At 37.0% G+C, this 144179-nt stretch overlaps 7 protein-coding genes and 1 long non-coding RNA gene across 13 annotated transcripts; 4 read left to right on the top strand and 4 right to left on the bottom strand.

Annotated features, from left to right (window-relative positions):
• Positions 1–9169: 9169 nt before the first annotated feature.
• On the top strand, positions 9170–9577 carry LOC142608944 (uncharacterized). The gene has a single exon (XM_075780595.1). The coding sequence runs from the start codon at positions 9170–9172 to the stop codon at positions 9575–9577; it is 408 nt and encodes a 135-aa protein (XP_075636710.1).
• A 9244-nt stretch (positions 9578–18821) lies between these two features.
• On the top strand, positions 18822–19493 carry LOC142608943 (uncharacterized). Its single transcript, XM_075780594.1, has one exon. The coding sequence runs from the start codon at positions 18822–18824 to the stop codon at positions 19491–19493; it is 672 nt and encodes a 223-aa protein (XP_075636709.1).
• A 43781-nt stretch (positions 19494–63274) lies between these two features.
• LOC142610636 (carbon catabolite repressor protein 4 homolog 1) lies at positions 63275–74464 on the top strand. Of its 2 annotated transcripts, none has more exons than XM_075782501.1 (12): positions 63275–63965; positions 67642–68386; positions 69165–69251; positions 69329–69412; positions 69706–69792; positions 69892–69978; positions 70530–70583; positions 70680–70771; positions 70910–71024; positions 71219–71366; positions 71457–71611; positions 74285–74464. In XM_075782501.1, exons 1-11 carry the CDS (start codon positions 63808–63810, stop codon positions 71600–71602), a joined length of 1803 nt encoding a protein of 600 aa, XP_075638616.1. In that variant the 5' UTR covers positions 63275–63807; the 3' UTR covers positions 71603–71611; positions 74285–74464. The 2 variants fall into 2 exon arrangements, with proteins under 2 accessions (XP_075638616.1, XP_075638617.1); XM_075782502.1 differs by lacking the exon at positions 74285–74464 and adding an exon at positions 72345–72445.
• A 3378-nt stretch (positions 74465–77842) lies between these two features.
• Positions 77843–85691, bottom strand: LOC142610634 (F-box protein At3g58530). Of its 3 annotated transcripts, XR_012839846.1 has the most exons (13): positions 85493–85691; positions 85360–85419; positions 84890–84973; positions 84100–84230; positions 83918–83993; positions 81286–81356; positions 80855–80941; positions 79469–79541; positions 79327–79394; positions 79153–79221; positions 78356–78461; positions 78134–78261; positions 77843–78078 (listed from the first exon to the last, which is right to left on the bottom strand). XR_012839846.1 is itself a non-coding variant. In XM_075782499.1 (12 exons), exons 1-12 carry the CDS (start codon positions 85649–85651, stop codon positions 78196–78198), a joined length of 1050 nt encoding a protein of 349 aa, XP_075638614.1. In that variant the 5' UTR covers positions 85652–85691; the 3' UTR covers positions 77843–78195. The 3 variants fall into 3 exon arrangements, 2 of the variants coding, with proteins under 2 accessions (XP_075638614.1, XP_075638615.1); XM_075782499.1 differs by having other exon boundaries at positions 77843–78261; XM_075782500.1 differs by lacking the exon at positions 84890–84973 and having other exon boundaries at positions 77843–78261.
• An 8887-nt stretch (positions 85692–94578) lies between these two features.
• On the bottom strand, positions 94579–97589 carry LOC142610633 (uncharacterized). 3 transcript variants are annotated; one of them, XR_012839845.1, is made up of 4 exons: positions 95768–97589; positions 95323–95667; positions 94997–95072; positions 94580–94862 (listed from the first exon to the last, which is right to left on the bottom strand). It is a non-coding gene; the product is annotated as an uncharacterized LOC142610633 (long non-coding RNA). The 3 variants fall into 3 exon arrangements; XR_012839844.1 differs by having other exon boundaries at positions 94588–94862; positions 95323–95486; positions 96635–97576; XR_012839843.1 differs by having other exon boundaries at positions 94579–94862; positions 95323–97580.
• Positions 97590–110078: 12489 nt separating this feature from the next.
• On the bottom strand, positions 110079–111416 carry LOC142608941 (aspartic proteinase nepenthesin-2-like). The gene has a single exon (XM_075780593.1). It carries the CDS (start codon positions 111414–111416, stop codon positions 110079–110081), a length of 1338 nt encoding a protein of 445 aa, XP_075636708.1.
• Positions 111417–117556: 6140 nt separating this feature from the next.
• LOC142610180 (protein WHAT'S THIS FACTOR 9, mitochondrial) lies at positions 117557–119482 on the top strand. Its single transcript, XM_075781926.1, has one exon. It carries the CDS (start codon positions 118033–118035, stop codon positions 119314–119316), a length of 1284 nt encoding a protein of 427 aa, XP_075638041.1. The 5' UTR covers positions 117557–118032; the 3' UTR covers positions 119317–119482.
• Positions 119483–128404: 8922 nt separating this feature from the next.
• Positions 128405–133265, bottom strand: LOC142610179 (DEAD-box ATP-dependent RNA helicase 11-like). Its single transcript, XM_075781925.1, has 7 exons — positions 133074–133265; positions 132067–132953; positions 131879–131962; positions 131116–131358; positions 130528–130695; positions 130244–130357; positions 128405–128966 (listed from the first exon to the last, which is right to left on the bottom strand). The coding sequence occupies exons 2-7, from the start codon at positions 132826–132828 to the stop codon at positions 128478–128480; spliced, it is 1860 nt and encodes a 619-aa protein (XP_075638040.1). The 5' UTR covers positions 132829–132953; positions 133074–133265; the 3' UTR covers positions 128405–128477.
• Positions 133266–144179: the final 10914 nt, after the last annotated feature.

Genomic DNA, 144179 nt, shown 5'->3' with positions numbered 1-144179 from the left:
AGATCTGAATTTTTCTTACTCAAAAACTGATTTACATCTTTATTAGATGTCAATCTGATTCTTTTTAAATTAAAAAACTAATTTGTATCTTCCTTAGATACAGATCTGAATTTTTCTTTAGTCAAAAACTGATCTATATTTTCTTTAAATGTAGATCTGATTTTTTTTAACAAAGAAGATTTTGAAATAACAAAGAGTCATGTGTTTGATGCATGTTGCATAGGTTGATTTTATGAATAAAATCATCTTCTAAAATCTTTTTTCCACATAAAAAATAGATCTGATTTTTTTCTAATCCTCTACACACAAAAAATTCTTTTATTGCAAAAACATATCTGATTTTTACAAACCCAAAAACCAATTTTTCTCGTTCCCAAAAAACAGATCTTGTTATTTTTTACCAAAACATTTTGTTTTATTTTATCCCAAAAACAGATCTGATTTTTCTTTCACCAAAAACTAGTTTTTCAATTTCATAAAAATTGATCTGATTCTTTCTAAACCAAACCAATTTTTACCAGAACACATATCTAAATTTTTCTCAAAAGAAGAGGGTATTCATAAATAGACTTGTGTAATATAGTTTTTTCATATATGTTCAACATATCATTCATATCATGCATTAAGGGTACATTAGTCACAAGAGTGCAGAAGACCAGACTCTGTCTGGGCGGAATGGGTGCCTAACACCTTCTCATTTCATAACCTAGCCTTTAAACTTAGTTTCTTTTGGATAGGTAGACCTAGGCTTTATCTTTCTTTTTATTTTTTTTTGGGTAGATTGTAACTAGGAAAAAAAGCTGTGTAATTTTTGGTAGATTGTAACTAGGACCCAAAGCCTTCTAATATTCTATCTATCAAGTTTGTATTTTTTTATTCAATTAATGACAATGAAACTTTTTGATCATGTAAAGTTGTATTTAATTTTTTCTTATTTTTTGTTAAAAAATAAATGGTGACTCCACACCACTTACCCAAAAAGAGAGGTGCCCTGGAAAAGCACCTAAATCTCTTTTTTAAAAGCACCTAATTTCCAGGTCTCTCACAATGGGTCTAAGCCCAAAACACTCTGATTGAACCTTATTTGGTTTGGAAGTATAACTTGCTTTTTATAAATGACTCTATGCCCAACACTTAAGCCCATGCTCAATGCTTGGACCTATCATCAAAGGTGTATGTATGATCATCATCAAAGACTAAAAGCTCACAAGATACAAGCCCAAGCACTTTCAATTAATGAACTAAGCTATTAGTTAAAGTTAAAACTCAAGATCAATCTAAGGCCCACTAAGTCCATTAAGCTCCAGTCCAAGACCATCAAGTTAAGGGTCATCAAGTCCATTAATCTCAAGTCCAAGATCATCACTTATTTTTAATTCCAATTTTTCTTCTATAATAATTTATTTCCTATCTGAATTTATTTTTCCATTAAGGACCCACTCCCCTAACATATTGACCCATAAGATAGTTCTACTACATCTGCCAGAATTGATTAGGTTAGAGCAACCACATCAGCATGTGTAAAATCTTCTAAAATAGAAAAAGAAAAAAAAAAAAACCATTTTACACTTTTTGACCCCAAAAAAACACCCACATCAGTGGGTGTAAAATTGTGTATTTATACACAATTGCTACAGTAACCGTGCATATATGCACGGTTACTGTAGCTCGTCTATCTATTATTTTAATATTATCTTCATAAACTACAAAAAAGCCTTTTTCACTCTTTTTTTCTCTCTCCTCTCACTTGAGCAACACCAATGCCTCTCAATAGTCTCTCCCTATTTCATTCCTGAGCTCTTCCTCTCATCTTCTCTCTTCGTCTACTTCTAGACAGCTCTTACTCATCCTCATCACCACGGGAAATATTGTGATCGGTTTGGGGGTTTTGTAACCCAGGGAGGCGGGTGGATCAATTTATAGGTATCTCTATTGACAGACTTTGGGGCTAATTTCTCTAAAAAGGTATGAGTTTTTCTCATTGAGATTTTAGGGGTTTTTTTTGTTTTTTGGTTTCAAGCAAGATTCTTGGGAGTTTCTCTAAACTAATTGTTTTTAGGGTTTCTTGGGAGTTTCTTGTTTCAAATTTTTTCTAGTTTGGGGTTTTTTTTTTTTGGGGATTCTTTGGAACACACCCTAAGTTATTTTTGGAATTTATTAGTATTTCAGATTTTGTGTGTATTTATATTTGATTATTTTAGAGTTCAGGTAAGGATTAAATTTTATGTCTTTTAGATAGGGATTAGTTTCCCCGTGTGTAGGGAGTATTTGAAGAATTTGGAGTTTTTTTAACTTGTATTAAATTTATATTTCTCCCTTATTTTTCGGACTGCTTGACAGGGTATATACTATAGATATGTTTTGGGCTTATCAATAACACTTTTATCTTTTACCTTAGTGAGTTATTTGTTGATTATTTACTAATTTGGTGGAGTCTCTTATTACTGACTTATAAACTACTTCAAAATGATGTTAAAGATTTTACATTGATTTTGGATGTTTCTTTGGGATATACTTGAGAAACATATACTGTTTGTTGGCGATGAAAGAATTGCCTAGTATGTCTCTGCTTGTGGAGCAATTTTACTTCACTTGTTTATGGCGTTAACCATGTCGTCTAGGGTAATTACGATGTCCATAAATTGTGTAATGTTTGACCATTATGAATTTTTTAACATGAATATATACCAAAGGGTAGGCATTGGATGCAAAAGGTTACAAAAAAAAAGTCATATATCTTTATGAAGTGATAGTACTTTAATTTTTCTTTTTTGAATTTAATTATTCAAGTATTCACATCATTCAGCATGAGTCACTACAATTAATAGGAACAAAATTAATACTTTCATGGTTTGAATTATGACCGGTGGATATAAATTTCAAAATTATAATCGTTGGGTCAATTTTTTTTTTTTTTAAATGACAGTTAGGTTTGAATTTACCGTCTGAGCCACTATTCTGGCGGTTTGGTCATCGATTCTAGCAATATGGCGGTCAGAGACATCGATTCGATGGTGGTCATTGGAGCCACTATTACAACAGTTGACCCACCGGTGATGGCGGTACAATGGTCGGAGACATAAATCTGCTGGCGGTCACTAAAGCCATTATTTTGGTAGTTTGGGCATCGGCGGTGTTCGTCGAAGCCACTACTTTAACAATCCACCCACCGGTGGGTCACTATTTGGTAGTACGGTGGGTGGCAAGACCAATCCGGCGGCGTTCGTCAGAGCCACTATTTCGGCAGTTCGGCCATCAGACCTCCACCACAAGCGGCTCCATTGGCCGAGCCACCGATGTTGGTAGTTTACTTAAAATATAAGTTTAAATTTAAAAAGTATGACCATTACGGAAAATAATAAAAAATTGATGAAGAATGAATATTTTATTGAAAAGTCTTGTAAAATAGATAAACTGATGTAGGTGTTTCGTAAAAGTGATGGCGTAAAATAGAAAAAGTGGGTTCTTTGTGTAAAATAGACGGAATCTTTTACACATGCTGATGCGGTTGCTCTTATCTCCTTACTTAGCAATGCTACCTAAAATATTGTAAACAAATCTCTTTTCCTTGAACTAATAACCCCTCATTTATTGTTGCTTCTCTCCCTCATCAATCAACCTTGTCTAACACATGATTAGCCGACCCAGTCTCTTCCATCACATCATAATTTTTTTTTCCTATTAACTAGTAATTGATCTAGATTTCTCATTCATTCCCTCTCTTTCTAGCCCGACTCTACTAGGAGATTTGGTTGTCGTTCCACCACCCTCAATGACGAGTATCAAGTGGAGATCGTCTAAATGAAAGACGATCTTAGCCACATTTAAGCCAGGAATGAGAGTAAGGGCAAGACCTCGTCACTATACGTCATCCTTACAGAGGAGGCTGGCCATCATTCATTACGGATATAAATAAATACCCTCAAGGCAGCTGGCAAGCAATGAGAGCACCAGAACAGTACAAGAGTAATGATGGCCCAACGGTCATCCGTTACACCTTAAAGGGAATCGTCATTGCCAATTAATGCTACGTTTCTCTCAAGAGAAAAACGCTTAAAGCAGCATTAACAAAACATAACTACACCAACCCAAGGCAAACTATAAAAAGAAGGATAGAACTCAGGTAAAGACACTTGAAAATATATATAGAGAGAGAGAGACACTTGTGAGAGAATTCTTTCCAAAGCCATTTAGCTAACTTTGGCATCAGAGTATTCTCAATTGGCACCATGTTGGTGAGGTTTCCTTTGCCTTTCTTTTCTTAGCAGCAGGTACCGAAGCTCATCTATCGACACTGACGAGAAGCATACTGACGAGGTCAATCTTCAGCTTCATAAGTTTGGCGCCGTTTATGAGGACGTGCTATTTACGAGTTGATTCCTTCTTAAGCCATCGTGCTCCTACCAATAAAGCTCCTGTCACTTGATGGACTCCACACCAGTACCACCCCCAGATCCTATGATGATGGCTCAACAGATTTAGGCTCCGACAGCAAATGTGCAAGAGCTAATGAAGCAGAAAGGACTGAAACGCCGAGCCCGTCCAGAAGGTAGTAATGCTTCGCATCATCTACGTAGCCATAGCAGACATGATGAGGAAGCGAGTAGCCCTGGAAATAGCAAGGGAAAGGATACAACAGAATACACCGGGTAGTCTACGCGTGATAATGATCACCTGATGAAGAGCTTACGAAGGGAGCTTGACGAAGTAAAGAATTCCATGAAAGGGAAGACGGTAATGAACCTTGATGGCATGCTCAAACGAACAAATTCACCTTTCACAACCAATGTTTTGGAATGTCCTTTGCCTCTGAAGTTTCGTTTACCACAGCTAGAGTTCTATGATGGCACGAAGGACCCTCTTGACCACATAGGGGCCTTCAAGATTATCCTGAACCTCCAACAGACCCCGAATGAAGTTATCTGTAAATCTTTCCCTACTACCCTCAGAGGGGCTGCTAGGGTATGGTTTAGTAAGCTGCCAACGTCTTCAATAGCAAATTTTGAACAGCTTAGTGACTCATTTGTCCGTCATTTCATTGGGGTACAGCGTCACAAAAAGCCAACCTTTTACTTGCTAACAGTAAGGCAGCAGGAAGGGGAAAGCCTTAGGGATTATGTGAAACATTTCAACAAGGCTGTGTTGGAGATTGACGAAGCTGATGACCAAGTGATAATGACAACCTTCTAGGCTAGACTCAACAACCCCGATCTCGTTTTTTCGTTGGAGAAGGCGCCGCCAACCTCTATGACGGATCTCCTGTTCAAAGCTCAAAAGTACATGAACGGAGAGGATGCCTTTACCGTGAAGGGGCTAATGGGAAAACGAAAGAAGGAGGAACCTGTTGATTCTCATGGCAAGAAGAAGGATCGTAAAGACTCATATTCAGAGACTAAGGCTAGCAAGTGCAATTCTGAGATCCTGAAGAAGAAAATGAACTTCACCCCATTAGTAATGCTCGTGGATAAAATCCTAATGCAGATTAAGGACGAATCGGGGCTAAAATGGCCCAAGCCGTTAAGCATGTCTTCTAAGAAGTGTGACCCAAAGAAATACTGTCGTTTTCACAAGGATCATGACCACTACACTAATGAATGTTGCGATCTGAAAGAACAGATAGAAGAATTGATTCAACAGGGAAAACTCCAAAAGTTCATCAAGAGAGACTATAATCCTCAAGCACAGGCTGATGACAAGCCTCATGAGGATGCCAAGGATGATGGACGGGATCAACCCAAACAAGTTGTGGGTGAAATACAAATGATAACAGGAGGACCTGTATCAGGAGGGTCGTATAAGTCTTTGAAGAAGACCTATCATAGGCAGAACAACAGCGTCCACATCAAGCATCCATCTCCAAAGTATCGACAATTAGAGAGTGATGACATCATATTCTCTAAACGGGATGCAAGTGGGATTAAACAACCCCACGATGATCCATTCGTCATTATGTTAGAAATTGAAGGTTTCAACACAAGGAGAGTATTGGTTAACAACGGGAGCTCCGCAGATATAATGTATATGACTGCCTACTAACAGTTGAGGTTGGACCTAAAGAGGCTTAGAACTTTCAAATTCCCGTTGGTTAGCTTTAGTGGGGATCGAATCTATCCAAAAGGCATCATCTCATTGTCAGTCACGGCAGGAATGCATCCAGCCTAGGTAACAAAACAAGTTGACTTTTTTTATCATCAACTACCCATATGGGTCCTATAATGTCATCCTGGGATGACCTGCACTGAATTGGCTTAAGGCTGTAACCTCGACCTATTGCCTGAAGGTGAAGTTTCCAAACCCACACTGGGTAGAGTAGATATGTGAGGACCAACTTTTGGCTAAAGAGTGTTACCAAGCAGTGTTAGCCTCAAGAGAAAACCATACTTGGGTGGTAGAAAAAGAACCAAAGAAGTCTATTTAAGATATGGCACTAGTGGAAGGAGACATTACCAAGGTTACAAAGGTAGGAGCAGGTCTTGACCTGAACCTGAAGGATAAGATCGTGAAGTTCCTAAAACAGAATCTGGATATCTTCGCCTGGACTCATGCGGACATGCCAGGTATAGACAACATAGTGATAGAACACAAGTTGAATGTTGATCCTACTAAAAAGCCCGTCCAGCAGAAGCGCCGAGTTTTTGCTCCCGAAAGGAACAAAGCTATTGTGGAAGATGTAAAGAAGCTTTTGACTGCTGGGTTCATTAAGGAAGTCTACTATCTTGAATGGTTAGCCAACATCGTCATGGTGAAAAAGGCCAATGGGAAATGGCGCGTGTGCATTGACTTTATAGATCTTAACCCTACTTGCTCGAGGGATAGTTTTCCACTTCCCAGGATCGATCAGCTAGTAAATTCAACAGCCGGCCATGAGCTGCTAACCTTTATGGACGCATTCTCAAGCTGCAACCAAATCCGCATGAACGAAGAAGACCACGAGAAAACAGCCCTCGTTACTAGCTAGGGTTTATACTGTTACAGGGTTATGCCATTTGGCCTGAAGAATGCAGGGGCGACTTACCAGAGGTCGGTGAACTAGATGTTTAGCAAGCAGATTAGACGGAATATGGAAGTTTATGTGGACAACATGCTTGTAAAAAGTAGGAAAGTAGAATCCCATTTAGACGACCTCAAAGAAACTTTTGACATACTGAGGAAGTATTAGATGAGGTTGAATCCAACGAAGTGCACATTTGGGGTCTCATTAAGCAAGTTTCTGGGATTCATGGTCTCACAACGAGGTATGGAGGTCAATCCAGAGAAAGTCAAAGCTATATTACACATGACCTCCCCAAGAAGTGTGAAGGAGGTATAGAGGCTAACAGGACGAGTAGTAGCTTTGAACAGGTTCGTCTCTAGAGCCACCATTTTTCAAAACATTGAAGCAAGCTTTTCAATAGACAGAGGAATGCGAAGAAGCTTTCCAGGCCCTTAAAGACTACCTATCCAAACCACCCCTCTTAAGAACGTCCGTTGAAGGAGAAGATTTATTCCTATACTTAGTCGTTTCCCAAATAAATGTGAGCTCGACATTGATCTGTGAAGAGCTCAGGATTCAGAAGCCAGTTTATTACACAAGTCAGGCCTTCTAGGGCGCAAAAGCAAGGTACCCAAGGATAGAATAGTTAGCCTTTACGCTAATCATCGCGTTAAGGAAGCTCCATCCCTATTTTCAAGCACACACGATATTAGTTATGACGGACCAACCTCTACGAAAGGCAATAGGTAGACTAGACGCAGCAGGGAGAATGGTCCAATGGGCTGTGGAGTTTAGTTAATTTGACTTTGATTATAGGCTTAAAACAACAATCAAGGCCCATGCATTGGCGGACTTTGTCGCCAAATTTACTGTGGCTGATCAAGATCCAGAATCAGATTACTGGATGGTGAATACAGATGGGTCATCAGCATCAGGAATGTGCGGAGTAGGAGTTGTCCTCTTATCCCCTAAGAAAGACATTCTCAGATACGGGGTCTAGCTTCAATTCCCAACTACGAATAAAGAAGCAGAGTATGAAGCTGTCCTGATGAGCATGAGTATTACAAAAGCCTTGAGTGTAAGAAACTTAAACTGAACTCTGATTCAAAGCTTGTGGTAGGATAGATAACCAACGAATACGAGGCCAAGGAATAGGATGAAAAAGTACTTAACATTGACTAATCAGTTAGTTTCTAACTTTGATGATGTCAAGATCACTCAGGTACCAAGGGAGGACAACTCGGAAGTGGACGAAGTTGCTAGGTTAGCATTGTCAAGTACCAATGAAGGACGGCCTGGATTGTACATGGAAGTGCAGCACCTCCCAAGCATTGAGGGGTTTGACGTGAATTACATTCAATCAGTAAAAGGATGGATGGACCTAATAATCACGTACATTAAGGATGGTAACCTCCCTGCAGATCCCTCAGAAGCCAAGAAAGTCAAGGTAAGGTCGTCCAGATTCACCATCCTGAACGATGAGCTCTACAAGAGGGGATTTTCACAGCCTTACTTAAAGTGCCTCAATCTAGAAGATGCTGAGTATGTGCTAAGAGAGATCCATGAAGGAATTTGCGAAAATCACTCTGGACCACGGTCACTTGTTGGACAAGTTTTTCGTGCAGGATATTTCTGGCCAACAATGCAGAAAGATGTAGCTCAGGTAGTTCAAAGATGTGACAAGTGCCAGCGATTTGGAAATGTGCAACATGTCCCAACAGAGTGCTTGACTAGCATCACCTCACCATGGCCATTCTCCATATGGGGAATCGACATAATGGGCCCCCTACCCCTTGGTAAGAAGCAGGTAAAATTCCCAGTAGTCGCTATTGATTATTTCACGAAGTGGGTGGAAGCAGAACCTTTGGCAGTTATAACAGAGGCCAAGATACAACACTTTGTATGGAAAAACCTCGTTTGTCGGTTCGGAATTCCACGGCTCATCATCTCCGATAATGGACGACAATTTTATAACTACAAGTTTAGGGATTTTTGCAAGGAACTAGGGATAAGAAATCATTATTCTTCCCCTGGACATCCACAAGCAAACGGCCAGACTGAATTCACAAATCGAACTTTGCTCAAGTTGATCAAAACCCAACTTGAGGGGGCAAAAGGAGTATGGCCTGATAAGCTCCGAGGGGTATTATGGGCTTACAGGCGGTGAGGACGCCAACGGGCGAGACACCCTTCAAGATGGCGTTTGGAACTGAAGCAGTAATTCCTGTGGAAGTTGGAGTGTCAAGCCTCAAAAGGACATGTTATGACGAACATAGCAATGACGAGGGCCTCAAGCTAGCTCTAGATTATTTACTCGAGGTCAGAAACAACGCAGCTCAGAGGATGACTTTGTATCGGGAGAGGATGATGAGGTACTATAACCAAAGGGTAAAGCTGAAGTGTTTTAATCCTGGAGATATGGTTCTGCAGAAGGTTTCACAAGCCACCAAAGATCCAAACGAAGGGAAGTTAGGCCTTAACTGGGAAGGCCCATACAAGGTCGTCCATTATTCAAGGAGAGGGAGCTACTACTTAGAGGATGCGAATGGAAAACCTTTGCCTTGTCCTTGGAATGCAGAGCATCTCAAAAAATACTACAAATAAGGGACCGAACTATCGGCCTTAATAAGTTCCAGGGTTTGGAACATCTCGTTTATTCGTCCACAGATAAGCAAGACTTCAATTTCATTGTTTTTATGCATTTATCCTTTTTTCTTTCAATACTCTATTTTTAGCACTTTTTGTGTTTTCGTGAAGTATTACCTTTGTAACCCCTTTTTTACAAACAAGGATGACTTAAAGAGACAAAACGTCTGCAAAGCTATTTCTTTGATGTCAAATACTCCATGGTGAAAATCTCCCTCAATCGAAAAGAAAAGTTCAAAGTGCGATAGTTATAATAAAAACTCTGATGGGTTTAAATCATGAGCAAAGTGATAAAAATGTTAAGTTTAAATCACATAGATAAAAGCTTCATCAATATAAATGACGAAGATAAAATCCAAGTTTAGTGATAAAAACATCAAGTTTAAATCACAAGGATAAAAACCTCGTCAATATAAATGACGAAGTTAAAATCCATGTTTAGTGATAAAAACATCAAGTTTAAATCATAGGGATAAAAGCGTCGTCAATATAAATGTCGAAGTTAAAATCCAAGCTTAGTGATAAAAACATCAAGTTTAAATCATAGGGATAAAAACCTCGTCAAAATAAATGACAAAGTTAAAATCCAAGTTTAGTGATAAAAACATCAAGTTTAAATCACAAGGATAAGAACCTTGTCAATATAAATGACGAAGTTAAAATCCAAATTTAGTGATAAAAACACCAAGTTTAAATCACAAGGATAAAAACCTCGTCAATATCGATGACAAAGTTAAAATACAAATTTATTGATAAAAACTTTAAGTTTAAATCACGAGGATAAGATCTTTGTTAACATAAATGAATGAAGACATGTTATAGAGACTTTACATCACTTGACGAGTTCAATGATAAAAAGCACAATCTAATCAATAAAAAACCACAAGTTCAAGTTTGAAAGCTTGAGTAAAGCAGCAAAATATTTGTCCTAAAGCCTCAAAATCAAGAGGTAACCATTGTACTTAAAAAACATAACCCCTAAACAAGGGGACAACCACTGTTTTTCAAAGAAAGAAAAAAAAATGAATAAAATACGGAAGAGGGGCAGCAGGCTTGTTGGCATCCTTGCCTTCAGTAACGTCCTTCCCAGTTGATTCTTTCTCCATCACCACACTAGTTTCAGTCTCTTCCTGCTCATTGGCTTCGTCTGCAAGTACCTCGGCATCAATTTTCTCGAAGTCTATATTGGAGAAGTCCACGGCCAAGCTGTAATGCTTCATGGTCCATCGACGCAGGAGCTCGAACCTTTTAAAGTACTGAATAAACTGAAGATCTGAGAATTCATCTGACTGCTTGAATGCCTGAATGACTTTCTCTTTCTCCATGTCAATTCGTAGGAGGGTAGCTTGAATCTCTTCGTCCTTTTGGACGATGAGCGCTTTTTCCACGCGTAGGGCTTCAGTAAGCTTCTTTATTTTCTCATTTGCATCATTCGTCTCATTCATAGCGTCAATTAGATCCTTCCTCAATTTGGAGCACTCAACCTCGACGGATCCTGCCTTTGAATTAGCCACCACAACCTTCTCCTCCGTATTCAAGTAATTAGTCGTGATGCGCAATCATTCCCCAAGGACCTGACAAAAATAAACGAATAAAAAGTGGGATTGTGCGCTAGTGCTTGTACAAAAAAATATCAAAAGGATGATGAAAAGGGAAGGCCACATACCTATACTAATTTATGGATATGACGAATGACTAGCTCGTGGGAGGGAATGGTCAACAAACCCTTGAGTTCATCGTCAGTAATCACATTGTGAGCATGGCCCAGAGCAGTAGTAGGGTTGTCCCAAACGCTCCTCCCAACTTTGCCTTTTCCCTTAGCACGGGCAGTTGGAGGGGTGAAGGTAGTCATTTCTACAGACGAAATAGGAGAAGAAGGGGTAAGATAAACAAGCAGAGGAGCAGCAGTCTCACCGTTCTCCTTGTCTAACTTCCTCTTCTTCGAATTAGCAGTCAGATTGGATAAGGGCTCATTCTTCAAATTCTTGATACGAGTATACTTCTCTTTGCTATATCTAGTGGTCGTTTCTACTAAAAGAAAAAGAAGCAAGAAAACAATCAGGCAGGGTACAGACGAAGCTAATAAGGACAAAAGAAGATAAAGAACTTATGAACAAACGATCTTACTCTTTTCCTTTCGGCGAATCTTTTCCAATACGTACTTTGAAGGCTCGGGACCTAAACTACAGTCGAACAAGTGATAAGGATCAACGAGGTCGTCAAATCCTCTATTTCACAGGCGTAGTCAAAGGCAGCACAAACCCAGTGACGATGTTTATCTTGCAAATCAGGACGATCAAGATCCGTAGAGAATTACAAGGAAAACATCGCTATACAAACAATTACAAGTTGGAAGAAAAGCAAGAGAAGATAATGGAAATACGCACCAAGCACTGGGACTTCCCATTTTCGTAGCAATCTAGGGACTTCCCCCCAGAAATCGTCAGACAGGGTTTCCCAACCCGTTCCAGAAAAAAAAAAAAAAGTATCGTGATTACCAATCATGAAAGGACAAGGGAAAACCTCTAACAATCCTAGATTTCCTATCCCAAGGCAGAAGTACAAAATACCTATAATGGGTAGAAGCTTTCAGACAGTACAAAAACAAGAATTCGTTCAAAGTTATCATTTCCCCATCACAAGCAAACATCCAGATGGACATACAAGTTATGATCGTCCTCCAAGCATTAGGGACGAGTTGACTTGGGGCAATTTGAAATTCATTCAGGAGGTGCATAATGAACGAATCGACGGGGAAGCGAAGGCCACACAGAAAATCGGCTTCGTAAAAACACACCTCCTTATGGGAAAAGTTGCAAGCTTTCTCACACAGGCAAGGCAGTCTAACAGAGGTACCCTTGGGAAATTGAAACCTTTTCCTAAAACCCTTCAAATGACTCTCTTTCAAGGAACAAGACTTAAAAAGAGCATGCAAGGGTCACTCTCGACTAAGGAATTCAAAACCAACCATCAAAGCATAAAGAAAAGGGGCCTTACTAGGAAATCTTGAAGAACGGAGACTTCTCAATGCTCTGAAGTTCAAACCAAATAGGGTGGAGGAAGAGGAACGGTTTTCTCTAAAAGGAAAACTTGGAATTAAGGCGCACTAAAATCAAGGAAGCCTTACATGCGCCACGAATGGAAGACCAACACGTGTTCATTTCCTAAAGAGTAGTCGTTTTGCATTTAAAACAAGAAGCCAAATTTCGGGAATTGAAAAGATACGAAATGTCATGTCCAGTCACATTCCTAAGATCGTCCAGCGTATTTATGACCAAGGAATAATGGGGGCAACTAACGAGTATCCAATGGAGATCGTCTAAATGAAAGACGATCTTAGCCACATTTAAGCCAGGAACGAGAGTAAGGGCAAGACCTCCGCTATACGTTGTCCTTGTAGATGAGGCCAACCATCATTCATTACTGATATAAATAAATACCCTCAGGGCAGCTAGCAAGCAATGAGAGGGCTAGAACAGTTACAAGAGTAATGATGGCCCAACGGTCATCTGTTACACCTTAAAGGGAATCATCATTGCCAATTAATGCTACATTTCTCTCAGGAGAAAAAAACTTAGAGCAGCATTAACAGACATAACTGCACCAACCTGAGGCAAACTAGAAAAAGGAGGATAGAGCTCAGGTGAAGACACTTGAAAAACTAGAGAGAGAGGGAGACACTTGTGAGAGAATTCTTTCCAAAGCCATTTAGCTGACTTTGGCATCAGAGTATTCTCAACTGGCACCACACTAGTGAGGTTTCCTTTGCCTTTCTTTTCTTAACAGTAGGTACCGAAGCTCGTCCATTGACACTGACGAGGAGCATATTAACGAGGTCAATCTTCAGCTTCTATCACTCAACACTAGTTCTACACAGCCATCTTGATCCAAACTTGTATTCTCTATTGTTTCTGTTAGTGATGTGGTTGTTTTCTTGGAAGCTTGTTTTCTTCCTAATTCAACCATGAACCATGGACCGTAGTCATATGAATTGTTATTGTCAAATTGGACGCCTTCTCTCTCGTGGAATTCCATGTCATTGTGTCTCACTTTCTCACACTAATAACAAAAATTAAGTAAATTATTATACTTGAGATTGAACAAAATCAATTCATCCTTGCTCAACTTCACTAGTTTCCCTTATGTTGAAATAGTTTCAGATTTGCATTGATTATAGCTAGTGTCTTACCATAAACTTTAACCAATATAAGTGGAGTGGTATTGATAATTACACCGGCCAACTCCATCACTCGATGAGCATCCTTTCAACCCCTTATATTTCTTTCTCCCAAATTTTGGCTCCTTCCTACTTCATCTCGACACTTCAGCAATATTGATTAATCTCACTAAAAATGTAAATAGTTGTTGGAAATAATTTAAGGAAAAGAATGAATGACAACTGGTGCTTTATTATTCACCTAACCTCACTATCGGAAATTACTTCCACTATTTGCTCATTTCCTTACATGAACTTAATATATTTCCTTTAATTTTAGTAACGGTTGTGGACAAAAAAAAAAAAAAAATCTCAATTACTTCAATTATGGAATATGCTTGGAATTGTGCCGGCCTTTGTTAGTGTTTTAGCTTAAAAATTATAACCTGTGAAGCTATAAGGATAGAGGTAATATTCTCCTCATAAGAGGAAGAGCGGTCAATAAAATTCTCAGTTGTTGTGTCCCTTAATCTATTACAAATTCCTTCACTGTTGTGGGCAGTAATGAGAGTTCAAAGCCTTGGTTTGTGAGTGCACATAGCAAAAACTTGCCATTGAATCCTGGGGGATGATTGCCGGAGCCAATTTTGTACCAAGGATAAATTATACCCAGCGAGGCAAAGTAACTTCTTAGGACAGTAAATTAAGTTCCACGCCTCAAATCTCAACCACCGATAAGTTTTTCTTCCTCTCAATTTGTTCTTAAAATCAGCTTGTTTTAATTAATCTCTTATTTATTTTCTAACAATCTAAGAAGTGATTCCGTCTAGTAATTTAATATGATTTCATCAACTGTTATGTCTAAACTGGAAACATTTTGATGGTAATCATTATAAAAGAGGTCTGAGAGAATGTTGATTTATCTTAAATCAATTCATGTGGATTATGTTATGTTTAATGTTGTGTATTTTGATTAAATTTATGAGTCTGCTCATTCTGCCTCTATTCGAATATATAAAAGGGACAACCTTATTTGTATAGAACATATTTTACATAATCAATTCAACTCTTTATCTGAAATATTCTATGTTTATAAATTTGCAAAATAAATCTGGGATGCTCTAAAATAGAGGTATTTTATGGAAGGTGCTAACTTTAGGGTGAGTTTGGTTTAGCTTTTTCATATTGTGATTTTTTGGAAAAGTGGTGGTTTCAAAAAGTGCAATATGGAATTGAACACTTTTAAACAGTAGAGTGTTTGGTAAAAGGTATTAAAAAATGTTTTTTGAAAAAATTGAGTATTTGGTTAGCACTTATCAAAATTATGGTTTAAGATGTAAATTACCAAAAATTACAATATATATGGGAAAATTTTCCAACTAATGGTTTCACCTCCTTAATAATAATAATAATAATAATTGCTATTTATTATTATTAATGACTTTTTTAAAAGATTATTAATGACTTATTTTCAATAATAAATGACACTTTTTTTTTTTTATACAAAATAGAATTCTACTCTTAAGTGTATATGTGTGTAAAGTTCCCTCCTGGAAACTTGAACCCTAACCCTTGCCTCCCACACTCCAAAAGCACTTATACTTGTGGAGTGATCATCTCACCAAGGGGATGCGGTGATAATAAGAAATGACACATTTAATTTTCCTTATAATGGAATACACAATAATTATCTTTACAAATTATGATTTTATTAAGAAATCATTTGGTCCTTAATGATGATAACAATAATAATAATAATAATAATAATAATAATAATTGCTATTTATTATTATTAATGACTTTTTTAAAAGATTATGAAGTCTCCCAGATATACATTCTCTTCATCAATGCTTTTTTTCCTTTTGTAATTATCATACTCATCAATTCTTTTTGTGCTTATTATAATAACTAATGTCGGGATCACATATTTACAATAATTTTATAATAAATCCTAAGTGACAAATTACTATTGGTGGGTAAAATTTTTTTGTACAATAGTTGGAACAATTTTTTTTTATTATTGAAATTATAGCATTAGACAACAAAAAGGCAAAAAGAGAATGAGAGTAAAATGGATAGTTTAATAAAAAGTCAAGATAATTTAGAGATATCATTCAAAGAAGTCAATAGTAGTATTAATAGTTATGTTGGGAAAGTTCCTGCATTTTGGTATTGCATGTCAAGAGGTCCAATAAGCAAACGCGGAAACACATTTAGTGGGCCAAAATACCTGATTCTAAAATTTTACTAAATGCTAAATTTCACGTTATGGTATAACAAACATGCTTTTTTGCCCTAAAAAATGGGCTACCAAACAGGCACTTAAAATGATATTGTTGGTAGATTCCTTGACATCAAATTGGTAGAAGAAAAATTAAGCATGCACAATGAGTATCATTATATTGTCTTTGAATCTAAGGTGACAATTGCAGTTGTCTCTAAAGTGAATCTAGTCAATAACATGACCAAATGGATAATGGACATTGGGGCCATTAGAACTTTTGCTCCAACTAGGAGCTAATCCTTAATTATAAGAAAATCATCAATGAAGAGAATATATATCTGGGAGACTTTAGTTTTGCAAGAGTTGTAGGGAAGGGAAAGATTAGGTATTGCGAATGCTGCATAAGTAAAAATAGTGAACCAATTAAAACTCAATAGAAAATCTTGATAACAAAAATTCCAAAAAATATAGCTCTTAAAGAGATGATGTATGCTATGCTTTTTAGTCTTGGCCTATCTCCCAATATGTGGGAGAAGTCATTCTTTCGACTTGCTATATACAGTAAGGCATCTCATAAGAAAATTGGTAGAACTCCCATCAATTTTGGGAAAGGCTCAAGCCTAAATTAGAATACTTAAAAGTGTGGGGGTGTTTGGTCATGCTACTGGAGTCTAAAATGAGGAAAATAGGTTTTCGAACATATGATTGTATGCTTATTGGTTATGCTTGCAATAATTAATATCAAAGATTTCTTATGTTGTTCTAGAATATTATACTATTATTGTATCTAAATAGTTCGTGCTATATTATTTGCGCATGTATTTCTTTCAAAAAATAAAAAAGATGTTGCATGAATTTATTGGTTCTTCTAAAGGCCTTTTTAATGATGTGCAAGAATTAAGAAGAAGCAAGTGAACTGATGAACCAGAAATTTATGGTCGTCATTATACGCAGATCTTCATTCACCCAGAGAAGACGCTACGCATTTATTACGATCATTGATGACGAAACGTAATGGACGGAGCAACGGTCACAAAATGAGCTTTGACCTCTAGATGAAGATTCTGTAACGCACTAACTGTTGAGCATAAATGCAGGACATCATTGCCCATCAATGAGGCATACAACTATAAAAGAGAAGATAACAGAAGTTAAATGTACATATAAATACTTTACGAAATCACTCTCTACTCATTTTCTCTTTAGAATCTTTCTCCCTTACTGACTTAAGCATCGGAGACGGTTTGGCTAACGCCACACCGACGTGTTACTCTTCCACCCAGTTCATTTTGCAGGTTTCTCTCCAATAGAGACGACCCCATTCATAGCATCGTCCATCCGCTATAACGAGGAGCTCAACTGTTGATTTTTTGCATCATTAGTTTGACACCGTTTGTGGGAACGCTAATCATTCAAGCCATCTTTCCCAGTGACAAAAGAGTTCCTTGAAGTACGAGATGGAAGCAAAGATTGGACCTTAGCCAGATGTTGTGCAACTACAACAAATCCAAGCCCTTTTGGCCAATGTGGAAGAGTTGACTCGCTAGAATGAAGAACTGTGAAAGGCAATGGAATCCCAAAACGCAGAACGTCTGCGAATAGGTGAAAACGAAAATGAAGAAGAATCAAACTCTCAAGCCAATAGGCGAGACAGAACTTCAGGAGAAGACTCCACCAGGGTGGAGAATGAGCTTCGCAATATGAGGAAAGAGATGAACGAACTAAAAAGTGCTATGAAGGACAAAGGCGAAGAGAATTTGGATGAGATGATTCGAAGGACGGACTCACCATTCACTAATGAAGTGTTGAATCATCCTCCCACCAAAATTTTGTCTCCCATAGTCAGAGTCATATGATGGTTCCAAGGATCCGTTGGATCACATCCAATCATTCAAGACACTGATGCTATTATAGATGACCCCAGACGAAGTGATGTGTAGGGCATTCCCAATAATATTAAAGGGAACAGCCAGAGTATGGTTTAATAAGATACCCCCAGGAACTATTACAGACTTTGAACAACTCAGCAAGGGTTTTGTTCGTCATTTCATTGGGGGACAAAGACACAAAAAACCAACTGGTCATCTTCTCAACATTTAGCAAGCAGAAGGAGAGTCACTAAGACAATACGTCACTCGATTCAATAAGGAGCTACTGTAGGTAGACAAAGTTGAAGATCAAGTTATATTAACGACCTTCCAAGCAAGGTTGTTGCCAGGAGATTTCTTCTTCTCAATCACTAAAAGTGCACCAAAAACAGTCACGAAATTGCTCAGTAAAGCTCAGAAGTACATGAATGCAGAAGATGCGGTGCTCGCAAAGGAGATGAAAGGAAAAAGGAAGAGAGACAAAGGAACAAGCAGCAGTCGTGATAAGAAGAAGGAGCACGAAGTGTTGGAAAGACCATGGGGAAAAAGAGGGAGCTTCCAGATAGGAAACCCAAGTTCACCAACTTCACTCCTCTAATAATGCCAATTGAGCAGGTCCTTATGCAGATAAGAGATGATCCTTCCCTACAATGGCCGAAGCCAATTAGCACTCCAATAGAAAGAAGAGACAAGAGCAAGTACTGTAGATTCCACTAGGACCACGAGTATCGTATTGATGAGTGCAGGCATTTGAAAGACCAAGGGGAGACTTTAATCCGGCAAGGGAAGTTGCAAAAGCACATAAAAAAGATAGAGCCACACAGGTACCAACAAAAGGATGACCAGGACAGAACTCTAGAGATAGGGGATACCAACAAGCGGAACGTTGAAACCCTGAAAAAGGCATAGGAAAGGGAAATAAACAGCATCTATTCATGGCTCCCTCCAATGAAGATGCCAAAGAATGATGAGCCTGATATTTTCTTCTCGAAGAGAGACGGTCGCAGCTTCAGGCAACCCCATGACGATCCACTCGTAATCATGCTCAGAGTGAAAGAGTTCAACATCCACCGAATGCTCATTGACAATAGAAGCTCAACGGATATCATCTACTTGCCTGCATTTCAACAGATGAATTTGGATAAGAAAAGGATCAGGCTTTTCACCTTGCCTCTGGCAAGCTTCACAGGGGATAGAGTCATCCTTAGAGGCATCGTCACTCTAACTGTAATTGTAGGAACTTATCCAGTGCTAGTCACCAAGAATATCGATTTCTTTATAGTTGATTGTCCTTCAACATACAACATCATCTTGGGAAGACTTGCACTCAACAGATTAATAGCAGCAACGTTAACATATTACTTGAAGGTGAAATTTTCAACAACCCATGGGGTAAGAGAAATCAGAGGAGACCAAGTTCTGGCAAGAGAGTGCTATCAAGCTGCCTTAGCATCTGGCGAGAACCACACATGGGTGATTAATGAACCAGAGCCCATTCTCGAACCGTTAGAAACATCACAAGAAGTTGAGATCGTCCCCAGAGATTCGTTGAGGGTATTGAAGATTGGAACAACACTCCCAATAGTAGAGAAAGAGAAAATGATCTCTTTCTTAAGGGCAAACTAAGATGTCTTCGCCTAGAGACACGAGGATATGCCCGGAATCAATAGGAAGGTCATACAGCATCGTCTCAACATCAACCCAAAATGTAAACCTGTACAGCAGAAGCAAAGAGTATTTGCACCAGAACGCAACAAAGCTGTAACTGAAGAAGTAGAGAAACTACTAGAAGCCCATTTCATCAGGGAAGTCTTTTATACAGATTGGCTAGCAAACGTGGTTTTGGTAAAGAAGAGCAATGGCAAGTGGAGAATGTGTGTCGACTTCACAGACCTGAATAAGGCCTGCCCAAAAGACAGCTTCCCCTTGCCAAGGATTGATTAGCTAATAGACTCAATTGCTAGACACAAGCTCTTGAGTTTCATGGATGCATTCTCTAGATAAAACCAAATTCTTATGGATGAAGACGATCAAGAGAAGACTTCGTTCATCACCAGCTAAGGGTTGTACTACTACAAAGTCATGCCCTTTGAACTGAAGAAAGTAGGAGCCACCTACCAAAGATTGGTGAACCGTATGTTCTCTCACTAGATTGGAAGGAATGTGGAGGTGTATGTGGATGATATACTAGTAAAAAGCAAGGACAAAGCCAATCACTTAGACGACGTAAAGGAGACCTTCAGTACACTACACAAGTACAATATGAAGTTAAACCCTGCAAAGTGTGTTTTTGCTGTTGCTTTAGGAAAATTTTTGGGATTCATGGTGTCCCAACGAGGTATAGAGGCAAATCCAGATAAGTAAAAGCAATAATCGAGGTTAGGTCACCAAAAATAGTGAAGGAGGCGCAGAGCTTGATAGGAAAGGTTGCAACCCTAAATAGATTCATCTCTAGTGCAACAAACAAGTGCATGCCATTCTTCAAGGTATTGAAGAAAGCCTTTCATTGGACTGAAAAATGCGAGGAAGCCCTTGCCAAGTTAAAGGAGTACTTGACAAAGCCACCTCTACTAAGCCCCTAGGTGATGGGAGCGAAGCTGTACCTCTACTTAACAGTATCTAACACTGCAGTCAATTCGGCAATGATTAGAGAAGAAGAGAACGTCCAAAATCTAGTTTATTACAGCAGCCAGGTATTCCAAAGAGTAGATGCAAGTTAACCAAGGATTGAAAAGATAGCTTTCGCATTATTGGTCGCCTCTAGAAAGCTTCGTCCTCATTTCCAAGCACACCCCATTGTCGTCATGATAGACCAACTCATAAAAAAGACGATGAATAAGATAGACGCAGCAGGACGACTCATTCAATGGGCAATTGAATTGGGCCAATTTGACATTGAATATTGGCCCTGAGCAGCAATTAAAGCCCAGCTACTAGCAGACTTCATCGCAGAATTCACTTACCCTTATAAGGAAGAAGAATCTCCTATAGAAACATGGACGGTCCAAACAGATGGGTTTGCAATGAGAAAAGTAGGAGGAGCAGGAGTAGTGCTCATATCTCCAGAAAAAGAAACACTGAAGTATGCACTTAGATTACAGTTCCTAGCAATAAATAACAAGGCAGAATACAAAGCATTGGTAACAAGGTTAAGTCTAACAAAGGCTTTAGGGGCAAAGAAGAAAGATGCAAAAGTACTTGAAGATCGTCCAACGACTCTCACAGCACTTTAACAGTCTAGACTTTGAACAGATCCCTCGAGCCAAAAATGCAGAAGCTAACTTCCTAGCAAGACTGGCCTCGTCAAACGATTACAACGTGACCTCTGAACTATGTGTAGAAATAAGGGGGCAGCCAAGCACAAAAGGTAAGCAAGTTCTGAAGATAAAAGAACAAGACGAGTGGATGACTCCCATCTTCCATTACTTGAAAGAAGGATGGCTGTTTGAAGATAAGATGGAAGCAAGGAAGATTCAGATCAGAGCAGCTCGCTTCGTCATTATTGACGACGCGCTATGCAGATGAGGATATTCACTCCCATATCTAAGATGCGCTAGTTCTGAAGAAGCAGATTATGTGCTTTGTGAGATACACGAGGGAATCTATGGAAATTATGCTGGGGTAAGATCCTTAACAGGAAAGGCGCTTAGAGCAGGATATTATTGGCCAACTCTACAGAAAGACACATACAACATCGTCAAAGCATGCGGAAAGTGTCAACGCTTCGCAAATGTCCAAACGAGACCAGGAAAGACGATGACACCCATATCCTCACCATGGCCCTTCGTCCAATGGGGAATTGATATCATGGGTCCATTCCCTCTAGGGAAAAGGCAACTCAGATTTCTGATCGTGACAATTAACTATTTCACAAAATGGGTAGAAGCAGAGCCAGTGACTACGATAACAGAGGCTAAAGTCATAAGCTTTTTTGTGGAAAAACGTCATCTGTAGTTTTGGAGTCCCATATGTCATAATATCAGACAATGGAAAGCAGTTTGACAACACCAAGTTTTGAAAATTTTGCCAAGACTCAAAAGTCAAGAATCACTACTCTTCTCCAAGACACCCTCAGGCCCTCTGCCAAACAGAAGTGACGAACAGAAGCTTGCTCAAAATTATCAAAATTAGGCTTGAGGGGTCAAAGGGGGCATGGCCTGAAGAACAACAAAATGTCCTTTGGGCATATAGGACTACCATAAGAGTCCTAATAGGAGAAACGCCATTCAGACTGACGTTTGGCATTGAAGCCGTCATACCAGTGGAAGTAGGACTGACAAGCTTCCAAGTCAAAACATATGAAGACCAAAAGAATCAACAAGAGCTTGATAGCAACCTAGACCTAATTGATGAAGTTCGAGAAGAAACTATGAAGCGAATGGCCAAACACAAGGAAGAAATTACCAGATACTATAACAGAAAGGTAAGGTAAGAAGGTTCAACACAGGAGATCTCGTCCTTAGAAAGGTATCACAGGCAATAAAGGACCCATCACAAGGAAAACTGGGACCTGCTTGGGAAGGCTCCTATGAAGTAATCCGTCATTCCAGAGGAGGCTCTACTACCTGAAATCTTTAGATGGCCAGGAACTGCCTCGACCATGGAACATAGAACACTTAAGAAATACTACCAATAAGAAACGCTTTACATTTCAAGTTGCCTAATCTTCATATCAGTATGTAAGACAACCATTACTTTTGTCATTCGTAAGATCAATAATACATGAAAGGTTAAGGTAAGAATGTTCAACACAAGAGACCTCGTCCTTAGAAAGGTATCACAGGCAACAAATGACCCATCACAAGGAAAACTTGGACCAGCTTGGGAAGGCCCCTACGAAGTAATCTGTCATTCCAAAGAAGGCTCCTACTACCTGATATCTTTAAATGGCCAGGAACTGTCTCGACCATGGAATATAGAACACTTGAAGAAATGCTACCAGTAAGTAACACTTTACATTTCAAGTTGTCTAATCTTCATATCAGTATGTATGACAACCATTACTTTTTTCATTCATAAGATCAATAATACATGAAAGCATTATCCATGCATATTTATCAATGATTATCCATGATCTATCACTATCAAAACGTGTGTAATGCTTAGGAGTCATCCTTGGGAGACGTCTCAAGGATCTTCGTCATTAAAATTTTAAATTAAAAGCCATTCACGCACAGCCAATGACATCATAGCCATTGAAGTTGTTGATACACAACTACCAAAGTCGACAAAATCAGAGTTGTTCAAACACAACCAATATAATCATCATTCAAGACCAAAAAAAAAATGGTTAACCTAAAAGACGCTCCAATACCACGACTCTAAGTCACGAGCAGAGTGTAACATCATCATTTAAACATGACTCAATAAAAAGCTGTTCAAACACAACTAAAAAATACTAAGTTGTTCAAACACAACTAAGATCGTCATTCAAACCTGACTCAATAAAAAGCTGTTCAAACACAACTAAAATTTTCAAATACAACTAATGTTGTCAGTCAAACATGACTTAGTAAAAATCTGTTCAAACACGGCTAAAAAATACTAAGTTGTTCAAACACTACTAAGATCGTCATTCAAACATGACTCAATAAAAAACTGTTCAAACACAGCTAAGTTGCTCAAATACAACTAAGATTGTCATTCAAACATGACTCAATAAAAAGCTGTTCAAATACAGCTAAAAAATACTCAGTTGTTTAAACACAACTAAGATTGTTATTCAAGCATGACTCAATAAAAAGCTGTTCAAACACAACTAAGTTGTTCAAATACAACTAACATTGTCATTCAAACATGACTCAATAAAAGCTATTCAAACACAGCTAAAAAATACTAGGTTGTTCAACCACAACCAAGATTGTCACTAAGCTGTTCAAATACAGCTAGGAATCGCCAGTCAAATATGACTAAATAAAAAATTATTCTAAAGCAACTAAAGGTAAAAAGTTGTTCGTATACAAGCTAAGTATGAACAAGTTGCTCAAATGCAAGCTAGACATTTGTCTCAACACAACTAACATCGTCATAAAGGGTTGTCCAAGCATAAAAGAGTTGTTTATTACAGCTAAACGCAAGAAATCCATAAACCTACCTATCATAGTCAAAGAAATTGTTTAGTTGCCCAAAACAATGGGTCCGAAGAGAAATATTGTTCTTGCCTTGCAAAGAAATAAAAACTGAAAAGAAAAAAAAAAAAGATTACTACTCATCAGGGACAGGGTCTGTAGGGGTTATAACAGTGGCCTCCTTCATTCCTTTAGCAACGTCAGTGGCTTCCTCCATCACATTCTCCGCTATAGCCTCAGAGGGATGATTAGACATGAGCTTTTTCTCGACGTCATCCACAGCCAAGCCAGAAAGGTTTAAGCCAGGGTGATGCTTTGCCATCCACTTCAAGAGAAGATCAAAGCCCTCCACGTAGTACTTGCACAATTCATCAAAGTACTCGTAAGAGTCTTTGAAATCCTGTACTACCATGGCCCTAACGTTCTGCAACTTCAACTTTAGGTCACCAATCTGCTTGTCCTTTAGCTTGCAGAAGTCCTTCTCCACTTGAAGGCTCTTCTCCAAGGCTGCCACACTCTCCTTGTCATTCTCAGCTTCGACAGTGAGAATAACAACCTTGTTCTTAAGTGTCTCATTCTTAGCGGATAAAAACTTGACTAAAGGCTCAGACGTGGCCACTTTCTTTTCAAGGTCCAAGAGCTTCCTAGAGACGACCACATTCACAACATCGTCCATCCGCTACGATGAGGAGATCAATTGTTGATTTTTTGCATCATCATGAACTATGAAGGAAAAATATTATGACAAGGCAAAGCCCACTAGTGGATATGTGTTCACACTAATTGGAAAGGTTGTCTCTTGTAAGTCCTTCAAGCAGACTAGCATAGTTAGAACTACAATGGAAGTAGAGTCAAAGGCCTTAAAGAAGGTTGGGTTTGAAGTTGAGTGGCTTAGGAGTTCATTGAATAATATATCTCTATTTACTAACTTTGTTGCCTTTATTTGCATTCATTGTGTTTGCCAAATGACCCAGGTTACCAAAACACGTGCTAAGAACATAATTTATATTAGAAAAGTTGACATATAGGATTGTAGCACAATGATAACTAGGTTATTGATAATGGTGCTATTTCCTTTGACTTTGTAAGGTAAAAAAGGAATTTGGCAAATACTCTAACTAAAGGACCACATAGAAAATCAGTCCATGATACATCAAGGGGGATGAGATTGAAGACGATTGCGAGAATCATCAATAATGGTAACCTAATCTATGTGATTGGAGATCCTGTGAATTAAGTTTGATGATGCATAAAATCGTCAGTGAGTTGATCGTCCACACATGTGTCGAATGAGGTACCTAAAGAACAAAGAAGATGAAGAACCTACTAAGAGTATTGGGGGGGTGTCCGCCAAAGATCCTCTGAATGTTAAGTTAGTGATAGAAAAATCTCCAATAACTCAAAAATGTAAGAGCTAGGATATTGCATGTACCTTAAGGAAGAGGAGGCCTAGTGCTTATATAGTGGTGTAGAGCTGACCAAGATCCCTTGAATATAGGGTTTTTCCTTGTAGAGAAGATTTAAAGTTAAGGCCCCAAGATCTTGGGCTTTTCTTCCCATATAGGGAAGACACGAGTGTGGAGTAAGGTCTTTGGGTGTGGCGCGCAAATTCCTTCCATATAAAGATGCATGAGTAGAGAATACGTAAAGGTTTGTGGGACCTAGTTACTCAACTGTCGGTATGACCATCTGTCCGTCAGTATCACCATTTGTCAATCGGTATGAATATGGAGGATAAGACATGACCATCCATCAAGTACATATGCGACCATCCATCGGGCATATACGGGGAGCATTACTTTGTAGAGACTTCAAGGAAGTCAAATAAGGAGTTTATCTTGACGGGCCCATTGTTAGCGAGTCCCAACAAAAGAGGCACATACCCTGATGGGTTAGTGACGTTGTATTCCATCCTGATAAGTCAAAGTACTTGAAGGACTTTATTGACGAGTATAGTGGGTTGTTTGCCAAAAGTGTCTTATCGGTTTAGACGAGTTAGTGTTTGCATGTTCTAGGCGATGAGTAGGGTACATGACAACCCCTTGATAAGTTACGATAATCAAGGCGGCATATGTCGCATGGTGTCAGGGAAGGTACTAGACAACCCCTAGGTCCTTGACGACCCATTGATACATGATGACCTTCAGGGCCAAGTATGTTGCATGGTGTCAAGGAAGGTACCTGGCGACCCATAGGTCCTTGACGACCCCTTGATATATGATGATCATCAGGGCGGAATGTGTCGCATAGCGTTTGGGAAGGTACCTGACAACCCCTGGGTACCTAACGACTCATTAATACGTGATGGCCGTTAGGGTGGAGTATGTCGCATGGTGTCAGGGAAGGTACCTGATGACCCCTTAATATGTGACGACCGTCAGAGTGGAATATGTTATGTGATGTCAATAAAGGTAACTAACGACCCCTATGTCCCTGACGACTCCTTGGTTCCTAACGACCTATTGATACATGACAACTGCTAAGGTGGAGTATGTCGCATGCTGTCAGGGAAGGTACCTGACAACCCATAGGTCCTTGATGAACCCTTGACACGTGACGACCGTTAGGGTGGATTGTGTCACATGGTGTCAAGAAGGCACCTGACGACCTTTAGGTCCTTAATGACTCCTTGATACATGACGATTGTCAGGGTGGAATGTGTCACGTGGTGTTAAGGAAGGTACCTGACGACCCTTGGGTACCTAAAGACCCATTGATACATGACGACTGTCAATGTGGAGTGTATTGCGTGGTGTCAGGGAAGGTACTTGTCGACCCCTTAGTCCTTGACGACCCCTTAGTCCTTGACAACCCATTAATACGTGACGACCATCAGGGCAGAGTATGTTGCATGGTATCAGGGTAGGTACCTAACGACCCCTAGGTCCCTAACGACCACTTGATACATGACGACCGTCAGGGTAGAATGTGTCATATGGTGTCAGGGAAGGTACGTGACGACCCCTTAGTACGTGACGACAGTCAGGGTGGAACATGTTGCCTAGTGTCAAAGAAGGTACCTATCGACTCCTAGGTCCCTGATGACCCCTATGTTCTTAATGATCCATTGATACGTGATGACCGTCAGGGCGAAGTGTGTCGCCTGGTGTCAAGGAAGGTACCTGATGACCCCTAGGTCCTTGACGACCCCTAAGTACCTGACAACCCATTGATATGTGATAACCGTTAGGGTGGAGTGTCTCGCTTGGTGTCAAGGAAGGTACCTGATAACCCTTGGGTACCTGACGACTCATTAATACATGATGACTATCCGGACGGAGTATGTCGCGCAATGTCAAGAAAGGTAACTGGCGACTCTTGTGTACCTAACGTCCCGTTGATACGTGACGACGATTAAGGCAGAGTGTGGCGCATGATGTCACACTCCGTTTGTGACTGATAATGCTTTTGGTGATCAAAGACTCTTTTCGTAAGCTCATGATACTTTTGGTGACTGAAGACCCTAGGGTACTCGAAAAATTTTCTCGCTGGTGAAAATATTCCCTATCAAAGTTCAATGGGGTACAAACAAGTCATGGAAAGATTCAATGTGAATTATCATAAATTGTCCCTCCTTATGGTGTAGGTAATACATATTGTCAAAAAATGATAGGATGACTAAGTCTCTTATTGAGCTCATAGCCTATAAAGGTGGTGTGCAACAATACATACTTGATGAGTTTACCTTTATGGGTGTGGAGGTGAAGGCTACTCCCTAAGAAAGTTTGGCCAACTCTCTAAAGCCCCATAAACATCCAAGAAGGATGCAAGGCCATAATGCATCCAATTTAGAACTCGTTTAATTAAGATGTAACTTGTGTTCAAGATTTAAACATTACAAAAGGATCTTGGGTTCAAGGCACCAATTTACCTGGAGTTAATGAGTCCTTACTTGTAAGCATTAAGTGTCAATTCAAGCCCACAAGTCTAAGAGTAACATCATGGTCCATTCACTTATAATCTTCCTTTAAATCACTTACAAATTCAAACCATTGTGGGGGATTGTTGAAAAAGCTTCAAATTGCATCGATTATAGCTAGTGACTTACCATAAACTTTGATCAATATAAGTGGAGTGGTAGGTGAGCACTCCTTTTAACCCTTCTTGACATTTGGTGGGCATCCTTTTAACCCTTCTTATTTATCTCTTCTCCCAAATTTTGGTTCCTTCCTACTTTATCTCCACACTCTGGCAATCATTGATTATCTCACTAAACGTATATAGCCATTGGAAATAATGTAGGGAAAATAATAGATGACAATTGGTGTTTTATTCTTCACCTTACCTCCTTACTCCCACAATATTCTCATTTCTTTACACAAGCTCAATATATTTCCTTAGTTCAGTAGTTGTTGCAAAAAAAAAAAAAAAAGGAAAAATCTCAATAAACTTCAATCACAAGATATTCTTGGAATTGTGCTGGCCTTTATTAGCGTTTTATTCTTCCATGGTAGATTATTCTGCTGTTAGAGTAGATTGTCCTTCAATAGCTTTCTTTTTCGCCCACTTAGGTAGTTTACTTGAGTCCGTAGAGGGGGAGCATCTTGAGAGGATCAGTTCCTTCGTAGGGGATGACTGTCTGTATACTTCTATCCTTTCTTCTTTGTGTCCTTTAGTTTCCTATTCTACTGAGGTAGCTAGGTTGCTGAAGATGTTTGAGGTAAGGTCTAGTGACCTGAAGACGGAGTTATCCTTGTCTGATGATCGTGTGGTCTCGATGGCCACTTCTGTTTCCACCCCCTATAAAGCCTGGAAAATCTCGTGTTCCCTTACGAGAAAAGACGAGCAGTAAATTAGGGATAGGTTTCAATTCCCTGATTCTGTAAAAATTAGGATCCCGAGTGACGAAGAGAGAGCTTGTCACTCTTATACTAATAAGGTTTGTTTTTACGAGGCTGACTTTGCCAGTGGCCTCCCTTTCCCTGTTTATCCCTTTGTTAGGGAACTTTTTTCCTATTTGCATCTCACTCCAGCACAGTTAATGCCTAACTCTTGGTGGATCGTTGTTTCTTGCATGGTGGTGTGGATGTCCACCAACAATGGTGATGTCATTAGGAGGGATGAATTCTTCCATTTTTATCACCTAAGGAAGTCTAAGGACCTTGGCTATTATGAGTTTAAGCCATGAGATAGAGCTTTTAGGTAAATCCTTGATTAACCCTCGTCTCTTCGAAACTAGAAGCCAAATTTTGTTTTTTATCTTTGGAAGTGGTTGGGAGTTCGTCCTTGGTGAGGACTTGGACGAAGCCCCCAAGTTTTTTCATAGTTGGGGAGTTCTCGTGTCAGGTGCGTCTTTCTCGTCTTTCAGTTGGTTTTCCCTTCTTTTATGAGTGACGATGATAGGTGACTTACTTGTGCTCTTGCTTTGCAGTTTCCTAGCGTCTTTGTCTGAAAAAGAGATACCAGCGTCGCGCTAAGAAAGTAAAGGAGTACCTTGAGTCCGTCAAGGATTTTGACGAACTTGTTTCTCCTCAGACTTTATTTTTACACTTTTTGGGTCCAAAACCGTCTATTAAGGTTTGGAAGAATTTGGAAATTGTAAGAAAGAGTATGTGTTTCTGCCTTCTTCTTTCTTTTCTTCTTCTCTTCCTTGTTTTTTTTTTTTAACTTTTGCCTCATCCTTTTAGGAATGACGACTAGATTTAGCAAGCAGAAGTTGGCTGAAGCCCAAAAGAAAAAAGGCCAAGGGTGTCACTGTCAGTGGTCTTTTGTCCAAGAAAAAGGTTGATGACATTGTTAAGAAAGATCCCGTGATAACACCTCCTCCTACCCACTCGCCTGCCAAGCACCCTGCCTCTCCCACTTCGTCACTAGTGGAGAGGAGATTAGGAATAAGAAAAAGGCTATCGGTGAATCTTTCCTTCCTACCTTCTGGGATGACACTGATGTAGCAGCTTTGAAGGCCTATGAGGCACTTTCTATGGATGATCTGAGTCCTCTGATGGCGAAGTCATACAGTGATGTGATGTTGTCTCACATCTAAAAGCTTGTGCAGGTATGTGCCATTGGTCATCTTTGCTTCTTCTTTTTCCTTTACATTACTTCTGCTAAGAGAAAATCTCTTTGTAGGCTTGGGGGGAGTCTCTATTTGTCTTTGGGAAGCTCTTGGACTTAGGAAAGAAGGTGGCCACTTTTGAGCCTTTAGTCAAGTCGTTATCCACTGAGAATAAGACACTTAAGAACAAGGTTGCTATTCTCACTGCCGAAGCTGAGAATGACAAGGAGCATATGGCAGCCTTGGAGAAGAGCCTACAAGTGGAGAAGAACTTTTGCAAGTTGAAGGACAAGCAGATTGGTGATCTGGAGCTGAAGCTGCAGAACGTTGGGGCCACAGCTGAACAGGATTTCAAAGACTCTGACTAGTACTCTGATGAATTGTGCAAGTACTATGTGGAGGGCTTTGATCTTCTCGTGAAGTGGAAGGCAAAGCATCACCCTAACTTGGACCTTTCTGGCTTGTGAAGGAAAAATTCTGGTTTTGTATCTCATACAAAACACATAGCGGAAGCAATAAATCAGGATTTATTTCATTCATGATTGATAACGTGCACTATGTAAATTTCAGAATTTAAGAACAAGATAGCGTACCTTGGTATGGAGAAATTCAAAACAAAGATTAGAAGCACTTGGAAACACTTTTAATCTTCACTCCAATTCCACTTTACGCCCAAGATGTGTGGTCTCTCAATCAGTTTTCAAAGGGAGAATGAAAGTGTATCTCATACTTTCTCACACACCGTTTCTTATTTTCTTTTTTCACTAATAAAAATTCTGTATGTTTCTTCCTTTATAACTAACTGATTATCTAATTGGGATAGCCTATTGGGCCTTTCCAATTGGGCTTTAGTGTGTGGCTTAGAGTGGGACCAAAAGGGACCAATAAGACACCAATGGGCCTTAGGCTTTTCCGTCAACTCTTGACAATTCCAAAGTTACCATTAATTATATTTAATACCACTATATAAATATAATTGCACTCTAAGCCTTATTAATAAATTATATCCCAAGACTTTATTATACAAGCAATCCCTTCATAAAATATTCGTAGTAACACAAAGTCATAAATGTAGACTACCACTTTGTAAATTACTACATCTTATCCTTGAGTACCCGGTTTAATTCTTTAAAGTTATTCATTATATATTTATGAAATCCAATTTCATAAATATATACTTTAGTAATTTCTTACTAAAGTGGTTAAGCCTAACTCTCTGAATAACTGAACCATTAAACTTATCTCAAGGGAATATTTTATATCTCCATCAAGAGACTATGAATTCCATTTTGAGAATATATGTTCCATCAACACTAAATGTGGCTGCCCAACATACTGAGATTTTGACCGTCACTTTAGATCTCACTCCTAATATATCAAAGCAACCTGCACCTCATGATCAGGTCCATTATTCTTTCAAGATTAAGAGTTTATGCAAATAGAAGTCGTGAGATTTGTTATTCATTTGACAGTCGTTAGAAGAATAATAAATCTCACAGCGGTCCTGTTCAATATGTCTTAACTCTTAAAACATATCAACATATCAACTAGAAGTCTCCACTTCCATGATCAAGTCAAATCATCTTAGTTGATACGTTATAGTCTTCGCAGATGAAATGCTCAATTTCATCACTGACTACGAACTATAAATTCTGAGTTTACAAAGAACTTGTGATTTACATCTTCTGTGACTTTTCACATAAATCACATACAATACATCTCATGGACTATATGATAATGTCTCATATTCATGTTACCATTATTTTAGATAATAATAAAATAACTTTATCAATCACAATATTAAGTCATACATCATGTCATACATCATGTCATACATAATATTATACTTAGTATCATACAATAGGATTTAAGGGCACTAATCCTAACAATCTCCCACTTGCCCTAAAGACTATTGTGCACTAATCTAACTCCCATTGCTTCCAAATGTGACTCGAAAGTCCTTTGAGGCAAGGCTTTGGTAAAGGGATCTGCTAGATTATTTGCACTTTCAATTTTTGCTACCACAACATCTCCACGAGCAACAATGTCTCGAATGATGTGGTACTTCTTCTCAATGTGCTTTCCTTTCTTGTGATTTCTTGGATCTTTGGATTGTGCAACTGCTCCACTATTGTCGCAAAATAATGTGATGGAAACTTGCTCCATTCTCACAACACCAAGATCAGAAAGGAATTTCTTAAGCCAAACAGCCTCCTTTGCTGCTTCACAAGCAGCAACGTACTTGGCTTCCATGGTGGAGTCCGCAATACAAGATTGCTTAACACTCCTCCAACTTATGGCTCCACCTCCCAAGGTGAAAACACATCCTGAAGTGGATTTTCTGAAATCTAGATCTGATTGAAAATCTAAATCTGTATAGCCAATGGGAATCAAATCCTCACTATAGTAAACAAGCATATAATCTCTCGTTCTCCTAAGATACTTGAGAATATGCTTTACAGCTTGCCAATGTTTTGGTCCTGGATTTGATTGATATCGGCTGACCATGCCAATTGAATAACAAATATCTGGTTTAGTACAAAGCATGTCATACATGAGACTTCCCACTGCAGAAGCATAAGGAACTTGTCTCATCATATTTTCTTCCTCTTGAGTTTTAGGCCTTTGGTCATCAGACAGAGAAACTCCATGTCTAAAAGGAAGCAATCCTTTCTTGGAGTTTTGCATGCTAAACCGTTCTAAAACCTTATCTATATATCCAGCTTGTGATAAGCCTAACATCTTATTCTTGCGATCTCGCCAAAGCTTGATCCTTAGAATAAAGTTAGCCTCACCCAAGTCCTTCATATCAAATTGGCTTGACAACCAAACTTTAACCGATGACATTACCCCTACATCATTTCCAATGAGTAGAATATCATCAACATAAAGCACTAGGAACATTACTACTTTGTCTCAATGTCTTTTGTACACACATGGTTCATCAAGATTTTGTTCAAAACCAAATGACTTGATTGCTTGATCAAATCTGATGTTCAATGACCTAGATGCTTGTTTAAGTCCATAAATGGACCTATTCAACTTGCATACCATATGCTCTTGGTTCTTTGCTATGAAACCTTCCGGTTGCAACATGTATATTTCTTCTTCAAGATTGCCATTAAGAAATGCAGTCTTGACATCCATTTGCCAAATCTCATAATCATAATGAGAAGCAATGGATAAGAGAATTCTGATAGATTTAAGCATGGCTATTGGCGAAAAAGTTTCATCATAATCAATACCTTCTTTTTATGTATACCCTTTCGCCACTAGTCTTGCTTTAAAGGTTTCAAAATTTCCATCTATCCCTCTCTTTCTCTTGTAAACCCATTTGCAACCAACAGGTTTAATGCCGTTAGGCGCCTTTACAAAATCCCATACATGATTGGAATACATAGAATCCAATTCAGATTTCATAGCTTGGACCCAATGATGTGTATCTATATCATTTATTGCTTCATCATAACTGTAAGAATCCGATTTAGCCTCTTCTGAGATAGCCTCATAAGTTTCTCCCAAACCTATGAATCTTATAGGAGGCCGAACAATTCTCCCACTACGACGAGGCACCTGTGTAGTAGACATCTCATGAGTAGTATCTTGTGGTGTATCTAATACAGTCACATCATCCCTAATTTTATCCATTGGTTTTTCAACTACAGGTTCATTCATTTCAGCCAAAACAACTCTACTTCTAGGAGTAAAATTATTCATATAGTCATTTTCCAAAAATTTGGCATTTGTGCTAACAAACACATTATTATCCTTATGACCACAGAATAAACCTCCAACTGTTCCTTTTGGATACCCTACAAAAAATACCACTTCTGTTTTAGACTGTAACTTGTCAGACTTTCCTTTCAACACATGTGCTAGACAACCCCAAATGTGGAGATGTCTCATACTAGGCTTATGCCCATTCCACAACTCTACAGGTGTTTTAGGAATAGACTTCGAAGGTACTAAATTCAAAAGATATATTGCAGTATTTAAGGCATATCCCCAAAAAGAAATTGGTAGAGTTGAATAACTCAACATGGACCTAACCATATCTAAAAGAGTCCTATTCCTTCTTTCTGCTACACCATTTTGTTGTGGAGTTCCAGGTGCAGTCAACTGGGATATAATCCCTTTTTCAGTCAAGTAATTCTTAAAATCACCAAGAAGGTATTCACCACCTTGATCAGATCGAATGGCCTTTATGTGTTTACCCAATTGATTCTCAACTTCAGCCCTAAACTCTTTGAACTTTTCAAAGGCTTCGGACTTCCGTTTCATTAGGTACACATAACCAAATCTAGAGTAATCATCAGTGAAAGTAATGAAATACTTATAGCTACCTCTTGCTTGGATTGACATAGGACCACATACATCTGAATGTACTAGTTCTAGCAAATATTGGGCTCTTCTACTCTTTGCATTAAAAGGTCGTTTGGTCATCTTAACTTCCAAACAAGATTCGCAAACTGGAAAACCATCAAAGTCCATGGGCTGTAAAAGTTCATCTTTGATTAGTCTTTGAATCCTACTTGAATTAATATGACCTAAATGCAAGTGCCATAGATATGCATCACTAGTAGAAGGAAACTTTCTCTTTAATGATTTCACATGAGAGTTACTATCTAATTCAGAATTGTATAATTCATACTTATCAGGAGTTAAAATATAAAGATCATCTACAATATTGCCAGAATAGATAAACACTTTATCTTTCTTTATTACAACATTGTTTTTCAGGATAATACAATATCCATGTTTACCTAAGTAAGTTGCAGAAATTAAATTCCTATGAACATTAGGTACATACAAACAGTCTTCCAATATTAAAACTCTAGACTTAAAACACAAATTAAACACTCCAACAGCTTCAACTGGAATCTTGCTCCCATCACCCAAAGTAAGAAATAGTTCTCCCTCATTCAACTTTCTGGTCTCTTGGAACCCCTGCAAAGAATTGCAGATATGATTAGTACAACCTGAATCCACACACCAGGAATCCGTTGGATTCTGTACCAAACATATTTCAAGAAGAAATGAACTTTTCATACCTTTATTCTTGGCAGCCTTGAATATTGGACAATTCCTCTTCCAATGTCCTTTCTCACCACAATGGAAACACTTTCCTTTGGTTTTCTTTCCTTTGTTGGCAACCCCTAAGGCAATTTGTTTATCATCTTTCTTAGTGAAGTCCTTCTTCTTCTTCTTCTTCTTACCCTTGCCTTTCGACTTAGGTTGAGAAGTAGAAGCTTCACCCACATTGGATTCAACGCTAGAAGTACCAAGGATGCCTTCCGCCGCCACTAACTCATTCATTAATTCAGACAAAGAATAAATCTTTTTGTTCATATTATAATTGAGTTTGAATTCCTTGAATGATTCTGGTAGTGACTGGAGTATCATATCCACTTGGGATTCTCCATCAATGTCGGCACCTAAAACTTCTAATGTGTTTAGATTAGCAATCATCCTAAGACAATGCTCCCTCACTGAACTTCCTGCAGCCATTTTGGTATTATAAATTTGCCTCATGGTTTCTTGCCTTGCAGAACGGCCTTGCTCACCAAACATCTCCTTCAGACTATGCATTATGTCCGAAGCAAGTTCTACATCCTGCATTTGATGTTGTAGAACATTTGAGATAGATGCTAGGATGTAGCACTTGGCCATCTCATTAGATTTCTGCCAACAATCATATCGATGTTTTTCCTCAAGAGGAGCATCTAATGAAGGAAAGTTAGGACATGGTTGAGTAAGCACATATTTGTGCTCTTCAGCAGTAAGAACAATGTCCAAATTTCTTTTCCAATCAACATAGTTGGATCCAGTCAGTTTGTTTTGGTTAAGAATAGAAACAAGTGGGCTAAATGATGCCATGACAAAATCTGAAAATAATAAACATGAATATAATAAGTAAACTGGATATTATCAATTTAGCATATAAGTATATAATATGGAACCTTAATAAAACCATAAAATAATATATGCAACGACAACCCAATCTCATATTCAATATCCCTCAGCATAAAGTGAACATAAAATACTAAGATTGATTGAGAACTATTCTCATTATTAGTGCTATCATAATAAATCTTATCAAACACTAATAATATGTCGTTTTACATTTAGCCTTTAAGTAAGAATAGTAAGAACTCAGCATAGAGGATACTATAATACTTAGTCTAGTATATACCATCGTCTAGAATCATGTGTAACCACATTTCATCTCTTTAACAGGCTTATGTTGTAGTACCATGATAAAACACCCTCCGCATGGAATGCAAAGCTCGAAACTAAGACAATGTGTTTATCAAACCACTATAAACCAGGAAATTCAATCTTGTAGGACCATGAAATAAATACTCTCCGCATGGAATGCTAAGCTCGAGGCAAAGACAAAGTATCTATTTCACACTACTATGAACCAACAATGGAGGCCGTGAGATCCAACCCTTATATCTCTCTCTCACTAGATATTTTAAATTAAAGGTTTTTAAGGTGAAGAACCATAATAATGCTAGACATGTTGAAAATATAATCCTAATCTCATTAGGAATAAATTTCATTAAACTAGCATTAACATATATAAATATATATATATATATATATATATATATATATATATATATATATATATATATATTAAAGATTGTAAGATTCCTTGGTATAAAACATGCAAGATGACAAAGCCATGCAATCTGTATAAACCAAGACTTGAAAGTTATGCCATGCAAAATGACAAAACATGCAATCTAGTCCATGTCATGCAATAAATGCCAAGTGATACAAGAAAGTGTTCCAAGTAATGCAATGGCCATCAAGCCTTCCCATTCCAAGCCAAAAGGTGCAACAATGTCCTTGGAGTGCATGTGTCATCAAATCCGTATAGACTATTAATATGGAATTGTCAAACATGCAAAACATGCAAGCCATACGTTAAAGACCAAACGGTGCAATCATTTATTGTCCAAGCGGTGCAATGAGCATTACAGTTACTTTAACAATGAATAACTGTATCCAAGCAACGACAAAGACTCGGCACCATTAACAAGATCTGGCACTATTCAATTCCACTTGCAATATATATATACGGATTCCATGAAAAATAAAAACCATGACACAACACCATAACTTGATGTAGAAAATTGAAAAAACAAAGATAACGGTTTTCATAAATTCTAAAATTCAATCACACGCTATACAATCATGATATGAAAACCTGGCTCTGATACCAATTGAAGAAAAAATTCTGGTTTTGTATCTCATACAAAACATATAGCGGAAGCAATAAACAAGGATCTATTTCATTCATGATTGATAACGTGCACTATGTAAATTTCAGAATTTAAGAACAAGATAGCGTACCTTGGTGTGGAGAAATTCAAAACAAAGATTAGAAGCACTTGGGAACACTTTTAATCTTCACTCCAATTTCACTTTACGCCCAAGATGTGTGGTCTCTCAATCAGTTTTCAAAGGGAGAATGAAAGTGTGTCTCACACTCTTTCACACACTGTTTCTTATTTTCTTTTTTCACTAATAAAAATTCTGTATGTTTCTCCCTTTATAACTAACTGATTATCTAATTGGGCTGGCCTATTGGGCCTTTCCAATTGGGCTTTAGTGTGTGGCTTAGAGTGTGACCAAAAGGGACCAATAAGACACTAGCTCCAATGGGCCTTGGGCTTTTCTGTCAACTCTTGACAAGTCCAAAATTACCATTAATTATATTTAATACCACTATATAAATATAATTGCACTCTAGGCCTTATTAATAAAGTATATCCCAAGACTTTATTATACATGCAACCCCTTCATAAAATATTCGTAGTAACACAAAGTCATAAATGTAGACTGCTACTTTGTAAATTACTACATTTTATCCTTGAGTACCCGGTTTAATTCTTTAAAGTTATTCATTATATATTTATGAAATCCAATTTCATAAATATATACTTTAGTAATTTCTTACTAAAGTTGTTAGGCCTAACTCTCTGAATAACTGAACCATTAAACTTATCTCAAGGGAATATTTTATATCTCCATCAAGAGACTATGAATTCCATTTTGAGAATATATGTTCCATTAACACTAAATGTGGCTGCCCAACATACTGAGATTTTGACCGTCGCTTTAGATCTCACTCCTAATATATCAAAGCAACCTACACCTCATGATCAAGTCCATTATTCTCTCAAGATTAAGAGTTCATGCAAATAGAAGTTGTGAGATTTGTTATTCATTTGACAGTCGTTAGAAGAATAATAAATCTTACAGCTGTCCTGTTCAATATGTCTTAACTCTTAAAACATATCAACATATCAACTAGAAGTCTCCACTTCCATGCTCAAGTCAAATCATCTTAGTTGATACGTTATAGTCTTCGCAGATGAAATGCCCAATTTCATCACTGACTACGAACTATAAATTCTGAGTTTACAAAGAACTTGTGATTTACATCTTCTGTGACTTTTCACATAAATCACATACAATGCATCTCATGGACTATATGATAATGTCTCATATTCATGTTACCATTATTTTAGGTAATAATAAAATAACTTTATCAATCACAACATTAAGTCATACATCATGTCATACATAATGTCATACATAATATTATACATAGTATCATACAATAGGATTTAAGGGCACTAATCCTAACAGCTTGGCTATGGACGACGTCAAAAAAGAGCTCATGTCTGATCATCCCTCTGAGACTACAACGGAGAATGTGATGGTGGAAGCCACAGAAGTTGCTGAAGGAATGAAGGAGGCCACTATTATAACCCCTACAGACCATGTCCCTGATATTTTCTTTTTCTTTTTCTTTTTAATTTTTATTTCTTTGCAAGGCAAGAACAATATTTCTGTTTGGGCCTGTTGTTTTGGGCAACTAAACAATTTCTTTGACAATGATAAGTAGGTTTATGGATTTCATGCTTTTAGCTGTAGTAAACAACTCTTTTATGCTTGTATAACCCTTTATGATGATATTAGTTGTGTTGAGACAACTTTTATGCTTAGCGATGATCTTGGTTGTGTTTGAACAACTTATTATTTTTTTTTTAGCTTTGTTTGAACAGCTTTTTATTGAGTCATGGTTGAATGACGATGTTGCGCTCTACTCGTGACTTAGAGTAGTGGTATTAGAGCGTCTTTTAGGTTAACCATTTTTTCTTTTGTCTTAAATGACGATTATATTGGTTGTGTTTGAAAAACTCTGATTTAGTCGACTCTGGTACTTGTGTATCAACAACTTCAATGGCTATGATGTTGTTGGCTGTGTGTGAATAGCTTTTAATTTGAAATTTTAATGATGGAGATCCTTGAGACGTCTCCCAAGGACGACTCCTAAGCATTGCACACGTTTTGATAGTGATAGATCATGGATAATCATTGATAAATACGCATGGATAATGCTTTCATGTATTATTGATCTTATGAATCACAAAAGTAATGGTTGTCATACATACTAATATGAAGATTAGGCAACTTGAAATGTAAAGCGTTCATTACTATTAGTATTTTTTCAAGTGTTCTATGTTCCATGGTTGAGGCAATTCCTAGCCATCTAAAGATTTCAAGTAGTAGGAGCCTTCTCTGGAATGACGGATTACTTCGTAGAGGCCTTCCTAGGTTGGTCTCGGTTTTCCTTGTAATGGGTCCTTTGTTGCCTGTGATACCTTTCTAAGGACGAGGTCTCCTGTGTTAAACCTTCTTACCTTAACCTTTCTGTTATAGTATCTGGCCATTGCTTCCTTGTGTTTGGCCATTCGCATCATAACTTCTCTGACTTCATCAACTAGGTTTAGCTTACTATTAAGCTCCTGCTGATTCTTCTCGCCTTCATATGTTTTGACTCGGAAGCTTGTCAATCCTACATTCACTAGTATGACGGCCTCAGTGCCAAACACCAGTCTGAATGGTGTTTCTACTGTTGGGACTCTGGTGGTCATCCTATATGCCCAAAGGACACTTTGTAGTTCTTCAGGCCACACCCCCTTTGCCCCCTCAAGCCTAGTTTTGATAATTTTGAGCAAGCTTCTGTTCGTCGCTTCTATCTGGCTGTTGGCTTGAGGGTGTCTTGGAGAAGAGTAGTGATTCTTGACTCCTAAGTCTTGGCAAAATTTTTGGAACATAGCTTGTCGAATTGTTGTCCATTGTCTAATATTATGACGTGTGGGACTCCAAACCTGTAGATGATGTTTTCCCACACAAAGCTTGTGACTTTAGCCTTTGTTATTGTCGACACTGGCTCTGCTTCTACCCATTTTATGAAATAGACAATTGCAATGATTAAAAATCTGAGTTGCCTCTTCCCTAGAGGGAATGGACCCATGATATCAATTCCCCACTGGGCGAAGGGCCATGGTGAGGATATGGGTGTCATCATCTCTCCTAGTCTCATCTAGACAATTGCAATGATTAAAAATCTGAGTTGCCTCTTCCCTAGAGGGAATGGACCCATGATATCAATTCCCCACTGGGCGAAGGGCCATGGTGAGGATATGGGTGTCATCATCTCTCCTAGTCTCATCTAGACATTTACGAAGTGTTGACACTTGCCACGTGCTCTGACGATGTTGTATGCGCCTTTCTGTAGGGTTGGCCATTAATATCCTGCTCTGAGCACCTTTCTTGCTAAGGATCTTGCCCCAACGTGATTTCCACAGATTCCCTCGTGTATCTCGTGGAGCACATAATCTGCTTCTTCAGAACTGGCACATCTTAGATATGGAAGTGAATATCCTCTTCTGTATAGCACATTGTCCATAATGACGAAGCAAGCTGCTCTAATTTGAATCTTCCTTGCCTCCGTCTTATCTTCTGGGAGTCATCCTTCTTTCAAGTAACAGACGATAGAACTTATCCAGTAGTCTTGTTCTTTTATCTTCAGAACTTGCTCACCTTCTATGCTTGGTTGCCCCCTTATTTCTACACATAGTTCGGAGGTCGCATTGTAATTTTCTGACGAGGCCAGTCTTGCTAGGAAGTTAGCTTCTGCATTTTTGGCTCGAAGGATCTACACAAAGTCTAGATTGTCAAAATGCCGTGAGAGTCGTTGGATGATCTTCAAGTACTTCTGCATTCTTTCTTCTTTGGCTTCATAATCTCCTTTCACTTGTTCAATTATTAGCTGAGAATTAGCTTAGACGATAAGGTTCTTTGCTCCTAGAGCCTTTGCTAGACTTAACCCTGTTAGCAATGCTTCGCATTCTGCCTTGTTATTTGTTGCTGGAAACTATAATCTGATTGCATACTTCAATGTTTCTTTTTCTAGAGATATAAGCACTAACCCTACTCCTCCTACTTTCCTCATTACAGACCCATTTGTTTGGACCGTCCATGTTTCCATAGGAGATTCTTCTTCCTTATAAGGGTAAGTGAATTCTGCAATGAAGTCTGCTATCTCCTGGGATTTGATTGCTGCTCGGGGCTGATATTCAATGTCAAATTGGCCTAATTCAATTTCCTATTGAATGAGTCGTCCTACCGCGTCTATCTTATTCATCGTCTTTCTTATAGGTTGGTCTATCATGACGACAACGGGGTGTGCTTGGAAATAAGGACGAAGCTTTCTATAGGCGACCAATAATGCGGAAGCTATCTTTTTCATACTTGGATAACTTGCTTCTACTCCTTGGAATGCCTGGCTGGTGTAATAAACTGGCTTCTGGACGTTTCATTCTTCTCTAATCAGTGCCAAACTGATTGCAGTGTTGGATACTGCTAAGTAGAAGTACAACTTCTTTCCTATCACCGAGGGGCTTAGTAGAGGTGGCTTCATCAAGTACTCCTTTAACTTGGCAAGGGCTTCCTCGCATTCGTCAGTCCACTAAAAGGCTTTCTTTAATACCCTGAAGAATGGCATGCACTTGTTTGTTGCCCTAGAGACGAATCTATATAGGGTAGCAACCTTTCCTGTCAAGCTCTGCACCTCCTTCACTATTTTTGGTGACTTAACCTCGATTATTACTTTTACTTTATCTAGATTTGCCTTTATACCTCGTTGGGATACTATGAATCCCAAGAATTTTCCTGAAACAACAGCAAAAACACACTTTGTAGGGTTTAACTTCATATTGTACTTGCATAGTGTGTTGAAGGTCTCCTTTAGGTAGTCTAAGTGATTGGCTTTGTACTTGCTTTTTACTAGCATATCATCCACATACGATTCACCAATCTTTGGTAGGTGGCTCCTGCGTTCTTCAATCCAAAGGGCATAACTTTGTAGTATTACAACCCTTGGCTGGTGACAAACGAGATCTTCTCTTGATCATCTTTGTCCATAAGAATCTGGTTGTATCTAGAGAATTCATCCATGAAACTCAAGAGCTTGTGTCCAGCAGTTAAGTCTACTAGCTGATCAATCCTTGGCAAGGGGAAGCTGTATTTTGGGCAAGCCTTATTCAGGTCTGTGAAGTCAACACACATTCTCCACTTGCCATTGCTCTTCTTTACCATAACCACGTTTGCTAGCCAATCTGGATAAAAGACTTCCCTGATGAAATTAGCTTCTAGTAGTTTCTCTACTTCTTTGGTTATAGCTTTGTTGCGTTCTGGTGCAAATACTCTTCGCTTCTACTGTAGAGGTTTACATTCTGGGTTGACGTTGGGACGATGTTGTATGACCTTCCTATCGATTCCAGGCATATCCTCGTGTCTCTAGGTGAAGACATCTTGGTTTACCCTTAAGAAAGAGATCATTTTCTCTTTCTCTACTATTGGGAGTGTTGTTCCAATCTTCAATACCCTCGACGAATCTCCGGGGACAATCTCTACTTCTTGTGGTGTTTCTAACGGTTCGAGAATGGGCTCTAGTTCATTGATCACCTATGTGTGGTTCTCGCCAGATGCTAAGGCAGCTTGATAGCATTCTCTTACTAAAACTTGGTCTCCTTTGATTTCTCATACCCCATGGGCTATTGGAAATTTCACCTTCAAGTAATATGTTGACGTTGCTGCTCTTAATCTGTTGAGTGCAGATCTTCCCAAGATAATGTTGTATGTTGAAGGACAATCAACTATGAGCAAATCAATATTCTCGGTGACCTGCGCTGGATAAGTTCTTGCAATTACAATTAGAGTGACGATGCCTCTATCCCTTGTGAAGCTTACCAGAAGCGAAGTGAAAGGCCTGATCCTTTTCTTATCCAGCTTCATCTTCTGAAATGTGGGCAAGTAGATGATATTCGTTTAGCTTCCATTGTCAATGAGCACTTGGTGGATGTTGAACTCTTCCACTTTGAGCATGATTACTAGTGGATCATCATGGGGTTACCTGATGTCACGACCATCTCTCTCCGAGAAGACAATATCAGGCTCGTCATTCTTTGGCATATTCATTGGAGGGAGCCGTGAATAGACTCTGTTTATTTCCTTTCCCTGTGTCTTTTTCAGGGATTTCAACGTTTTGCCTGCTGTTAGTCCTCCCGAGATCGTCCTTATTTCTCCTGCAAGGGGTTTGGTATCCCCTATCTCCGAAATTCTATCCTGGTCGTCCTTTCATTGGTACTTGTGTGGCTTTGTCTTTCTAATGTACTTTTGCAACTTTCCTTATCGGATTAAAGTCTCCACCTGGTCTTTCAAATGCCTGCACTCATCAATACGATGCCCATGGTCCTAATGGAATCTATAGTACTTGCTCTTGTCTCTTCTTTCTATTGGAGTGCTAATTGGCTTTGGCCATTATAGGGAAGGATCATCTCTTATCTACATAAGCACCTGCTTAATTGGCATTATTAGAGGAGTGAAGTTGGTGAACTTGGGTTTCCTGTCTAGAAGCTCCCTCTTTTTCCTTGTGGTCTGTCTAACACTACGTGTCTCGTTCTCCTTATCGTGACTACTGCTTGTTCCTCGTATCTCTTCCTTTTTCCTTTCATCTCCTTTCCTAGCACCGCATCTTCTGCATTCATGTACTTCTGAGCTTTACAGAGCAATTCCGCGGCTGTTTTTGGTGGACTTTTAGTAATTGAGAATAAGAAATCTCCTAGCAACAACCCTACTTGGAAGGTCGTTAAAATAACTTGATCTTCAACTTCGTCTACCTGCAGTAGCTCCTTATTGAATTGAGTGACGTACTATTTTAGTGACTCTTCTTCTGCTTACTGAATATTTAGAAGATGACCAGTTGGTTTTTGTGTCTTTGTCCCGCAATGAAATGACAAACAAAACCCTTGCTGAGTTGTTCAAATTCTGCAATGGTTCTTGGGGTATCTTACTAAACCATACTCTGGCTGCTCCCTTCAGTGTTGTTGGGAATTCCCTACACATCACTTCGTCTGGGGTCATCTATAATAACATCAGTGTCTTGAATGATTCGATGTGATCCACGGAATCCTTAGAACTGTCATATGACTCCAACCATAGGAGACGGAATTTTGGTGGGAGAGGACGATTCAGCACTTCATTAGTGAATGGTGAGTCTGTCCTTCAAATCATCTCATCCAAATTCTCTCCGCCTTTGCCCTTCATAGCACTTTTTAGTTCGTCCATCTCTTTCCTCATATTGTGAAACTCATTCTCCATCCCGGTGGAGTCTTCTCTTGAAGTTCTATCTCACCTGTTAGCTTGAGAGTTTAATTCTTCTTCATTTTGGTTTTCACTTGTTCGTCGATGTTCTACGTTTTGGGATTCCATTGTCTTTCGCAATTCTTCATTCCGACGAGTCAACTCTTCCACATTGGCCAAAAGGGCTTGGATTTGTTGTTGTTGTTTCACAGCATCTGGTTGAGGTCCAGTCTCTGCTTCCATCTCGTACTTCAAAGAACTTTTTTGTCACTGTGAAAGATGGCTTGAATGATTAGCGTTTTCACAGACGATGCCAAACTGATGATGCAAAAATTCAATAGTTGAGCTCCTCATCGTAGTGGATGGACGATGCTGTGAATGTGGTCGTCTCTGTTGGAGAGAAACTTGCAAAATGAACTAGGTGGAAGAGTAACATGCCAGTGTGGCATTAGCCAAACCGTCTCCGATGCTTAAATCAGTAAGGGAGAAAGATTCTAGAGAGAAAATGAGTAGAGAGTGATTTCGTAAAGTATTTGTATGTACCTTTAACTTCTGTTATCTTCTCTTTTATAGTTGTGTGCCTCATTAATAGGCAATGATGTGCTGTATTTATGCTCAACGGCTAGTGCGTTACAAAAGTTTTGTCTAGAGGTCACAACTCATTCTATGACCGTTGCTTCGTCCGTTATGTTTCATCATCAATGATCGTAGTAAATGCGTAACATCTTCTCTGGGTGAATGAAGATCTGCGTATAATGATAACCATAAATTTCTGGTTCATCAAGTAATATTCACCTCATTGGAGGAAGAACCATCAATAAAATTCTAAACTTTCATGTCTTCTATTCTATTACAAACTTCTTCACTTGTTGGGGGTATTAATGCAAGTTCAAACCCCTGGTATGTGAGTGCACACTAACAAAGCTTGTCATCGAATTTGAGGGATGATTGTTAGAGCCAATTTTACACGAAGGATAAATTATATCTAGTGGGGTGAAATCACTTCTTAGGACAGTGGATTAAGTTCCATGCCTTGGCTCTCAACCATTGATAATCTTTTCCTCCTCTCAATTGTGTTCTTAGTCTGTTTGTTTTATTTTTCCTCCTCTCAATTTTATATCTTCCGTGTAAGTTGTGATTGCACTAAGTGGCTACACCAAATTGCAATACTTTTTAGATATAAATAGTAGTTTATTCGTTCTTATTAATTTTTTTAATAGAATAACAATAAGTGTTTTTATAAAACACGCAACCTACGTAAATTTTAAAAGATAGTAAATTTAGTTGGTGTGTCATACAACTACATCCTACAATTGTGTCTATCTAAAATATTATTAATGAAGAATAAAATTGATAAGATAGATTTAAAAGAGAGAGAGAGAGAGAGAGAGAGAGAGAGAGATTAAAAAAATAACTCAAATACTAAATAGTAAATACTAGGATAAAAAAAAAGCGTAAAATCTAAGTATTTGTTCTTTTTTTAGACTAAGTTTTTTTTTTCTCTCTCTTTTTCTAGCTAAACATGATCCTATGCGATGCTATCTTTTCCTTAATAATAAATTAACAAAATAAAGTATTTGATTTTCACCTAAACTCCTTTCTTTTCTTTTCTTTTTTTCACATCAACTTCTTCGCAACTTAAAACTTTCTCTCCATATATACATGATTTTTAGTGCGTTCTTCTTTCTACTACCTACTTTAACTCAATAGTTTAATTCTCCTCTCTATCCTACTTACAATCATGCAGGTATTTTTTTTCCATAAAATTGAATAGATTTTGTGTATTTGTTGCTTTTTTTTTATTATATACTATATGATTTTTATCAACAAATTTGATAGATAGGTTGAAATTCCATGTTTGTGTTTACAAGTTATACTTATTTGTGGAATTAAAGGTGAACTTACAATGAAGATATAAACTTATGTCTCTCTTAATATACTTTTGTCTCTCTTAATCTTAAAGTCACTACACCTTCTTCTTCTTCTTCTTCTTCTTCTTCTTCTTCTTCTTCTTCTTTTTTCTTTTTCTTTTTACTTTTGTTGTTGTTGTTGTAGATGTCACACCTTTTTGATGATATCTTATAAGGTTTCCATATGAGTTATCTAAAGGGAGTCTATTGTGATGTAATGGTGTGGAATGTTTTACTTGAGTAGATTATGAAATATTTCTATTGTAAGAGCACAAAATCTGGCAACCCAAGCCCACTTAGAATAGTGAAATTGGAGTTACCTAACTAGGCCCAAAACCAATAGGTATTTGTAAAGAGAGTGGGATGAAACAAGTTGGACTTCGCCCGAGGATACAGATAAATAAGGAATAAGCGAAAGTCAAAAATTATGTATATTGATAGCTCTTTACAAGCTCACCCGAGGACAATACTGTTGTGCAAATGTATACACTCCTCTCTCTGTTTTCTCTCGTCACTATTCTAGTTCTAATCTTTTTCCCTTGATTTTTTCAGATCCCCTTTTTTTGGAAGTTATTTTCCTTTATATACTCTTAAGCTCCTTGCATCCTAGCCCTCCATCTACAATCCTCCAAAATCTCATTAGGACACTTGTCCCACTAGACTTCTAGCGAAGGTGGTAGAAGGAGCTGCTTAGTTGTGGATCTGTTGTTCAGGTTACTTCCTCATCAATGCGACTGATAAAGCTATTGTCAGTCATTTGATGCAGAGGTGGTAGGTGAAACTTTATAGGGGACTTCCTAAAAATATCTTGTTTCTCCCTTGAGATGCCCTCTCATCTCTTATACTTTCAGAAGACATTCTGTCTGTTCTTATCCTCTCCTCGGGCAACCTCATTCCTCGGGTTGTAAATGCTTCTATATGAGGAACGACTGAAGGCTACAGTTGTGCTATCCTTCCTCGGTCCTCAGGTACCCACAATAGCCCCCTAAAACCTTGCTATTGCCTTTAAGGTAAAAAGTAAGGTTTTAGTAGTACTTCCCCAATTAGTACATGCCAAGTGCTTTCCCATGTGATAACGTCTTTTCACTTGTCCTTAGCACGCTCTTGATGCTTAGGTATCCACGATGCGTCATTTATTGTGTCAGCTAGCTGCTTGTCTACCCACGTTTTACAGTGAGATGGTGATCCTACGATCCTTATTTACCCTAATTTATGAGCGGGAATTTTACTGCTCCTTTTTCACTTCTATATAAGGAGGGGCTGGAGATAACTTTGCTCCATTTATTCACTTTGCAATTTTTCGTTAAAGCAACAGCTCGAGGAGAGATTCTTCTATTGCTTGTAGGTGCGTCTGAATTTATTTATTTTTATTCATAGATTGTTTGTTACCTACACCATAAACCTTCATGGGTAGATTTGCTAGGTTAGTAGATACTCCCGAAGGCATGGCTTCCTTTAGGGCTCAATATAGGATCCCTAACGACGTTGAACTCTAACATTGCGAGTTAGGAGAATGGATGGTCTTGAACAGACCTCCTAACTCAGTAGTGACTTCGATGATTGCCTTCATAGAAGGCGGGATGGACATTCCCATGGGTAGGGTTACTAGAGACTTCCTTATGAATTATAGGTTGAATCCCACACAATGCACCCCCAACGTCTTTAGTGTCCTCAGTAGTGTAGATATGATAAACAATAAGATGGGGACCAATCTTACATGGCATGATGTGAACTGGGTATACAGCTGCCAAAAAGGGAAGGAGACCAACTACTATATCAAATGTAGGGTCCTAACTGTTAGGTTAATTTCATGTATGCGTGAATCCAATAAGGGTATGGATGAGAACTTTCTCATCATCTCGGGAGACTGGCATGATGGATTGCACTGTCCCACCCAAGAGGGGGAACTAGGTAGGGTTCCCATAGACATTAGACGCGCGTAGGATTTTCTTATTTAGATAAAGAAAATTTTTGTAAGGATTTTTCCCTAATATATGATTTATGTTGTATGTTTATTGGCAGATGAACATCATACCGCCCCGAACAAGAACTTTGTGAATTTTCTTGAGCTAAACCGAATCCTCAGGTTAGAGATTTTTCTTCACAAGGACGGTCAGCTTCGAGCGGTGCACGTGATCCTTGGATTCAACCCCATCTCTAAGCATTTCCAAAACCCCAAACAAGTAATCAAAGCTAAGGATCCCATGATAGCTTTAATTGACGTAGCAGTTCCTAGTTTTCTAACAACAAAGCCTCCTCCATCCAGAACTCAAGACACTCAACTTCCCGCCCCACTCGTAACCAAACTCCTTTACTCCTAGTAGTAGCCTATACCTTCAGACGATGAAGTTAGGGAGCGCACTCCAAAACCTACTCAGGAACTCACAGATAAAGACTTCGAGGTCTTTTACCAGCAAGAGGATCCCGAAGATCTTCTCGGCCCTTCCCGTCGCCGTTTACTACCTGCCTAGATCAGCACCAACCAAGAAAAAGCCCACATCCTTGAAGGAATCGCTAGAAGAGAAGACCCCAGACCTACTGGCTTTGCTCACAGCCCATGCTGGGGGTGCTTCCCCAGCAGTTCTAATGGTGCCCTGACCACTCACTCTTGCCCCCACGCGTGCGTCCTCTGGTGACGCTGCTGACAAGAAACACAAAAGAGGCCAAGGGGGCAAGGGGTCTGAGGGCACTGAGGAAGGGGAGATCAGACGCCCATCGCAGTAGCCCCCAACAATGGAGCCCTAAATGACAAGGGCTCAGTAAAAAAAGAGCGCCTCTTCGGGGGCCTCCAAAAGTTTTGAGGGGGGACAACCTCCCAAGGCCTCCCCATGGAAGCCCACATTCGTGCTGAGCTCGGGGAACCAAGTCATGAGCGACACCACTCTGAGAGACACCCAGCAAGGTAGGTCGAGCATTGTTTCTGAATGCCTTGAGAAGCCCTTCTCCTACCTGAAGACATGCACGAACTTCAATCCTTACAGAAGAGGGAGGTCTTTTTATCCCTTAAGAGGGACCTTGCCAAGGTACGAACTTAATTTATTACTTTGGTAAACTTATATCTTATTTGTTCATGTATTCATACTTGATAATTTTTCAGTCGGTGCAAGCAGCCTTCGTGGCTAAAAAGTGGGTGAACCATGCCCTAGGCCAAGCCCGTGAAGCCAAGGGCAAAAAGGATGCAGCTGAAAAGGCCCAAGCTAAGTCTGAGCAGAAACTTAAAGACACCTTATTCCATCTGGCCGAGATGGAGAAGTCTAGAAAAAATGCTGAGGCTGCCTTGACCAGTTTCGAAAAGCGAGCTGCAGATTCCTCAACAGCTTTGAAAAAGGTTGAAACTCAATTGGCATTGACCATGGTCAAGGTCAAGCAGCAGCAAAAACAATTAGAGGCCAAGGACGTTGAAAAAGCCATGGTTGAGTAGACTGCCTATAATGCAGGCATGACTAAGACTACCCAAAGTCTAACAGCCTAGCTTAGGGATGTTGCTCGAGTTCTGCCTTGAAGTCTGGGGTGAAGCCCTCAATGCAACTGGAGTTAGTACTGAATCAAAGCTTCGTGTTCTTGACTCAGTATACTATCCTCCAGACTCATCCCCTAACTAACCCCAGTTCTACATTCGTCGCGGTCCAACCTACCTCCACTTTAGTTGCTACCCCTGCCCCTGAAAAAGAGCAAGAACAACCAACTCCTATCCTCGTGGTGGACGTGGAATCAAAGGAGGTTGCTAAAGAGAAAGAAGAAGGAAAAAGAGAAAGAGGTCTCAACATAACTTAGTCATAGGTCAAAAATGATAAATTAACTTTGTATTCGGGCCGGGTTTAGCTTATGCCCTTATCGTTCTCTTATTGTAACCTAAATTTTGAATTGAAATGAATGTATTCAACTTTAAATTTATCTCTTTCCATTTGTCTAAGTATAACTTGCACTCATTCCCTTTCTACTACTGTTTAACACACGTTGAATTATGTTTAACTTAACTCATTTCCAACACTACACCCTCCAACCTTGAATGAACCTTAAGGTAGCTACTGAATTGATACTTAATATAATTCATGGTAATATTCTAACACTTAGACAAAATTTAAAGTAAAACTCACTTTACCTTGGATTTATGATGTTCAAAGGCAAATCTGCTCAAGAATTGTGTCCCGAGGAGTCAAACAAGACTGTGGTTCCATTCAATCACTCAAAAACTTTTGCATAAAGGTTAATTTACCCAAGGCTTGTGACCCGAGGAGTCGAACAATGCCGAGGTTTTGTTTAACACTTAGAAACTTTCACACATAGGTTAATTTATCCAAGGATTGTGACTCGAGGAGTCGAACAAGGCCGAGATACTGTTTAACACTTAGAATCTTTCACACATAGGTTAATTTACACAAGGCTTGTGACCCGAGGAGTCGAACACGGCCAAGGTTCTATTTAACACTTAGAATCTTTCACACATAGATTAATTCAACCAAGGCTTGTGACCCGAGGAGTCGAACAAGACCGAGATTCTATGTAACACTTATAAAATTTTACATCAAGAGGTTACAATATAAGTTGTAGCCACAGTAATACATAGATTAACTAGTAATGAATGATAAGAACTTCATATCATTACTAATAATAATGACGCAAATTATTTACATTCCAAGGACTTGGAATCACATTCTCGTCCAAATCCTCCAAGTAATAAGCCTCAATCCCTACTACTAATGTTATTCAGTATGGGCCTTCCTAATTGGGGCCTAGCTTCCCCTAGGAAGGGTTCCTCGTTGTTCCAATGACCTTTCTTAGAACTAAGTCTCCTAGGGCCAGTGGCCTCAATTTTACTCCTTTGGCATACCCTTGCTTAAGCCTTTGTTGGTAATATGCCATCTTCACCATAGCGACTTCTCTTCTTTCTTCAACCAACTCCAAGTTGGTTAACAGCAAGCAGTTATTCTTCTCAATGTTGAACTAATCAGTTCTCAAGGTTGGGAACTCTGATTCAGTAGGGATTACTGCCTCAGCTCCATAAGTCATTAAGAAAGGAGTTTCTCCAATTGATCATTGGGGTGTAGTGTGATAAGTCCATAACACGTGGGGCAATTCTTCTACCCACCTTCCTTTAGCATCGTCTAACCTTTTTTTAATCCAGACATTATAGCCTTATTTGTAGCCTCGACCTACCCATTCCTTTGTGGATAGGCAGGAGTAGAATACCTATTCCTGATTCCAAACTCTCCATAATACCTTCAGAAGGCCTTACTGTCAAATTGAAGCCCGTTGTCCGAGATCAATGTGTGAGGGACCCCAAACCTGGTAATAGTGTTTCTCCAAATAAACCTCTTAGCATCCACGTTGACAGGCTAAGAATGTATTGACCCATTTGGTAAGTTAATTAATTAGATTCAATTACATGCAATAAGTGTGCTAGCACGAACAAATCACCAACTAAAGTAAATGCAGCGGAAATTAAATTTGACACAGGTAATTTATTTACGAATAGGGAAAACCACTAAGGCAAAACCCCACCGGTTGAATTTAAGGTCACCACTCTAGAGAATCCACTATTATCAAAACAAGCGGTTACAAGTAAAGGAATCTCAGTACCTTATACCAACCTACAGTTGGACCCTTACCCCAATACACAATTGGACTTGTAATGTAGCGAAAATCTCTCCTTTTAATTCACGGCTCCAAGTATGTGACTAATCAATTGATGCACGGATCCTAGTACGCGACTTACTCCTTTACATGAATCCAAGTACGTGACTAACACACCAACTTGAGAAAGATGTTGGCTGCAAAGTTCTTCAGTTCATCCAACTGATGAAGATCAAGAAGCTCCTTGGTTACAAAACCCTTGGCGCAAATACGCAATAACTTCTTCAATGAAAAGATGAACTAGGTCAACTTTTGTCTCTGGTCACACAATGCATAAAGGGATTCTCTGATTTCTTGTGCAACAACCTTGTGACGACCTTTAAAATAATCCTTATATACGTCTAGGATTGTGAGAAAAGAAACCCTACACAAATACACTTGGATATGCGTGAAAACAGATTTAGAAATCTGAATTTCGTAATTCTCGATAGATACTATTTTTGTGGAGCTGTTGTCGAGCAAATGCATTAAACCTTGATAGATATTATCTGTCGAGCTATCTGTTGAGCTTTAATGAACAACACTTTCTTCCCTTGTTTCTTGGACAGTTTTGCATGGCTTCAATACTAAAATTGAACTTTTGTTCCTTGAAGTATTAAACCCATCCTAGTTCTACCCAATTACAAGTAAAGTGCATTTTGTCAAAGGATTAGCCAATATACAATAACATATGTTCTAATCAAGTTCCACATATGTCCTAACACACGTCCCTAATGTTAGAAAGAGGTTTAGTTTCCACCCATTTAGTAAAATAATCCATTACTATGAGGAGCCATCTTTGGTTTCCTTTGGCTCGAAGGAATGACCCCATAATGTCCAAGCCCCATTGAGCAAACGGCCAAGGACTAGAAAGTGGGTTTGAAGCCCCTCCCGGCTGGTGAATGTTAGGAGCGTACCTCTGGCACTGGTCACATTTCTTTACATAATCTTGGGAAGTCTTCTGCATGCTTGGCCATCAGTATCCTTGAGTAAGGACTCTGTAGGCCAAAGACCTCCCACCAGTATGATTCCCACAAATTCCCTCATGTAATTCTTCTAACAAAGGCTCCACTGCCTCGGGATGCATGCACAATAGATATTATCCCGAATGGGAATGTTTATACAATTTCTACTCCTCGAATAACCAGTAATGTGAGGCTTTCTTATGTATATTTTTTGCTTCAACCCTATCCTTGGGTAGCTATCCTTGCTTCAAGAAAGTAACCAAGGGATCCATCCAACTAGGCCTAACCTGGACACTGTGCACCCCAACTAATGGCTTCTTTACAAGACTAGGATTGGCCATGTCTTTGACAAGGATGACCCGAGGTAGATTTGCTCCTAAAGAGGTTGCTAGCATGGCCAAAGAGTTTGCATAGGAGTGCCCTCTTGGGATTTGCTTTAAAGTAAAGCTCTTGAAACGGGTTTGAACTTGTCTAACTTTAACAAAGTATTCCCGCATACACTCATCTCTGGCTTCAAACTCACCATCGATTTGTCCAACAACCAGTCGTGAATTTGAATATACCTCTACAACTTCTTCCCCTAACTTATTAACCATTGCCATTCCAGCCAACAGAGTTTCGTACTTAGCTTCATTATTCCTAGCCAGAAAACCCAAACGCAGTGACTCTTCTATCACTAGCTTCTTGGGTGTTATCAGCACAATTCGTACTCCTGATCCTTTTCTATTAGCTGCTCCATCGGTGTACACCTCCCACGTGGCAACACCAGGGGCCGAGACCATCATAACCTTTACTTTCCCATTCCTATCCTCGGCTATATTCTTTATAAACTCTGCCACAAAATCTGCTAAGACTTGTTCTTTTACAGCAGTACGAGGCATATACTTAATGTCATAGACTCCCAGCATGGTTCCCCATTTAGCTATCCTGCTAGTGTAATATGATTTTCGTAAAAGTGCTTGCAAGGGGAGCTGGGTGAGTACCATCACAGTATGTGCTTGAAAATAGTGTAGGAGCTTCCTCGGGGCATGTACAATGGCCAACACCACCTTTTCCAAGGGTAGATAACATGTTTCAGCTTCTTGTAAAGATTTACTAACATAGTAGACAGGTCTTTGTACTCCGTTACCATTCTTAACCAGAATCAGACTAACTGCATAATCTGTGACTGCTAGGTAGGCATATAACACATCTTCCTTCTCAGGCCTAGAGAGGATAGGGGGTGTGACAAATACCGTTTAAGCTCCTCAAAAGCCAACACACACTCCTCGGTCCATTGAAAGTCCTTCCACTTATAAAGAAGCAGTAAAAATGGACGACACCTGTCTGTTAACCGAGAGATAAACCTATTCAAGGCTGCTGCCATTTTTGTCAACTTCTATACCTTCTTAGGACTTCGAGGAGGGTGCAAATTACTAATGGCCTTAATCTCATTTGGGATTGACTTCAATTCCTTAATGCGTGATCATATAGCCTAGGAACTTTCCCGAGCCAACCCCGAAAGAACACTTAGATGCATTTAAGCGTAATCTATGTTCTCGTAGCACTGAAAACACCTCCCCTGAGTCTGTCAAGTGCTCCTTAACTTGCTTGCTTTTCACCACCATGTCATCAATATATGCTTCCATATTTCTCCCAATCTGTGACTCAAACATGCTTGTCACCATTCTTTGATATGTAGATCTTGCATTCTTAAGACCAAAGGGCATCACCCGTTAGTGATAATTGTTGGTGGGAGTTCGGAAAGCAGTCTTTTCCTAGTCGGGTAGTGCTAAAGGGATCTAATGGTACCCTTGGAAAGCATTTAAGAAGCTCATCTGAGGATATCCAACTGTTGCATCCACCAGCTAATTAATCCTAGGAACAGGGGAAAGGATCCTTTGGACAAACTTTATTCTGATCTATGAAGTTCACACACACCCACAATTTTCCGTTCTTCTTCTTTACTAGCATAGTGCTGGCCAGCCACTCGAGATAAAAGATTTCCTTAATTGCTCCAGCTTGTTTAAGCTTGTTTAGCTCCACCCTTACTACCTCCGGGAACGTCATAAGTACTCCAAGCAAAAACGTCAAGGTTATCTTTCAAAAACTTCACTAACGCTGCTTTCTCCAAGGGTGGAAACTGTGACCCCACTTGAAAATATATCTCCTCATCCTGATCGAATCAAAATCCTTTCCAACTCTTTAGATAATATTTCCTGCAACTTGGTCTCCAGTCTAACTTCAGGACCCTTTAATTGCTATGGGATTCATTCCTCTTCCACCATAGCTTTATCCACGGGAGGCTGGGTGATGGCTGCCACCAAATATTGCCTAGCCATGGCCTGACTTACCACTAACTCTCCTACTCTTCCCTGGGTGGGATACGTAACCTTCATATGCAAAGTTAATGATACTACCCCCATAGCATGAAGCCACGGTCTGGCCAGGAATAGGCTTCAACCATAATGAAATTAACCTGCACCTCCTTGTCTCTAGCCTACATAAGTAACCTTGTCATCTTGCGGAGAACTACTAGTCTCCCATCAAAGCCCACCAGTGGCGAATCATACCTCTCTAAGTCCTCGGGTTTGAGATTTAACCCTTTAAACAAATCAGGGTACATAATCTCCACTCCACTCCCTTGGTCTACCAGAACCCTTTTTACGTCATACCCAACAATCCTAATGGCTAACACTAAGGCATCATTGTGGGGCTGAAGTGTTCCCTCCTTATCTTCCTCTGAGAAACCCAAGATAGGCATAGTCGCCACTTTGGCCCTTTTGAGAGTATGACTCCTATCTCCCAAGTCAGGGCCCGAAACCACAGACATGACCCTTGAGTAAATCCTAGCATTGCCTCCAAGCTTAGCAAAAATGACATTAATGGTGCCTAGGGCTAGTTGAGGAGCCCATCTCTCTGATACCCAGTTTTGGGTTTCCCGAACTGACCCGTAGGTTGTTGCAAGAATTGCCTCAACTTTCCTGCTCTTACCAGTTGACCCAAATGATCACTCAAAGTCCTGCAATCCTTTGTTTTGTGCCCTTTTTCTTGATGATACTGGCAGTAAAGGCTCTGGTTTCTCTTGGACGGGTCCCCACCCATTTTGCTGGGCCATCTAAAGTATAGTTCATTTTTTATCTTTTCCAGTATCTGATAGATTGGCTCCTTGAACAACGAACTAACCAGTTGAGTACCTATCGGGGGTGTCGGGTTGGGGAAATCTCTCCTTGGACGGTTATTATGATATCCTCCTTCTGGAGGATCCCTCCTCTCAGGAAAAACTTTCGCCTTGCCCTTACATTAAGTCTGATCCTCCTCTACTCGTTTGTACTTATCAATGCGATCCATAAGATGGCGCATACTACGAGCAGGCTTCATTGTTAATGACTTCCTCAGCTCATGCTCTGTTGGAAGCCCTACTTTAAAAGTTCTTACTGCCACATCTTCAAAATCCCCATCTATCTCGTTGAACGTTTAACAATATCTATCCAAAGCGGTCTTAAGAGTCTTACCTTCCCTCATGGCCATAGACAACAAGGAATCTAAGGGCTTAGAAACTCTGCTGCATGTCACAAATCTAGCACCAAACGCCCTCATCAACTTTTCAAAGGATCTTATTGAACCTTCCTCTAAAGCATCAAACCAACACATGGCCACAAGCCCGAGGCTAGAAGGGAATACCTTGTACGTGAGAGCCTCATTAATAGCATGAACTGCCATCTTCTGATTGAAGTGGCTCACGTGCTTTATGGGATTAAACCTTCCATTGTAGACTGTGAATGTTGGTTGTGAAAAACAGTGAGGAAGCCTAGCCTTATTAATCCCCCTGACGAAAGGTGACTTCAAAATTTGACGAAGTGCCTTACTCATTGCATCATTCCTCATGCTATGATGAGATGACCCCTGCCCACGCTTAAACTTACCCTTCTCTAGTTTATCCAAGCGAAAGGACGTTGAATAGGACTTACTGGGTGGGGTTCTTGACCTATGGCGATATGAACGATCCTTACTCTCCTTTGATCCATCAATTGATGAGGGTGATGAATTTCCTCTATCGCGATCCCTTCGCTGCAACTTCTTATGCAAGTGATCTATCTCAAGCTTCAACTTCCGCGTCTCCTATTCATGCAAAACATAGCTCCCAGTCCTTGAGCAACTCCTTTCAGTATAGTCCATATGGTATGATTCTACCACAACACTAGGAGTATAGCGTCTGTCCCTCCTTTGCTCCAAGTTAACAAATTGGTTTTCCCTATGCAAACAAATAGATTCTTCCCTATTTTGTTCCAGGTTGGCCATGGCTAATTAGAACAAACTCCAAAACAAGACCTTGTTTCCCATAGGCGGTGCCAATTGTAAGAGCACAAAATCTAGCGACCCATGGCCACTTAGAATAGTGAAATGGGAATTACCTGACTAGGCCCAAACCAATAGGTATTTGTAAAGAGAATGGGATGAAACAAGTTGGGCTTCGCCCGATGATACAGATAAAGAAGGAATAAGTGAAAGTCAAAGATTATTTATATTGATAGCTCTTTACAAGCTTGCCCGAGGAAAATACTGTTGTGTAAATGTATACACTCTTCTTTCTCTTTTCTCTCAGTCACTGTTCTAGTTCTAATTTTTTTCCCTTGATTTTTCCAGATCCCTTCTTTTTGGAAGTTATTTTCCTTTATATACTCTTAAGCTCCTTACATCCTAGCTCTCTATTTACAATCCTCCAAAATCTCGTTAGGACACTTGTCCCACTAGACTTCTGGTGAAGGTGGTAGAAGGGGCTACTTAGCTGTGGATCTGTTGTTCAGGTCACTTCCTCATCAATGTAGCTGATAAAGCTGTTGCTAGTCATTTAATGCGGAGGTGGTAGGTGAAACTTTATAGGGGACTTCCCAAAAATATCTTGTTTCTCCCTTGAGACGCCTTCTCATCTCTTCTCGGGCAACCTCATTCCTCGGGTTGTAAATACTTCTATACGAGGAACAATTGAAGGCTACAATTGTACTATCCTTCCTCAATCCTCAGGTACCCACATCTATCATTTATTTTATCATCACATGATTGTTTGTTGTAGTTTTTGTTTGGTGCTTTGTTGCATGTAGTCTATCTTTTTTAAAAGCAAAATTTGTTGCCAACATGAAATTGGATACAAAGAGAAAAAAGAAGGATATATAAATGTTCTTAGGCTAAGGCTAAGGCTAAATTAGACCCATCAATCCAAATTCTTATGTAAGCCTATTTTTACTTAACTTGGTTTTCTTTTTTTTTCTTTTTTTAAATCATAAATTTGGATTGTTTTTCATTAAAGAATTGAATTTTGGCTTATTTTGTTTTCAAATGTTTTAATTATTAAATTTACTTTTTTCCTATGCAATTTTAATATATGTGTTCTTAAACTCTAAGGAACAATACAATTAGAGACATTACTCAAGTTGTATAAGTTAAAGTGTAAGTTAGTGTTTTTTTTTTTTTTTGATAAACTTCAATGCATTAATCAGAAGAAAAGGAACAGAAAGGGTAATCAACCTTAGAGATTGCCACTAAGGCAGGGGCAAGATTACCATTAAGGAAAAAACAAGAGTGGTTAGATGCAAGAGCAAATTTTGCAGCTGCATGGGCTACAGAATTGCAGGTCCTCTTAACCTAAACAAAAGAGCAGGAATTAAAAACGACAGCTACGGAGACTACATTAGCGATGATGGTCTAAATGTGCTAGTTGACAGGGTGAAGAGGTGCTGCTATGGAGTTGAAACAAGTCTTAGCATCTCCTTCAAAAATAACCTTGCTCCAATGTTCTCTTTTTGCAAGTTGGACAGCCCAGAGGAGAGCTTCTGCTTCAGCTTCGAGTGGGGTTCGAGATGGGATCAGCTTTGCCCAGACATTGAGAATATTGCCATTGTGGTCTCTGGCAACAACAGCAAGGGATACTTTGGATGGAGATAAGGCTGCATCAACATTAAGCTTAATCCAGGAGGGAGGAGGGGGAACCCAAGCCGATGGTGGAGGTGGGGTAGATGGAGATTGCTACGTGATTTCCAGGGTGGAGAGTTCCTTGAACACTCTGCTAATGGACCTGACGGAATCGGGAATGTTCAGAGCCGACTTGGAGAAATGAACGTTGTTTCTGAGATGCCAAATCTCGTCAAGGATGAGCGCCATATTGAGGGAAATGATCCAAAGATCATTAGATTGGCATTAAGCTTCAGGGGGGGTTCAAAATGAGTTTGATGATGTCCTCAGAGGAATTGGTGTTTGCATCTTCTGCCATGAAACCCCAACAAGTAGTAAACCAGAGGATTTTGGCCACAGGGCATATAAAGAAAAGATGCTTGGTTGATTCCACTTGATCCTTGCAAAGAGTGCAGTGAGAATTGATCGAGGGAATTCTTCTTGAGAGGTTTCCTTTGGTTGGAAGAACATCGATCCTGAAATGCCAAAGGAACATTTTGATTCTCTCCAGGACACGAAGTTTCCAGAGCTTCTTCCATTCAACCTTAGAGCGGGGAAGGGGGGTTAGATTGTGCTTGGTATGTTTGATAGACAGATTTGACAGAGAATCTGCCTTTTGGGCCTACGGTCCAAATAAGCTTGTCAGGTCTGGGTTGGAGAGGGATAGGGATAAGAAAAATGGCTTGGGATGATGAGTGTTCGAATAGGTTTATAATGAGATTTGATTTGGGTTTAAGTGTGAAACCAGCAGTGCAGGTCTTGGTCGATGAGTTGGGAAACCAGCATGTCTTGAGGGTGTGGGTTGATTTTGGGTTTATGTGTGAAGCCTTGGAGCCAGGGAACCCAAGGATCCTTCCAAACATTGATGGAGGTGCCGTCTCCTACGGTTAGAGTGCTACTTGTGAATACTACATACATCGGTTGTATGGCTATGTGGGCCGGCTGACATAACCATTTGAATAAAATCAAAACTGAAATAGATGATTTAAATATCAAAATAAAACTTACAAATGAAATTTCTTTTAGGTGTACAAATGCAATTAATTTTTTAATCTTAAATTTGGAATTAATTCTTTTAGGATAAACTTATTCATGCAATCCCCCTCTTCATTAATAAATAATAAATTATTAAAAAAATATTAGAAAAGTTTTTATTGATTGTTTTAATTAGAGGTATTATATATAAGGACAAATATATAAAATTATACATTTTTATAAGCAATTCATTACAAGTTATTATTATTATAATAATAACTATTTATTTAGTTATATACAAGTCAAAATTAGGGCTGTCTACAGATTGGGTTGGAACGGGTTTGGGGTTAACCCACATCCGACCTGATTGAATCAGGTGAAAGAATAATGAACCCGTTTTCGACTAAATACTCAGGTCAAACCCGATGGCTCGGGTCATTGGTTGGGCGGTCGGATTCGTCGGGTGACTTCGGGTCTAAAGGAAAAACCTAGAGAAATCAAATCAAAAAATGCTAAAAGTCTAACGATCCAAAAAGTCACAATCATAAAATTAAAGAAGAAGAAGAAGAATGGTGCAAAGAAATGAGAATGTTGAATCGTATTAGATCTAATCTAATTTGAAGGGTTGAATATAAATGGGTTTATTTTGATAGTTATTTTGGTTGGGTCGGGTCCTTTGGGTCAGAAATCTTGAGGCCTGAACTTGAATTGAATACTCGATTTTTTCAAGTAGCAGACCCACCACTCAACCCATATGGGTATCGGATTCGCCGTGGGACTTTGAGTCGGCCGGGTGGGTTGGGTTTTGCGGGTTGCTAGACAGCCCTAGTTAAAATTATGTAATAATAATAATTAATTTAGTTATTATTTTCCAAAAATTATATAGCGAAAATTCATAACTAAAACCCTGCAAGAGACTTTCACTAGTTTTATTACGCTTTTCAAATTTTTTTTATCAATAAAATTATATATGTATGGTATGTTTGTTCTCATCAACTTTTCTTTTATTGCTTTATCAATTCTTTGGATAAATACAAATGTTTAATTGTTGATAAATCAACTTTTCACTTAAATTGATTGAAAAAATACCTTCATTAGAATTTGAAAGTTTTATGTCTAATGAAACTTTTCCAAGTTTATACCATGTGTTTGCTTTCAATTGTGAATTATCATCAACTTTTTATTTTTTTATACACATATTCTATTCTTATTAATAGAAAAAAATTACTACTTAGGTTTTTTATTTTTTAACAGTTTTTTATTTTATTTTTAAGGACAGATGACTATGTGCAAGTATATCCACTCGTATTCACTATTCACAACAACCGTATTTATTTAGACTAGTCGCTAACCCGTGCTATGCACAGGAACTTACCAATTTGTAAGGTAGACTAAATTAATTTTATAAAATCTTAAATTGATTAAGAAACTACACCATTGCATGATTTGCTCTTGTATAATTTCAATTTGTGTTACAAATTGATAAAGAAATCATTGTTTGAACGTGCAATGACTTACAAAAAATTTGTCAGACAATTTCAGATACTACAAAAAAATAACTCAAAAATTTAGATATTAAAACTTCTGAAAGATCAAAAAATATTGAAGAAAAATTATCAACATAGAGTGTGAGTTTAAGTTGGATTTGTTGGAGAGATAAAGTTTCACCCCTTGTTAAGTTTGGATTAAACAAAAATAATTTTATTTAAAAAAAATGATGAGTTTGAGTATAAGTTGGACTTGTCAGAGAGATAGAGTTTCACTCCTTATTAAGTTTGAACTAAACAAAAATAATTTTGTTTAAAAAAATGATGAGTTTGAGTTTAAGTTGGACTTGTCAGAGAGATAGAGCTCCTTGTTAAGTTTGGATTAAACAAAAATAATTTTGTTTAAAAAAAATGATGAGTTTGAGTTTAAATTGGACTTGTCAGAAAGAGTTTCACTCTTTGTTAAATTTGGAATAAACAAAAATAATTTTGTTTAAAAAAAATGATGAGTTTGAGTTTAATTTAGACTTGTCAGATAAATAAAGTTTCACTCATTGTTAAGTTTGGACTAAACAAAAATAATTTTATTTAAATAAAATGACAATTTTATTTAAATATTGTGTTGACGTGGAAAATTGTGGAAGCTTCAGATCAGACAAATAGAGTTGCACTCCTTGTTATGTTCGAACTAAAGAAAATAATTTTATTTAAATAAATTGACAATTTTATTTAAATATTATGCTGACGTGGAAAATTATGAGATTTTCAGAGATTTCGGTTTTAATAAGATATATTTATAATAGAGTTCAGAGTTTAATTGAAACTCTATTATACGGTTAATGTTAAAATCAATCCAAAAGACCAAATAAAAAAATTATAAAAGCTTTATAAATACCTTATTATCATGCCAAATAGATGTTATTTTGTTTCAAGGAAAAGTTTTTGAGAATCTCAAATCGTCACAGGCACTTTGAATGGGCAATTGGGCGTAAACGTATGTTTCATTTTTTTTGTCTGACTGGATTGCATCTTTATGGTTTTTTGTTCTTTTTATCAATCTATGTCATATAAATTATATATTCTGAAATGGTTTTTGATTTCATTTGTAAACTTTCTGTCTACAAAACAAAAATTGATGTATTGGATGCTTATTATTGTTGCTAATCTATCACATGGTGCTTCCTCTTCAAACAATTAATAATGAAATTTGATGTTTGTCACATTTATGCAGATCAACAAGGGGTGGAATTTGCATTCTTAATCGGCTGCAATTGAGTTAGTCTGTTTTTAGATCCATATTTTATCTGTTATATTATTGTGGCCATTTAAATTTTTTATGTTGGTGTTCAACTCTACTTGAAGCTAAAGAAAGTTTGATTTCAATGATATCATAAGCCAAAGCTTTGCTTCAAAAAGGTATATTTTTAATTTTCTCTACTTTTTGTTTTGCTCTCTACTTGAGATTTGAGCATTGTATTTTTCACCAACCTTATATAATTTCAATTGCTTTGCTTCAAAAAGGTATATTTAATTTTTACATTTTTGTTTGTTTTGCTCTCTACTTGGGATTTGAGTATTGTATTTTTCACCAACCTTAAATAATTTCAATTCCCGTTGGATATTTTTAGTTTTTATTTTTTTATAAATTTTTTGAGAAGGAATAATATTTTTAGCTAAGCCATGCATGGCAATAAAAAACTACAAATTCGGAGCGTAAATTACAATCATTGTTGCCTTTTTATTTGTCTCTAATTTTAGCTAATAAAGTTTTGAATTTAAATATGATATGATAATAAATATGATTAGAGAATTTTAAAGCGTAAATGAATATCTCAATTACTTCTTTTTTATCCAAAAAGGGAAAATAGTTTTGAGAGAGAGGAAAAAAAAAACGAAAATCTAAAGTCGTAGTATCGTGTTAATATAAAAGGCCCTCCCCAATTACTCTCATCTTCTCTCTCTATTTTCTCTTTCTTTTTATTTTTCTATTATATGCACAGACCGATTACTTCTCTCACTTCATCCTCTGTAAAACCCTAATTGTCAATTGCTCTCTCTCTCTCTCTCTCTAAAACCCGAACTTTTCCCTCTCAATCTCTGTTGAATCTTCCATCGATCCACTTTACAATCACTTTCCAAAACCTAGCCAACCATTTTTGTATTTTTCAATCTCTCTCTCTCTCGCTCTCTCTGACCTGAGGCCGAAATCGGTTCACTCTTCTTTCAAGATCCGCAGCAAATTCGGTGACATTTCCAGGGTCGGGTTTCGGGTCCGGTCAAGGCTGGCGGGTGTACGGGTCAAGTAAATGGCGGATCCGCCTGGGTCCCGCCCTCTTCCGCACGTGTGGTCTTCTCGAGGAAGCTTCCGAACTTGTGTCTTCTTCTTCTTTTTCTTCTTAGGGTTACAGAGCTGTGACGAGTGAAACGAACGGAAAAAAAAAAAAAAAGACATCAACAACAACGACAACACAAACAACAAAAAAGCATGCTGAGCGTGCTGCGCGTGCACCTCCCTTCTGATATTCCCATTGTAGGCTGCGAACTCACGCCCTACGTTCTCCTCCGCCGCCCCGACAAGACTGTCACCACCGACGATGTCCCCGATTCCTCCCCAATCGAAGGCCATTTCTTGAGGTACAAGTGGTAAGTGACTCTTTTTCCACTTATTAATGCTATTTGTTTTTCGGGTTTCGCTAGAATTTATTTATTTATTTTGTTTTGCATATTAGCGTAACTTTTATAGTGTGCTATGCCAAGTCTATGATTTTACTACATATAGTGTAAGGCTTTTTTTTTTTTTTTTGTTGATAATTCGATAATTTATTACAATGGGGATTAGGGATTTGAACCCTGGATGTCTTTGTTGGAAATTGTGCCACTTGAACTACAAGAGTCTTGGCATGATCTCGATAAGCTTATTTATAAGCTTAATTATAAGATGCTGCTGTGCTATGCATCTTAAGCTTTACTATGTTTGAATGCCGGCAGAGAATTACGAGAAAAGGAATGGTTAACGGATAATTTGTGTTGGTTCTGAGTATTTATTCCCTCGTAGGTAAGTAGAGGCACCTAATGTGCTCCTAAATCCCAAATACAAATGCAACCCAGTGAGTGTTGCTATCTTGTTTTTGCTCCTCCTGTTATGCGTGTTTTGAGCTTAATTTGTGTACATAGTGAAGTACGGGTTTCGGCTTTCAATGCTAGATACTGAGTTAGAAATAAGTTATTTCATCCTTTAATTTTTGGCTAGCAAACATCAAACAATAAAATAAAAATCCATGAGGAAATTTTCTCCTAGTTATTAGGTTATTAAAATTTATGGGAGGTAATGGTTTGCTAACAGGGGATGTAAATCTATAAGTAGGGTTGTGGAGAAAATGTGATATTCCTTTTATGTTTGCTATTACAGTGTAGAAGCACAATGAACTTCACAATATATGCTGTAGAATATTTTCCTAAATATAGTTGTTGTAATGATAAGTATACAGGTTTCAATTTTCTTAAGTTCATTTTGTTTGGATCTAAGTCAACCCAAAAATGCTAGTTTACCCCAGCAATCTGCATCCTCAGTTTTGTTGCAAGACATTTCATTACTAAAGAAGTTTAGTGATAAAGTAATTTGTAATTAGTATTGTCACGTCATAGTTAAGATTGTTATTCACAGTTACCAATTTTATGGAATGGAGTGTAGAGTTGTAGTGCAACAAATTGGTTGTTGCCCCTTTCAGTAGAGGGCCGTGGAAACTTTGACCGAATGAATGGGGATCAATTGATAGAATTTTTTTTATTGAGAAAGAGAATCCTGGATGAACTCGTTTTTCGTTGCTGTGCGCTGACTGGATGCATACAGAGGGACATAGGATATTGAGAGAGGACGTGCAAAAATGGTGGGAGGAATTTTTATTTGAAGATAGTAGATAAACTATTAATTTATTGGGGGAAAAAAGCCTATAAAAAGAAAAGAAAAAGAAGATAGAGAGAGTCATAACTGTATTTTTTTGTAAGTAAAAGCACATATTAATATTTCGAAGAAATGGTCCCTGCTGGGATCAAACCCATGATCTCCTTTTAAGTATCAAAACCTAATTATGAATTCACAACATTTATATTTCCTAGGCTACCATATCCTGACTGCATTGCATTGTACAAAACACACTTTTGTTATGTATAACAGTTCCTGTTTTGCATATTAAAGTGATCCATGTATTGAGTAATTTTTGTATGAAAATACCTTCAAGCCAACTTTTGAGTTGGTATTATTTTTTGTGTAGAGGAACAAAAAAATCTGAATTTGAACCCAATAGAGGAATTGAGGAGATTAAACTTTATACTAGAAAATACATTTAAGAGATGGTCACTAACACTTCGTTTGGGAGTCCATAAAGGAATGGAATGGAATGAAATGGTAAATCATTTGTGAATGGAATGGGATGAATTTTAAGTAGTGGAAAGGAATGAAATTGAATTAAGTAATATTGTTTGGATGTTTTAAAATGAAGGAATGAAAATTAAGTAACCTTGTTTGGGAGTAACATAGAGGGAAAAGAATGAAATCATTTTATGACAATATTACTATTAGAACCTTATTTTAAATATAGGGTTATTTTGAGAGTTTCAATGAAAATTTCATTAAACATAACTCCATTCACTCCGATTCCTCCCAATTTTGGGGGGAATCGAAAATTTGATGTTTGAGGGAATAGAGAGGAATGAGTGTTCCCTCCTACCCATTGCATTCTCTTTTACTTAAACTTCCAAACAAGGGGGAATGATCTTTCTATTCCCTCCATTAAAACTCCCAAAGAAGGGAATGGAGGAACATTCCAAAATAATTCCTTTCATTCTATTCCATTCAATTCCTTCCCCTCCTCCCAAGCAGAGTCCAAGTATTGCTCTATGAAAGAATAAAAGTGTAAATGGAAGAGTTTATGGAAGACTGAATTTTGAATCTTGTTCAATTGACTTCTAAAGTAGTGTGTGGCCCTTATATTACTAAGTGAACGATTAGCTTTCAAGATGAAACCCCAATAATATCTAGATAGTGCCACTTGCTGAACTTAAATCACCTAGAAACTATGATTTTTAAGACACGTGCTCTTGACATCTAGTGTTGTTTTGGACGCTAATTATAGCCCTCATTTACTTAAGAAAGTGTGGGATTTTAAGAGCATGCTGCTTCTGTGTGATAAATTTCATATAACAAATTGAAGAAACATTGGAATTTCACATGGTATGAAAAAAAAGGTTCTTTGTGGTAAAATTTTGGAAGATTCTTATTTAAAAGAAAAGGGAAATTTAGGTGGCTAGTGAGTTCAAAAGGATAGTTAAACCTAGAAAATAGATCTAGTGCTTTCCCAATAAAGAAAGAAAATCTGGGGGCTAGTGAGTTCTAGGAGGCAACAGGGTAGTTCAACTTTGAAAATAGATCTTGTGCTTACCCAATAAAGAGAGTGAGAAAAGCTGGTGTTGAGTTATAGAAGGCAACTTTGGCATAATACATGAAACGGATAACATGTGTATCATTATCAATTACTTGGGATTTCTTACTTAAGAAGGGAAAAAGAAGCTGTAGTGTTAGGGATGTGAAAGTAAGTATGAAACATGGGAAACAGTTCTAGTGAATAATGAAAAAAAAATGATCTTAAACCAAAAGAAGAATCTAGAACCAGTGTGCTGAACAAGGTGAATTTGAAGCATTTGGGTGGCGTTATTATAGATGCACTACTTGACTATTTTTGATTGGTAAGTTAGCTGCATCCTGTGAGTTTTGAACCACAACCTCACCCTCCTTGATTCAACACTTAGTTATGTGAGAGAAGCATCTAGCATCCCTATAATATAAGGTGATAGAGACCAGGAATGCTGGTAGGAAATCTATGAATTCTTTGGAATGCATGCTACAGCCATTTAATATGTGGAAATGACTGTCAGTTTTGGCATCATGATAGGTCTTGACATTCTCTTTATGTACATTATCATAGTATTATGTGCAACATAATCATGTGACAATGCATGATAGTACTCTAGATCCTTGTTAAGATACTGCATCATTTTTAGGTTATAGAAGTTTTGCCCTATACCTCATCAAAAGGTTTATGGCTTTCTGCTGGATTAGTTAATAGTAAATGTTAGAGGAATAGATATTGCCTTCTAAGATTTAGTTGTTTCAAAATTTTCTCTTTGCTGTCTGATATGTCCCATTTTACTCGTTGAGTGATTCTATATTTGTTGTATTTGTTACTGAATGGTTTGAAAGAAGAGTCGCCTGTAGTTTTTGACATGTTATTTGTTGTCGTATTTTTGGGTTTTTTTTTTGCAGGTATCGCATACAAAGTGATAAAAAAGTTGCTGTCTGTAGTGTACATCCATCCGAGCAAGCTACATTGCAGTGCCTAGGTTGTGTTAAGGCCAAAATTCCTGTTGCCAAAAGTTACCATTGCTCTCCTAAGTGCTTCTCAGATGCATGGCAGCATCATCGTGTTCTACATGACCGTGCTGCAAGTGCTGTAAATGAAAATGGAAGTGAAGAGGAGGAGTTATTTGGCCGCTTCAATAGCTCAGGATCTGCAGCTAGCTTATCTGGTTCTGCGTCAGCTACTAGCTTGACAAATGGTTCAACACCTTTGTATCCTGCTGCTGTTACACAAAGGAGTGGGGGTGAAACTTGGTTTGAAGTTGGTCGCTCTAAAACATATACACCAACAGCTGATGATATTGGTCATGTTCTTAAGTTTGAATGTGTTGTAGTAGAGGCTGAAACAAAAGTACCCGTGGGGCATGTCAACACTATATTAACTTCTCGTGTCATTCCAGCTCCTTCGCCTAGTCCACGTCGTTTGGTTCCAGTAAATGGAGTAGATGTGATTGGACATCTAGATTCTGATGGCCGTCTTTCATCCACAGGAACTTTCACTGTGCTCTCTTACAACATTTTGTCTGATGTGTATGCCACAAGTGAACTATACAGTTACTGCCCCTCTTGGGCTCTTTCTTGGCCTTATCGTAGACAAAATTTGTTAAGAGAAATAGTTGGCTATCGTGCAGATATTGTTTGTCTTCAGGAGGTATGCAGGCAGAATTATAGTGTTTGATGACAATATTAGGGTCTGATTACTGGACCAATGCTAGCAAGTTTTTGAAATTTCAGTTTAAATACTCATTTTATGATGGAAGTTGTTTTACTTGATAGAGGTGTAAGGAAGCTAAAATCATCACTATTAGGCATAGTGAGATCTGATTTAAGGTTGCTATTATACACTTTTAGCTGCAACATCCGAAGTGCTTGAAAATTCAAAAAATTGGGGGTGGGGGGAAAATTCAATCACTGGGTAGCTTATTCTAGTCTGAAAATTTCTAGAGTCCCAAATGACCATTAGGTATTTTAAAACTTGGAGTTACTCAACAACTCTTGATGAGTTTCTGACTACGTTTTTGTCAATATGGAACCTTGTGATGTTTTAGGTATAGAAACTGGTCTTGGCTTTCTTTAATTAAGCCTAAATCTTAAAATGTGGAAACATTTCTTTTCATTGATATTTTTGATGTGGCACACAGCGTATTATATTGATGTTCCAAGGATTTATTTGCTGCTGTCACTGTATTCTTCTGACTTTATCAATGCCACTTGAGATAGTAAGACATGATCCTCCAATGCAATGTATAATGAATCATAGAAAATTAATGTTAAGGAGAGGCAGTAGAACTTTGTCTTAGCAATATCTGTTTCAATTGGTTCCCTCATTTTTAATTTATAACTTGAGACTAAAAGATCTCTGGCTTAGGACTTCTACTTGTAAATTGAGTGTGGAGCATGCCTTGGTCTGAACTAATGTCTCTTTTCAGGTTCAAAGTGATCACTATGAGGAGTTTTTTGCTCCTGAGCTGGACAAACACGGTTATGTTGGTCTATATAAGAGAAAAACGAACGAGGTTATTTGAATACTTATTCATTTTTGTAATAGCTTTTAAAACTCCGTGTTATTGAACTGTATCCCTCTTGATTGCAGGTTTACAGTGGAATTACAAATACAATTGATGGTTGTGCCACATTTTTCCGTAGAGACAGATTTTCACATGTCAAAAAATATGAGGTCTGGATTTGTCTTGCTTGTCTTTGATGAAAGAAAGAGAACAAACAACGAATAAAATAATCAATATCTGTGATGCACGCTTTGTTGTATTAGAGCCAATAACAATTATTACTTCGAAACTGGTTTGGAGGAATCTCCTCCAATCCATTATGTGGCAATTCGTAAAACCATCCATGTGTGAAGCCAAAGTGTCCTTCTTGATCTACATATAATGGCAGGTCTTTATAATTTAAAATATGTAAAGACAGTGTATAAGTGTCGTATGATCTGATTTGACTTTTGCTTGTGTGCAGGTTGAATTTAATAAGGCTGCGCAGTCTTGGACAGATAGTCAATTGCCAAGTGCACAGAAGAAAACTGCTTTAAATCGATTATTTAAGGTGGCATGATCTATACTTCCTTTCTGGGTATTGTGCCCAGATCTTGTGTGTTTTATGTTGGCCCAATGATGCTCATGTGAGTTTATTTATGTTAAATAGGATAATGTTGCACTAATAGTGGTTCTGGAAGCAAAATTCAGTAATCAGGGAGCTGATAATCCTGGGAAACGCCAGCTTCTTTGTGTGGTAGGAATTCCTGTTTTTGTTCTTTCTATTTGGGTCTGTGATCCCTTGTTTATTCTACTCAATATGAGTTTATGTGTCCCCCCTCTCCTAATTCACGTGGGAGTGAATTGGCAAGTTGCTTTTCTGTGACCAGTAGTTGGCTATTGAGCGATGGCCATGGGCCAGCTCCAGTCCAGGCCAAGTGTTTTTCAGTTGTCATTACTGTATCAAGTTCTCTTACATGTGTTTTGGCTTCTCTCTCTTATTGTTGATTAGGTTGATTTAAGGATAACATTATGTAGAGGTTGAGATATAATTTCATTGTGTTTTTCTGTGTTTTTTTTTTTTTTGGAAACCTTCATAGTTCATATCAAGTTAATAGTAAGATTTATAGTACAAAGGCCTAAATAGAACATATAATTTTAGTGATTTTGAAAATACATGATATGCAATCCCTTGAATTAGTGAGATTGGTACCTTTATTTCTTCTCCTTCTACCCTGCCTGCTTCCCATTCCACAGGCATGTTTCATGGCATATGGTAACCACATTTTTATTGCTTTTGGGCTGCAGGCAAATACACATGTAAACGTTCACCAAGATTTAAAGGACGTAAAACTGTGGCAGGTAACACTTTTTCATTTGGTCTTTATATTTAGCCTTGTTCTTGATTCAAATCATCAAATTATATTCATTTTGGCGATTGCTCGTTTGTCAAATTAGGTTCATACCCTCCTAAAAGGATTGGAGAAAATAGCTGCCAGTGCAGACATTCCAATGTTGGTTTGTGGGGACTTTAATTCAGTTCCTGGAAGGTCTGTCAACTGATATGACATTATTTTAATTTATTTCTCTTTCTGTTATCTTATTTTTGCTGAGGATATGTTTCAGATGATGTAGGACTTCTATAAGTATTGACGTGTTATATTAAGGTAGTGCTAATTTTGTTGCAGTGCTCCTCATGCACTTCTTGCTATGGGAAAGGTAGATCCATTGCATCCAGACTTGGCAGCAGATCCTCTGGGTATCCTGCGTCCCAACAGCAAGCTGGTGCATCAGTTGCCACTTGTAATATTTCTTTCCTTATGCGTGGGTTCTACAGCATACTCATTGTAGATGCACTTTTTTCTTTGTGCTAGAATTTTGGTTAAACTAGGAAAGGCAAGAAATAAGAAAAGAGGGCCGTGGGGAGGGTGGAAGGGGAGGTTGCTTTTTATTTTTTATAATGGCTATTTCTGGGTGTGACTGGCGTACATCTACAGGTCAGTGCTTACTCATCCTTTGCAAGAATGGGTGTTGGTATTGGTTTGGAGCAGCAGAGAAGGAGGTTGGACCCCACAACAAATGAACCCTTATTTACAAACTGCACTAGAGATTTTATTGGAACACTAGATTACATATTTTACACAGGTGAGCTTTTTGTGCAATATTGTTTCTTATATTAATTTTGTGATTTTTTTTCCTCTGATTTAGATGTTAAGCTATGTGTTGTGGTTTCAGCGGACTCTTTGACGGTGGAATCCTTATTGGAGCTCTTGGATGAGGAGAGCTTGAGGAAAGACACTGCACTTCCTTCTCCAGAGTGGTCCTCCGATCATATTGCACTCTTAGCGGAATTTCGCTGCATGCCTAGAGCTAGACGTTGACATTTCACAGTAAGCAATTATTATCTTTGCTTTTATCTGATTTACCTGTTTGTTTACCTGATTTATATATATATATATATATATATATATATATATATATATATATATATATATATATATATATATTAGTTGATTCTACCAAAGCTTGAAAAATAATACCGGGCTTTTATCTTGGTTAGGATTTGTGATTGATGGTTTCTTTTTTAATGAAAATATTCTATTTTTTTCTTTTATTAGCAATAAAAATTGTATTCAAACTAAATTTCACAAGTATGCTGGTATATCCTCATGTAATTTGTATTCTCTTTTCTACCAGTGGTCCACAGCATCTGATTGTTTGTTACATTATTGGGCTTTCAAGTGTATCCTCATGTAATTTGTATTCTGTTTTCTACTAGTGATCCACAGCATCTGATTGTTTGTCACATTATTGGGCTTTCAAGTACTGGTCAGTTAGAGCCAAACCAAGAGAAATTGTTGGTGTTTGGACAGATTGGATGCAGAACAAAACATGCTTCCAATTTTTATCCAAGTTTTTTGTAAGGAAGATGTGGAAAATGGAAAATAATCCCATTGTCCACGTCTCTAACTGACCAAGAGAAATTGTACCAAAATAATTTTTTATAAAAAATTAGAAAGCTACACAGAAGGATTGACCAAAACAGTCTATAGGTGAAGAATATTTGTTTTAATCATCTTGGCTTGTTTGGCCATGTCAGCCGAAATATTTGTTTTGGTACAGAAAAATTTCAAACTAGTTACCAAGTTGTCGATTATGGTGATGATTATGAGAGGGTTGGTGTCAAATTCAGATCTGGGGGCCCTATGTCAGTAGCTGCACACAATTATGGTGACGATTACAAGAGTGAGTTTGAAATTGTGCATTTTTTATTCAAATTATAAGAGTGAGAAGGGGAGAAAACATAGATTTATGGATAAGAAGAGAAGTGGTGCTTTGAGAATCTATGCTATGTTCTTAAATAGTGGTTTTTTCTTGTAGAGTTGAAACCCAGAGAAATTGTGATGGCAAACGGTTTTGTTTCTCTTGGAGCCCTCTTTTGGTTTCTCTAATTGCTTACATCTCCATGTGTAACATCTAGCCATGAGATATACCTCTCTCTTTTTTTACCTCTTTCATGATTGTATTGAATTTGTTTTTCTTGGAGCACTCTTGTGGTTTCTCTGTTCGCCAACATCTCCACATGTCTAGCCATGTGATATACTTAATTATTTTTTTCTCTTTCATGATCGTAATCTCGATTCCAATTTGGTTTGGGCTGGTGGCATGGCTTAAATTTATAAGGGCTCTTTCCAACCAAGCTTAAGTCCCAAAACTTTGGGTTAGTTATGGATACTTAATAGACTAATCATGGGTGGTAACGTGTATTCTATTTCGTCTTTCTATTCTATTCAATGTAATACTCTTTGTTACCTTTTTAATTGATGTTATTTTTTACTACTAATGTTTTTATTTTAAGTTTTTCTCTACCTTTTTTTTGTTCACTCAACTTGAATCAACATACTCCTTGTTAGTAGTCACTGGTGCATTAGCTCCTCTACAAATGACCAAATCATTTCAAGTGACTCTTCCTCATCTTTTCATCAATAAGGGTCACCCCTATCTTTAAGCAAATTTCCTTGTTTTGAATCATACCATTCCCTGTGTAATCCTACTAAAATTCATATTTAAGACTAATTTTATGATAATGATTTTCATAGCCCAACATTTAGTATCATAGAGCTTAGTTGGTCTTATAGCAATCCTATAAACTTTTCCTTATTAAGCAACTTAATAGGCATTCAACAATCATACAATACTCCTACGATTCACATCCTCATCAATCTCTGCATCCTTATGAATTATTGATTAAAGATATCGAAAGCTATTGCTCTTTGGTATCTCTTCACCATCAAGTCTTTCAATCCTGTCCTCTTTTTTTTTTTTTTTTTTTTTTTAACTACACTGAACTTACTTTCCATGTACTCTGTTTTAGTCTTATTAAGTCGAAAGCCTATAAATTAAGTATTTCCCCAAATTTCTAACTTATTAACTCCACTCCACGTCTAGGTTCATTTACTAAAACTATATTATCTGCAAAAGGCATTCACCCAGGGAATTTATCTTGAATTTGTATAGTGGTAATCTAGAAATAGTACACTAGTACACATTGTTGTTGAAATATATCGTTCTTATGATCAACCTGAACAACCATTGGTAGTGTTTACAAGCTCTAGTTCAAAAGGCTTCTCTCCCCATGAAAATTAAGAAAACTTGACGTTACAGCCGTGGGTTCAAAACCCACTGGGATGTATCTAAACTTACCCAAAAAACATTAGTTGTAAGATGTGGTTCCAATTGTAATTATTTAGGCTAGTTTCAGTAAAAAGAATTTGACCTATCAAAAAAAAAAATTCTGGTGGTCCTATTAATCAAAATTTATTAAATATATTGTAGCTAAACTAGTTTAGTCTGTTATTTGCACAGTAGATTCTGGGTCCTGTGGATTAAAACACTGCATGTTCCAAATGTTTGAGGTCTGGATGAGCCTCTTTGGAGTCAACTTATCCTCTTGGCAAGTTTGCTGGGGCTACAGTGAGAATTAAATGGCATAATATGTTGTGTACTTGACACGTTTATGTGGTTCATGTCTTAATGTCCACCTCAATGGCTGTGTATTTCAGGAATGGAGACACCCAAGAAAAAGGCCAAGAGAAGCTGTTGCATAAAGATAAGTTATTGTAAGAATTGTAGATCATGCTTGGGTTCTTTCTCAGGTATCTGTTTGTGGGATCCTTGCTATGATCTGCTTTGTATTATGCCACCTTTTTCTCATAGAAAAATTATGATTATCCCTTATCCAATTGCGTTTGCCTTTGCCTTTGCCTTTTTGTTTTGCCAATAGAAATCCAATTAGAATTTTCACCAGTTCAACATAACTTATGATCTCAGTGCTTTAGTGGCCTATAATTGTATGCCCTACTCTCGTCTTTGGTTCTTCCATGTTTCCAAGTTTTCAATTGCAGCGTTGAGGAGAGTAAATACAAGGAATAATATTTTTAGGTTTTAATTTTCTTATCTTATATTTGCAACCAAACTGCATGATGCTAATAACTGAGATGAGTTGGGGTTCAAGAGATGCAGCTTCCAATTACCAATTTTAATTACGAAGCACAAAAGAAAAACATATAAAGAAGAAATAAAGGAAGACAATAAATGGTGGCTGTGGCCTATGGAGCACCACAAGTAAATGTGAAAATGTAGGCCTTTTCTCAAGTTATCTCAAATCTGTAATAACTTGCTTCGGTGAAGTCCATTCTAGCAATGAGGGTTGGTAGGCATTGCGCTCTGTGATTTCTTCAAGGTTGTGTATCCCAAGGGAATATAAGTATATTTGTTACTGTAAATCATATTAGCCAATTCCCAATCTCTTGTTTAAGCATCAGAAGAAATTAAGTTGAAAAAGGATAAACAATCGAGAAACAGAGGATTTAAAGGGAAGTGGTAATGGCTATTCTCAGCCTCGAGTTTTTCTTTATAGGGAAGTATCAATTACGTTGTCACTCGGGATCCAGTGTTTTCTTAGCTTATTTTGCGATTCTAACCTCAATAACAATAATACTTGTATCTTATACCTTGTGGGCCTCTAAACGAGTTCAAGGCCCTTTTGCCCTTCTCTTTTAATCGAGCTAAACTTTTGAAATGCTATTTGGTTGTTAAGTCTTGGTTTTTATATATTTGTTTACCTTGGGTTGTTTCCTAATGACACGTATCCGGCACACATAAAGGTGCAGGTTTCCAACTTTTATTATTTTTATTTTTATTTTTATTTTTTTAAGACAAATAGGTTTATTATATGTACCTATAAAAAAAAGGTTTAAATGAGGTTATATTCCATTGTTGTGTAGAATCATAGTATTTGAATGGGGCTGGAGGGCCCATGATTGACCCTAAGGAGCCTTAGGGTTGGGCCCTGTCTCAATCCTGTGCGGGTAGAGACTTCCTGGTTCACCTGTATGGTTTCTATTAAAAGGGGAGTTTTTTTTTTTTTTTTTTCTCTAGGTAATTGAGGGGGATAGAACCCCCGAGCTCATAGATACACATGGTACCGGGTACCACCAGGCTACAAGGCCCAGTGGTTCTTAAAAGGGGAGTTCATCAAACGTTACTAGCATCCTTTAGATAACCATTTATTTATTGTGTATCACCAACTGTGCATTTAATGCAATTGAACTTGTTCCTCAACCTACAACTTTTAGAACATAGCCCTTTAGCACACTAGACTAGAGGAAACAATCTCCTAACACACCAAAAAGCCAATCTTGGAAGATTATTCTTGTCAAATCTAAATCTCATTCTACCCTGTGAAGAGTCATTTGTTTCCTTGGCCAAAGTATGTGCTAATATGCCTTCTTGAATTAACGTTAGTCTACTATTACAAACTTAAGAGTCCCTTTTTGTACTGATTAACCATTGTAGCACATTTGGTAAGCCCCCTTGGTTTGGCATTAGCTGGACTAAAGGTAGTCTCTCAACATGGTTCAATTTAATTCAGTCAAACCAGATAATTTATGTGATAGCATCTCTTTTTTAAACCATTCTCCTATGCTATAAAATCCTTTAGAACCCCAAGCATTTGATTGGGATTGGCATGTGATGGAAACTTTATATATATTTTTTTTTCTTGAACATTTCCATAACTAGTTTGAGCCACCAAAACTTATTTTTATGCTTTTAATAAAAAAGAAAAGTTATATTATGCTAGGATAACAATGAGGTAGGATGAGGTTGGATCTTGGGTGCTTTGTTAGGTCGGGGGCAACCTACCCCATTATGTCCCCACCTCACAAGATCTAATCCCGCATCTTGCTCCTTACATGACTTTAATAATAGTATATTGACAAGTTAATAAAAAATAAATTAATAATACTAAACATAATATTTCATAACATAAACCAAAAAGTTTTTACCAAGCAATAAAACTTGATAAATTTATTAGATATACTCTCACTCTCAAATCAAGTGATTGAAATAAAGTAAAGAAAGAATTAAAATAATACTAAAAAATAATAATTAAAAAAACATCTTAATTATGAGAATATGATTTAAGATAAGATAGAATGACCAAGAGCCTTATATCTCGATTGATATTTTTGTTTGGAAATTGTTTATTTTTTGTAGCTTATTTGCATAATGTGAAACAAAAAGCTAAAAAATAACTAATTTGAATATAAAAAAAACTAAACTAAACGTTAGATTATTTGAAATAAAGCTGAGAAAAAAAGTGTACCTCGCAAATAGTACATAAAATAAGCAAAAAAAAGACCATACTTCCCAAACTCATACTTAGTATTTCCAATGGAAATGTATAAGTTTCAAATCTCCATTCACTCATTATAAATTATTTTATTATAAATTATTTTTAAAAAGTATACATAACCAGCCCCAAAAACTATGTAAATTTTCATTTTCTTTAAAAGAAAAAAAATCCTTTTTTCTAGTAGTGGCTGAAATAAATTTCCAGTTCAAAACAACTGACTCTCATCTCATGTATTCGTGTATTTACACTGGTACATCTCAAGGGGTCATTGTCCCAGTTTGGAGACCTGTACAGTATATTTTGACCGTACTAGCCAATACGGTACGCAATTTATGACATTGCTCAAAGTCAAAACACTTTGTGGTTCAAACATTGACCAGACACATTGGGGTTCTAATCCTTTGGACAATGATCCTATCAATGGGGACCAAGCTTACAAATACCAAATGCCCCAATGGGCACCTTGTCTACTTGAACTTTGATATATACAAAGTGGACAATTTTACGTGTCAATACAAGTATGAAGCCTGAATGAGGCCTAAACAACCTATCAAACTAAGTCACTTTAACAAAAAAGGAAAGAATACATCCCAAAAAGAGTGAAAAAAAAAATAATGAAACTATAAGCAAAATTTCCAGTAAATAAATGCTTCAGCCGCATTTTCCATAGAAAATTCATCTCTTTCTAGTAAGTTCTCAAAACCAGATATTTCTCACCAAAGATGTTTGCCAGGAACTTTCCTCCAGGGTAGATACAGTTTAACCCAAACAGAAGGCAAAATAAGTACAATCCCTTCAACAAGAAGTGACGCATTGGTAATCCTTTCAAAATCTAGAGCCTGAAATTCACTATTTTCTGCCAAATGTACTAGAATACATTCCCCCCCCCCCCCCCCCCCCCCCAACAGAAAAAAGGGAATCAGAACACATGTAACATTTGGTTTTTATTCGGTTCATATTACAACCGTTGTTTAAGATGCCATAATCATATGGGCCTGCAGGAAACCACTTACCATCAAAACCATCTATTTCCTACTCTCTCAAAAATTTGATTGGTTATAAAACGAAGTCACTACAAAGTAAACAACTAAGAATAAGCATAAAAATTCAAAAGAATTCCAAATATATCACAAATACAGAAGTTATGGATACTTGTTATCCTCATCCTTTATCTGCTTGTTTGCTAACTTACTTTGAGCAAATTTTGTAGCTAAGCAGGTTCAATAGCTTGTTGCAAGGTGATGATGATATTTGCAAATTTCCACACACCACATATTAGCTGTGCACTTTGAAGCACTTTAGATGTGGGAATAAATGAAGCAATTCATCACGGCTCCGTCTCTTTTAGGGAGAAAGCATAGAATCAGGAACACCAGTCAGTTAATGGCTATACTTTGTCATGCAAACAAAAGATAACAAAGTCAGAAGTAATCACCTTAATGCCAATACATCCATTCACATCAAGGGTTGTGATTGTGTTTGAGCAGGAACTTGACAGGGCCTCAAGACACTTATCGGTCACCCCAACTATTCCAAACAAGCTGCATTACGTTTTTTTTTTTAATGACATCAGTTATAGAAAACATTTTGAGAAAAATATTTAATAGGCAAAAGGTCACAGCATGGCTCTAGGGTGTCACCAACATATCATGGAATGACCCATGGGCTATTTTTTAACTTTATAATTCTCTACTGTCAAAACATTACAGGTTACCAATATTGGTTTCTTGAATAGCTGATATCAGTTTTGCTTAATTAACTAGAAATCATACAAGACAAACCAATACTGAATCCTAGATCAAGAACATTGAATAAGCCACATTTGTTTCACCAAAGAAGTTTCAGCTATCATCATCTCTCACTTACATGGTAAACCAGCAACTTGAGGAGGTTTTACAAAACCAGAAGTAATTTTACGGGCTTATTTAGCATGCGAGCTAGGAAATTACACATTCAAAGATTATCATCTTGAGACAAGAAAATTAAGGGCCCGTTTGGTACATGTGTTTAAACACATGTTTTTAGTTTTTAAACAACATTACATGTATTTTTACATACTTTTTCACCCACACGTATTTTCAAAAAATCTGAAAACTGCTGTTTAAATACACATACCAAACGGGCCCCAAGTTTCTTAAGTGAGTAAATGACAAGAGGTCAAAACAAACTCAATTTGAGACCACGAAATATAAGATATTTTAGTACTTTAAATATTATCTTATCATGATTTACCTAAGAAATTCAAGAGAGGTGCAACCCTGTGCAATGGCTATGACCCCCTCATCAGTGACCCGAACGCACCTATAAAGGTGAAAAACAGAAAAAAGATATAGGTTATTAAAATCTGAATCAATCTATCTCCTTTGCTTTAAAGATATCTTTAGGGAGGTTGGAAAATTTAGTTACCATGTCAAATTAAGAGATACAAGGTTCACACATTTAGCTATACAGGAAAGTCCATCATCTGATAGATTCTGGAAATAGCATTTTCTCATTAGTATCAGTCCTGAATTGATAAATTGTGTGCTTAGCAAACCTGAGATTTTACCTGGGCACCACATAGGTCTAAGAACTTAAGATATGTAAGAAGAGATATTCTTCGGTAAGCTTCATCTGTGAAGCTTTTAAAAAAAAATTACAACCAGTCAAATCACAGCAAGAAAAACTAAAATTTAAATGTAGCATACTGGGAAGCAGGAACATGGCAGAAAGCTCAACCCAGGTTGGACACAGACACACCATTAAAAAGGCTGCCTACGTGTCCATGCGGTATTGGACAGGAAAAATTTTATATATACATATAGTTTTGACATGTCTTGGACACAGCAATGAAAAAAATTGGAAAACAAAACTGGGGCTTCCAATAACCTAGCATGATCTTAGCCATAGATTGGAGTTTAGGTTGTAAAACAATCAATCTTCTCATTCTTTCTCATTTGGTCCTCTCTATCTCACCCTCTCTTGATTTAGATGCTTTGTCCTCCATCTACACTTAGGCAAAGCTCATCAGCACTAGTCTACTAGTCTCAGCCCATCAACGCTGCTGCTGCAGTTCTCTCTTCTTTTTTATTTTTTATTTTTTAAAATCCTTTTGCATAGAGATGTTTGAGAGCCAAAGACTTCTCAGTTAAGTTTTGCATTCATTTTTTAAAAGCCCAGGTTGATTGTGTATTTTCCAATAGTTAAGACACGGCTATGAGTTAGTTCTTGGTTTCTAACTCTCACGCTTAAACATAGTTGAATGACACTAGTGGACAGTGTTAAACGATTCAAACTCAAAAATTGTAAGTATTATTGTTAGAATTATGGTTAAATGATTAAATTCACCATCTCCTAACAATTTAAGTTTCTGAGAGAATTGGTAATTTATCATGGTATCAGAGCAGGAGATCCTAACTTCGATCCCTGTATTCACTCTACCTCCCAATTGTAATATTAAAAAGTCCCATGTGTTTGCCCCTACTTATTAGGGGGGAGTTTTGGCCCACACTTTAAGGGGTGTTAGAATTATGATTAAATAATTAAATATACAATTTTCTAACTTAAACTTTTGGGACAATCGGTAATTTATCAATTATCACTAACTATTATTACATAGTTTAGTTACAATACTTCAATTATGATCACTAATATGTGACTGACCTTGACTAATCTATTGAGGATCCATACATGACCCCAAAAAATTTGGGAATAAAACTTTGTTGTTGTTATACTAATTAACATAAAATATGCCTAATTTGTTTTTTTGATAAGTAAAAATATGCCTAATTTGTATAAAATATACATAAAAATATTTTTTTTTAATTATATAGTTGCCATGTCCTTGCCGTGTCATGTGCTAGTTTTTCAAGAATTACTGTGTCGCTGCGCTCAGTGTTGTGTCCATGTCCATGTCCATGATTCTCAGGTAACATACAATGATTCCCTCACATACCTAGAAAGTGCATAGATATTTAGACTCTGAAGGAAGGAGCATTTGAACAGTATTCGTTGTAATCCATGATCTGTTAAGTTTATGCACCTGCCAGCATATGAAATGTAAGCACAAGCAGGATGGTACAGATTTTCTACTCATGGAAATTAATTTGAACATGTCACTTGACAATCATCTAGAATGCAAATGCTTCAAGAGGAAGAATTGCATATGATATTAATTAGCAAACAATAATAAGCCATCCTCAAAAGCTTCTGTGCCAGTAAAATATGCGGTCAAATCATAATTTTCAGATGAATCATAGCTTAAAAGCCACAAAATGATTGTTGTGGATTATATATCATAATTGACAGCAGATAAGTTATTATAATCTCTCAAAATGAGCATTTTCCAACTATCCAATATAATCTATATAAATTAATTTTACATACCTAGTCAGATTCAAAAACTCTAATTTCGGATAATTCTCAGCAACTAATTGCAAACTTTTGTCTGAAATTTTCTGCAATTGTCATATCAAGGTATTACATTGAAAGACAATCCTTCAAGATAAATATTAAAAGAACAATTGAGTAATGGATGCATGATAGTAATCATAAACATTCAAAATAAGGAGGTGTCATGTTTCACTTATTGTTTTGCAGGTTAATAAATTAGAAGATGATGATGACAATGACGATGATGAAGACAAAATGGTAACAACAATAATAATAACATTACTGTAGATACCATAGTCAAGATAACCTCCAAAATGCTAATTCTTAATGCAATCTGAACTTTCAAACTACCAATGCTATTTCTTGTGAACCATAACAATCATGAAAATATATGTTTCCATTTTCCTTGACAAACTAAACTGGAAAAAGAAGAAGAAAGGAATTAGAAAAAAGGACTCCCACTTGCATGCGCTCTTATTGCTTATTCTGCCCCAAATAGGGTTTCGTACTCTATGATGTCATTGACAACCATTTCATTTTCTTTTTTCTTTTTTCTTTTCCATTATCCCTATAGGGTCTAACCTTAGATTATATCACTCTCAATGATACAATCATTAGTCTCTCTTGCATAAAACCCCTTCGTCCCACAAAACCAAATGGAGAGGAATTTGTTATCAAAGCCTTGTAAATTTACATTTGTACACTCTCAAATTTAGATGAGTATCTAAAATTCTAGCTTTATGTTCTTCCTTCCTCTTTTCCTTCCCTTCTACCAAACAACATGAGGGTTGGAAGGAGAGATGAAGTGATGAACTGCTCTAACTTCCAGCTGCTTCCCCCTCTCCCTTCCCCTCCCCATCCCTCATACCAAACAGGCAAACATTGTGTTGAGTAAAGAAGATAGCTACACACTTGCCCAGGTTGCTGTGATAAAAACATTTCCCCAAGCAAGCAAGGAAAATTTTATTACAAAAATGTACCTCTTCAAGCTAGCAGTGAAAACTACATCACAAGTGTCAAAAAAATGTTCTTTCCCAAAGTTAAATTTCATACCGTACCAACTGGTACAACCAAAATATATTGTGCTGGCAACCAAGCCAGTACGAGCCACCCTAGAAACTATCGGCTTAGATTTCCGAGTATTTTAGGATGTTTCAGCCGTTTTGGAGTGTTTTGGCCAAAATAGAAATTTCGGGCCATAATAGATAGAGAGATTATTGGATCACTCATTTACATGAAACGGTGATATTGTGGGGGGAAAAAACACACATTAAGGGTCTGTTTGGGTCTTTTAGGATCTGCTTATTTTGCTGAAACTGAAAACTTTTTGCTGAAAGTACTATAAATAAAGGTAAAAGTTAGTTGAAATAGTACAGTGAGACCCATGAATAGTACCAAAAAGTGCAGTTGGGCCCATAAATAGTAGCAAAAATAAGTTGAATAATAAAATAAACTGACTTTTTTAATTTTTTTTAAACACACTAAGGTGTTGGAGGCCTTTGTTTCACAAATTAGAGATTAGGACATCAAAAGGTATACAAGAATTTAAAAGCCAAAGAAACAAACTTGCTAATACTGTACCTTGTTGCCTATGATACTCCATAGAAAATGCCTTCTTTTTCTCCAATTTACTTCCAAGTTTAAAGATCTAGGCATCTTGTGAAGGAACTTCTATGCTATAGAAACAATAACTAAGCCTTAGTACCAAAATATGGGGTCAACTATGAATCCTCATCAACTAGTCAGGGCTGACCACACATATTCATTTCCACCATTCTATTATATTCTATTGGAAGTCATACTTGTTGTTACCTCCTTAATTGACATTTCATTTTTTCTACCTCTAATGTTATTTTAGGTCTTCCTCTGCCTCTTTTCATTTCTTCGACTTGAATCAACACACTTTTTCTCATTTGCTCATTAATCTCTCTCCTCTGCAAATAACCAAACTATCTCAAGCAACTTCTAGACATGGACTAAAAAGTTTTGAAACTTTGAGACAACATAATTGGACCAACAGACTGGTCTGTTGTCTAAAAGAGCGAGGAACAAAAGAAATAAGAAATAAGGAAGAACAGTTGGGAAGCAAGAAGAACCGGGAAGAATAGGAAGAAGAATAGAATGTGTGGAGGTAAAAAAAGGGGTAAAAGAAAAGAGAAGAGAGCAAGTGGAGGAGAAACACAATGAGGAAAAAATTACAAAAAAGAAGTGTTGGGCTAGTGAGAGTTATGGTATGGAAAAAAGAACAATTTATGGATTGATTTGGTCCAATAATTATTATAAGAAAAGATTAGTCCAGGAAAAAAAATTATTTGTAAAGATTTCATTCCACTCCTGGGTAATCTTGATAATAAGCTATCCCATAGATGCTTTAAAACTGGAAAACTTCTCTCTTTTGCGTATCATAACAGATGTAAATCCTACAGTAACCTTGTTTCAAAGCAAATTCATGATTATACATCTATGTAGATTCTATTCTGTTAGAGTAGTCCGAAAATAAATCTAGACAAGTGTTCTCTGGAGATTCTAATCAATGTAGGTAAACAATATACATACATATATATGTGAACATGAATGTATTTATGTACTCCATACAGTTTAGAATGCAGTCCCTGTAATCAAATACCTTACAGCCACTTAAGTTCAAATCAGTTACATGTTTGCAGTTCTTCACCAGATGCTCTATACTCATATCTGTAATCCTGGAGTTCAATCATATTTCAAAATTTATAATGCAATGTTGGGATCTAAAAATAGGGTTTGAAAACTTTGTGAATTTGCAGATCTATTGAATATTTAATAATATACCTCACATTCCAATAGATGGAGAAGACTTTCAGTATAGGACACACACTGGTTATAGCTTCAATTCCCTTATCAGAAATCTTTTGGCAGCCATTCAGATTCAAAGACTCCAGGTTTTGAAGAGAATCCAAACACTATAAAATACTTCAAATTTCATCAATGAAATATTACATTATAAGTTATCAAAGACTATAATAATCAATAGAATCTAAGGCTCTAGAAAAGCATCCATTATAAAACATAATTTTCGATACAGCAATTATTCAACTAAAGCTAATTACTTCATCTAGATTCCATAGATCAGCAGATGCCTTGGGGTTTCAATACTACAGATACTTTAGCATGCAATGATAGAACAATTTCTAGATCCTGTAGAGCAAAATCTCTACCTAACAAGCGTGTGATATACTACCTAAAACATGGCTTATGATGATGTAAGATCAGACCCTTCCAAAGAGTTATTTATACCTATATCACACACACTTTGTGATGATATGACCAGAATCCAGGCGATGAGAAATTAACAGGTCTCAGTTCAGTGAATAACAAATCCTGTCACATAGCAGCCTATACTTATGTTACATATAGTTTTTGAAGATATGACAAGATGTACTAATGAGGAACATGATATGGCCGTTGGTTGATGAGAACATAATACGGTCTTTGGTGCACAACACTGCAGCACATACACTTGCACACTGACTCTCAGTCACACAACATACAGTCAAAAACTTTCAAGCTCTTCACCAAATGAAATTATATGCAAAATTCAAATCATAATAACATATGTTACCTTGCTTTTAAGGAGTTCAAGATGTTTGTCCTCAATATCATGTGCAAATTCAAGGTTTATATGCTTCACATGATGATATCTCCGCTACAAAAACAAAAAACAAAAACAAAACCAAAAACAAAATCATCGTTAAAATCAAGAATCATTGCAATAAATTCAGCAAGGAAAAGCACACAACTAATCTCATCTCACTTACATCAGTCATACTTATCTCAATTCCATTCACTCCAAACAAAATAATCACCATTCTTTAACTAAACTTTAACAATTCTACAGCCATATCGATATCATTCAGTATTGATTCTATTGAATACTTCTAAAATCTCGCAATTTCTACATTCTCTTCATAAAAGAAAATAAAAATAAAAATCTCACATCGACATGGGCTACATTCAACACAAAATGCCCACTCATTCATTCAAAAAAGAAATAAATTTTTTTTTTTTTTGGCAATAAAAACTAGCACTAACCAGTGAAAGGGCAGCCACTAGGCGATTTCCAGCATTACCCATCTGACTAAAATCAAGAACCTGCAAAATAAAAGGCAGGACTTTACATACCAATATCATTATTCATACCAAAAGAGAAAGATGAGAGCATTACCAGCCATAGAGACGGGTGGGAGACCAGGGTACGATGAAGCCATGGGCTGACTATAAGAAGAGAGATAAGGTCTCTCTGGGGCAGTCTCGTGCTCACGATTTTGAGCACCTTTGGGATTGTTTCTCTCTTCCATGTCACCTCTGCTTCTGCTTCTTCCATCTTGAGGTCCTTCGCTGGTATCGCCGCAAAGATTTTATGTCTCTTTACAACTTACAAGTTAAAATCTAGATACTTTGCAGTCATGTCCCTGTATTTTTAGACATATTCACAATGGGCGTGCATATAATATAATATAACTATTTTCGGGGACAAGTGCACTTGACCCGATTCATGTAGATACTGAGGTGTGCAGCTAATCCACCAATCCGCTAAAATTGATCCAATTTAACTTAATTCGTCGGGTTGAGTCAGTTTTTAGGGCTTAATGGGTAGGGTTGGGTTACAAAAAAAATTTTGTTAGCAGGTCGGGTTGGGTTTGGGTCATAAAATTTCAAATCCGCCAAACTCGACCCGACCCACCCATATATTTAATATATTTAAAAAATATTATATAATTAATAATTTTTTTAAATAAGCAACTCTTCCTCCTATCCCATATAAAAGCCAATATTAATGTATATTAGTTCATATATTAATATATAACTGAGTTGGAATAATAGTTCATATATTAATGTATATTTTGTTTATCAACTCAGGTGGCAAGTGTGATATATTTTTTTCTACTCAATTTAATAATAATAGTAATAAAAAAAAATTGTCCAACCCATGGGTTCAACTCGACCCATGTGGGTTAGGTTGGGTTGGGTTGGACTTATGTGATGGGTTGGGTTGAATTTTTTGTAACCTACCATGGTGGGTTGGGTCAAAAAATCCCCTTAACCCAACTCAACCCGACCCATGCACACTCTTATCGGCGTTTTTGTTTTTGTTTTTTATTTGATGAAAAACTTGTAACTTTATTAAAAAGTAGGTAAATTAATTACATCATGAGAAATAGCGGACTCAGTTAATGATGGATTTTTCTCTATCCAAGTTACATAATTATTAAAGCTATCTCTTTCTTTGGCATGCTTAGCCAAAAGATATGCAGGCCTATTGCCTTGTCGCTTCACATGAGACTTCAACTGATCTAAAATCTCAAAGTTGATAAACTACACGAGTCAAAATATTGGACACAGTTATAGACGGGTACATAAACCTAAAAAAACATCAAACACAATCTTAGAATCACTTTCAACCACCATATCCCTTATACCAACATCCCAAGCAAAAGATACGCCGATCTCCATAACTTTCGCCTCAATCTCTAATGGACCTAAAGGTTGGAGAATTAACTTACTCAATCCATAGCATCAAATACTGGCGTTTAGTTCGTCGTGATGCGTTCATAATGTGATGCACCTTATCTTAATGTTATATTAAGGTGTTTGTTATAAGTAATGTAAGATCACATCCACATAAAAGGGTGATGTGATTAAGATGATGTAATATATTTTGTAATCTTAGATTACGGTAATATTAGAAAAAATTAAATGAACCAAACACATTAATTTGACGTTAAGGTAATGTGCATCACATTAAGGGCACATCACGGTGAACCAAACACTCACGTTGGAAGTGTGGACGCATGTCCATGTTATATTGACTCATACTACTAGCAAAATTTGATCTTACCTACGTTGCAAGGAAGTCTACCAAAGAGCAAGCTCTTCTAGAACATTGTGCAAGGGCGGCCCTAGGCTTAGGCCAATTAGGCCATTGCCTAAGGCCCCCTTACTAGAGAAGGCCCCAAATTTGGGGGCAAATTTATTTATTTATTTTTTATATATAAATATTTTTGGGAGATATTAAAATATTTTAGCTTACATTTTTTTTCACTATTAAGAATGCTTAAAGAATTAAGTAATGCTAGAGATAGAGATAAGACAAATTTAAATAAATATGTCTTACAAATAGACGTGTTACTAATCACAAGTAATTCAAATAGGAAAATGTTAAAAATACTATAAATTTTACTACATAATTTTTATTTATTTAATTATTTTTATACAAGATAAAAATTTAATTCTAGCATAATCTAAGTATATATGTGTGCGAAACTCTCTTCTAGAGACTTAAATCTCGGCCATTACCCTTCACAATCCACAAGAACTTATACTTGTAGAGTGATCACTGCACCAAGGGTGCGTGGTGTTCATAACTTTTATAATTTGATGTGACAATGAATATAATAGATAGATTTCAACAAAATATTGAATGCATATTTGTGATTGGTGATATATTTTTGTAGTTCTCATGTTATAAATTTTATAATATTTTTAGTATTTTTGTAAGTATCATGTCATTGATCACATTATAACACCAGTTTGTAGTAAAATTTGTTATAACTTTAGCATTTTCTCAAAAAAAAAATCATATTAAAAATTAAAAAGAATGGATTTAATTTTTTTTATATATATACAAAATGCTAGTTAAAAATTATTTAAGTGATAATATAAATGCCCTATTTGAAGATTTCGCCTTAGGCCTCCGAAACGCTTAGGCCAGCCCTGCATTGTGCCCACCATCCAATCGAGGAGAAGTAGTTGGATGATAGTATTTTAGATGAATAAATCTTTGTAATAGAGCTTGGAGACATTTGAAAGATGTATTTTGAAGGAGATTCGAGTCAATATAAATATGGGTGGATTTCAGTTAGCTCAACTGGTAAAGTTTATGAAGGTTGAATAAGAGATATGAAATTCAATCCCCACATACACCAAAAATCGATTGGTGTCTTGATCTGATAATAAATAGTTATTATCAGGAACGGACGTCATAAGTTAAAACTCTCTAAAAAAAAAAATGTAAATATGATTAAAGTGTTTTATTGGTTACTCTGCATGGTCCTCACATCCCATTATTTGTATTAATTAGGCTATACCCTAGTTAACCAGATATGGCTTAGAGTTAGCCATAGATCTTACCATCCGATCAAAGTAAATTGACCAGCATTGAGGTAATGGTGAAATTCCCTTTAAAATGAATGCTTATGGGCCACAAGCAAATGCATGAGGAGTAAGATGTTGTGAGATCATTGAAAAGCTTGTATAAGAACTACAACCATTTTATGAATTTTTCAATATTTGACCAAGTTTTTTCCAAGCTTGGAATCAACACCAACAACACTCGAATTGGAGTTCAAGAAGTTCGTCACTTGAAGGCACCAAAATGTGTGCCCATAATGAAAAAACATGTAAAATGAAAGTTTTGTTTTTTGTGTGTGTGTATATATATATATATATATATATATATTCTCAACAAGACTAGAATTGATTGTGGGAGAGGGGGGGGGTCTTTTATTTAGTAAAATCATGTCCATTTCACACCAAAAAAGAAAACTATTTTTTTTTTCTCTCTCATGACTAGCCATATACACTCGAGTGTACAATTTTGAATTTACACTCCAGAGACAAGAAGAGATAGTGGTTGAAGAGGGTAAAAAATCAATGACGGGTACTCTTGAGAAAACATGACGACCTTGGACCAACTGGCCAAAAGTGGACGGGTCTAAGGTGCACGGATACGTAGTGGACAAATATAAGTGAAACGTGGCATTCATCTGTCTTGATTTAGCTCCAAGGATTCCTAAATGGAATTAACTTGCGTCTCACAAGCAACTTCAAAGAATCCTAATATGAGGAGAATTCTAACTAGCAAAGGATTTCGTAATATATGCTCATTAAGGAGAATCTTCCCTAGAAGGAAATGCCTTGATGCGCAAGAAACGGAGGCCGACTCTACTATAAAAATCCATGAGCCCTCAGAATACAAGGTACACATAATTCATTCAGCTCTGGCACTCTAGGGTTGTGAAAAGTTCTAACTTGACCTTCGGAGGGTTTTTGGCCGGCACCACACTGGTGCTTTCTATTAGGTCTTTTCTTTTTGTTGTGCAGGTGTTGTTTCAGGTACGTGAGGATCGTGTGACTAATTGGTGATTTTTCGTCATCATCAATGGTCATTTACATTACCCTCCATCTCCATTAGTCACATATTGTCCCATCCACACAAAAAAAAAAAAAAGCTCTTATTTTTCCTCTCTTTGCTCTCTCAAGACCGACTAAAGCTTCCCCACTCTTATTATTATTATTATTATTATTATTATTATTATTATTATTATTCACTCAAAACTCTAGAAAAATCCTTTCATTCGCTCTTCATTTGGGGCTGATCCGAAACCTTATTCCCCCCTTTATCTCTTATTTTCTCATATTGTTCCTCCTTCCAAGAACACAAAATACTCTTCTACTACATTTCTAGATGCAAAATCCTTTCAGCCACCTGGCACACCCTACCGCACGTCTTGATGCAAATTCCTTCCACCACAAGGCACACCCTATCGCATTTCCTGATGCCAAATCCTTTCTGCCATCCGACACACTTTACTACTTTATGATGAGTGATAATAGTTTTTTTTTTTTTTTTTGAATGAATGGGTGATAATAGTTTAATTTTGCATATTCATCTCATTATTAGAAAACATTCTCATACTTATTTTGAGTTAATTCATGCATTTTATAGTTGGTTTTGGAATAATGCTGAATAATCAATTTTGTACATAATTGAATTTCAAAGCGTGAATTTGTCTTTTGTAGGATAATGAAATTAAATAAGTGGATTTGTGCAAAGAAGAAAACTAATGGACTTTACTTTTACAAGGGCCACGATGAAGTCAAAGAAGGCTAACCCAATTGAATTCTAGTCCAATTGGAGTAAGGAATTAAATGAAATTTGCAGCAAATCCAAGTCCAATTCAGATTAAGATTCCAGTCTACGCACCAGTTAGTATTTGGAGCATAAATTTTGGCTCAGATGTCCAATCGAGATTATTCAAGTTGGGCTGGAAAGTTAACTTAAAGGGCTACAACTTTGTAATTTACGAACAGTCCAAATTTTGGAGTTAAATTGGCTGAAAACGTTGGTTAAGTGAAGCCTAAAAACCTAAGATTTTCTCCAGACGAGAATTAAACTTGTAATAGGATTCCTTGACCTATTTAAAGGCTCTTTAGGGAAAAATTCAAGAGAGATCTGCCGTAGAACATAATTTAGGTTTTCTTAAAATTTCTTTACAATTTTTAGAGTTTTATCTGTGTTATGGCTTGCTAGAAGCCTTGCTAAGGCAAGAGGTGAAACCTAACCGTTTATTAGTATGTTCTTAACAATTATTTTATAATTTCAATGCTTTAGTTATTATTTTTTTGATTCATTTACTCATCTAGAAAAGTGTTTAGTTTTATATAATTATTTGATTTATCGTAGACTCCGGGCACGTTAAATGCTCAATATTCCTTTCGAACTAATTCGCTAGTTTTGTTTTGCCTAAAATCAATCAATTTCATGAAACTACCTTAGACAATTAATTCTTGAGTTCTTATTTTATGAATTTTAGTTGAGTTACGTGCGCAGGCAGGATTATGCGCACGTGGGTTTAGACCAGAAAACCCTAGCCAAGAACATAGCAACACAGAAAATAAAGCAGAATTTCAAAAATGATTATTCTAACAACCTAGCATGCTTTAAAACATAAAAACTACTTAAGCCTAAGCCACTCAAACATATTAAAACACATAATAACAACAACAAAAAAAAAAACTAAAGCAAATAGAAAGATTAAAGCATAAAAAGAAAGAGAAAGGAAAAAGAAAGTTTAGACTAATACTTCCAACACAAAGCTTTTTAAGCTTGATACCGTTCCCCTCAATCAAATCTATTCACAATCAATAAGAAACGTGATTAGTAATGTTAAACTCAAAGATCAAGGCCAAAAAAGACCCTAATCAAAAGAAAATTGAGTTAAGGATGTTTTGTGAAGAAATTCCTATTTGATTCACTATTTTTAGTAAATCTTAGTGTTTTTCCTTAAGATTTTCGTGTCTTTGAAAAGGTGCCATGTATGGCTATTTATATTGAAAATATAGGGGTTTGGAACAACTTCTAGACAATGTGGGATTCATTCCAAAACTTAATTTTAATGTAGGAAATTTTCATTTCTTAGTTTCTAGAATCCGCCATGCGTGCATAGGTTTGAACCTACATATGCATGCATTGTGGCCGCGCGCACAAGTTGCTTCCTGTGTGCGTAAGCCAAGGGTTCCGTTAGTCCTTATTTTCCAAAAATATATTTATTTGCTCATTAAAAGATATATTTTCCATTTTAACATTCTTCAAGTCAATTTAACATATGATTGGGCTCTAAATCAACCTTGGGTCTTAAAATTTCAGCATTATTAGGGAACGGGGCCCAAGTCGTAAGGGGTACAAAATGTGGTGTCTATAGTTCCCTTTTTTTTTTTTCCTCACATTTGACTATTCCATTCTCACGCTGTGCAATACCAATATCACATGTGACTATTCTTTTGTCACATTTGTTGGTTCTCTTATTTTTTTTCTCACATTTGACAGTTTCATCCTCACATTGTGTACTTCCAACATCATATTTGACATTTTTTTTGTCACATTTGGTGGTTCCCTTATTTGTTTTCTCACATTTAATAGTTCCATCCTTACATTGCACAGTACCAACATAACATATAACTTCTTTTGTCACATTTGGTAGTTCCTTTATCATTTTCTCACGTTTGATGGTTCTATCATCACATTTTGCAATTCCAACGTCACATTTGACAGTACTTTTGTCACATTTGGTGGTTCTTTTTTTTTTTCTCACATTTGACAGTTCTATCCTCACATTGTACAGTACAAATGTCACATATGACTATACTTTTGTCACATTCGGTGATTCCTTTATTTTTTTTTCTCTCACATTTGATGATTTTATCCTCACATTTTGTAATTCTAACATCACATATGACTTTTCTATTGTCACATTTAGAGGTTCCCTTATTTTTTTCTCACATATTTGATGGTTCCATTATCACATTCGGCAGTACCAACATAACATTTAACAGTAGTTTTGTCACATTTGGTAGTTCCTTTTTTTTTTTTTTTTTTCACATTTGACGGTTTCATCCTCACATTAGCAGTATCAACATCACATGTGATTATGTTCTTGTCACATTTTGTAGTTCATTTATTTTTTTCTCACATTTGATGGTTCCCTTGTCACATTAGGCAATACCAACATCACATCTAACCGTACTTTTATCACATTTGGTGGTACTTTTTTTTTGTGACATTTGATAGTTTCATCATCACATTAGGTAGTACTGACATCACTTCTGGCCGTACTTTGTCACATTCGGTGTACATAATTTTTTTTCTCATATTTGACAATTTCATTGTCACATTGAGCAGTACCAACATCACTTCTAACAATACTTTTGTCACATTTGATGGTACCATTATTTTTTTCTCGTATTTGATAGTTTCATCGTTACGTTTTGGGTGGTGCCAATATCACATCTGACCATACTTTTATCACATTCGATGGTACTCTCATTTTTTCTCACATTTGACAGTTTCATCGTCACATTGAGTCGTAAAAAAATGACATCTGACCATACTTTTGTCACATTCAATGGGACCATTATTATTTTTTCACTTTAACAGTTCCATCATCACATTAGGCAGTACCAACATCACATGTGACCGTACTTTTGTCACATTTGATAGTTCCTTTTTTTTTTTCCTCACATTTGGCCGTTCCATTACCACATTACGCAATACTAACATCACATATAATCTTACTTTTGTCACATTCAGTGGTTCTATTATTTTTTTTTACTCACATTTGATAGTTTCGTGGTCACATTAAATGGTACCAACATCACATTTAACTGTACTTTTATCATATTCGATGGTTCTCTTATTTTTTTTTACTCACATTTGATAGTTTCATTGTCACATTAAGGAATATCAACATCACATATGGCTGTAGCCAACCCAACCCAACCCCACTGAATTACCTAACAATCGACGAATATATAACAAAAATACCCCTAATACCTATAACATTTCCAAAATACCCTTAAATATAATAAAATTACTAAAATGCCCCTTAAAACTTAAAATGACCAAATTAGCCCCAAAATTCTCAAAAATTATTGGGATACCCTTAAAACCTAAAAAATGACCGAAATACCCTTAGAACCTAAAAAATGACTGAAATGAACCTAAAACCTTTTTAAAAAGACCGAAATACCCTTAGAAGAAAATGACCATAATGCCCCCATTACCTAGAGAATGTCTGAAATACCCTGAGAAACTTAAAAAATAACAGAAATACATCTAAAAAAATTATTGAAATGATCCTTAAACCTAAAAAATGACCGAAATATCTTTAAACCTAAAATACCCCCAATTCCCTCTAAACTGACCAAAATACCCCCAATTAATTAAAAATTATCTTCTAGTTAATACTATTAATAAATATATATATTTTTAAATCTAATAAAATTTTGATTATTTACTTCTACTAATTTTTATTTTTTCACTCTTACTTCTACTAAGTCCATCAAGAACTCTTGACACCCAATATTTAATGTAATTAACAATTTTTTTTAAGCCAACATTAAATCCCACGTTCGCAACCACTGAATTTGCCAATTTGGACTCCATCAGATATGACCATACTTTTGTCATATGTAGTAGTTCAATTATTTTTTTACTCATATTGGACGGTTCTATTGTCACACTGGGTAGTACCAATATCACATTTGATCGTACTTTTGTCACATTCTTTTGCCTCTATAAAATCTTCATCCTCGAGCCATTTCTTATATAAAACACCGCACCAAAACCTTCTCAGCCATTTCTTTTGCCTCTATAAACTCTTCATCCGCAAGCCTCAAGCCTCAAGCGGTATTTTTTACGCTAAGATTGAATTTTATACTAGTAACTAAGATGTGAATTATTCGACCCGTAATTTTATAAAAATCAAATGGTCAATTGTTGAATCCATTGGGATGTATGTTTGTGTTAAATCGGTTGGATTAGATTTTTCTTTCTATCAAATATATAAGTTGATTTAGAATTATAGACGCCTCAAAACAATTGGCAGATTTTCTAAATTATGGTATCATGTTCATTCTAATTACATTTAGTTTACTAATATTTTATCTTGAAAAAAAAAATAAAGGGTAACAGGTTGTGCTTCTCATATTCAAAAATAAGTAAAAACCATAGCCCACACAAACCCAAAAAGACTACATATTTAGTCTAGTAAATATTCCATTAACAACAAGATCGATGGTGCAAAATTCATTAATGGAAACATAAAAGTTATTTCAACAGACTGAAAAATCTCATAGAACATTAGAATGCTTCTTTACTTTGACTGTTTTTGCTCCTTGTTCAATTGTCTCTAGAAACTATAAATGCTTGTCATATTCAGCACCTTGTTTGCATATATCTTCCATTCCAGGTGTAGCTACAAAGAGAGCAAAACTAATTCAAATTTCAAATAATATAAGTAATGAATCCTCACAAACTAATAAAAGTGAGGCCTAATGAATGAAAATAGTCTGAAGTTGACAGCCATGAAATACTCAGTTTTGTGATTACCATTCATTTACATTGCAAACCGGCTGTTGAAAACTTTGTCCAGTATGTGACATCCACCTTGCTATAAGCATCTTCCCTAAAAGATATACTTGAGTTTATTTATCTACCAATTTATTATTTATGTAACTTGCTGAAACAAATTCCCAAACGAATAAACCTAAATACTGCTAACAATGTGTTTACAATAAATAATATTTAATAAATAATAACAAAATTAACAATGAGAAGAAACCTTCAAGGCTAACAATAACTTAAAACCCTTCTGAATTATTTTCTTAGTTTCTCAGAAACTGAATAGAACATTAACATTTCATGCAGGCAAGTACCTGTTTTGCCTGCTCCTTCGCTTTTGTATATAACACTTGTGTATGGTGTCACCCAAAATGGCCTTCGAGTTACGGGAACAGCCATCTGATGGAAATCTCTCAGTCAATACAGGTTATTCTTGGTCACACTTTTTTTGCCAAGCATCTGGTATGAGTCGCATGACCTGTCATCAACAATAACACAATTACATTATGCTTCCAAAATAAAATTGCCATACTATGTCATTTCTGGCTGCTTATGAAACTCATCACAACAATTTGAGGCTTCACATTAAGCCCTTGCTGCTAAGTTTTAAGGAAAAATTCTTCTTCAAGAGCTTTTACTTGATACAGAAAGTGAACCACCTGTTTAAAGTATATAGGAGGAGAGAAGTAAGCTTGCTAATGATTGCTGATAACGGCAAGTGACTACTTTTATTTTTAAGGCCAAATAAAAAACATTCACCTGCCCACCTGTGTCTGGCACGCCTAGAACGTCTGATTGGCCAAAGTGGCATGAGAGAAAATTACAAAATTGAAACTTCAAGAAGTATTGAGGGTGATATTTATCATAAGTTTCTGCAAATTTAAAATTGCTAAAAGCATTCGGAACCATTTAGTATCTGATATAATAGCAAATTCAAAAAAAAAAATTGGATAAGATTTTCTTTGAAGAAGATAGGGTTAAGTGAGGAACAAAATACTCAAGTGCTGAAAAATCCTCTTCCAAAACATTTTCATTATTTGCCCTGCAACGTCTGGGAGGGTTTCATGCTTTTTTTTTTTTTAAAGGCTAACGTGTGTAAAAAATAAGTAAAACCATAGCCACACAAATCCAAAAAGACTTCATATTTCGTAAAGAGAAACCCCTATTTGAAATTCTATGAGAACTTTCCTCCACCACTTGGCATGCCTTCTTTTCAAACCCAACATAGAGTCGTCCTTGCAAAGAGCATGCCAACTCATTAAAACAACCAAGGCATTCATACGAAATCATAAAATCGCAACAACAAATTATCCCATGTTTTGGTTCTCAATTGTTGTTACATCTCAGCATAATTTGACATTCAGAAACCACATTTTGGGCATTTTTCATATGAAAATTTGAACCAAACAAGAGTAGGTGAACATTCAATCCAACAACCTCAATGAAACTCGGAATCTTAATAGACTCTTGTAATCCAAATTGACTTTCGAAACAAACAATACCCAAACTAAAGCAATTAATAACATTAGCGGATTAGTAATAGTGAATAAAATTTAAGATAATTCACATACATCTCATGCGTTGATAGTCAAAGAGAAAGAGAGAGAAAAAAGAGAAAGAAGTGACCTTTTTGACGGACTCAACGCTCTAGCTAGGCTATTACCATCGTCGAGGCAGAGAGCGGCAGGAATTGAAGTTCTCTGTATCTTTTCTTGTGGGTCTTGTTTAGGGTTTTGTTTAGTAGCCATGGCTCCTGGGTTCTTGTCGTTGGGTTGAAAGAAAGAAGAAGAGCAGAGAAAAACGTAAAGAAAGAGAGAAGAAGCGTAGAGGAAAAACATCTGTTTTTTTTTTTTGGTTTATATATACAACACCTGCTTTACTACAACACTAAATTAAATTAATGATTTAGATATAAAAAGAAGGGGATAGGATGACCCTTTATATATAAATACTTTTCAAAAACACCAAAATCAAATTAAAGCAAAATTTAGATTCAATACCCTTATGTGTCGTTCTTTAAAGTTTTTCTTCTAAATTACAACCACATGTCTAATTAAATAACTCAACTAACTAATGGCATACCGTCTTTCCTTTTTTTCTTTTCTTTCTTCTTGTTTTTTCAACCTAAAAACCCATTTAGAAAACCTGTGACAACCCAAAAACCAAACCTTAGAAGAAGAAATTTGGATTTAGATTAAGAAGAGATTGGATCATCTCTCTTGGTATCTGGAGGACTAGTGCAAAAGTTCTTGGTTTTCTACGACTCCACATCTTTCGAGATGGAATGGTTGAAATAGTGCCGAATTTTCCTCAATTTGTTTTTTAAGTTCTCACTCCATTGGAGGGGTCTTTGAAACCAGTGAAGCTCAGGCGAGCTTTCTATGATTGGTAGAAAAACAACAAAGCTAATGTATCTGAGTTGATAAGAAATCTAAGTTTGGGACTTAAGGCAGCAATGATCTCCGGCATCAATTGAGAACCCAATGGGTTTGTCAACGTGAGGAAGCTTTAGGCTATTGTTTGGTTACCGGAGACTGGCAATTTGTGTACTGGTAGGCAACAGCGAGATTGAACAACGGCTTAGTGATCAATCGGCTTGGGTAAGGTGATGAAGTCCATTATCACTTTTTTTTTTTTTTTTTAGAGTTTCAAATTCCTGGTTATAACTCATTATTATTAATTTAAGTCACTAATCGATTTTTAGTTTAGGCAGGAATTGAGCTGCAGATCTCTTATTCAATCATTAAAAATTTTACCAATTGAACTAATTAAAACTCACAGTCAATTATCACTTGGTTTAGGTAAGGTGATACATTTTCCCTTCTTAAAACATACCATGCTGACAACTTCCTACCTTTATATCCACACGTGGCATATAATTTAAAATTTTGAATTAAGTGCATTTCTTTACAACGGTATTGCTGTTCATGATTTAATTTTTATTTATGACCATTAGTTCTTACTTTGTTATTTGCTAATTAATTTCTCCAACCATTCTCATTCTAGCTATTATTCAATTATTAATGTATCATAATTAACTTCTACTAATATTTAAATTTAAATCAATTTCTTCTAATAATTTAATTTAACGTAAAGAAACCCAAAAATCTTTGTTTTTCCTTGTTTTTGGTTCCATTACTTTAAAATAATGCAAATATAGTAAAACGTTTATACAAAAATTTTCAAGCTTCTTATTTTGGCCTCATAATCATCAAAAAAAAAAAAAAAAACCACCCAAAAGTAAGACTCTTGGCCCTTCAACTAAAGGGTAGTGTTCAATGTAGTCACTCAACTATTTTTTTTTGTGTCAATTTGGTCATTCCACTATCAATAGTGCCAATATATATTCTAATATTGAATACAGTTATATATACATATATTAGGTCTTAAAGGCTGAACATATTGTATGGGAAATTTTTGTTGAGGTAAGGAATATTTAGTATTTATTTATAATTCAATTGTTGGGAGAGGGAGATTTGAATTTTGGATATCTTATTGAAAATACCAAGAGGTACCAACTAATTAAGTTATATAGCTCTTAGCATATATTGGTAATTTCACATATCTAATATATACCCTTAATATTGAAAGGGTAATATATTATATAATTCTAGATACCCCATTTTGTTTTGGTCTATACTCGGAGTCTAAGGTCCCAATGACAAAGAAAGACACATTCTTTACTAAGAATATCAACCCTGTGTGTTAAAACTCAACAAATCGCCCCAAAAGGCCCATTCTTTACTCCACACACTTTACACATTCCCCCACACAACGTCGTTTTAGTGCAAGCAATGCCACACCCCCCCCCCTTCCAAAAAGTCATCATTAGAACACCCACAAGTGTGATGTTGGCCGTCCCTAACCATTGACAATTGCAAAACACTTAAAAAAGTACAATGTGAATTCAAATTGAGAGGAAACTTCAAATAGATTAAGAACAGATAGTTGCAATACACTTTACATACATGGCCCTCTAAGCTAAGATGCAAACAATGTGCTCGAGCCCTCTAAACTTCTATTAGGTACTGACTCTATGATTCCTTTCTACACTCTAGCTTTAGATTCACAATTGAGCTCCCATTGCAATCTCCAAGTCTCCTTGATTGTACTGTGGTGGTCAATATTTCCCAAGCTCAAATCAACACTCAAATCTCATAGTTAGTGATGGGTTTGATCTCCTTTCTTGAAATTTGGCAATGGTGAAAGGGATAGAGAGAAAAGTTTGGGCTTTTCTCTAGGGTTTATGGGTTCTCTTCTCTCTGAATCTTCATATGAAAATTGGGTATCTCAAATTCATGGAAAATGAGAGTTTATAATATATACTGTAAAGGCATGAGTTAGAAGTTAGAACATGTTAAGTTATGGTTTTTCACATAACACTTATGTTGGCTTATTCCATGACAAAAAGTATTGTAATTATATTAATTTATTTCCTTGTATTTTGTGGGAATTTATTGTATTGGGTTTAGTTTTAAGTTGGTGAAGATTGCTCAAGAAGTTGATCTCGCGACTTGTCTTGCGAGTGGTGCAACCTGCGAAAGTCACATGAGAAACACATACTAGAAGTTGAAGAGTAAAGTGTCAAGCTATATTTTGCGAGTCACTTCACGGCTCAGGCCAAGTCGCGAGTGAACCTCGAAACTCTCTACTTGAAGGATTTTATGTCTGTCTCTTATACCCTTCACCCATACTATATATACTCTTATTACCCACAAAAGTAAAATGAGGCTATTCAGAAGAAAACCCTAGAGAGGTTTCTACAACACACTCACCTTTTAGAGAGAGAGTTACTCATCCTTAAGTGAGAAAACCTTGTAGTATCTTCTCCTTCCCTCTTCCATTGTTATACCTTGAGAGGAGATTTGAACCCAAACACAACCTACACCTATTCAGAGGGTAGAAATTGATTTGGAGCTTGGGAAGTATTGGAGATTTGCCAAAAGAAGTCGGTGAGGTTTGACGGATGCAATCGGGCGGTATTACGGGATCCAGATAACTAATGAAGACAAGATTCTGAGAAGTCCGTTGGTAGTTGGAGCTTGGATGGCTCAAGTATATTGGGTAGATTAGGAGTGGAGGGTCTTTTTGATATTTGTGTACTCCAACTTATTCACTAGTGGATTGATTTCAGCTTGGAGGGCCGCGAAGAGGTTTTTTGCCAAATACTTCGGTTTCCTCTTCAATAACACATCTCAGTGTTTTATTTGTATTTGCATCTCTCTTCCCTAATCTTTAAGCTTTAAATTTATTGCTTATTATACTTGCTTATGGCTTAGAGTAGTGTTCAGGTTTGTTGCCCTTGATTTACTCTTGTTCCGCACTTGAATAAGTTAGAGTAAAAACAATTAATCTGTAATTTTAAATTGGGAGTCTAAACAAGCATTAGTGATATCACACTAATTGAGCTTTCAAAACAATAAGGAGAAAAATAATTGAATTGTGTTAGATGAGAACAACTTCTTAAAACTGAAGAGCGGGGCAAAGTAATTGTCCAACCATTTTTCAAGTCTTGATTTTGTACCGCAAATTACCTCATAGATCCAATTTCAAAGGAGCGAAATTCTTCAGTCAACAACTTCAATTTCAACACTTGCACACTCCACCTCAATAACTTTTTTTTTTTTAGGGAATCCACCTCAAACTTAATACAACTTAAACACCCACAAAATACAAGTTACAATGAAATTGTAGAATTAATTATAAGAAAATTTAACACGAAATTAGCCAACAACTAAGAACCTAACACAATGTTTTTCGGAATATTATAATATTGGATGTCACCGAATTAAGGGTCCCCACAATTTTTTTATTTTTTTGTATGAAGGTCGCCACATTTATATGCATTATTATGGATGCACACTAAAAAAGAAAACAAAATGGAATTAAATACTCATATTTATTTATAACTTTATCCTCATTCTTGAATAAGGGTAAAAAGATTACCTGTAATACCTTGGCATAAATTTTTTCCCCTTGTTAAATTTCACACTCTCTCTAAATAAATCCCTGAAATTTATTGCTTTGTAAAAACGTACAGAATGAATTAAAGACATAAGGCCTTATTTCTTATATACAAGAAATCGGAGAAGGAAATAAGGGAAAAAAACAGTAACCAACTAAAACACAGATATTTTGTTTAATGATCTGTTTGGAATAAGGGAGAATAAGGCTGAGTAGAGTATAGTAGAATAGAAATGGCTGCAAAATTAACCTATTTTCAGTTAACTCTACTTTACTCTACTCTTCCTCCCTCTCTCCTTAATCCAAATGGACCCAAAATGTAACATCAGCCTTGCTAAACGACTTTGTTTAGTAACATTGTTCTTCTTCTTTAATTTTAACACCCCCCACATTGGATTCAAGAGGACTTCCTCTTATATGGTAGTGGATCTTATTGTTGTACTTTAAAAATACCACATTGTTGAATAATTATTTAGTATTTCAAGAGGATTTCTTCTTATATAGTAGTGGTTCTAGTGGATATCATTGTTGTGCTTTAAAAATACTACATTGTTGCAAAATTAGTAGTATTTCATAGTTATATAAGATTAAAAAAAATACCATATTGTTGTAATTTGAAAATACTTAATAATTTTGCCACAAATCGTTCACGTGATAAGTTGTAAGTGGTTTTAAAAAAAATAACAGCTTATAATTCTACTACTTACCACTCGCCACATAAATAAGTTGTTGTAAAAGTTGTATATTTTATTGTCTCACTGGCATTTTTCATATAAAGATGATGATATATGCACTTCCTAGTCTTGAGTAGTAGGCTAGTACTCTTACACTCATAGAAAATTCCTTTTATCACTAAATCACGTTTTCCTTTATAATGTATAGGTTAAGAGTGAATATATTATGAAGTGAGGAAAAAAACGAAAAACCAACTTGCAAATTGCACATGATGATGATTAATGCGCATTTGGGTTGGCTTAATTGTAGATTCTCTTATTTATTGAAAGTCAATAAATTAAGATTATATCAAAGAAAAATAATGTTCTTAAAAAACAGTAGATAAGATAAACAACATGTTAATGTAGTGAGTTTTTATTAATAAGTAAAAAAATGATGTTAGAGGTGGGTCTAGAAGAGAATTTTTTTTTTATACAACAATTTTTTTTTTGATTCGTTAGCAGAGCTCACGAATCAAAAGAGGGGCACCTGTAGACACCGTATTTTATACCCTTTACGACTCGGACCCATCTTCCCCAATGATGTTGGAATTTTGAAGCTCAAGCTTAGTTTAGAGCCTAATCAAATTAAGGTTGACTTGAAATTTTTCAGAAAAATATAACTCTTTTTGGAAATAAAATAAATTATTTTTGAAATAAGACCACGAAAAACCCTAAGTTGTGCGCACGCATATACGCGTATGTGTGCCCATCCTTTATAGCTGCGTACGCAAGCTCTATACATACGCACGCATGCACGGGCTTGCGCACGCATGCTAGGGTTCTAGAAACTATGAAAAGTAAGTTTTTCAGCATTAAGTGTGAGGTTTGGAATGAATCCCACATCGTTTTGGAGCCATTCCAAACCCCTATTTCTTAACTATAAAATGCCATACATGGTATCTTTTCAAAACACACAGAAAATTCTAAGGGAAAAACATAAGATTCACTAGAAAATAGTGAATCAAAGAGAGAGTTTTTCACAAAACACCCTCAAATCAAATTTTTTTTATTGGGACCTATTCTGGTCCTGATCTTTGAGTTCTAAGATCACTAATCAGTTCTAAGATTTAACTGAGAGTAGCATTCAAAAATCAAGCTTAGGAACTTTGCTTTTGAGGTATAATTTTCTTGCCTTGTTCTTTCTTTTCTTGTTTTAATCTTCATGTTTCTTTGTTTTATTTGCTTTTAGTTGTTTATATTTGATATAACATGTCTGCTTAGCTTAGGTTTTTTTTTGCCTTGTGTTTTAAAGCATTCTAGGTTGTTAGAATTGTATTTTTCTTTCTACTGTGTTACTGTTTTTGCGTTAGGGTTTTGAGGCATGTATGTGTACTCATGATTTCTGCATGCACACGCATACTCAAAGTATGTGTATGCATACAACTGAGCTGCGCACGCATACAATTGAGTTGCGCACACATGCTCTATGTATGCACACACATACTTATGCCCAAAAACCCTAATCTGAACCTTTTTGTTTCTGTTCCTTCATTTCCTCTGTTTAATATGCTTATGTTCTAGTCCATTCTCACATGTATATATCTTTGTTTCCCTGTTTGTTATGTTGTCTGTTCTTAACATGCTAGATTAGGGTTTCCTTTTGTTGATCTTTTGATATACCATGAACACGCATTAACATGTCAATGCATTGATGCATAGGTACTATGGTGGAGAGAGGTAAGTGATGCATTCACATATTCATGCATGTAGTTGTGAATATAATGAACATGATGTGATATGCAATCTTGGTTTGCCATGAACATGTATATATGCTTGCTTTGATCTTATCATGCTTCTGTTTTTTCCATGTTTATGTTTCTGTCTTGGGTGCCATATGATATGCTTTGTAAGATAGATGTATGCTAGGATATGATATGAGATGCATGATAGGTGTATGTTAGGGTATTGGGATGAAAATGCCATGTTTGTTTTCTAGATGTATGCTATTGTGTATGTGAGTATAAAATGCAATATTAAACATGCCTTTAATAGGGTTAAGAAGTAAGACATAATGAGTGGAAGCCGACCTTAGGGTCGGGTAGTCTTGGGTGCCTAACATCTTCCCAAGATGTACCTAAACTTTGAACTCATACTCTGGTAGTAAGATCAGTCCTTCCACAAAAGGGCGCTATGTGATGGTTCCTAAACCTAATCTAGGTGGCGACTTTGTGTTTTTCTCCGCCACAATCCACTCAGCCTTAGGCGTACTCCCTTGCAAGAGCCATTGACCCACATCTGTAATTCCACTATATTGGAGTATTGATGACATGCATGCCATCAAGAAAATATCCTAAAAGGGACTCGGGATCTCGTGTACAAAGACGAGTGCGGACCTAGACGAGATTATAGGTAGGAACTAAGCTTAATAACATAAATTAGCTCATAAAGACATATGCATGAACACATAAACAAAGATGCAAAGATGCAAACAAAGGCAAATAAACTCACATGAGGTAGCACAAAAGAAGTGAAGCATGTGTTTACATAAAGGGGAAAGCTAATCATGTTATAAGGCACATACAAGGCTAATACAAGAAACCCTAACATGCAAAACCTAAACAAAGGAGAGACAGGTGAGCGACAAGCAAGCTCACATAACTAGGATGTACTCTCACATATGGTTGCATCCAAACAAGCCTCAATAGGGGAAATGATGCAACCAAATAAAACAAAAAGGCCCCAAAGTCCAACAATTACAAACCCATAACAGGAACCTAACGTGTGAAGCATGGCAAGGATGCAAGAAACAAGATCTAAGCATACAAGCATAGATCCAAACATGAACACATGGAAAAAGGGCAAACAAAGCACAAACATGCAAAAAGGAACTAATCCAAACCCTTTATTGAAACTTGGGTGTATGGATGTTGGCCTAGACCACTGGATCTAGATCTACACCATACCCAAAAGCCAAACATAAGAAAGAAGCACAAACAAGATTTATAAAACTATGAAAAAGCATTAGGCATAGCATCCAAACGAAGCTTTAAGAACATAAACATGACAAAAAGCACATAAACATGGCACGAAGCACAAACAAGAAAAATAGACATATCCTAGCCCAAGAAGGCTTGGCCAACATACATTAAAGCAATAAAACATGTTAAGAAAGTAAGTAGACATGCTAATAAAGAAGAAAAAAAACCATGTTAGAAAGCTAGATAAAACAAGAAACATGTAGGGAAAAAGCTATCAAACATGTTAGAAAGCAAAAGAAAGCAATAAACAAACTAGGAATATAATGGGTGTAGATAGTAGCTAAAAACCTACATCTACACCACAAAACCTCAAATCCAATGTATAAAGACTAAGGAGAGGAAGATGAGATCAACAACACTACCTCTTGATTGATTGGAAAAGTGAGAAACCAAAAGTTTTTGGGTGTGTTTGGGAGAGAATTTAGAGAGGAAAGAGAGAGAATTTTCCCAAAAATGACCAAAAACATTCTCCTTTGAAATTTGGGGGGTTTGAAGGTATTTACATTGATTTTGTGAGTGTTCAACTTCCGGCAGCCCTCGAGGGGCCACCTCCCAGCTCCGACGGCCCTTGAAGGTGCACTGGGCCTGGCTGTTAATGTTGGCAATCTTATCCCTTCCTAGTTCCGACTTTGATCGCATATTTGAATGTCTTATCAAATTTTGATTGAGAAGACCTTAGTATCCTTAGAAAGGTATGGATGTCTAGTTTCTAGAACACTTGACAAAAATTAAAATCCAATGGTCGAATAAAATGTTATGGCCTTAGGAAGCGAGTTGACGCATCCAACATAGATTTCAAGATATCTTAACCGTTTTAACTCCGATTTTGACCCATGAATAGTCGTTGGAAATTGAATTAAATAATCTTTGCAATGACGTCAGTTCCAACCCAATCTGATGGTCAGGTCAAAATTAGGTTTCGGGCACTCCTAAGAGTCAACATTGGGTTAAACTTGGTCAAAGCTGGTCAAATTAGCAAAAATCATCAACATGCTTGGGTTTGATGTAAAAACATTAAAATATTGTTTTGGGGTGGGTTTGACCATCTTTAACTTTTGGTCAACACAGGGCTGACTAAGGGCATTTTAGTCGATTTGACATGAACAAGGCATTTCTAGTGCTCCAATGCCCGAATGAGTTATACCTTGTCAATCTAGATGTTTCCACGGTCCCCTAATGAAAAATTAATATTTTTAGAATTTTCGGGGCCCGTCATGCAAATCGAGGACAGACAAAATACGGTATCTACAAGATCATAACAATTTCAAAAAATAAGGGCATTAAATAAAGGAAAAACTAGAGAAATCTTAAATAAATGGGCAATACTCTTAGGATTCAGATCCTCTAGATTTCCTAAGGTACTCTACCAAATAGATTTCCTTAAATCTTAACAATTCTTTAATAATTTAATGGTCTAGATTCTGCCATGTGAGTGTTCTACTAACAATAATCTTAATTATTTTGTTTGCAACATTATTTTATTATTTTAAGAATATTGTTAGTGGAATGTTGACATGGCAGAATCTTGACCATTAAATTAGTAAAAAGTGGTTAGAATTTAAGGAAATTTACTGGTAGAGTACCCTAGAAAATCTAGAGGATTTGAATCCATACTCTTAGGGTATGTTTGGTATGCTTCAATAGATCCTATAATGGAATTATTATTCATGAGGAATTACAATGAATAATTCTTCCTTATAATAGTTATTTCTTAAATTGAGGAATAGTTATTCCTCCCTATAAGGACTGTGATAGCTATTACTTACAAGGTGTGATAAATTTTAAAATTAAATATTTCTAAAAATATAAAATTTCCATATGTACATAAGATTTTTAAAAAAATCATAAAAATATCTCTTTGCGTATCCATAAACTTTCTATATATACATGAAATAATTATTCCTTAATAATAGATATTCCATAGATTGAGGAATACTAATTCCTCCTTATATGGACTGTAATAGCTATTACTTACTAGGTGTTATAACTTTTGAAACTAAATATTTCTAAAAACACTAACTTTTCATACGGGATTAACTATTTTGAAAATAATAAAAAATAAATAAAATGCAATCTCTCTCTTTCCAAATGCATAAAATTTCCATATATACATAACAATTAATCTATTTATTTATAGGCATAACATTTAATTTTATTCTAACTTTAAAACCAAACATTTCTATAAAATAATATCTAAATTGTAAGTGTAGTATTTATTTTTACTACACTTCTATTAGTAACATAAGCGTTACGTTTCGATCCACTTTGGTTCATTCATTCCCTCTAGTCCAATTAGGTTCACTTCTGTCCAATTAAGTCAACTTCGGTCCATTTTGATGATTGTAAGTGCACAATTTGTACCCGGTCCAATCACTAGATGGACCCAGGCCTAAAGAGTCTTATACAATGAAATTTGTAGAGTATGAGTTTGAAATCTAGGTTAGGGATATTGGAGAGTTGATAAACAGGATATAATGCCGCAATCTTAACCATTTTTTAATGATTTAATGGTCTGAATTCTGCCATGTGAGCATTCCACTAACAATAATCTTAATTATTTTGTTTGCAACATTATTTTATTATTTTAAGAATATTGTTAGTGGAATGTTGACATGGCAGAATCTTGACCATTAAATCATTAAAAAGTAGTTAGAATTTAAGGAAATTTACTGGTAGAGTACCCTAGGAAATGTAGAGGATTTGAATCCATACTCTTAGGGTATGTTTGGTATGCTTCAATAGATCCTATAATGGAATTATTATTCATGAGGAATTACAATGAATAATTCTTCCTTATAATAGTTATTTCTTAAATTGAGGAAAAGTTATTCCTCTCTATAAGGACTGTGATAGCTATTACCTACAAGGTGTGATAAATTTTAAAATTAAATATTTCTAAAAATATAAAATTTCCATATGTACATAAGATTTAAAAAAAAATCATAAAAATATCTCTTTGCGTATGCATAAACTTTCTATATATACATGAAATAATTATTCCTTAATAATAGATATTCCATAGATTAAGGAATACTAATTCCTCCTTATATGGACTGTAATAGCTATTACTTACTAGGTGTTAAAACTTTTGAAATTAAATATTTCTAAAAATACTAACTTTTCATATTGGATTAACTATTTTGAAAATAATAAAAAATAAATAAAATGCAATCTCTCTCTTTCCAAATGCATAAAATTTCCATATATACATAACAATTAATCTATTTATTTATAGGCATAACATTTAATTTTATTCTAACTTTAAAACCAAACATTTCTATAAAATAATATCTAAATTGTAAGTGTAGTATTTATTTTTACTACACTTCTATTAGTAGCATTAGCGTAACATTTCGGTTCACTTTGGTCCATTAATTCCCTCTAGTCCAATTAGGTTCACTTCTGTCCAATTAAGTCAACTTCGGTCCATTTTGATGATTGTAAGTGCATAATTTGTACCCGGTCCAATCATTAGATGGATCCAGGCTCAAAGAGTCTTATACAATGAAATTTGTAGAGTATGGGTTTGAAATCTAGGTTAGGGATATTGGAGAGTTGATAAACAGGCTATAATGCCGCAATTTATGCAAATAATAGATGAATATGACAAAAAAACTCTCCTCGGACGTAAGCCGAGGACCACTTGTATTGCCTTTCTTTCTCTAAGCAAAAAATTACAATTGGTCTTCCAATTTTTCCTTCCGCCCCTTCTTCATACCTCTCTAGTCCTCTTATATCCCTCTTCTTCTCTTCTTTTTCTCTCACATGTAGCACAGATTTTCCTCTTAGATACTTGTCTCATCCACCACCTTCTTGAAGTCTTCAAATAATAGCTGGAAGGCTGAATATTACTGTTCAGAGGTCATTTCTCCATTAATACGGTCAGGGAGGTAGATGTAGGGCATTGCGGTGGTAGCAGCTTTTTTCCTCAGATATTTCTCACACGTTCCTCCTCCTAACGAGTGCTTGGATCACGCCTTTACCCAACAGATCTTCCAGAATTCTGTCTCTAAATCCTTTAACACGTCTCATGGCCTTTACTGGGCCCGTCCAAGGAGATACTCCTCCTCGGACAATTTCTCTGCCCCTTGTAGCGCGAACTGGCCTGTGGGTCTCGAAGACTCTGATTGAACAGACTTATACCAACAAACCAGACCCAAGACCCAAATGTGCATTTAAGTATTTTTACCCCCCACAATGATGCTTTGGGATGGGAGGTTTGTTTCGAAAGAAGAGTTGATTCATTTACAACTATGTCACATTCTCAACCTAATGTTGGTAGATTCTTAATAAAATTAAAATTTACTTATGTTATTAAAGTCTTGTATATTTTATAGTATAAGTGATAGATTTACTTATTATTTAAATCTTCTTTCTCTTTGAGTCATTCAAGACATATAGAGGATACTGTTTGTAAGGAAAACTAGAAATAAAATCCAACCGCACATTACATTATTTACAAAATATCTCTCCTTATATAATATTTTGAATGTAAAATGCATTACTTTTACTTGAAAAAAAATGTACAAAATTTATAGCACTTTCAAATAACACACATAGATAGATTAATCTAGAAAATCTAATATATTTTATCTATCATACTTTGTTTGAAAAATAATCACATCATTTTAAGAATGATTTGGGACTAACACTTATAAGTCTTATCATCCTTATTCATTTTTCACTTAACAAAAAACCAAATCGTCAAATTTGTTAGCATCATGTGGGTCTACGACTAGTGAATGGTAATAGTTATTACATTATGATATATTTTATTATTAGTAATAAAGATTATCAATACTATTGTAATCTCTATTTAGCATACCAAAATATGCCCTTATAGATAGATTTAATAATAAGTACACAACACTAGATTGTGTAATAAGCAGCAAATGTGATGTGCACTTTGGTGTGAATTCATAATTACATCTTTTTTTAAGAAATTGGTTGGGTGCAGTATTTGAGTAACATGTAACATGTAGCAACATAGAAATTAATCCAAGATCTAATTTTTAGTAATGTTTCCTTAACTGCTAAAGTTGGAGTGACCATAAGGTAAGGTGCAGTAATGTTTGGTATTGTATAAGGATGATAACAGGGACAATTCCCTTATTCTATAGGAATATTCTAGTGCCTAAAAAACTCAAGACACCTTCATAAGTAGAGAGAGAGAGAGAGAGAGAAGAATTAAGACTCTTGGATTTGAATCTTACCATAAAATGTCTACCCCAAAGAGAAGAAATTACAATATATGTTAAAATATTTGACTTTAATTTACTCTATTTATTTGTGTCATTCTAATTAAAATGACATTTCTCTGGGATGAAAGACATGTAAATGAAATTTTTAATTAAAATGAAATTTCGATGTTAAAACCGCTTACCTTATTTTGTTTTATTTATTTGAGTCATTCTAATTATTATGACAATTCTCTGGGACAAAATACATAGTAGATGTTTTAACATCAATCAAGAACCGATGATCTTTTTGCTGAAATGCCCCTAGAATATTTAGCCCTTGTTGAGGACTAGGTTGGATAAACATGCATAAATTATGATTGGCATCGTATGCAAAGATTCGACTTGATTCAAGCTTTAGTTTTGCTCCGAGAAAATGAATTGTCAGTGATGGTAAATTTTCAGTTTCTTGCACATCTTTATAGCAAATTTCTAATGTTGAATCTGAACGCGGCATAGGATTCAAGTTATGTGCCTGCAAGAAGCTAACTATCTCATCTCTGACAACTTTATATGCACTCTCAACAAGAAAAGTTTGTGAAGTTCCCGAAGCAATTACAAACCCACCTCTTGAATCACTTCTCAATTGAAAATCTACTTTATCTATTGGGAGATCCTTTCCATTCATGCTAATTTTCAACACTTGCACATAGTACCTATCTTGGCCAGGTATTATTGGTGTTGTTTGTACTATTCCCAGATCATTTCCACTAATTGTTGCATCTTTGCCAAAACGTAAATATGTGTAGATTCCTGGTTCATGATTTGTTGGAAAGCAATATGAGAAACGTAGGTCGGTGTCAGCTTCTAGTTGCCTTAGGAATGATCGTTTTCCAACTCCTAAACCAAAAATCCCTGATGCTATATTTCTAGATCCTAATTCTTGAGCAAATACTATATTTTGATTGTCCAAGCCAACCCCGAAAACTAGATTATGGTAGTCTATAGATCCTCCCCCATCCATAGTGAATGTGAATGTTTCAGTTGAAATAGGACCCGCAGAGTAAGTACCATCATAATAGCTGATCTCATAACGGCAAAAGTTTTCTTCACATATTTTGGGAACACAAAGGGGATCATCACAAGACAGGCGATGGTATGTCCCGGACATATGGTAATTGAAATTTCCATCTCTTACGTGGAAACAATTTTTGCATCCTTCACCTTGAACCCATGTATCATCAGAACCAGTATCTACTAACAATAGTGCAGAATATGGTGGTGTGCCAATTTTCATTTGAGCTACATATGCATTGCCGAAAGCATACTCTATCTTAGGTTGTAGTGCTTTATTTCCTTGCTTTGTTGAGTTGATTGCATCTACAAAACTCATGGATTTGAAATGATTTTCTAGTAGGCTTAGATTTTTTGGGAAGAGCATTGAATCAATGGAGTATCTAGGGATGAGCTTGATGCTAAAGCCATTGGTTCCAGGACAAGCAAGCACGAAAATGAGCAAGGTTAATAAGAAAAAAAACACAATCGGTACATCAAAAAGGTTTCTAGTACCCATTCTTCGACTCTTTGGTTGTGTTCAAAAATATGCCAAGGGTTATATATAAGTGATAGTTGAAACCGCTTAGGTGGTGCATTACCTTTACAATAAATGTTATCTCTTTATAAGGAAATTTATTTGAACTTTTTTTTTTTGGAGGCTGCAAACTTCTACCTATTACTCCTGCATTTATTACAATTATTATATAATGTAAAAGTTGGATCCAATAAGTTGGTACATGCATATTAAAATGACATGTGTTCCTTTTCAAAGCAAACTACAATGACGTGTGGCATCTTCCTACATTTAGCTGGTATTAGAGCATCCACAACAGTGAAGCTAAAAATTTAGCTTTTTAGCTTCACAAAAAGTTATTTTATCTATTTTACCTATACATTTTACAAAACATGCTGCAGCAGTGGATCTATTTTAACTTTCAACACAATAAAATAATATAAACTTCACAATAAAATAATTTATCTACTACAATAAAATAATATATTCATTACAATAAATAACAATCACAACCAACCGCAACCACTATCATTACCACTACCACCACCGCCACCGACTCTTCCACCGCCACCGCAATCGCTACCGCCGCCCACCGTCACCGCTGCCACGTAATAGAATAATATATTCTCTACAATAAACAACAATCACAGCCACTGTCATCACCACTGTCACTACCACCACCGCCATTGCAACTGCCACCACCACTGCAACCGCCACCATCAAAAAAATTATTTTTTTCTCACCAATATTAAATAGTAATAATCTACCGCTTAAAATTTATTACAAAAATATTATAAAACATTACTTAATTTTAATTTCTTATTATTCTTTATTTTATTTTTCTTATTTGTTGGTTTCATCCAAATACACGTATTTTTTTTTTCCTCTTTGTTTGCTTCATTTCTTCAATCCTCTGAACTTTTCTTTCTGAAAGTGAATGAGAGACAGAGAGAGGCACGGTGATAAAAGAAAGGAAAAAAAATGGAGCAAAACCCAGAAGGATCGGCGGTGAGCTTAGAAGGATCGGCGGTCAAACTCAACCAAAAACCCAGATCAAACTCATAAGGATCGGCGGCGGGGTCTGAGCTAATTGGCGGCTTGGAGGGTCGGTGACGGTGTGGGTTTGAGAGCTTGGGACGGAGTGGGTCTGAGGTTGAGAGGGTTGATCGGCGGTGGGTCTCAGCTGGTGGGTCGGTGACGGTGGGTCTCAGCTGGTGGGTCTCGGCGATGGTGAGTTTGAGAGAGTTGAGAGCTTCGGATGGCGTGGGTCTCGGCGACGGTGAGCTTGAGAGAGTTGAGAGCTTCGAACGGCGTGGGTCGGTGACGGGCCGGCGGCGGTGAGCTTGAGTGAGTTGAAAGAGAAGAGATGAAAGTTGAGAGAGTTGAAAGCTTCAATGCACACAGAGATGAGAGTGACTGAGAGAGAGAGAGGCTTTGAATTATTTTAATCGGGGCCTGAATAAAAAATTCTTTTTTTTTATAACTCTCAGCTACAGTGCTCATGTATCAATACATGAGCACTGTAGCGCAAAGCTAAAATTTTTTAGCTTTGCCTCCACTGCTGCAGGAGGGTTTTTGGGGTTTGAGTGGAGCTAAAATAGCAATATAGCTATTTAGCTCCACTGCTGTGGATGCTCTTATATGGGTAAAAAACACCACATTAAAAAAGTTGGATACAAAAACAGGTGAATGCATGCTACAATGACATTTGGCATCTTCCAATATTTTTTTTTTTTTTAGAATACTAAATATTTTTAACATACATACACGGGGAGAGGGGGAGAAAGTTTTAAAGAAACTTACAGTAGTGTATATCCAAAAGAGCCTAACTTTTGAATATATAGCACATATTTTAAACCTCTTTAACTCACACTCATTTTCCAATGTGGGATTAACCCACTATTTTTTCTTTTGAGAATACTAAATATTTTTAACATACACGAGGTACTATATGAGTAAAAAAGGCAACATGTAAAAAAATTATTTGTACATTTCTATATGCTTGGTGTCTTAAATTCTTAATTAAAAGATTTCTATAAAAAAAAAAAAAACTCCTAATTAAAAGAAGAAATAACTGCTAAATTTGGGTTAATGACTACTTAAAAAGGAAAAAAAAAAAACCTTTTAAATAATGGGTGGAACCTAATTATTTTAAGTTTAAATTTCATTTTGTGACTATTATTTGCAAATTTTACAATCAAAATCCTAAAAATATGGGTCTTCCACCTAATATATATATTGAGAATCCACACTGAGAGGTCTTTATTAGGGATGTCAATTTTTTCTCGGCTCGCTAAACCCGCCCCTCCCCGCTTCGCCTCGCGTGGGTTTTCCCAGCCCCGCAAAGGTGGTGGGGCGAGGATGGGGCAAGATTTTAGCCCCGCACCACGGAGCCGGGCGGGAATGGGTTTAAACTTTTTAGACCCACCCTGCCCCGCTTCGCTTAACTAAGGGTTATAATTGTAAAATTTTTATACTCTAAAACCCTAATATTTAAACAAACATATTAATATTAGCATATTTTATTTTACCAAATGTGGTTCTCTGTCTTTATTTTGTTTTGTATTATACTATGAGAATTATTTTTTTATGGTTATCTTGTTAAACACTTGGATATATTATTCAATTTTTTCTAAAAATTGATTTGATTTTTTGGAATAAATTTAGTTGTAATTTCAAGTATATTTTTATTAATGAAATAGATTTTATTAAAAAATTGTACTAGTTGTAGGAAAAATTAACAAAAAATAGAGTTTTACGGGGTGGGGCGGGGCTTTACGGGGCCCCAAGGGGCCGGGATGGGGTGAGAAAGTTTCCCCCGTCATGCGGGGTAGGGCAAAGATGGGGTAAGACAAAACTATGCGGGGTGGGGACAAAGACCTCATCCTTCGGCCCCGCACCGTCCTATTGTCATCCCTAGTCTTTATATAATTCTGTCTATTTTTAATTAACAAATCAATAATGGGAGATATTTTTTTACACAAATAAAGGTGATTTGTTTGAGTAATATATTATTTTGGTCTCTAAACTACACCTCAAGTTTTTTCTTCATCCCTAAACTTTAAAATTTTATTGTTTCATTCTTAAACATTGAAAATAGTTTTTTTAATAGTTTAGAGAAAAAAATTGGATAAAAAAAACTTTTTTTCAATAGTTTAAGGATGAAAAAAAAATATTTGTGACGTAGGATGAGGGGGAACTAGGTTTAATAGGGCTTTAGGAATGAAACAAATGTGAAAATCAAGATCTTGGCTATTGTGAACAGTGCTGTGAATAGTAACCATGAACAGTAAATAAAATAATAAATTCCTAAGAATCACTCTTAGGGTTTCTTGGCATCACAACTAGGAGTAGTCTGCATCACACAAACCGTAACACGCTTATAGCTCTAAAGTCTGAAAATATTATTAATCTCTACCTCAATACAAAACACCACAACTCTTTAAATAGAAGACAAAACCTAATCCTAGTAGAATTAGAAATTCTTAAAAACCTAGGGTACTTCTACCGTACCCCCCTAAAAAAGGGGGTACAATACCCACTAGTAGGTAACCTGCTATACCAAGTTATATTTTTCTACATTTGACGGTTCTATCTTCACATTATGCTGTTCCAATACCACATGTGATAGTTCTTTTGTCACATTCGGTGGTTCCCTTACTTTTTTTTCTTCACATTTGTCGATTCCATCCTCGCATGTGATAGTTCTTTTGTCACATTCGGTGGTTCTCTTACTTTTTTATCATATTTGACAATTCCATCATCACATTGTGTAGTTCCATCACATGTGATAGTTCTTTTTATCACATTTGGTGATTCCCTTATTTTTTTTTCTTACATTTGACAGTTCTATCCTCACATTATGTAGTTCTAACATCACATGTGACAATTATTTTGTCACATTTGGCGGCTCATTTTTTTTTCTCACATTTGACAATTTCATTCTTACATTGTGCAGTTCTAATATCAAATGTGACTGTACTTTTGTCACATTCAGTGGTTCCTTTATTTTTCTCACATTTGACGGTTCTATCCTCACATTGTGTAGTCCAACATCACATGTGACAATTCTTTTGTCACATTTGGTGATTCCCTTATTTTTTTATTCTCACATTTGATGGTTCTATTGTTACATTAGATAGTACCAACATCACATCTATCTGTACTTTTTTCATATTCAGTGGTACCCGATTTTTTTTCTCACATTTGATAGTTCCATTATTGCACTGTGCAGTACCAACATCACTTCTGACCATACTTTTGTCACATTTGGTAGTATCCTATTATTTTTTTTCTTACAATTAACAGTTCTATCATCACATTGGGCAGTACCAATATCACATATGACCATACTTTTGTCACATTCAATGGTTCTCTTTTTGTTTACTCACATTTAACAGTTCTATCATCACATTAAGCTGTACTAACATTACATATAGGCATAGCCAACCCAGTCTAACCCCACTAAATTACTTAATAATCGACGAATATATATAATAAAAATACTCTTAAAGTCTCTAAAATTCCGAAATACCCTTAAATATACTAAAATTACCAAAACGCATTTTAACAATTAAAACTTACCAAAATAACCTCGAAACTCTAAAAAATTATTAGGATATTCTTTAAACCTAAAAAATGACTCAAATGACCTTGTAACCTATAAAATTACTTAAATACGCTTAGAACTTGGAAAAATTATTGTACTCTTGTCACATTTGGTGATACTCTAATTTTTTTTTCTTACATTTGATAGTATCATCATCACATTGGGTAGTACCAACATCATATCTAATTGTACTTTTGTCACATTTGGTGGTATCGTTATTCTTTTCTCACATTTGATGGTTCTAATATCACATTGGGCAATACCAAATCACATACTTTTGTTATATTCAATAGTTCTATTATTTTCTTCTATAAAAGAAAAACAATAGTTCTATTATTTTTTAGTCACATTAAGTAATACCAACATCACATATGACTGTACTTTTATCGATTTATAACAATGCTGGTAATAATTAAAATGTTAAAAATGAATTTTCCACAAGGAGAGCAATGAATTTTCCACAAGGAGAATTAGTCAGGACATTTTTGATACAAGTTGGCATCAAATTTCGTGCTTTCAAAGGAAAATGAACAACGTTCCAAAATAATAGAAAATTCTAGAAAAATTCCACTACAAGATTATGTTCAGTCACTCAATTGACAATAATTTGTATAAATTGATGACTAAGATATTGTTTATGATTTAGTGAATTGTTTTTATTTTTAATGAATGGGAGATTGAATGTTTATCTTTAGCGATTTAGTGAGTTGTCTTTTTTTTTTTTTTAAAGGGAGACTGATTTTCTATCATTCAAAAATAAAATTAGTATTTGACAAATTATTATATGAGAAGCATTGGATGTGCAAGCTGTGGACTAGAAAAAAACAGCTGTAAAAATTATTATATGTGAATCTTTGGATGTGCAAGCTTTGTTGTGGTGCTTTATTTGCATGGAATTTGTGTCGGAGGAAGCTGGATGTAAACTGATTATTCTAGATAAAATTGTTCAAAAATAATAAAATATACTTTCTAACAATTCTGTAATAACGGCTTCAAAAAAAAAAAATCTGTAATAACCATATATCTGAGGAGAAAGGAACCGGTGAGATCTGGGGCAGTTGATAAACATTAAAAAAAAAAAAAAAACAACATTAATATTAAAGTAATAGTAACGCTTTGTTTGTTTTAATGGAAAATTTTGTGTAAAGATAATTTTTCTTATTTTCCAGTGTTTGGTAGCATAAAAAAAATGAGTAAAAGGAAAATTATCTTTGGCCAACATAAAAAATATGACTTATTTTTAGAAATTGTTTTCCATTAAATTTTTTTGAAAAACAACTTTATCTCACAACCAGCTAAATAAGGGAAGCTAGGAGGTTGTTTTTCAACTCATTTAAAGTTGCTACCAAACATTGAAAAATGAGATAATTTTCTAAAAAATGCTTTATAAAAAATAACTTATTTTCTAAAAAATATCATTATTGAAACAAACAGAGCGGTAAATAATAACTTGTGGAAAAAATAATTTTAGTCGGAGGTTTAACATTGTTTCAAAATAAACATTAAAAAAAAAAAAAAAAACCCTCATCTTTTCGAATCCACCCCGTCAGATCACCATCATCAACGACCCATCTGACCAGAAGCAAAGGCTGAGTGATGATTCTGACGATGGTGACGAGAAATATTGCGAGTGAATTTTGCTGGGTTGTGTTGGTTGGTTGTTGAATTTTGGTATTACGTTCTCTCCTTAGTCTCTCTCGATCAGATTAGGTGGCAAAGTGACTTAGTTTTGGTTCCTCCCATTGTCAGCTGCCGCCATTCTCTCTCCCTTTGTCTATTCTTTGGTTTGTGGTGATTTGTTTTTGCGGTGGTTTGTTGTTTGTTCGACGGTAGAGCTAAGAAATTTGGGTCAAAAAAATGAGTACAGTTTTAAATAGAGTAGAGAAATATATACTGAGTCTGACTGACTAGAAGTATCTACAAATGAGATAGTTAAAATGACTTTTGGGACTAAAAATAACTAGTCCTCTGAGACATTTTCACAAACACCTACTCTGCTCCTCCACAAGCATGGCCTTCAAACTCAAACACTTGTTTTTCTTTTCAATCCTAAGACCCCAGAAGCCCACCCTCTCTAACCTTCTTCTACTCCAACAATACCGAGGCATAGCCAAAGTCCGTCTCAAATGGGTCAAGAACCGAAGCCTCGATCACATAATCGATACCGAGACCGATCTCAAGGCCGCTTGTCTTCTCAAGGATGCTATAAAGCGCTCCCCAACTGGTTTCCTCACTGCTAAGTCCTTTGCCGATTGGCAAAAGCTTCTGGGTCTCACTGTCCCAGTTCTACGCTTTCTACGCAGGTACCCAACTCTCTTTCACGAATTCCCTCACGCTCGTTATGCCAGTTTGCCTTGCTTTAAGTTAACGGACACTGCATTGTTATTAGACTCACAAGAACAAAGTATACACAAAAACTGTGAGAGTGACACTGTGGAGAGGCTTTGTAAATTGCTTATGATGATGAAAACTAGGACTGTATCGTTGCAATCGTTGTATCCTTTGAGATATGATCTGGGTTTGCCCGATAGTTTTGATAAGATATTGGTTCCAAAGTATCCAGATCATTTTCGATTCGTTAAGGCCTCAAATGGGATTTTGTGCTTGCGACTCGCAGAATGGCGTGAGGAATTAGCCGTGTCAGCTTTAGAGAAGAGTAAGGAGAACAAGAAGTCGAGTGATGAGTATAGGCAATTCAAGAGTGGGAAAACTTCATTGGTGTTTTCGATGAGTTTTCCGAAGGGGTATGGGGGGCAGAAGAAGGTGAAGGCGTGGATGGAGGAGTTTCAAAAGTTACCATACATTTCACCATATGAGGATTCTAGGAGGATTGATCCCAATAGTGAGCTTATGGAGAAACGGGTTGTTGGGGTTTTGCATGAGATTTTGAGCTTGACTGTTCACAAAAAGACTAAAAGGAACTACTTAAGAAGCTTGAGAGAGGAACTGAATCTTCCGCATAAGTTTACTCGGTTATTTACTAGGTATCCGGGGATTTTTTACCTGTCATTGAAGTGTAAGACGACTACTGTGGCTCTCAGAGAAGGATATCGTCGAGGAAAACTTGTGGACCCTCATCCCATTGCTCGTCTCAGAGAGAAGTTTTATCATGTTATGAGAACAGGGCTTCTTTACCGTGGTAAAGGTGCTAACTTGATATCTCAGCAAGGCATTTTACTTAATGATATGGAAGATGAGACAGGACAAGAGACTTCTGATGGAGAAGAGGTTGAATCAGGTGATGAATGCTCAGAGGAAATTTCAGATGTAGAGGAAGGATCTGATGAAGAGTAATGATTGAATGATAGAATTGAGGTTTAATTAAATAGCAAACATCATTACAGCTCAAGGTAAGAAATTCTACTCATAGTAATGAATTTAAATCATTCTTCTTACCTAAAGAATCAGGATAACTATGATTTAAAAGGGTGATTTATCAAGTTTATGTTGTTGGTGGATAGATTTGATGATTGATGCATACTGTTTGATTTAAATTTAAAGAGACAAAATTTAACATTTGTTCAACAAATGCTTGTTATGCCTATACATTAAAAGCTGTTATCAATACTTATATGTAAAAAGGTATAACATTTATGTTCAAAAACTTAAAATGCCAATGAGCTATTGGTCACAATTAAGCAACTCACCTATTGGTTGAAATGAAGTTTGCAATCACTGTTTTTCTTCTATTGGTAAGATAAACACTCACCCAGTCACCCAGTCAATGCTTATTTTTGAACCTAGGAGCTTATCCTCCACCTTGATCTTATAAGAGGAGGGTGTGCAATTTGAGCTCCCATTGACTAGAATCACTGTTAGTGTTAAGTGAAATGAAGATATTTTTTATGATTGTAAGTGTAAATTTTATATTTCTTGTTAGTTGGAATAGACTTAGTGGAAGAATCTCTGGTTAATCTTTGGTGTTGAAGTTCCTGCGTTCACTATTTGAAGTAAAACCATAGAAAAAGTAAATAAGTAACATTAACATACATAAGGCAGCCAGTTCAAAAGTTGAGGACCAAATATGAAATTTAACCAAAAATAAAATAAAATTGATGCACATAAAGCTGTACATGTTATATATTACAACAAATTCAGAAACTTAATCAATGAATCACTCATCTGTTGTTAGAAATCAAGAGAAGACAATAGGTTACTTGTAATGGTAAGTGAATTCTGATATGGACAAATGAGTTATCCTACACATTCTGATTCGCATCAGAAAGAAGCATCTTGAGATTGATCACCTTTGTAGCAATGCATGCTTCTAGAGCTTTTATATTCAAAGCAAAGCATGTTTTAAATTTACCAGGTTGTTTGAGTTCATTAGATTCTGAAAATTAGGATGTTAACCACTATAGAACACCTTCTGACATAAATTGTTCCCTCTATAGGTATTTCCAACTCTCAACTACTTTTTTATTATAAAGTTCGGTGGTACTGGCAATTTGAATGAATGTAGATGGCTTATAATGTTGATTAATGCCTAGCTACTGTGACTTGCAATTTTTTGGTTTTGATAGAAAGAACAAGAAGCTTGGTTGCCATTTACAATAGAGAAGCTGGCTTCCATTGGAGTGCAAGCAATCAATATGTGGTATGTTTCTAAGGAAATTTTTTTTATTTGTTTTTTTTTCTTTTTGATAATTAATGAAAGATTTCATTGGAAACAAAATTGACCCAAGTACACTGGAGATGCACAATGGAAAAAGGTTTCTAAGGGTGTACTATATTTCTTAAGAAAGATTACCTGAAAAAATAAAGACTTTTGACCATGCCAACATGGGAAGTTTGATTTTGCATTCTGTGAGAAGAATATTAAGTGGTATCTAGGATAACTATACCTTCGTTGCCTTGGTGTGAACATTTTTATTACATTGTATGCCTACCATTTTTGAAAAGATTTCCACTTGTTTTGGTAGATGGAGTCGGAAATGTTAGAGCCAATGTTCCTTTTAGAGGGTAGATCTAAATAATTCCTTCAATAAGACTTGTAGCTATAATTTGTTCAATATTCATTGTTGCCTTTTTTTTTCTTTTTTCTTTTTTTAAATATATATAAGTAACATAAGAAATTTTATTAGAAAAAACCAACCAAGTGCACTGGAAGTGTACTAGAGTGGCACAAATCAAGAGCCCAGATTACAACAATCAATAAGATCGGAGAGAGAGAAACAAGAATAAAAAGGCTACTACACTTCAATCAAGGAGATGAGGAAAAAGAAAGATTTAATGTCAAGTATAGACCATTCACAATCCTTAAAGCATCTAGCATTCCACTTCCGTCATAAGCACCAAAACAAACAATGCGGCACAAACTTCCATAAATCTATATTTTGATGCCTACCAAAAAGCCAGCAACTCGCTAACTTTATATGGCATAACTCAATGAATACCAAACAAACAAAAATCATGGACCACAACTCATAAGCTATAGGACATTGAAGGAGAAGGTGATCCACCAATTTCCCACACCTTTTACACATAAAGCACCACTCTATCATTGCAATATGCCTCTTCCAAAGATTATCTGTAGTTATGATACTACCTAGGTACCACTCTTATCCGTAGTTAAGATCAATATTCACTGTTGTCATGGAGAGTTTGATAACATTTCATTGTTCTTTCTTTTTCTAATGGTTCATTTGTTTTGGAAGATAACATTTCTGGAAAATGTTTTCCACATTTTCTAATGTTTATAAAAATCTTGGCCAATGGATAACATTTTCTTAAGTTGACAAAAAACAACCCAAAAAAATTCAGAAATTTTCTTCTATTTTTTAGAAGCGGAAAATGTTTTCTGCCATTCTCTTGTGCTTGCACTCCCTCCATAGCCATCAATGCCACTACCACCACCACCACCACCACCACCACTGCCGCCACTGCCTACCACACTACCTTCACCCAACCATCTTTGCTATCGCCACCTTCACTGCACCACTACCACATCAAGACCGTCACTCCCACCACTACACTTCTGACACCTTTGCCATCGCCACACCATCTCTGCCACCACAATGCATATATGAAATATTAATGATTTTCCATGAGGCCCAAGTGAAATAAAATGCTTTTGAGATAATTTTCAAAGTCACAACCAAACAAAGGAAAACAATTTAATTTTCTAGGTAAATCTTTCAAATATTTTTTCCACTGAAACAAGCATAGGTAAATCTTTTTAATCGGTAAATGGCTGGTGTTTTTATGTGAGATATATTGTGTCGGCTAGAGAGAGAGAGGGAGACTGAAAATTCATAAAAGATTGTCCTTTTTGGTGCTGACTTTGATGAGTTCCTTATATTTAAAAACACGTCCCAAACTTCCAAACTGAAGACTTTTACTTGTGACTGTGAGTTGACTAAATGGATACTCTTCTTTTGGCTCTTAGAGTGTTTGGCTTGTTTGTCTCAGGAAGTCTCATGAGGTTCAAAAATCATGTGAATTTAATTTATGTGGAGATGATTTTACAAGGGTGTGGATAACTTCAATCTGGGGAAATATCAAAAAATATTTGAGGGAATGTGATGCAGTAACCAATGCACCAAGGAATAATTGATAGAAGAGCATTGTATCATATAAGCAACTGGATTATTAGTATGTTTCTTCCCAGTGTAATAAATTATTACACTGGGAAGAAACATGGCCCCGGTTTGGATAGATCATCACCATATGACAGTATATAAGCGTCCCCTGTTTTGGTAACAATCTCTACTATGGTTTGAACAAAGAAACGATCACACAAATTTTGCTGCATAACTTTAGAACAGTTTGATTTGTGAAGTTTGCTCTCTTTGTAAGAAAGTTATGATCATCTTGTGTACTTCATTTGTCCAAATTTACTTTGAATATGCGGTGACTACTAGGTGGATATCTTTTGTGTTTCATCAGACCCGTTTTCTTTAAACCTTTGTAAATAACTAGATTCCAGAATGAAAATTTTCAATTTTCAGGACAGTAGACAGATTTTTTTTTGCCACTTACAATGGGAGGAATTGAGAGGAATTGAGACCATCTCTCCTGAAGCCCCAGGTGGAAATCAAAGGATAGAGGAGATGTGAACCTTTCCAACACTATTACTCAAAAGGGTCCATCTAGCTATATTGTGGGTGACAAAGTTAGCTTCCATAAAAGTATGAACGGCAGTCCAATCAATTAAGGAATTCAAAATGGTTCTAGCCTTGGTGATAACATTTGCAATAGACCAATGAGGGTAGTAGCTAAGCTTTGTAGTGGTTGGCCACTTTAGAGAGCTTCCTTCACAAATTAAAAGCTTCATACCTGATTACTGCCTTTTCACTTTTCAGTTGCAAGGTAAGCAGCCTTTGCTTCCAGCCTTCCGCTATTAATGGCTATTGATCTTCTAATATCTCTGCCCAACACAAAAATGACTTCTCACTTATGGTTCCTCCCGATTGTTGCAATGCAAACTTTTTCTTCGCTAATGACTACATCAAAGTCTACTTTCACAAATGGGTTTAAGGATTTCCGAGACTGCACTAATAGTCCTCCTTAATTACCTACAACATTCCAAGACATTAGCACCAAGAATCTACCACTTCCCTTTTTTTATTGTCCTCAAGATACGGTTTCTTGCATGGAAGTCAATATCGTACCGGAAGTTGTACTGGTTTGGCCTACGGTACGATATATTTCGGGTATCAGTTAATACCGGTGTATTGTTTCGAGTTTACCGCTATTTTTTACTATTTTATATAATATACAAAATTATATTTCTAATAACTTAATATATCACTTTGACAACTTTTTATATATATATTTTTTGGAGTTATCATCATTAATATAAAAGTCAGAAGCCAAAAAAAAAAAAAAAACTATTAAATAATCAAAGACCCACCCACTCAATAAATGCCAACCCATCTTCTGATGCTTTGAAAATATCAAAAGGCTATGAAGTCTTTTCTTAGGCAGACCGGCAGAGAGGTTTGAAAAAAGAAAGTTTCAAAAAAAAAAAAAACCGAGAAAGAGAGAGAGAGAGAAAGTAGCAGAGACGCCAGAGAAAGAGAGAGGAGAAGAAGAAGAAGATGATGATGAAGATGAAGGAGCAGCAACAGCCAAATCAGTCCACAACCCCGACTTGAGGTCGAGAATGTTGAGATCGTTGCTGCCTCGCTCGTGGAAGGTGAGAGTGACAAAGAAACATAATTCTTTTTCCGGTTCGATATGCATTTACCGGCCGGAATCTGAAATTTTCCTCCGGTATGGCCAAAATGACCCGGTATGGCCGGTATATTTTCCAGTACGAAACAACCTTGTTTCTGTACCAGCCAAGGTGCCGGTGCCGAAATAGTAAATACCGGCCGTACCGGCCAGTACGGTACGAAACAGACTTCCCTGGTTTCTTGTCATTCATATTATGTCAAAAATATATATAATTGTGAATAATATGAATTTTCCTCTTCTTTGTGTTGATTCTCAACTTTTCTTTTGATTGAATCACAAAACTCCCTTTTAATAATTAAGTTGAATATCTTTTTAAAGAATCTAATGGGCCTGGGGAGTTACTCCAAATGATATTTGCTAATGGGTAATGGGCTTATTTGGATAAGCTATTTTAAAATGTGCATTTTAAAAACTAGTGTTTTCAAAACGCAAGTTTTGAAAACACTATTTAAAAAACCACAAATAAGTGTTTAATAAAAATGTGAAAATATGCATTTTCTATTTTTTTAAGCCACATTAAAAGTTTGGATAAACTATTTTAAAATAGCTTTTTTTGTATAAATTCAAAAAATGACTTAATTATTTTATTAAGGTTATCTTGTCAGTTTCCATGTAATTAGTGTTTTTATTATTATTGAAAATATGTATTAAGCTTAACAATTGCCCTAATAATAATAATAATAATGTTGTTGTTGTTGAAATCTATGGAGAGAAGTTTATCAAATTAAAAGTAATAATAATAACTCATCAAGAGAAAGATATTAAAATGATTAGATAAATAATTATATTAAAATGTTAATTACCAACAATATCTATACTAGACAATCTATTATATTATAAATACATAAAAGTTCTTGCTCTTATTCAAAACATTAAAAACCAAAATAAAAATAATGAAAATATTTTTTACAACCCACAAATGGATCGAGCTATCTTGTCACAAACAATTTCATCTCCTCATCTTGTATATTCTCAATGTTTGTATGTCTGCTACTATTTTCTCCGCTACTATTGCTTCTTGGTTTGTCCAAGTCATGCTCATCCCAATTAAATCCCTCATCCTCCTTCTCATGTTTTCTAATAAAATAATGCAAAACACAAGTAGCAACTATAATGTTTCTTTACTCCTTAATGTCACAAGATCACATTTGCTTCAAAATTTTCCAGCTATTCTTCCACACTTCATTCATTCAATCACAATTCAAAGTCATGACTGAACATAGTTAAACTTCTCTTCTAGGTGATGCCCTCTCTTCAAGGGTTTCTTCCTCAACCTCACAAAGAATGCCTTTTTATTTTCTTCTATGTTGATCATTTTCCTAATTACTAGTAAGGGTTGCACATGCCGCCCCTAAGTGAGAGAATTTAATATAGATTTTTTTTTGAAGTAGTATCAAACTATGTATTTAAATTTAGAATAATTATTTAACATATGACTATTGATTTAGTATGATAATTTCTTAGGAGAAGGTATTTGGTATCAAATGATACCATGTCAGTGATATCAAAATCCAATAAGTGTGAGACATGTCAGCAAAAAATAATTAACCCACTAACAATTGAAAGACATTTATTAGTGGGTAGTTATTTTTGCACACATGTCTCTCGTTTATTGGATTTTGATACAGATGACGTGGTATCATTTGATACAAAATACTTTTTTTTTTCATTTCTTAGAACCTATTTACTAAAGACAGTATCTATTCAAAAAAAAAAATCTACTAAGAATGATAACAAATGTCGTCATCTTCTAACAATTAACAACTAAGTTTTGATAATAAAAAATTGTCACAATATTTAAATTTTTGCAATAAATGATGACATATGTTCCAATTGAAACTCTTCATCAAATTAAATACCTACAACCATTTGCAATGAATATTTTGTTATTCATACTTCCTTCTTTATCATTTTATTTTATGAGCCTAACTACAATGCTTAGCTTACTTAATTTTTAATGAACACATTTTTAAGAAAGAAAACAAATAAAAAAAAGAACAAAATAATAAAAAAACATATGTCATTGAAGTTTCTATTAGATAAAATTATAAATCTAGAAGATTTAAACTACTAATAAATTAGTGTTCTCAGGATAACAAATAAAATAGCATACATCACAATGTTTACTTTCTAAGTATGACTAACACATAAAACTCAAAATACACGAACAAAATTTTAAGACATTAAAATTTAGTGAGACATTTTAGATATTGCACAATGAAATATTCTAGGAATCATAAGATTTTGTTAGGGTTTAACTAAAAGAGTAACAGCAGAGACTATATACTTGTCTACAAAATATAAAGGAGGAAATTATTCAATTTTAAAGTTGGGGATGAAACTACCCCAAACATAAAAGGGGAAAGTACTTTTTTCCATAATTTTTTGTTGTTGATAAAACTACGTGTTTTTAACTTTAAACAATGTGTTTATAAAAAATAAAAAATAAAAGTCAGTCTAAGAAAAGTGTTCTTAAAATTATGAATTTTGGCTCAACAAATTGGCTAAACAAGGAAAAAAAATAAATAAAAAAGGTTAGAAACATAATAAATGTCACAATATTTTTTCAATACCTTTATTTTAGTTATGGTGGGCCTTGGTATGATATTTTATAATTTTATTTTAAAGTAATACTACATCCACAATATTTTCACAACAAATCCTAAGTGGTAAATTGTTACTAGTTTTTAATTGGGACAACCACTTTAAACTATGCATTAAAAAAAAATACCAACAGAAGAAAATTATGCATGAAACAGTGAATTTTTGCTCACCAAATTTGACTAAACCAAAAAAGAAGTCTAGGAATACAACAAAATGTCACAATATTTTCACAATACCTTTATTTTTAGCCATGGTAAGTTTCGATCTAATATATTATTATTTATTTTATAAAAATGTTATCTCCATAATATTTTTATAAAAAATTCTAGTTGATAAGTTGTTACCGATTTTAAAATGGACCCACGAATGATATCACTTTTTTATCCTTCAATAGTAGTTTACCTATGATTTGTTGTAAAATTAATGTGAAAATGTTGTGAACTTAGAATTTTTTTATTTGATTTATAAGAAACTGAGATCTCAATAATTGTGAAAATATTGTGATAACAACAATGTTACAACACTTTCACAAAAAATTTATTTTCAGTTGTGGTTGGTTAAAATATCATATTTTATTTCGATTTATAAGAAATTGACATCTCAATAATTGTGAAAATATTGTGAAATTTTGTGTCAGTATAATATGCAAGCTCATATAAATTTTTTTTAAAAAGCCATTGAACAAACCAAAAAGTACTGTAACTTTTACACATTCACACAACAAGCATTATAACATTTTTAAAAAACATTTATTTTCAGTTGTGATTAGTCACAGACTTATATTTTATTATTTTATTTCAACCTATAAAAAATTGGCACCTCTATAATTATGAAAATATTGTGTCTGTATAATAATATATATGTCAGTTCATATAAATATTTAAAAGAAAAAGAAGGCATAAACTGAATGAAAAAAAAAAAAAAAAAAAAGTACTGTAGCTATAGCAACAATTGAACAAACCAAAAATTATTGTAGCTACTGTGGATCTAATACCAAAAATTACGGTAGCTACTGTGGATCTGCGCATTCGCGCTTTTCATATATTGATTAGTTGGGATTATTTGTCAAGCTATCTTCCACGAGAATAGTTTTGAGTCTTTCATACGAGTCAATGACAATCATATGATATGTTCCCTAATGTGGTGTAGCATAATAAAACATCCCTCTTGCTCCTTTTTCCTCAATCGTAATCAGCAATGTTTCAATCATCTGTCAGATACAAATGTGCCCCGCCAATGTCGGCAGCCAAACCTTTTAAAATCAAGCTTCAAAAATTATTTTTTCTTCTTTCCATTTTCTCATCCTTCTTACCAATAAAAAAACCTAGGGACAATTGCCCAACTCTCTCTTATTTAAACTCATCTCCCATTTAATTGCCGGACTAATTTGTACATCATGCCAAGCGTATATGTTTCTTTGAAAATGGATAATCGGCGTCTTATTGGCATTATCATGAAAAACCTTCCAACTTCCGTTAATAATACGGATAAATCAAACCAACAGCCCTATCCATGAATTTCAACATGGCATTTACTGATTCCTATATTAGAACCCCAATGAAACTCAGAACAACTAACCCAAAAAAAGAGAGAACAATAATCCTTGAATTCGGAGAAAAATATATTTATATACTTAGAAAAACAAGGTACAAATTCGGTATACAGCAGGCTTAATCCCAAGCACTGGTCACACCTGGACCATACCCCCCAACATAACCACCAGGAACCCCATATCCACTGCTACTATTTGCTCCACCATAGTAATCTGTACCCCTATTTAATGAACCATCCCTCCTAAAATCACGGCCACCAAAACGGCCTCCCCCGGAACGCCAATTTCTGCCACCACCACTATAAGAAGCTCTTGATGCATAACGTGTAAGCCAAGCAGGTACTTCCTGATTTGCTTCTTGCATTAGATCAGCCAGTGGCCTTGCCATTGATAAATTGTTCTCATTAAAGAAGGCTGTTGCCAATCCTGTTTTGCCAGCTCGCCCTGTCCGTCCTATCCGGTGAACATAATCATCAATGTCATTGGGAAGATCAAAGTTGACCACATGTGCGACATGGGGAATATCGAGACCACGTGCAGCTACATCTGTTGCCACCAAAATCGGTGTCTTTCCAGTCTTGAACAATCTCAATGCCTGTTCTCTTTCCTGTGTACATAATCATTGACATTAAAAATAAGGCCATGACATTGTAATAACAACGTCAAAGGTACTGCTACTGAGGCAAGGTCAATGCAAACACAGGACAAAAGGACTGCATTAAAAAATGTAAGACGCTTAATAAAAACGTTTCATGTTATAACTGGTAAATGCCTTCTCTTTCATTTCCCAAATCAGAACACTGTTAAATTGAAACCATGATAGGACATTAAACAGAAACTTTCAATTAGACAAGATAACTATGATAAACAGACAGGGAAATTTTTCTTCTGCCTGTCAGGGCAGGGTGATTGATAGCTATGTATTGACTGGCTTGGCTTGGCTTTGGCTTATATCAAAATGAGCTAGCCTCACTGGCCCGAGGCATATTGGTATTTATGTCAGAAAAGGCACAAGCTCAGATACTGTAAAAACCCTAATCAACCCTGCATAGTGATCTTTTTCTCACTTAATATTTTGTCAGGGCAAAATCCTAGTTGAACCCAAAGACAAATCATCAAAATGTTGGAAAAGGTAACAAATCACTATTTTGAGCTCCAGTAAATGACAATAGAAAATGAAAACTCAATCCCATGGAAGCAAAGAATCAGTTTGTGTCATCAGGAATAGCTGATTTACCATTTATTTTTGTTGGTACATCTGCAACACATTGCAATGACAAAATAAATATCCCACAAATATTTTAAATATCTAGCAAATGATGTTCTGCATCATGAAATTGTGGCTAAACATAAGTAAGTTGTTGTCCGGATTAATCACTCATGAATTCAATTAATCTGTAACACAATAATTAATCCTCCATATTAGTAAGTGATCTATTCCTATCATTTCTAATCTGGAGTGTGATAATCTTAAGCTAAAGTTTGCTATAACTTATTATTTGTGGCTTATTTTGCTTAAAAATAAACTGAGCAAAATACAGTTGTACCTTAAAAAATTGATTCTTTAAAAAGCTGTACAAATAAGCTAAATAAGATCCCCCAAAAAAAACACCAAACCAAACAAGTAGGAGGAGAACAAATGAGAGCTTCGTGAGGAGGGGAGGAGAAGGGATGGGGGGAGGGGGGTACTTTATTCAAAGAAGACGGAAAAAATACTGTCCTTGGCACTTCACCCCTTATAAGTGCAAAGTGAAGCATGAGGTTGTGGGTTCAAGACCCATGGAAGCATATGTAACTTACCAATAAAATTGATAATAAAAAAAAATGGACAAGATTGGAATCCATCCAATACTTCATTCAACTGATCCATTCCAACCAATTTACCTGTTGTGTTCTATCACCATGAATGGTAGTTGCAGGAAATCCATTAATACACAACCAATGTTCTAATGAGTCAGCTCCCTTCTTTGTCTCCACAAAAACTAAAGTCAAAGATTGCTGCAAATTCAAAGAAGGCAATTATGAACATCGTGATAAATCATCAAATTGAATCAGATTGGATATTATCTAAATTAGCAGTTTAAATTGTAAGTGTAAATTGGAAGGTAAAACATAAGGAACTTCATAGGGAAGTCCAAATTGAAGACTCTGACCATGTCTCATGTTACCTTGCCATGAATTCCATTTTCCCTCTGCGCATGAAGAAGGTCCATAAGATGGCTTCTCTTGTCAGACTCATGGACAAATTCAACTCGTTGAACAATTAAATCAGTGCTTGAACCAACCCTTCCAACAGCCAAAAATATATAATTTGAAAGAAAATCAGATGCCAATCTCTGCAATACCAGACCAAAAATGCAAAATTCAATTAGACAGATGCAAGTTGCAGTGATCTTTTCAGAAAAGGTTCAATTATTAACTCTCTTTGCATAAAAAATGACAAGAACAATCTAAAAGAACTTGACTGTGCCTATGAATATGATAGAAGTAGCACACACCACCCACACAAAAATTTTATCCCATGAGGATGTCAAAACAAAAACTCAAAATCACAACTTGACCACTCAACTCCTCTGCAGTTTATATTCATAAATATGCATATACATGCTTAGATTTATGAAGAATTCAAAAGGTAACTTCTTATACTTCTTCTAATAATTAAAATAATATCCATAACACTACACTGAAAAACATAAAAAGTCAATAACTTGCCAATAGCTAAAGAAATAAATTTAAATGCAACAATAAAGACTAACCTGTATCTCTTTAGGAAAGGTAGCACTAAACAGCATTGTTTGTCTCGCACCTGGTGGAGGCATGTCCATTTGCTCCACTATCTTTCGGATTTGTGGCTCAAAACCCATGTCCAGCATCCTATCTGCCTCATCAAGAGCCAAATAATTGATCATCTGCAATGACACTCGAGCTCTCTCAAGCAAATCGACCAATCGCCCAGGAGTTGCCACAAGAATATCAACTCCTCTCTCAAGCTCTCGCAACTGACCACAAAACACAACATTAGTGAATGGTAAAAGTAGTAGGTGGTAGATATTCACAAAGAATGATCACCGAGCTGAAAAAAAAAAAAAAAAAAAAAAAAAACTTCTAAATTAGCACCCCCTCCCCCCCAAAAAAAAGCTATCAAACTGATTCCGACATGGTAAAGACAAACACAAGTGCAAGATATTACAATTACATAACATGTTGGCTAAGATTCATGATGAAATTTAAAATAAATTCCAATCTACTCTCCAACCCGCTTCAAAAGTACAAGGGCCACCTTAGATATCGAATGCAACCCAAATTCTCTTTCACAGGTACTTTCATCATTATACAAAGTTATAAAGAAGACAAACTACAAACATAAGAAATGTGGTACAAGATAGGCATAGTGTGTCTATGACATGAACTTTAAAGTCAACCACTTGATAACTTAGAAATTCCAGACCAAACATTACAGAAGCAAACAAAAGAGGACAAGGAAGTGTGACACCCCAACTATTATGAATATAATGAAACCTGCTGGTTGATTGGTGCTCCTCCATAAGCGACGACCACCTTGACACCAGTTTGATAGGAAAACTTTTTAGCTTCATCATGTATCTACGAGTAAATGACAAAAGAAACAGAAATCAGAAAAAACAAACACCCACATTGAAGCAAAAAGCTGTGAGGAGTGAGAACAAACATTAAGTAGGGGAACCCACCTGGCATGACAGCTCCCTTGTAGGGGAAAGAATAAGAGCAAGAGGGTACACAGTTCGTGCACCACGTGGTCTCTGAACACCATGGCCCCTCATGATTCCACTGATAATTGGAAAGCAAAAAGCAGCAGTCTTCCCTGATCCAGTCTGAGCACAGGCCATCAAATCTCGCCCCGCAAGAGAAATTGGTATGGCATAACGCTGAACTGGAGTTGGCTTCACATACTTGCACCTCCGAATATTTTCATTCAACGCATCCCCCAAGTCTATCCCTGCAAACGTATTCACGGGCGGTGGCACATTGTCCCCACTAGTCTCCACCGGGATATCCTCATAAGCATCAAAGTTAATACCCGAATTTTCTTGCTCACCAAAGGCTTCCTCAGCATTCTCATCCTCACGAAAAGGGTTCACCTCGCGACGATCCCACCCCCCACTACTTCTACCATTCCAACCATTACCACCACCTCGACCGCCATATCCTCCGCGCCCCAAATCAGGCCTAGAATCTCCACTCCACCGCGACCCAGTTGCCGGCCCCCCAAACCCAAACCCAGCCCGGTCATTAACTGGTGAAGGAGCAGGAGCAGGAGCAGCGTGAGCGTGTGGTGGAGGAAGGGGATCGGCTGAAGGTTGCTTATTTCGAAGATGGGGCGGAACGTAAGTCGATCGGGTAGGGCGTTTTAAGCCATTGGTATCGGATGAATTGGTGGTTGCATTTTCAGATGCAGAGTTAGCCACAGAATCTGCCCATGAAGTTCTCATAATTGCTAAAACTTTTTTCTTTTTCCCTCAATTAAGAAATCCCCAATTACAACAGCCAAAAACCCAAAAACCCAAATCCACCAAATGCAAACTCCAAATCAAATTAATCCTCTTAAGCCTTTACCCTATACAACAACTTGATTGATCAACTACGATTAAGCTAAACAAACACAAAATCAAACAAAATATATATATAACTATGCAATTAAAATAATGAAATTAATAAGCACTTTTATTCTACGAACCTCGAGTAACGAAAGAGAGAGAGAGAGAGAGAGAGAGAGAGAAATGAAGAGCTTGGATCTAAAAGAAATGGAATTTTAGGGGAAAACGCTATGACTTGGTGAAGAAGGAGAGCTGGATCGGACAAAGAAAGCGAAAATATCGGTATCGTATCGATTCGAAATCGTGAGAAGATCAATGAAATGAGATTTTTTTCAGGTTTTTTCGTTTCTTTTCTTACCTTTTTCAATACTGTTTCCTCATTTTTCAATTCTCGTCTCGCTTGCTGCCAACCAAACCCAAAAACAAAAAACTACTGAGTTGTAAATAATACTAATAAAAATGTAAAAAAATTTGTGTCCGTACAATGTTGAGAGAAAATTTTGCGTTACTTGAAGCTTGTGTTATTAATTTTAGAATTAAAGTTTTAAAAATAATGGTGGTAGAGCGTGAAATTGTGTAGGCTTCTAATTTTCTGGTTTTGATTTATTAGCGTTCATTAATAACTGTATTTAATTATTATTATCATGGTTAATTTTTCACCTGATTTTTTAGAAGCTCATAATTTGTTTATAATAAGATATTTTAAGAAAATTTTGATCCTGTATTATTTTTATAGAAAATATAAAATGCTGTCACGATAATCAGTTATTCTTTTTCTTTTTTCTTTTTAGCATTGGTATTAATTTTCAGATTCAAGATATTAGAAGTAATACAAATTTTACTAAGACAATTTAAATACTTTTATAAAATAAAAAATATCTGATTATAAGATTATTAAAACTAACTATAAGTTTTATATATAAAACTTCCAGGACATTTAGCATTCTTTTATAAAAGGCAGCTGCTTTGCTTTCCTTAAATGGACAAAGGAGATGCTTACACGTAAATTTAACATGGGATTTGGTTTGAGCAAAGTTGGTATTTTCTTCTTCTTGTGGGCAGGTTTAGTAGTACTAATAAATGATATCACTTGACACTTGGCTTAATAGTGCTAACGCGTGTCTTCATCGGTGGATCGATATTGAAGCAAAGTTTTCAACTGAATTTTGGCATATTCTATTTGTGAAAGTCGACATCCAAACATCAATCGACACCCAACCCAAGGAAGATCTATTTCGAAGATTCGGGTATCAGTTTGTAAGAAACTAACATAGATGTGCAAATTAAAATCAACATGGCAAAATATCTTCGTCCGGGTGAGTTTTTTTTCTTCTTTTTTCCTAGCTCAAAGTTGGGATGAAACTAGAATAGGGTCTATTTGGTTGGAGTTATTGAAAAATAAGAGGATAAAAATAAAAAGAGGATAGTCAAGTAGAGAGAGATAAGATATTTAAGTTTTATCTTATAACTAGTTGTTAATCCGTATGATGCATTGGATAATTAAATAAAATGATAATTAGCCAACCTCACGTTACAAGAAAAAGCTAAAAGAATTAGTGAGGGTGATGAAGCAGAATCTCGTCGGTTTCTCTGGGATTCGTCCAGATGGTTCCTGGTAGTACTCTGACGAACCTACAGGAGCAAGAACTTATTCAAATAAGTCACCGGTGTGGTACCTGCCACAACGCTTCTGATGGCAAAGTCAGTGTGAAAGAAGGCAATAGTCAAAATATCAAGAATAACTTAGTATAGGTTGCGATGCTGTGTGAACCTTGTATTGGTGTTATGAGGGTTTTATATATCCTTGGGGATTATAGCCGTTGGGGTGTTAATGACTCCCCTGATAACGTATCTGGTGGAGTAATGGGTTTTAATGCGTTTCCATCGGTTCGTCCAGCTGGTCTTGTAACAGTTGAGGCTTTATTGGCAGCATTGAATGGCATTAACTCTTTCTCTAATGACGCGGATAACTGGTCAGGTTCGTCCGTAAAGGCTACCTCGTCGATGTTTAACTTCGTCAGTCCCATCAGATGCCCCCCGGGTTTCATGGTCGTCAGTGACGATCGTGGAAGACGAACAATTTTTTTTTTTTTTTGACCTTTGGGATTCCGTGCTGCATTGAATGCGTGGTGGCGGCGTTACGTGGGTTGTGGCCACGTGGTGTGATGTGGTTGGAGAAGGATTATGTCCTCATTACTTGACCCTTGCGTTTCCCGCCGATTTTCGGTTTCACCTCCATTTGGTTTTTAAACTCCTCTCTTTCTACTTTACCTTTCATTTTCTTTCAAATTTCAGTTCATCCCCTCTGAGCACCCTCTTCGTATATTTCTTCACTTCTTTCCGAGTTGGTGTTTGCTTGGTTGCTGGGCTTCTCGCTTCTCTTCTTTGAGGTAAGCTTTTTCTTCTTCTTCCTTCTTCTTCTTCCCTTTTGCAAATATCTGATTTCTTTTTGGTTTTTGTTTCTTGGTTCTCTCTGTGTTTTTTTTTGTTTCTCCCCCTCTTTTTGTGGGAATTTTAGTATTTTCCTGTTAGCCTGGGAGTTCATGGTCAGTAATTTAGAGGTTAGGGAAGCTTGTTCTTCGATTTCCTTTCTCTTTGCTCGCTTAGGGGGGTCTTTAGGCGCTTTTCCCAATTTGAGGGGTTTTGTTTTTGAGGGTAGCAGCTTAGGCGTTGTTTTAGGTGACTTGTTTCCATTGCTCCGAGAGTCGGTCGATTGGTTCGAAGGTTTGGTGAGGGAGCCACAATCGATGTTTGAAGTTAGGTCTAGTGACCTCGACACTGGGTTGTCGTCTAGCGACGACCTTATGGAGGGGGACACAGCCGTGTCGACCTTTATAGAGGTTAGGGCTTTTCATGCCCTCGTGGAGCTGTGCGGGTTAGATTCTGACGCCGTCAGTTGGTTTAGGGATAGGTTTCAGTTTCTAGAGCGGGTTCGTGTTCGTCGGCCTACTGACGAGGATAGGGCTTGTCAGTTTTTCCCAGGTGAAGTGTGCTTCTATGAGGCCGCTTTTACTTGTGGACTTAGGCTTCCTGTCCACCCGTTTGTGATGGAGCTCCTGGCATATTTAGGGATTGCCCCTGGGCAGCTTATGCCCAATTCGTGGAGAATAGTGGTCAAGTGTATGGAAATATGGTTGGCTGCTAACGGGGATATGATGAAGGTAAATGAGCTTGTCTATTTATACCGTCTAAAAGAGTCCAAAGAGTACGGGTATTATGAGTTAGTACCTTGGAAGAGAAGAACCAGGATCGTCAAGGGCTTACCTTCGTCCTTCAGGTATTGGAAGTCCAGATTTGTGTTTGTGTCCGGGGACGATTTTGAGACCCCCTCTAGCCAGGACTGGGGTGAGATCCCCAGGTTGCTTCGTCGGTGGGGAACCCCGACCTTAGGTGCGTCAGTCTCCTTTCTCGTTTTTTTTTTTTTTTTGTTTTTTTTTTGTTTTTGTTTTTTTGTCCCCGATGTTACCATTACTAACTTCTTTCGTTCTTGTGCAGTTAAACGGAGGACAAAGCTAAAAAGTAGGTACAAGAAGCGCGTTGAGGTGGCCATCGTGTATTCCCAGACCATCGAAAACTAGGACGACTTAGTAGACTCGTGGACACTTGCTTTTTACAACCTCGGCCCCGATCCGTCTCCCTACGTCTTGCGGAGCCTTGATATTGAGGGAAAGAAGAGTAAGCCTCTGAGTTCGTCGGACTTGATCCTGTAGCTGTACTTGTTTGACTTGCTCTTTTTCTTATAAAATTTTCCTCTTTCACAGAGATGACGACGAAATTCAATAAGGGTATGTACGAGAAGATGAGGTCTAAGAAGGACGAACCTTTATCCAACCTCGGGAAGAAGGTGGTCCGTGTAAAAGGGAAAGTCTCTTCCGTTACTCCGACGGCTTCGGCCACACCCGTGATTTCGGGCGCCGAGACGACAAGGACGGCTTCTCCGGGCACCTCGGTTGAAGAGATCCCGACACCTACTTCAAAGAGGCCTCGTACATCGGACAGAGGGAAGGAAGCTGCTTGCTCGTCCACCATTTGGGACGACGAGAAGTTGGCGACGGCGCGGGCTCATGGGTTCGTGACTGCAGAGGACCTAAAGGTGTTCTCAGGTTTGACCCCAAATGAGTTGATGAGTCATCACATCTATAAGCTCATCTAGGTAACCTGCTTGTTTTACGTGACGCATATACATATATGCCTTTTTTTTATTTATCCCTTCGCGTGTTTTTTTTTTTTTTTAGGTGTTGGGGGAGACTGTTCATCTTTCAGCGGAGTATCTGGCTCAGGAAGCCAAGGTCGAGTCCTCGCTTTCTCGGATCAAAGTCCTGGAGATGGAGAACTCGAAGCTGAAGAGGGATCTGATAGCCGCGATGGAGGATGTTCACCACTCCAAGGAAGAGGTCAAGAAGCTGGGTGACGACCTTAAAGTTGAGCAGCAGCTGGTTCTGGAAAAGGACGAGCAGCTCGCAGCCGCGAAGGAAAAGATTAAGGTCATCACCTCCAGGGCCATCGAGGGCTTCCAGCAGACTGAGGAGTACAACTCTGTGCTCTTCAGCTGGTATTTTAAAGGGTTCGAGCTCTTGAGGAGGTATTGCATCAAGCACCCTTCCGGGGTAGACTTGGAGGCGCTGGACATGGAGGAGGTCGACAGGGAGATCTCTGCTGATGAAACTGCCCAAGCCGCCGCAGCTGAAGCTCCTGGAGACATTCCTAATGCTCCTGTCGTCGAAGCCCCTGCCCTTGATGCCCCTGCCGAGGACGACGCTACTCTGGATGTTTGACCCCATCACCTGTTCAGGAAAAAAGGAAATTCTTCTCTTTTTTTTTTAATTTTTTATGGTGCCTCATTCCAGAACATCTTTAAATTTTTATGTGTATTTTTAGCCCAATGTTTATGGGTTTTTTGATGTATAAACAATGGCCTTTGGTTTTTAGACTTTTATAATATCGTATCTACTTACACATGTTTTCTGTATGTCAATTTCTTCGTGTTCGTCAGTAATGTACGTTCACCTAGTCGGAACGTTATTACTTAAGCATTTTCCTTTACTTAGGCGCTTTTTGTTTTTGCCTTTATCAATAATGTACATCCGTCCATGCAGAATCTTATTACTTAGGCGTTTTTTTTTGTTTTTGCCTTCGTCAGTAATGTACATCCATCCATGCGGAATCTTATTACTTAGGCCTTTTTTCTTTTTTGCCTTCGTCAGTAATGTACATCCGTCCATGCGGAATCTTATTACTCAGGCATTTTTTTGTTTTGTCGGTAGCGGGTCTCCGGGATTTTCTACTGACGGTACCTGTATGAACACATTATTTGAACCATTATTTCATTAATTTTGAGGAATCGGTACATTCTTGGGTTACATCTGTTGGTGGTACTTCTTCAAGTGTTCTATGTTCCAGGGTTGCGGGAGCTTTTGTCCGTCTAGGGTCTCCAAATGATAGCTACCTTGCCGGGAGTAGTGCACGACTCTGTAAGGTCCTTCCCATGTGGGACCGAGCTTCCCGTGGGCGGAGTTTTTAGTTGCAGTAGTGACTTTGCGTAGGACGAGGTCGCCAATTCCTAGTCTTCTGAGCTTGACCCTTTTGTTATAGTATTCAGTCATCTTCTGTTGGTACTTCATCGTCATGTTCGAGGCCTTGTCTCTTACCTCGTCTAAGCAGTCCAGATTGATTCGAAGTTGGTCGTCATTGTTCTCCTCGCGGAATATCTCTCGCCTAGTGCTGGCCATACCCACCTCGACTGGGATTACTGCCTCAGTACCATAAGTAAGCCTGAAAGGCGTCTCTCCCGTTGGTGTTCTTGCTGTTGTTCTGTAGGCCCATAAGACATTGGGCAATTCTTCCGGCCACGCGCCCTTAGCCTCGTCTAGCCGAGCTTTGATGATTCTGAGCAGTGTTCGATTAGTTACTTCCGTTTGCCCGTTCGACTGTGGGTGTCCCGATGATGAGAACTTGTTCCTGATACCTAGTCCTGAGCAAAAGTCTCTAAATCCCTGGCTGTCGAACTGTCGACCATTATCCGAGATAATTGTTCTTGGAATCCCGAACTTGCAAATTATATTTCTCCACACGAAACTACGGATTCTCGCCTCTGTGATCGTTGCTATTGCTTCTGCTTCGACCCATTTAGTGAAATAGTCGATAGCAACGAGCAGGAACCTTACCTGCCCTCTTCCTTGGGGTAATGGACCGACGATATCAATCCCCCATTGTGCGAATGGCCACGGGGAGGTAATCGTTGTCATCTTTTCTGCTGGCAGCCTCTGGACGTTCCCGAACCTCTGGCACTTATCGCACCTCTTGACGAGCTCCATAGCGTCTGCCTGCATGGTTGGCCAGAAATATCCTACTCTAACCACTTTGCTTACCAGGGATCTAGGCCCGGCGTGGTCTCCGCAAATCCCTTCGTGGATTTCATGAAGGACGTACTTGGACTCTTCCTCGTCGATACACTTCAGATAAGGCAAGGAGAACCGTCTTTTGTATAAGGTATCATTCAAAATTGTAAATCTGGCCGCTCTTGCTTTAATCTTCCTGGCTTCCATTGAGTCACGAGGGAGATGCCCGTCTTGAAGGTATGAGACGATCGGTGCCATCCAACCACCTATGCTCTAGATGGAGAATACTGGGACTTCTTCGATGCTAGGGTGTTTCTGAATCTTCATGAGAATTTCACTGTTCGTTGGTTCTTCTTCAGACGAGGCCATTTTGGCAACCTCATCTGCCGCCGCATTCTGGTTTCTTGGGATTCGAACGAAATCCAACTTATCGAACCCACGGGCTAAATGTTTAATCAGCTTGAGGCACTTCTGCATTCTCTCTTCTTTCGCCTCATACTCTTCCCTGATCTGCCCTATTTCCAGCTTCGAGTCACTCTGAATAAGCAGGTTCTTAATCCCGAGGGCTTTGCCGAGTCTTAGTCCCGTCAGTATCCCTTCGTACTCAGCCTCGTTATTGGTTACCGGGAATTTTAATTAGACTCCATATTGGAGTTTTTCTCCATTGGGAGTGTTTATAATGACCCCTACTCCTCCCCTCTTTTGGGCTGACGATCCGTCAGTCTGAATCGTCCACTGTTCCACCTCGTCTTTGCCGTCGTCATCTTCTGGAAGGGTGAACTCGGCGATGAAGTCTGCTAGAGCTTGCGCCTTGATGGCCGTTCTGGGATGGTATTCGATGTTGAACTGGCTGAGTTCGATTGCCCACTGGACCATTCTCCCAGCTGCTTCAGGTTTGCTCATGGATTTTCTGATAGGTTGGTCCGTCATTACAAGGATAGGGTGTGCTTCGAAGTACGGTCGTAGCTTTCGTGAAGCCACTATTAGGGCGAAAACGATCTTCTCAATCATGGGATACCTGGCCTATGCTCCCTAGAAGGCTTGACTGACATAGAAACTGGAAGCTGCTTCTTATCTTCTTCTTGAACTAAGGCCGCACTGACGGCCGTGGTTGATGCTGCCAGGTATAAATAAAGGTTTTTCCCCGCTATTGAGAGACTCAAGATGGGCGGGCTATCGAGGTAACGCTTGAGCTCTTGAAAGGCTGCCTCACATTCGTCAGTCCAAGAGAAAGCTTGCTTCATTGTTTTGAAAAAGGGGAGGCATTTGTCCGTTTCTTTAGAGACGAACCTATTGAGTGCAACTATCCTTCCCGTGAGCTTTTGGACTTCTTTGACGGTCTTGGGTGACGCCATGCTGAGTATTGCTTGCATCTTTTTCGGATTTGCTTCTATTCCCCTTTGGGATACCATGAATCCTATGAACTTTCCTGAAGCCACCCCGAACACACACTTACTTGGATTCAGCTTCATCTGGTATTTCCGGAGGGTTTCAAATGTCTCTCCCAGGTCGTCCAGGTGAGTCAATTCTTCTTTGCTCTTGACGAGCATATCGTCCACATATACCTCTATATTTCTACCAATTTGTTTGCTGAACATCTTGTTTACCAGTCTTTGGTATGTTGCTCCTGTGTTCTTCAGTCCGAAGGGCATTACCTTATAGCAGTAGAGTCCTTGACTTGTGATGAAAGTAGTTTTTTCCTAATCTTCCTCAGCCATTTTTATCTGGTTGTATCCTGAAAATGCATCCATGAATGTTAGTAACTTATGTCCAGCCGTAGAATCTACCAACTGATCTATCCTCGGCAGGGGAAAACTATCCTTCGGGCAGGCCTTGTTCAGGTCCGTAAAGTCCACGTACATTCTCCACTTTCCACTTGCTTTTTTTACCAGCACGACGTTGGCCAGCCACTCGGGATAGTAAACCTCTCGGATGAAGTATGCTTGCAACAACCTGTTAACTTCTTCTGTGATTGCTCGGTTCCGTTCGGGGGCAAAGACCCGTCGTCGCTGTTGGACGGGCTTTTTCTCGGGGTCTGTCCTCAACTCGTGCTGGATTATTTGGCGTGGTATACCGGGCATATCATCGTGACTCCATGCAAATATGTCTAAGTTTCCCTTAAGGAAGTGAACGAGTTTATTTCTCATTTCAGGGCTTACGGTTGTTCCTATCCTCGTTACCTTTGAAGCTCCCCTCGACGAGTTCTACTGTTTCCAGGGCTTCCATGTTGTCTTCTTTTTTCCCCTCGATTGTCCACGCATGGTTTTCCCTTCTAGCCAGCACGGCCTGGTAGCATTCTCTGGCCAAAACTTGGTCTCCTTTTACTTCGCCGACTCCGTTTTCGGTTGGAAATTTTATCTTTAGGCAGTAGGTGGACGTGGCTGCTCTCCACTTGTTAAGCGTGGGTCTCCCAATGATCACGTTATATGAGGAGGGGCAATCTACCACCAGGAAATCTAGTTGACGGGTCTGCTGTTTCGGGTAGGTGCCTATTGTGACTTTTAGCGTTACGATACCCTTGGGATATACTCTGTCTCCGCTGAAGCTGACAAGGGGGGAATCGAATGGGCGCAGCCTATCAGGATCTAGTTTCAATTGCTGGAAGGTCGGTAAGTACATGATGTCTGCGGAGCTGCCATTGTCGACGAGGATCCTTTTAGTGTTAAATCATTCGATTGTGAGTGTTATAACCAAGGGGTCGTTATGGGGCTGCTTTACCCCCCGAGCATCCTCTTCGCTGAAGAATATGTCCTGGTTCATCCGTCTCTGCTTCAGCAGGGGTTCCATATGGACGTTGTTTACTTGCCTCTGGCATGCTTTCTTGAGCGACTTGTATGACCCCCCCCATGAAGGGTCCCCCTGCGATTGTGCTTATCTCCCCGATCACATCCTGTTGTGGTTGAGATGGGCAAATCTCATTCTTGGACGAGGATTCGCGTTGGCTCTTGTCGCCCTCCCTGAACCTTCCGAAGTCCCCTTTTTTTTACATATTTCTGAAGCTTTCCTTTTCGTGTCAACTCTTCTATCTGTCCTTTCAGGTCTCGGCAATCCTCCGTGTAATGGCCGTGATCCTTGTGGAACCGGCAGTATTTGTTTTTGTCGCGCACGTCTGGTGACGAGTGCAAGGGTCTCGGCCATTTTAGGTGGTGTTGATACTGGATCTGCGTCAAAATCTTGTCAACAGGCATAATTAGAGGTGTGAATTTTACCGGTCGTGGAGCTTTCTCGTCCCTTCGTCTGTCATTGTCACCTCCTCGGTGGCTTGGGCGCTCCCTCTTTTGTCCCCTACGTTTGTCTTCCTTCCTTCCTTCCTTCTTCGGCTTTTCCTCGTCTATGATGGCCGCCAGCGCGTCCTCAGCATTCATGTACTTTTGGGCTTTCAATAGCATCTCCGCCATTGTCCGGGGCGGATTCTTTGCTAGTGAGACGACGAATTCTCTGGACTTAAGCCCTGCTTTAAATGTTGTCAGCTGGACCTTGTCGTCCGCGTCGTCCACCTCTAGGGTCTCTCGAGTGAAGCGTTTTACGTACGACCGCAAGGTCTCCCTCTCTCCTTGCTTAATAGTGAGTAGGTGATCCGCTGGTCTCTTGGGGCGTTGCCCCCCGACAAAATGGCGCAGGAAAGCATTACTTAACTGCTCAAAGTTGTCGATGGACGAAGTGGGCAATCTCGTGAACCACTCTCGTCCAGCTCCCTTCAGCGTAGTAGGGAAGGAACGACACATGATCTCATCAGGGGGCTGTTGAAGGCCTAAGGTCGTCTTGAAGGTATTAAGGTGATCTTGGGGATCCTTGAGCCCGTCAAAAGGCTCGAGCTGAGGCAGCCAAAATTTCGCTGGTACCGGTCGTTCTAAGACCGCCACGGTAAAAGGGGAGTCCGTCGCCCTGACCATTTTATCTAGGCTTCGATCCGTCTTCTCTTTGATGGCATTTCTTAATTCATCCATCTCCTTTCTCATCTCTTGGAGGATGTCGGAATGTTGTTCCTCTGGGGTAACAGTTCTCCGTCGGTCACTTCTTCCGTGGCTATCCCCCTCATCCTCTTGGACAGCTCTTGACCGGTTCTCCTCTTGCTGTAACCTCTGTCTCATCTCCTAATTCTGTCTGGTGAGTTCCTCGACGGTGGCCGCGAGATTTCGAACTTGCTGTGCCAAGGCCGTTAAGTCTTGATTGGATTCCATCTGGAGCTGGTAGGAACCACGTTCTCGTTGTATGAGAAAATCGTTCCCACAGACGGCGCCAAATTGATGAAGCAGAATCTCGTCGGTTTCTCTAGGATTCGTCCAGATGGTTCCTGGTAGTACTCTGACGAACCTACAGGAGCAAGAGCTTATTCGAATGGTCACCGGTGTGGTGTCTGCCACAACGCCTCCGATGGCCAAGTCAGTGTGAAAGAAGGCAATAGTCAAAATATCAAGAATAACTTAGTATAGGTTGCGATGCTGTGTGTACCTTGTATTGGTGTTGTGAGGGTTTTATATATCCTTGGGGATTATAGCCGTTGGGGTGTTAATGACTCCCCTGATAACGTATCTAGTGGAGTAATGGGTTTTAATGCGTTTCCACCGGTTCGTCCAGCTGGTCTTGTAACAGTTGAGGCTTTATTGGCAGCATTGAATGGCATTAACTCTTTCTCTAATGACGCAGATAACTGGTCAGGTTCGTTCGTAAATGCTACCTCGTCGATGTTTATCTTCGTCAGTCCCATCAGAGGGACTGATTTGCCCACCATGAATTTAGAAGAAAAAAAGATTGAGAAAGAAAAAGAAAGTGTAATGTTGGAAACTGAAGCAACATTAAAGACGATGAAAAAACTATTTGCAAAGAGGATTGCAACCTTTGTACGATTACTTGGCTGAAGGCCAAAATTTAAATTCAATTTTGCAACCAAAAAAAAAAAAAAAAAAA

This window comes from Castanea sativa, chromosome 9, assembly GCF_040712315.1.
Source record: "Castanea sativa cultivar Marrone di Chiusa Pesio chromosome 9, ASM4071231v1".
NCBI lineage: Eukaryota > Viridiplantae > Streptophyta > Magnoliopsida > Fagales > Fagaceae > Castanea > Castanea sativa.
Note: the sequence above shows the minus strand (reverse complement) of the source record. Positions and strands in the feature narration are given on the sequence as shown.

What these genes read in the sequence shown, in the direction of transcription:
- LOC142608941 (XM_075780593.1), bottom strand. Translation starts at nt 111,416, where the DNA reads ATGGGTACTAGAAACCTTTTTGATGTACCGATTGTGTTTTTTTTCTTA.
- LOC142610636 (XM_075782501.1), top strand. Translation starts at nt 63,808, where the DNA reads ATGCTGAGCGTGCTGCGCGTGCACCTCCCTTCTGATATTCCCATTGTA. An exon ending in CTTTAAATCGATTATTTAAG is followed by an intron (nt 69,793 to 69,891) that starts GTGGCATGATCT and finishes TATGTTAAATAG; the next exon opens with GATAATGTTGCACTAATAGT. An exon ending in TTTAATTCAGTTCCTGGAAG is followed by an intron (nt 70,772 to 70,909) that starts GTCTGTCAACTG and finishes ATTTTGTTGCAG; the next exon opens with TGCTCCTCATGCACTTCTTG.
- LOC142608944 (XM_075780595.1), top strand. Translation starts at nt 9,170, where the DNA reads ATGGCGTTTGGAACTGAAGCAGTAATTCCTGTGGAAGTTGGAGTGTCA.
- LOC142610634 (XM_075782499.1), bottom strand. Translation starts at nt 85,651, where the DNA reads ATGGAAGAAGCAGAAGCAGAGGTGACATGGAAGAGAGAAACAATCCCA. An exon ending in TAGTGGCTGCCCTTTCACTG is followed by an intron (nt 84,974 to 85,359) that starts GTTAGTGCTAGT and finishes TTGTTTTTGTAG; the next exon opens with CGGAGATATCATCATGTGAA. An exon ending in AATATCTATGCACTTTCTAG is followed by an intron (nt 79,542 to 80,854) that starts GTATGTGAGGGA and finishes TTTTTTTAAAAG; the next exon opens with CTTCACAGATGAAGCTTACC.
- LOC142610180 (XM_075781926.1), top strand. Translation starts at nt 118,033, where the DNA reads ATGGCCTTCAAACTCAAACACTTGTTTTTCTTTTCAATCCTAAGACCC.
- LOC142610179 (XM_075781925.1), bottom strand. Translation starts at nt 132,828, where the DNA reads ATGAGAACTTCATGGGCAGATTCTGTGGCTAACTCTGCATCTGAAAAT. An exon ending in CAAGGGAGCTGTCATGCCAG is followed by an intron (nt 131,963 to 132,066) that starts GTGGGTTCCCCT and finishes ATTTACTCGTAG; the next exon opens with ATACATGATGAAGCTAAAAA. An exon ending in AAAATGGAATTCATGGCAAG is followed by an intron (nt 130,358 to 130,527) that starts GTAACATGAGAC and finishes TTGAATTTGCAG; the next exon opens with CAATCTTTGACTTTAGTTTT.
- LOC142608943 (XM_075780594.1), top strand. Translation starts at nt 18,822, where the DNA reads ATGCCAAAGAATGATGAGCCTGATATTTTCTTCTCGAAGAGAGACGGT.